The sequence below is a fragment of the Juglans regia genome, chromosome 4 (assembly GCF_001411555.2).
Source record: "Juglans regia cultivar Chandler chromosome 4, Walnut 2.0, whole genome shotgun sequence".
NCBI classification, from domain to species: Eukaryota; Viridiplantae; Streptophyta; class Magnoliopsida; order Fagales; family Juglandaceae; genus Juglans; species Juglans regia.
In genome coordinates, this window is record NC_049904.1 from 23,499,849 (window position 1) to 23,624,972 (window position 125,124).

General features: G+C 36.9%; 8 protein-coding genes and 2 pseudogenes across 12 annotated transcripts; 6 read left to right on the forward strand and 4 right to left on the reverse strand.

Moving 5' to 3' along the window:
* Window positions 1–6,753: 6,753 nt before the first annotated feature.
* Window positions 6,754–8,738, forward strand: LOC108990275. Its single transcript, XM_018964192.2, has one exon. The coding sequence runs from the start codon at window positions 7,437–7,439 to the stop codon at window positions 8,559–8,561; it is 1,125 nt and encodes a 374-aa protein (XP_018819737.1). The 5' UTR covers window positions 6,754–7,436; the 3' UTR covers window positions 8,562–8,738.
* A 16,899-nt stretch (window positions 8,739–25,637) lies between these two features.
* On the reverse strand, window positions 25,638–32,557 carry LOC108990267 (pterin-4-alpha-carbinolamine dehydratase 2, mitochondrial). 2 transcript variants are annotated; one of them, XM_018964176.2, is made up of 7 exons: window positions 32,417–32,557; window positions 32,270–32,316; window positions 29,244–29,341; window positions 26,899–26,984; window positions 26,696–26,819; window positions 26,517–26,585; window positions 25,638–26,061 (listed from the first exon to the last, which is right to left on the reverse strand). In XM_018964176.2, the coding sequence occupies exons 1-7, from the start codon at window positions 32,462–32,464 to the stop codon at window positions 25,973–25,975; spliced, it is 561 nt and encodes a 186-aa protein (XP_018819721.1). In that variant the 5' UTR covers window positions 32,465–32,557; the 3' UTR covers window positions 25,638–25,972. The 2 variants fall into 2 exon arrangements, with proteins under 2 accessions (XP_018819721.1, XP_018819719.1); XM_018964174.2 differs by having other exon boundaries at window positions 29,244–29,347.
* Window positions 32,558–38,001: 5,444 nt separating this feature from the next.
* Window positions 38,002–42,722, forward strand: LOC108990272 (coatomer subunit zeta-2-like). The gene is made up of 6 exons (XM_018964186.2): window positions 38,002–38,146; window positions 39,636–39,795; window positions 40,156–40,303; window positions 40,401–40,478; window positions 42,043–42,127; window positions 42,270–42,722. Exons 1-6 carry the CDS (start codon window positions 38,144–38,146, stop codon window positions 42,327–42,329), a joined length of 534 nt encoding a protein of 177 aa, XP_018819731.1. The 5' UTR covers window positions 38,002–38,143; the 3' UTR covers window positions 42,330–42,722.
* A 3,257-nt stretch (window positions 42,723–45,979) lies between these two features.
* Window positions 45,980–76,921, forward strand: LOC108990247 (carboxyl-terminal-processing peptidase 1, chloroplastic). 4 transcript variants are annotated; one of them, XM_018964145.2, is made up of 13 exons: window positions 45,980–46,472; window positions 46,591–46,792; window positions 47,427–47,564; window positions 65,864–65,968; window positions 66,055–66,223; window positions 66,764–66,840; window positions 68,185–68,229; window positions 69,410–69,493; window positions 70,624–70,662; window positions 70,743–70,805; window positions 71,331–71,460; window positions 71,539–71,601; window positions 76,533–76,921. In XM_018964145.2, exons 2-12 carry the CDS (start codon window positions 46,742–46,744, stop codon window positions 71,592–71,594), a joined length of 957 nt encoding a protein of 318 aa, XP_018819690.1. In that variant the 5' UTR covers window positions 45,980–46,472; window positions 46,591–46,741; the 3' UTR covers window positions 71,595–71,601; window positions 76,533–76,921. The 4 variants fall into 4 exon arrangements, with proteins under 4 accessions (XP_018819690.1, XP_018819688.1, XP_035544950.1 ...); XM_018964143.2 differs by having other exon boundaries at window positions 45,988–46,472; window positions 46,673–46,792; XM_018964144.2 differs by having other exon boundaries at window positions 46,389–46,472; window positions 46,656–46,792.
* Window positions 76,922–79,948: 3,027 nt separating this feature from the next.
* Window positions 79,949–81,037, forward strand: LOC108990271 (chlorophyll a-b binding protein of LHCII type 1-like). The gene has a single exon (XM_018964185.2). The coding sequence runs from the start codon at window positions 80,068–80,070 to the stop codon at window positions 80,860–80,862; it is 795 nt and encodes a 264-aa protein (XP_018819730.1). The 5' UTR covers window positions 79,949–80,067; the 3' UTR covers window positions 80,863–81,037.
* Window positions 81,038–86,444: 5,407 nt separating this feature from the next.
* On the forward strand, window positions 86,445–86,972 carry LOC108990213. Its single transcript, XM_018964100.1, has one exon. The coding sequence runs from the start codon at window positions 86,445–86,447 to the stop codon at window positions 86,970–86,972; it is 528 nt and encodes a 175-aa protein (XP_018819645.1).
* Window positions 86,973–87,557: 585 nt separating this feature from the next.
* On the reverse strand, window positions 87,558–91,421 carry LOC108990255 (annotated as a pseudogene).
* A 9,525-nt stretch (window positions 91,422–100,946) lies between these two features.
* On the reverse strand, window positions 100,947–105,137 carry LOC108990254 (LRR receptor-like serine/threonine-protein kinase FLS2). The gene is made up of 2 exons (XM_018964154.2): window positions 101,605–105,137; window positions 100,947–101,457 (listed from the first exon to the last, which is right to left on the reverse strand). Exons 1-2 carry the CDS (start codon window positions 104,738–104,740, stop codon window positions 101,114–101,116), a joined length of 3,480 nt encoding a protein of 1,159 aa, XP_018819699.1. The 5' UTR covers window positions 104,741–105,137; the 3' UTR covers window positions 100,947–101,113.
* Window positions 105,138–115,357: 10,220 nt separating this feature from the next.
* LOC108990240 lies at window positions 115,358–115,629 on the reverse strand (annotated as a pseudogene).
* Window positions 115,630–119,277: 3,648 nt separating this feature from the next.
* Window positions 119,278–123,074, forward strand: LOC108990253 (transcription factor bHLH144-like). Its single transcript, XM_018964152.2, has 4 exons — window positions 119,278–119,421; window positions 119,715–119,857; window positions 120,280–120,451; window positions 121,819–123,074. The coding sequence occupies exon 4, from the start codon at window positions 122,131–122,133 to the stop codon at window positions 122,827–122,829; it is 699 nt and encodes a 232-aa protein (XP_018819697.1). The 5' UTR covers window positions 119,278–119,421; window positions 119,715–119,857; window positions 120,280–120,451; window positions 121,819–122,130; the 3' UTR covers window positions 122,830–123,074.
* The last annotated feature ends 2,050 nt before the right edge of the window (window positions 123,075–125,124 follow it).

Sequence of the window (125,124 nt, forward strand, 5' to 3'; positions counted from 1 at the left end):
AACGTTTCTACATCATCTTTATGCTAGTTTCGCCTCAACAGGTTTTGCACATCAAGTCCACCTTCACAAATGCAAAGCATGTTAAAAAAGAAAAGAAAGAAAGAAATATCCAGTTCAGAAGCTCGTGCAAAAACAATGATAAGAATAATATCGTCTGGATCTAGAGAAAATAATCAATTCCAATGCCTCGTAGAGTGATATCTGGCAGCCTCTTTTAATGACAAGGATACAATGAAGTTAGCAACTTCTAAGTCTTGTTAGAATTATACCGGTGCTACCCGCACCCCCGGTGTCCAGTCCGTCGACGATTCCCCGTGGGGTGACAATTTGGGCCCCCGAACCTTAGAGCACTACCTCCCGTGGGTAGGTGCCCCCGTCTAGATGGCGGGGGTGGATTGGCCACTCAATACGTTCGTTGCCCATCCAACATTGCGTTACACGGTTACGAAATACACTATACAAATCTTACAAAAATTCCAACAACATCGTACAAAGTATTACAAAATACAATTCTTATAAATCCAAACAAAAATAAAAATAAAAACTTAAAAATAAGAAATCTAACAAACCGAACAACAGACCCACTGGCCACAACCATGGTCATGGGTTATACAAATTTATGGGCAGATCTGTATGGCCCATGGTCGCCACAGTCATGGTCGTGGGTCATTAAACTTAAAGACCCGTCACGGCATCACGGGCTCACGGTCGTAGCCACTAGAGTTGGGCAGCAAAGCACCACCACCTGCCACCTTGTCCGGCATCCACCTAGCCGAGGCAAGGGCCCTTGTTCGCAGATGGGGGTGTGCAGGCAGAGTTGGGAGCCGGGGGCTAGGCCCAAGCCAGCCTGGGGCTTACCCTGGCCCATGCACTATATATATGTTTAAAAAACACTCTTAAAAACGACATCGTTTACAGTTAGGTTTAAGTTTAAACCTAACCCTCCACCTCCCCCTGTCTTTTTCTCCTCCCACCTTCTCTCTCTCTCTCTCTCTCTCTCTCTCTCTCTCTCTTCTTCTCCTCCCCTCTCTTTTCTTCCTCCTCATCCTTCTCCTAGGCTCATTTTCTCCCTTTCTCATTCTCTTTGACTCTTCCTCCCCCGCGAAATTGAATGGTCGTGGGTTTGTGAAGGGAACCGTGGCCACAAGTGGCCGTGATTTTGTGAAGAGACCCACAACAATGGTTGTGGTTCTTTGTAGAGTTTGCTTAGATATGTTGTTTTAAATCTTTTTGTTGTTTTCTGAGTTGTGGATTTTCCATTATTTTGGATTTTTTTAGCTCTTTCGATTGTTTTTAACTTATTCATCGTGGGTGGGCGGGGTAGGGGCAAGCGGATTGCCCCCACTCCACCCTCGGTATCTAAACAGGAGGCACCCCGATACCAAGGTACGGGGGCTCAAACTGTCCCCCCCTTGGCCCATGCGTGGGCGGGTAGCACTCCTAGCAGCTGCTAGTCATTACTCATGAGAACAAAGTTACAAATAGAAGTTCTCTCATCTCTGACGACTTAGAGGAAGAGAAGGAGAAGTAGGGAAGAGGGAGACGAAGACAAAGGAGAGAGAAGTAGAGGATGGTGGCATGGGTCATGGCCACTGGCATTGAGGCATGAAAGTCTAACAAACGGGAAGAAAAATCAGAAGAGAATAGTGGAGAAGATGAGGGAGGGGGAGGGGGAGGGGGAGGGGGAGGGGAGGTGGCTGGGAGTCTAGAATGAGAGAATGAGAAAAGAGAGAGAAAATGTGATATTTATACATAGGGTTTTGTAACCTTGTAATGAAACAACGTCATTTTGGGATTTCATTATGAACCTATTATGTGTGCGTGTGTGTGCAGGCCGAACGGGGATATCCTACGCAGGCCTAGGCCTAACTTGGGCTCCATCTCCACATGGCTTCACCATGCAAGAAGATGCCCCGCAGGCTACAATTGACAGGTGGGAACCAAAAGGGGGCATGGATGGACAGGCGGTGGCGTCCGTCGTCCACCCCTAGTTAGAAAGAATCTTATTATAGGATACATTAGTGGTTATCTCTTACCAATTGCATGTGTCCATATTTCAGTTTCTGCATTGTTCCATCTAACAAGATGAAAATCTTGATGGTGGCCTGCATACAAAATAGATTAAGGATCATCAACAATATAAATGCAGTTTCCATGTGATCCAAGGGATAGCATTATATATTCACAAACATGCTAACTAAATTAAAGATACCTTTGGCTTATATTAGTATGGTGAAACAAAGCTTTCATAACTTCCATTGGCTCGGGTAGATTTTAAAAAGAAAAATCTTCTCTTATAAATATCCTAAATAATATATATAATATATATACACACACACTTCATGGCTACAAAAGAGGATGATGGGGTATAAGGTTTTACATCATAAATGATGCTTTTCTTGTTAAAATTTTGAGATCTTTTTAATATTGAAGAAAAACATAGAGAGGTAAGAAAGTTGAGAAATTGTTTATCTCATAGCTAGGCATTGATCACGATATCTAAATCTATTGTCATTTTATAGCACTACCAATGGATTTTTCATCTTATCATTTAAAATACATCATCAAAATCTATTTTTATTTTATTTTACATACTGATTTTTACAATAGATCATAAATCAGCTTATCTATTTTTTCTTCATATCATTTAAATATTATACTTTTTAATATTTTTTTATTCATTTCAAATATTTTCTCTAGCTATTAATGATATCCTCAAATCTTTTGATATTTGCAATATATCTCCATATACAATGTCATATAATTATATTATATTTTAAATTAATTCAAATTTATAAACTAAACCAAAATATAAATTAATTCAAAAAATAAAAAGAAGATATTATATAATGAAAAAAAGAGATTATATAATGAAAAAAAAAAAAGAGATTAATTCAACTTCAAATTTTGTCTTTGGCGGCTAGCAAAGAAGTGTGAGAATGAGAGAGATGATCTGAAATGAAAATAAATGATTTTTGAAGAAATGGAGAAAATCAACAGTAGGAGAGAGAAACTTGGGGTGGGCAGTGGGGCCCCGTCCCTTCCCCCCGCTCCGCACCCCTCCCATTTTTAATATAAAAAAATTATAGTTTTTAATATTTATATAAATAATTTATATAAATATATTGTATATAGATATATACAATTTATTAAAAACTTGAATTCAACTTCAAGTTAATGGATTGTCTTGACCTCCTACACCAACCTTTATATAGGAGGACAATGCAATACAATAGTCATATTTAAGCAATGTGAGACTTACTGTTAAGTCCCACATTGCTTAAGTATGACTATTGTATTGTCTTGACCTCCTATATAATGGTTGGCATAGGAGGTCAAGACAATCCAAAATATAACTCTAATAAATTTATATTTTTTTAAAATGTATAAATTATATTATAATTTGGGTCTAAAAAAAATTTTAGATATTGAGTTGAGCGGGGGGCGGGATGGGGTGCGGTTTCAACCCTACCCCCCGGTAGTGGGGCGGGGACTTCAAGTTAATGGATTGTCTTGACCTCCTATGCCAACATTTATATAGGAGGACAATGCATTACAATAGTCATATTTAAGTAATGTGAGACTTACTGTTAAGTCCCACATTGCTTAAGTATGACTATTGTATTGTTTTGACCTCCTATATAATGGTTGGCCTAGGAGGTCAAGACAATCCAAAACATAACTCTAATAAGTTTATATTTTTTTAAAATGTATAAATTTCAATTTATAATTGAAATTATATTATAATTTGGGTCTAAAAAAAATTTTAGATATTGGGTTGAGCGGGGGGCAGGGCGGGATGCGGTTTCAACCCCAGCCCCCGGTAGTGGGGCGGGGGGTGGGCCAAGCGGGTAGCACCCCTAAGAGAAACTAATTTAAAATGTTTATATTTATGAATAGTTCCCTCTATATCTAGCATGCTACTATAGCATAATGTAAAATTAAGGATGAAATACAAGATCTATTGGAGGGTACTTTTAAGAGAATTGTTTTATATTTAAAAAAAAAAAAAAATTGTATTATAGAGCATCCTATGATTTGCAGCAGCTGCATGATGATTCAAGAAAAAATTTCTCTCCAAGGATTTATAGAGAATAATAATATTTGCATGAAATTCCAAGTAGATTGGAATTCTAGGAATGGAGATATATATAGAATATTGACCTAAAAATGGAGTTCTTGGATTATGACAAAGAACTGGGACATTGTACTGCATATAAATTTCGAAAGATCTATGGTGGTATAAAAATTCATTGGCATCGTTAATGGAATCACATTTGATATTACAAAGATAGTTGAATGTCTCCACACACAATTCCTCTTGCAAAAAGTTCTAGATCTGCAAAGTTTGACCAAAAAACTCCCACATGGTCTCTAGTATCTCCGGCCTCGTTACTGATCAGATGTCCAAAACCATATTGGAGTAATTTTTTTTTTTTTTAGCATTTTTGGAATAAAGTCTCGACTAATCTTGGTAGTGTACAAGTTCTTCACAAAATTTTCTCATAACTACACTTGGATAATGCAAAGAAAAATTCTCCTTATCCTATGGCCTAAAAATTGTTTGCATTCAAGAATTTTAAAACCGGATTAGAAAAAAATCGAGAAAGTTTTTCTTCATTTGTTTTTACAACTCCTCTCAACTCATATCATTTAATCTAATTTAATCATTACAATTTTTTCAAAATTTCACACAAAATAAAATAAACAATTCAAATTTTTTCAAATCCCAAAATAAAAATAATAGTAAAGATATATATTCTAATAATATTTTATTCAACTTTTTACTTTAATTTCAACTCATCTCATCTTATTTACGAAAACAAACGGTGATCTTTTTCTGCAATAAAATCCTATTAGATGATCCATTTACATCTCGAGAGAAAGAATCAAAACCTTCTTTGACATGCATTATTGGAATTATTTTGGAGATTTACATATTAACATGCCTGTCCTAAGGGCTTTTTCTGGATATTTGAGTCTCGATCCAACTTTTCAACAAGATGACAAGTTCCAAAATTCATGTCTTTTAGTACACAATATTTTTCACATTTTAAATGAGAAATATTTTTATAAAATATCTTTAAAAAATAACATCATTTTATAAAAATACCATCATTATAACATGGTTGTATATATCATTACTTTTGATTCACAGCAAGGCAGTAAGATTTCATCAAAATGGTAAGCCAAGCATAAAATGTTACCGAACTCTCCAGAAGCTTGCAAGCATTGAGCTCAAACCCATCAACCCCCTTTTTCGTATTATCGATTTTAATCATATATTTTAAGAGTGATAATGTTTTTCATCCTAAGTTTTATTAGTTTTACTTATAAATCATTTCATATGTCGATTAATAAATTGATAGCAATTTATAATATTTTTCATATTTAAATTAGTTTAATTAAATACATCTTGCCTAATCCGAATGGTCGCAACTCACATATTAATAAGAAGTGCAATATGTGTTTTCAAGATTAATAAGTGTGAAAATGAAGCCCAGCCAAAACAGCGAATGAAAAAAAAAAATGAACCAAAGCATATTTGCGGCGAATTAAAACTCGTTGGAATAAAAAATATACATTAATGTAATAAACTATTAGCGGCGACCATACATTGCCGAAAATTATCACCTTCAGCGATTTATATGCGCTGCAAATATACGTTTAGGTACTATCGTGTCGACTTGTGAAATCGACGCAACTATATTTTGCGGCAATAACTTTTTTTGCGGCGACTTCTCGTCCGTAGGAATAGCTAATTTCACGACGAAAACTGAGATTTATGTGATTTTAGTCTCGTCATTTGCGGCGACTATTATCGCCATAAATTACCTCTTAGCGACGATATCACAATATCGCTGGGATTGGTAGAAAGTTTTTTGCGGCAATTTTCTTAATTATTTACGACGCTATAGGTCGTCGCTTTTGATTTTTCCCAACGATTTTGCACCAAACAGGAACGCTCTTTTGCGACGTGTCATGGCATTATTTGGGGCGAATAAAATTCGCCGAAAAAAGTGGTTTTCCTAGCAAGTTTTGCCTTTCGCTACGATGTATCAGAAAATGCATCTTTATTTCGTCGAACGACCAGTGATCAATATCTCGCCGCAATTGATCAAGTGCAGCGATTTGTGCATGTATTAGCGGCGATTTTGAGCACTGCAAAAACCATATTTTTTTGTAGTGTTAAAATGTGTGGTATCATTGTATATATGAATGAGAATGACAATTACTATAATGAATGAATAATATTTTTCATATTTAAATTAGTTTAATTAAATACATCTTGCCTAATCCGAATGGTCGCAACTCACATATTAATCCTTAGCTCCCCTATAGTCTTTTATTTCATGGATATCAGATCATTATTGACAGTAACTTGTCGTTTGAGTTCTTTTTCTTTTTATGACGGGATCATAAGTTTGTTTTAGTTATATAGTTTATGAAAAAATCTATTCATCATTTTTTTTTTTATCGTTCTCTTATTATTTTATGATATGATATTAGATGATAGGTTCATTAGTGAAATGTAATAAATAGTCTCAAATAATCTAATGTCTCTTCATGATTTATTAGGTTTTGTGAAAGTGAATACGAAAATTTGATTTTTTTTTTTTATAGATAATTTGCTTTGTAAAAATAGATAGATATATTTAAATAATTAAATATAATAGTTTTTAACCATAATTTGAATTTTCTTTTGAAAATTCTTCTTTTAAAAATGAGAGAACCAAACATTATCACACGTCTTTTTGTCAATGCTTCAGTTCAGAAACCCTTATCTGGGTAACAGCAAACAGCAAGACAAAGCAGACAGGTCACAAGGATGCCACTTTCTCAACCATCATTCTGCATGAACGAATCCCTTTATCAAGCAACAAGTTGGGGTCTTTTGGTCCCTGATTCACGTGCCTCCTCTTATTTCTCTCCCTTTCTTTAACATTTTCTTTCTGCATTCATTAATTTTCCACTCTCTGTTACAGAACCAAACCCGAAGTCGAAAGAAAGAGGAAATGCAGAAATAAAATAGTGGTGACTGGTGAGACTCTCAGAGTCCTTATGGCCGACCCATGCAACCTTACTTTCCTCCTTTAGATCCCAACCAAATCTACTTGATTTTTATCAAACTTTGTGAGGTTCCAGATTCCATGGCCCCCCTTCGTCATTACAGTCCCTCGTGATGCCCAGGGAAGAAGAAGAAGCAGAGAGAAGGAATACACATTATCTGAATCTTGTACCCGAAGCTCTCCCACGGGATCTTACAAGCTTTTGACTTTACTTTCACTGATTAGTCAAACAAACAGTGAAGCTTAAAAGCAAGCAAAATCTGTGTACAGCGATACAGATACAGCTAAAGCCAGCAAGCTAGAGAGCAGAGATCCAGGCTAAAATCTAAAGTTGTAGAGACTGAAACTAGCTAGGGAGGCAAATAAATGGGGTTCACAATGAATCTGAATCTGCTGCTTCTCGTAGCCATGGTGGCCACCAACATCCTCTCCCTCTACCATCTCTCCTCCACAATTCAAACCTCTGGGAAGCCCCCTACTCCACCTCCTGTCCCTGACCGACTTCTCCACCAGCTCAACACCATACGCGCCACCATCAACCGCCTCACGCGCCTCCAACCCACCGCCAATCCTGCCACCAAACCCACCGCTGCCTCTGCCACCCTCCCGCCAGATCTCCTCCTCTACTCCCTCCTCTCTCCCATCGCCACCTCCTGCTACTACCACCCAGACCTTCTCCACCGATTTATGAATTATACCCCATTCTCTCTCTGCCCCCAGGACTCCGACGGGGTGGCCGAGTCCCTCATCCTGCGTGGCTGCCATCCACTCCCTCGCCGCCGGTGCTTCTCCAAAACCCCACCAAAACCCACCTCGTCTCTTTCCCACGACCCGTTCTCTCCTTCGCTACCGGATCAAAACGTTGTGTGGGATAAATACACTTGCAAAAGCTTCAACTGCCTCGTGCGCTCTTACCCAAACCTGGGTTTCGACCTCTCTGCGGAAGCCACCCGATTGATGAGCTACAGGGACGACCTCGACCTCCCGATCCCACAACTGTTACAGATTGCCAAGGCGGCTAATTCTGTGCTCCGTCTCGGCCTCGACATTGGTGGCGGGACCGGGACTTTCGCGGCGCGGATGAAGCTCTACAATGTGACTGTTGTGACAACGACGATGAACCTCGGCGCTCCATACAACGAGGCGGTGGCTCTGAGAGGCCTAGTTCCGCTGCACGTGCCGCTGCAGCAGCGGTTTCCGGTGTTTGACGGTGTGGTGGATCTCGTGCGGTGCGGCCACGCCGTGAATAGGTGGATACCATTGACGGCGATGGAGTTCATGCTTTACGACGTGGATAGAGTGTTGAGGGGTGGAGGGTACCTGTGGCTGGATCATTTCTTTAGCAAAAGGGTGGATCTTGACAAGCTTTATGCGCCGTTGATTGGGAAATTGGGGTACAAGAAGGTGAAGTGGGCGACGGGGATCAAGGCCAATTCGAAGAACGGGGACGTTTACTTGACTGCGCTTTTGCAGAAGCCTGTGTCCAAATGAAGGGGGAATTTGAGGTAAGGTAGAGAAAATTTTGTGTTGCATGCAAGATGTCAGAATTTTGTAGTGCTTTAGAACTTGGGTGGAGTTTGCTGTGCATTTAGAACTAAATTCAACTATTGGAGTATGTTAATGCCTAATTTGGTCATGCACCTCATATCAAGAGATGAGATATTTTATTAAAAATTAGATAAAATATTATTATAATATAAATTTTTAATATTATTTATATTTAAAATTTTAAAAAAATTAAATTATTTATTATATTTTATAGATAAATTTGATAAAATTATAATAATTATAAAAAGTGAGATGAGATAATTTGATTTTATGCAACCAAACCCAACCCATATAAGTTGATTGGATCAAGCATTTGTTGGGGATAGTTTCAATGTAAGAAATAAGGAAAATTTTATATATTATACTATCATCTCATTAAATATAATGTGACATATTTATTATTATTAAATAATTATTTATTACATATTTTTTTATCATTTAATGATAATGAATATATCACATATTATTTAATGTAATCAAAATAAAATGAGAGTATTATAACGTTACTAGAGAAATAATTGAGTTTTTTAGATTTTTTTGGTGAGTTGACAATTGAATATTGAGGCCGCTGCTTAGGCGTTAGTTGGAACTTGGACCAAAGTTGAATCTGGTTGGTGAAGGCAGGGGATTTCTGGTGTGGTGAGTTACTGTGCTCTTTCTGACGACATAGGAGAGAATTTGGTTGCAATATTAAATCCATATTGATGACTCTGATGCTCTGCCAATACCAATTGAATTGAAGACATTCTGTCCACAGCACTGATCTGTCATGTTTGTCCAAACATGGCTCCATTATCATCGAATTGTTCAGTGTTTGTGGAGTAAGATATCGCCTTAAAATTAACAACCCATTTTTCAATTTGGGCCTCTATTTTTATGTGTCCGAGTTCTAAGAGTCAGAATCGCCTTGCTCGTTTGCCCTAGATCAGTAACTTTCATCCGAGTGCTGCTATCAGTGTGTTATGGTTACTAGTTCTCATGATATATAATCTCTTGATAGTTCTCTTGTTATTCCTGTCAATTTTGTAGAAATGGATCTTCAGAGCAGTTGAACTTGTTGTATTGACCAACATGTGGGTGGCCTTAGTCCAGAAGTAAAAGTATTTTTTTTTTTTTAAATAAAAGTTTGAGCCACATGTTCAAGAGTGACTCAATCCCAAATTTATTGAGAAAAACTCCCACTTACGACGAAAGAATACCTTAGTTACATAACAAGCATAAAAAGATTAAACGACATGCAACATGCTGAAAAAGAACATCCTCACCAAAACAAATCCAAAAACCTGAAACCAAAAGAAAAACATCAACTCAATGACCTCTTAGATGAGGCAAGGACAGTTTATCCGTGCGAATTAATCCTTTAAGGTGGTTTGGAACATGCAAAAGAGATCTCTAAACATAGGTCGAACTTTAAGCTCCCATTTTAGCTAAATAATCAGTGGGCGTATTTCCATCTCAATAAATATAATTAATAACAAAATCCCCACTTTCAAACAATCTCATAGCCTCATTCCAGAAATCTTCTAAATACTACACTCCACAATGCTTTTTCTGAACTCAAGATACACAAACCAAGGAATCAAACTCAATGTCCACTTGATGAAGACCCAAAGCATGACAATATTTCAACCCTATTAACAAGGCTTCAGCTCAACAAGATTATTAGAACCCACCCCAAGATAGCATGAAAAAGAAAGCACCATATCACCACGCAAGTCCTGAATTTCTCCCCCTGCGCCTAAACTCCTCGGATTACCTTGGCTACAACCATCAATATTTAATTTAAATCTTCCATGCCTAGGCTTCACCCAACAAACCAATTTAACCTGCACAGATTTAATTGGAATAATCTGAATGTTCAAATCTATCAAGTTCTCCTCATCGGCAAAGGCAATCTTTGTAAATTTAGGCAAGTTACTTTGCACTTTCCTTAGCCACACACAAATAGATCTCCAAAGCTCTTACGTTGAGATGCATTTACCTTCCACCCTTGCCTTATACCTGCATTGCCACAACTACCAAATAATAATATAAGGAAGAAGACCCAAAATACAACCCACCTGAGACTTGCTAGACGCACGTCTAAACCAAAGTAACACCAACTCAAACCAGCGTTTATTTAGGTCATAAGGTATGCCCAAGATAGCAGAAAACCTCTTCCAAATCCCGGAAGCCAAGTATGCCTAAGGTATGTCCAAGGTATGCCCAAGGTATGTCTAGAAGTAAAAGTATGGATTCCATTACATGTTAAAAAGCTGGGAAAGGAAGCAAATCATAGGGATGGGGTAACAACAGTATTGCAATGTGTTCGACGTGTCAAAGATGAAAAATTCTAAATGCGAGTATGAACGTGCAGGCACCACACACGACCTGATCTCAGCTGAAACATGGAGTTTTCTGGGGGGGGGGGGAAGGCTTAAATGAAATCACAAATACCTTGGTTTTTTAGCATCATTTTGTCTAGGTACAGGCGAATCTGCGTATCAAGCTGATGTGGCCTGCTGTTGTCAGTGTAATTTTTATTTAAAAAAAACATAAAAGAAAAAGAAAACATGAAGAGAAAGAAGAAGACCATCGGCTTCTCAGATCCTCTTCATCTCCCCTCAGCTTCTCAAATCCTTTTCGTCCGTCTCCCCTCCCCCGAATCCCATCTTCACTCCCCAAGATTCGCTGTTTGTGGGTGGTGCTCTCTCATTCCTCCCTCTACTATAGATTGGCTAGTCTCCTCCGAGCGCAACCCACCTCCTATGCGTCAAATCCTTCAGGTTGGCTGCACTCCTCCGCAATTCCGCCACTCAAGTGAACTCCTCGGCGTTGTCTCTGGTAGGTGCTATCATTTCCCCTGCTGAGTTTGTTCTTAACCATTAATCCTACCAAATCTAGCTTTAATTGGATGTCCCCAACCTTTTTAACCGAAATTGGGCAACTGGGAAAAGAGGTGGTGGTTTTCTGTTTAGTGTGATTTGTATTTTTGTTTGTATTAATGGAGAAAAATCAACCCCAATTTGGGTTCATGTTGGGAGCAAATCCTAGTATGTATGACCTCTGTTTTTTGTGCAATTGATTAATTTAAAGCCAATTCCATGACCATCTTTCTTCATGGTGGTACCTCTTTGACTTTTCTCTTCAATTTCATCAAAAGTGGGATCAAATACCTTATATGAAAATGAGTTTTTTTTTAGCACTCTTGCAATATACAGTGTTAAAGTGTTGTAATTTACCATGCAATTAGCAGATGTAGTGATGGAAATGTTAGGATATAATTTTTTAAAAAAAAATTGGAGGAAGTTTTCCTCAACCTATTTAAAATTTGTCAAATGTTCATTGAATGAAACTCTATTCATAATGTTAATTATATTTGTCTACTAGAGGTACATTACCATCAAAATGGGGCTAAAAACGAGTCCAAGTCTTTATAGACATATCTTCAAACGTCATTTTTGAAATTTCTGGTGATATTTGTTAGTCATATCATATAGAAACTAGTGATACATTCTCAGATCACTTCCTTGAGGTTCAAGCCTTTTAATTTGTGCTGGTGCTTCTTGTTGAAGCTGTGCTGGAGGCATGTCAATTATACACTTTGGATAATGATAGAACTAACAACTATATTCCAAAATCATTTTCCTTTGCAGTTTTCATATAAATCATAAGTTGAAAAATAGATCAAATTATATAACTTAATTTGTTAAGTCAGAAAAAGTGTCAAGGTACCAATCCAAGATAGTGTTAGCATCTAAGAAAAGTAACCTTAAATCTTTAGGGACCTAACACTAAAAAAATATAAGCATATTTTAATGATATTAGTTTGGGCATCTGTTCTCTTTGCTTCTTAAGTGACTTCAACTTCTGTAGATGTTTTTTATTATTCTAAAATACTGCTAAATATTCTCTAGATGGGGAAAGGAAAATAACACGCATATCTTATAACGCCTCCTACCATAGATCCATCAACAAATCCATCAACTCAGGTATTCAAAATATTATTTAAAATTCAATTTTTTGCTCATTATCATGACATGATTGATATTTTAGGTAATACCAAGACGATTTTATACATATATGTCAACACCTCCTAGCACAAATCCATCAACCAATTCAACAACCCAAGTAGTTTGAATATTAATTCAACACCATAGTTATATTAATGTCTATATTTATTACTACATCTTTCGTTCATTATCATTACTGATCTATGTGTTAGGTGATACCAATACCCTTTTATCCATATTTCTCAACCTATATGCATAAGGGCCATGCACCAATGCCACATGCTTGGTTACCACCCTTCTTACCTCGTCCCGATGCCAACCCATCTCCATGGACTTGTTAGGTGATGAGTTCGTTCTTTAAGTAGCGTGTGTATTTTTCAAAATGCTTCTATTGATTTAAATATGAATTTTTATTGTTGTATTATGCATGAAAATCTTCTATCGGAATTTCACTCATTAGTTAGCTCTCTGTTGACTTTAAATTTTGCAAACTCAAGCATGTGGAAGAAATTCAAGAGCCCACACCTAACTCCAAGGAGACTGAAAACCCATCTACGCCCTCTGAATCTAGAGATGATTATGAGTATGTGACACAAAATATAGTGCATACTGAGGGGGCCGATACCATTGAGGAGCCAAAGTTGGAGATAGTGTTTAAATACAAAGAAGGGTTAGTTTCTTATTATAAAAGACATGAGAAACAATGCGATTTTGGGATAATGACACAAAAGAGTAACATGTTTGAGGATGAGAGGCTCAAATATGTCACGTTGGGTTGTGCTCGTGTTGGGAAGGCAAGGAACCGGACGTCAAATATCGCGAGGCCACGTCCGACATTAAAGACAGACTACAAGGCAAAGATAAATGCTATATTCATTGAAGAGGTGCTGAAAGTGTTGACTTTTCACAATTCCCACAATCACGGTCTAAGTCCACAAAAGTCAAGGTTATTTCATTGCAATAGAGAAGTGAGCAAGTCAATTAAGAGAATGTTAGATACAACTGATCAGGCTGACATCAGAATGAACAAGAGTTTCGCCACTTATGCAAGAAACAAGTGGATTTGAGAACTTGTCATTCAATGAAAAAGACTGTCGTAATTACATTAACAAGGCACACCACCTTTGACTTGGGAAAGGTGGTGTTGGAGCTCTCCGTGACTATTTTGCTTGGATGAAATATAAGAATGATTGGTTCTTTTCACTAATGGATATGGATGATGACGGAAAGTTGATGAATTTTTTTGGGCGGATGCACAACGTAGGGAAGCCTACAAATATTTTGGTGATGTCGTCATATTCGACACCATATATTTGATAAATAGATATGGGATGTCATTTGCACCGTTTGTTAGTATAAACCACTATGGTTAGTCAATCCTTTTATGGGCATGATTGATTTCTAGTGAGGACATAGAAATGTTTACATGGTTGTTTCAAACTTGGTTGAATTGTATGGATGGTGAAGCTCTAAAGGGTATTTTCACAAATCAAGATAGAGCCATGAAAAATGTGATTGCACTCGTCTTTCCAAATAGCTAACACAGATTTTACTTATGGCACATATTGAAGAAAGTACTTAAGAACCTCAGTTCACATGGTGCATACAAATTGAGTTGAAAAGTCAGTTGCTAAATTGGGTGTACGACTCTCAAACAATAGAGGAGTTTGAGAAATGTTGGAAAGTGTTAATTATGGCGTACAACTTACAAAATAATGCATGGTTGTAGAGTTTATACACTGAGTGTACGTATTGGGCACCATTATTCCTGAATGAAATTTTCTGGGTTAGAATGAGTACAACCCAATGAAGCGAGGGCATGAACGCTTTCTTTCAAGGGTATGTTCATGCTAGGACAAACTTAAAAAAGTTTGTCGATCGGTTCGATAATGCGTTGAGGAAGAAGATTGAGAATGAAAATGGGGCAAACTTCCACTTATTCGTCGTCACAATTCCCGCCATCTCTGTCTCTCCACTTGAAAAGATATTTCAAGACATATACACTAACTCTAAATTTATAGAAGTTCAAAAAGAAGTGATGGGGATGCTTGGTTGTCTTCCAACTCTACACCGGAAGGTCTGTGTTGATGATTTCATCAAGGAGGTGACCCAGTCGGTGTACTTTAATGAAGTTGAATGTAAGGTGAAGTATTCATGCGTCTTGTTCAAGATGAGAGGGATGTTGTGTAGACTTGTATTAGCCATTATGAGAGTTAAAAAAGTTCATTTGGTGTTAGAAAAGTACATATTAGATCGATGGAGGAGAGACATAAAAATGATATACACTCTTATATAAAATAGTTATGACATAGTTGATGTGAGGCTAATAGTGAGCAGACATTCACGTATCATCAAGATATGCTACGACATTGCCACAAATGTAGTTTCATGTGATGAGCATGTTGAGGATATGATAGCTAAGTTATATGCAATGAACGACGTCTACCACACTAACAAGCCACCCCATCAAACTTGTTTCGCTAGGAGTTCAAAGAAAGTACTGAGACACTTGTAGTGAGAGGCAAAGGCAGACCGCCATCTCTCAGGAAAAAAAATCAATGATTGAGAGAGTCAAATCCACGACGAAGAAGACTGCTCAGAAAGAAAAACATAAACAAGTAAACTCAATGCTTCGTTCTAAATATTTGAGTTTCATATTGTGTAATTGTTTGTTTGATGTAATCTGATTTTTTATTGATTTGTAGCCACATGGAAGAGATAACGAAGTTGTTAACACGTGCAATAATTTATTTGGGCAAATAGTTGTTGAGATTCAAGAGAGTGTTCCTATTCAGGTTACATACCTCTTACTGCCTTTAAAATTATATTGTGTTATTAATGCTAGGACAAATTATATGATTTTGACTTTTTGATCTACGGGTTACTTTGATCTAATATTTTTTATGTATTGTTAGTTGTCCCAAAATACTACCGAACTGTTGGACTTTAGTGGAACCCAATTTGACTTTGTGGTGATTGAGATTCAATAAAGTGTAACTAATCTTGTTTAATTTCATCACTCTCTGAAGTGATTGATTTTGTTACATGTGGGTTTGTTTTTAACTGTTATATTTTGTTCACATATGCAACTTGGGATGGATGGAATCCAGCTAGATAGCTTGCCTTGGACACAACCATGGCTATAAGTCAATGTACTTAGAGAAAATCCGGTTGATGAGTAGAAGTAGAGAACCAGCGACTACCATCTTTTAATTCCATGTTTAATGTCGACCTTACACTTTGTTGATCTCATTACATTTAATATGTTTAGCATGAAAACTATGGCTCATTTTGACTCAAACTACAAACATCAGTAGTACTATTTTGAATGGAAGATGAAGTTTCCAAATTTCTTTCTAGAGCTTTCTCTATTCTGAGCAAGTACCAGTACTACTTCTGCTGGAAAGAATAATAAGCTATATTTTGAGCCTTTAGTACCAGATTTTTAAGCATTTAGTACCAGTACTACTTCTACATGTTCCATTCATTTTTATATATTTTTTATTTTTTGCCTTTTATTCCTTAATGCTAGATTTTCATGATCAATTGAGGTGGGTCAAAACAAGTAACAACGTACAATAATCACGCACGTATTATATATATATATATAGAGAGAGAGAGAGAGAGAGAGAGAGAGGAAAAAGGACACAACCGAATGATAATCTTTATCTATCCCCATCGGCATGGTGATGATCTGAAGTAGTACGCTTCTTAACAAAAACTGAATTAAGTACCACAAAAATGGAAGGAGATGAGCTAGCCATGCATGCATGCTATGAGTTATGGTTGAAAGGTTGATCGTTATAATATATATATATATATACATATATGTATTTTAAATATATGATAGGGGTGAAAACCGAATCATTCGATGCAGTTTTTTGACATAATCGAAACTCAACCAAAATCGTGAAAATGTGTAAGTCTCAACTGAAACCGACCGGTGAAGAAAGAGAAAACAGTCGACATCGGTCTTGACGTCACTCTGGTCGGTTCGTCTGCTTCTTTGGTGGTGACAGAGGTGGCCCTACATGTGAAGACGCCGCGGTGGGAGACAGAGAATGTCGCGCTACGTGCGATGATGCCACAATTGAGAGAGAGAGAGAGAGAGAGAGAGAGAGAGAGAGAGAGAGAGAGAGAGAGAGAGCGAGATGCGATGTGCGATTTGAGAGAGATAGAGAGATGGCGACGAAGGTGGCCCTACCTTGCGTGCGCCGTGAGAAAGAAATGAGGAAGAAAAAGGAGAAATGAGGAAGAAGAAGGGTGTGCAAGGGGTGTTTAAATCCTAGAGTGAAACGGTGCCGTTTCGTTTATATTTTTTTCAAACACTAAGTTCCAAAACAATGTCATTTCACTTACTTCAGTGAAACGGCATCGTTTCATATATGTATAATTTAAAAAATATATTTAAACTATCGATCGGTTCAGCGGTCCGATCTAGTCCAGGCTCAGACTGGGACCGAACTGCTGAACATTGATTTTGGCCAAATTCAACTATCGGCCGACTGGTTCTATACCTATTTTGGCCGGTTCTGAGCTCCGATGATCGGTATGAGTTGGTCCCAGCTGATTTTACCATTTTTTGTACAGCCCTAATATATGATATAAAAAGGAAGCACAGTACCGATCATGATCTGACATGAGTAGATGGATTAATGGAGAAATGGCCAAATGCTCATGTAAAAATAATTCATGAACACGTAAAAGATCAAACAATTAAAAGTCTTCTGGAGGCAAATCATTAACTCCATGGGAACAATAAAAACATTCAGCAAATCAAAATATTAGGGGTGAAAACCAACCATATCGTACCGAAACTGAATCGATATGGTTTTCAAGGGACGATACTAATCGAAATCAGTTGATGAAGGGTGGTAAAATCAGTTGGCGTAGTTTTGGCCAGTTGTTTGTGGTTCATCGGCGTTCCATCAGTTCTCCTATCAATACAAATTTCTCAACCAACAATCGAATTCAAACAATTTCAGGCAACCAAAACATCCCCCAACGCCAGAAACATAGAAACGCTAGAAATAATACATCCCATGAGAGAGAGAGAGAGAGATGATGATGAGACTTGAGAGGGAGTTAAGAGACCTAAGACCAGAGTCGACTAAGAGGGAGATGAGCGATCTATAAGGGAGACGAGAAGTCTGAGAGGGAGACGAGAGGGAGAGAGAGAGCTGGGGGAGATGAGAAGTTGAGAAGTACCAGAGCCTCTCTGCTGCAGCACAAGGAACTGAAGAAGAGAATCGTGAAGATGAAGAGAGGAAGGGGGTTATGGTTGAAGCCCTAACCCAAAACGGCACTATTTGGTGTATTAAACTAAACAGCGTCATTTTCATTTTTTTTTTTGTTTTGCAAAATGGGAACTTAAAACGACGTCGTTTCACTTAAATAAGTGAAACGACGTCATTTTTATGCATATAAATATAAAAATATATATATAACCAGCCGGTTCGTCAATTTGAACCAGGTTCAAACTGGAACCGAACCGGCCGATCACGATTTTAGCTAAAATCTACTGCCGGCCAACCAGTTCCTTGCCGATTTTGGCCAGCTCCGTGCTCCGGCGGCCGGTCTGAGTCGATGCCAGCCGGTTTTCTCAGTTCCTGTACAACCCTACAAAATACACATGACTACGTCCATTAGAACAAAGTGAGTAATATATTGGTTGGGATTACATAGTTTCCATTCTGTGGGTATTCTCTGTGATCGTATCAAGTACAATGAAATTAATATAAAAATCACCCAATAGATACAAAGAAGTATGCATTCACACCGGATGTCTGCTTGTTGCCTTTGAATATTGACTTGGTCGTTGTGGACTCTCAACTCCCTCTATACAATCTTTTCCTTCTTTCTTAACAACTCAATTTCTATCTTGACAAGTTCTTTTTCTCTTTCCTCACTGTTGTATGTCCATTTGAAATAGTTGTAGTGTGATAACCCCTGATTATAAACAAACAAACGATAGGTAAGTAAAATATTAAAATTTTGTACAAACCCAAATGCACGTCAAAGTAATGAAAATTGTTTGTACTTTTGTATTGTACTTTGGACACCCAAAGAATGATCGCCCCAGATTTCTTGGCTTATTCGATGTTCTTATTGAAGTGGTCCTTCCGTAAGTGCATATTGGGTTATTCCTCGAAGTATGGTTAACAAGAGAAGATGAAGAAATTGACGATGATATCCTATCACAAGGAATTACATCCTATCACAGGTGCACATTGCATGTCTTCACTATTTACACCAAAAGATAATTTTTAGCACAATTATTTCAAACTCAAACAATGTCAACATATGCTACACATTTTCTTCAACAAACATGTTCCCAATCTACAGTCCATAAACAATATCAACAAATCAAAGAATACCAAAAATCTCTACCAACCAAAGGCACACATTAGGCAACTGAGCATATAATTTTTTAACAAGAGGTATATGTTTGTTCACATCAGCATATTACCTTAAAAAAGTTTTATCATTTAAATCTTTAGAAAACAAAAAATTGTAGCCTAAAATTTTGCAGCAGTCCATTATTTTCTAATTAATTTTACTTATCCAAAAAAACTCCTTCCATTCTATGTCCAATCAAAAATAAATCATCCAGTTCTATATACAATCCACGAAAACAATATGTTATTCTCTCAATGCATGGCTTTTTAGTTTCTTAATCAATGGATTCATAAAATTTATTTAGGAAGCTTATAAATTATTACATTGGATTGCCAAAGTTATTTTGGCACACCATATCAAAAGCTCTTGGTACATTTCTCTACTCAAACAAAATATGTAAGCTTTCCCATCACTAACATAGAAATAAAAAACAGAGTAAGGGAAAAGGAGATCAAGATGCTCAACTAAATGTTGAAAATCAAGAAGTCACTTAGACACAAATAATAATTTTTGTTTAATAAATTTAACAGGCACATTCTAATCTGACCCAAGAAAAACATGCACATTCTAATTAATGCAATCAACATTGCAGCATCATCTACTAAACCAATGGACACGTTTTAGGATTAAGATAAGTTCAAACCAAAGATAAGAGCTCAATTTTTGCACCTTTGGAGCTTTACTAGTTCATATTCTAAACTGATTTAAGGTTATGCTTGATGCAGTTAACATTCTAACTATGGTTAGACAAATGAAATTGATAAACAATCTTTAATTTTTTTCCAGTAAATAAGAAACATAAACCTCATACCAAGACAGTAGAGCTTCTTAATATGGAATTCATCTCAAGACTAGGAATTAAAAACCTAAGTTTTACATACCAGATCAAAAACCTAAATTCGAAACCTAATTTTTGAAAACAACAAAATCAAAATATATCCACAACACAAACTTAATCAACCTAAATTTATTGAAAATCACAAAGAGAGAGAGAGAGAGAGAGAGAGATCGTTGATTGAGAACAAATAAACGTTGGCCTCCACGAAAACTCATGGAGAAGAGGGATTTGCAGGAGGTTAGGGTTAAGGTTCGGAATAAAAAAAATGGGGGTTAAACGAAAGAAGAATATGATGACAACTTAAGGTTAGGGTTCAAACGAAAAATAGGGAGCGGGATGGATTTAGGTGGAGGAGAGAATGAGAATTGACGAGGAGAAGAGAAGAGAATGGAGAGAGAGAGAGAGAGAGAGAGAGAGAGAGAGAGAGAACACGGAGAAAAGAAGAGAAGGAAGACTCAGTCGACTGAAACGCATTGTGTTTCAACTCATCACCCCCAAAACGAACCGTTTCATTGAAATCCCTTTGTTCTCTCAGATCCCACTCCCATTTCATTTAAATCTCCTTCCCACCCAAAACTCAGTCAACTAAAGTAAAATAAAATGAAATGTTTCATTTAACATCCAGGTGGATGGTTGGTGCACGGTTCATCCCCCAAATCGACTGCACTTAGATTTTTCCTTTTGGCATTACCAACCATGTGGCTGTAACATAACTCTTTGCCATGAATGTCACAGCTACCCAGTAATAACAGGAAAATCATCCTCAGTGTCCAAGAGCAAGGTTCTTCATAAATCTTCACAGATGCTACCGTTTAGAAATTAAAAAATAAAAATAAAAAACCATCCAAACCATTCAATCCCAATTGCTGCTAGTGAGAAACATGTTAATCTTCATAGATCTTCAACTTTCTCCAAAATCTAAATTTAACGAAACGATATCATTCAAACAAAATGGAACCAAAAGAAAATTCTTAAATCTTAAATCAGGCCATTCTACATGAAATGAAAAGAAAGAAAAAATGGAATTTCACAAAAAGTAAACATGAAGCAAGCCGTTCATGCCATGAACACACTTACAATCTCGGTTTTACTTGAATTGAGCGATAGAGAGGAGGAACAAAAAAATAGAGTGAGCTTACATTTTAGGCTTTGAGGCAATCTAGAGTAACAAAACACACTCTTGTTTTGCTTCAACGCAAACTGTCGTTTTGCTTGAACTGGAATAGCATAGATGAGATCCTTGTTCACTTTCTTTGTGTTTTCCCATTCTAGTTCTTTGTGCCTTTGGAAGGGTGCCTATAATTATCAGAATTGGTTAAAGAAATATGCTTATAAATAGATATTTTCTTCTTCGCTATCTTTACTACTTGGAGAGGCCAATGCAGCAAGTTCACTTGCACAGTCCATGCAAGTTAAGGATCATTGATAAATTCTCACTATTTGTACTTAGGCATGTGCATATGACCCAACAATTCGAGTGGCACGAGTCCAACCCAACCCGAACTGGCATATGTTGGGTTATTAAATGATCGGTTCACCAACCCGATAAGTCACCAGTTTGGATTTCAAGTGTTAAACTGATCGAAGTATAAATTTGTTCTTACCTTCAAACTTCAGTTCTTAAACCCTAGCCTTGAAGACTCCAAGTATCACGGATGAGAACCCTAGCCTTCCAAGTCCAACTCGTCGCTCACCATCGCTGCTCACCTGCTTTCCTTCCTACATGTTGCCAAGGTCACCAACTGCTTCTCAATCTGCCTCTCAATCTACATCTTGTTTACGTCACAAGAAAAGTAATATGGATGTAACAGGTCCGATTCGATCTGGCTTTGTATATTTTTTAGAATCGAATAGGTATACACTTATTTTGAAAATTTAAGAATCGATACTGAACCGATTCACTATCGAAACCGGAACTTTCGATTTTTCTAGTTTCAGTTTGGTCCCTTTTTTTCGATTTTACGAATTATTTATGTTGGTAATAATATGATATTTACATATACTTAACTATTATTCTATTTATATTATAGTATAAATACATTATTTTATAATAATTAATACATATTAGTACAATATTGAATTTAAAGATAGTCTAATTAAGTTCTAGACTTTTTATATGAATATATATGATCAAATGTGTAAAGATATATTTATAGAAAGAATATATATATTATAATTTATTATGCAAAAAATATATTTATCCTTGATGTAAGTTTATATTCATAACTTAATATTAATGTTTATGTTTAAGATTAAAATTTTATGTTATATTAATTTTTTATTATAAGATTAAAATTTATATATTATATCGAATGTTATATTAAAAATTATAAAATTAATTTTTTGTTATATCACATGTTATATTAATTATATGTTATAAGATTAATAGACTTAAATAATAAGATTAAAATTTTATATTATATTAATTAACAATTTAGTATATAATATGTAATATAATATAAAAAATTATATATAATATAAAACTTATAAATATATATATTCCAAACCGGTTCGGTTTAAATTAGTTTTCAAAATATAAAAATTGGTATTGCATCGATTTAGGACCGATTTCGGTTCTTAAAAACTAGTATTGCACCGGACTACATATAAACCGCACCGAACCCACCACCAGTTCAGTCCGGTCCAATTCAACCAGTTTTTCAATTATTTTTTAACACCCGTAAAAAGTAGGGTCATTCGGAGAAGGCTTACCAAGCAGCAAGCATCAAGTCTAGACATAAAAATGTTGGGTGTTTCGATTGACGGTGTGGTAGGCCATTTCCTCCGAATTTGTCGCAGTCCTGCATGGATTCTTCCTATTTGTTTCAGTCTTGACTCTCCCTTGTTGAGTAGTGGTTTTATGTTTTGCGTCCCACGGTGCTGTGATTTAATAGAAAAAAAAAAGAAAAAAGAAAAAAAAGAAATGGACTTGCTATTCATCACATTTTTATTGTTTTTCCCGTATTACATCTGCAACAAACGGCTCATATTTTTCTTAGGTTCTGTATTTTTTTGTAATCCATATGACCCAAGAATCTGTTTGGCCTATTGCAGCTGAATGTGACCCAAGAATCTGCATGCGCAAATTATCTGAAAATGGAATGAATGTAATACATAATGCAAACATTTATTCTTTCAAAAGTGGTAGCAGACTATAAGCAGTCGATCAAAAACAAGGAATAAGCAACTCAACTTGTATCATGCTGTCTGGCATCCATATAGGCATTGCTATAATATCGTTGAAGAGTTCTTAAAGAATTCTTGAGACTGCGTTGCTGCTTTCCACTGACCCCTTCTATCGGAGAATATCTATGGCGTCAAAGACGTTGAAGAAGTTAACAAATGAAGCAGGGTAGTCAAGATCTAGATGGTTAGTTAGGCAACGTAGTGGGAGAAGGGAAGAGGCTTCATCTTCTATTCAGCAATGCAAGTCATATGCTCTGCCTAACGCCCATAGGAGTTGTCAATGCAGGGTCGATCAAAAGCCAGGCACCTAATTAGCAACCATATCAAATAACACTAACTTACAAGGAGCATAGCTATCAGTGTTATGTGTATGCACTACCGTCCTCACTTCCCAACAGCTCATGCTTTTGGGACTTAAGAGCTCGTTTGGATAGTGACATAAGATAAGATGAGATGAGATGAGATGATATGATTTTAGATGAGTTGAATAAAATATTATTAGAATATTATTTTTTAATATTATTATTATTTTAAAATTTAAAAAAATTGAATTGTTTATTATATTTTTGTGTGAAAATTTAAAAAAATTATAATTATAAGAAGAAATGAGATGAGGTGAGATAGTTTCTGTATCCAAACGAGCCTACTTGCCATCATGGTATCATAGTCTAGTCATTCTTTGGTTTTGAAGTCTCAAGCCTTCCTTCCCGTAACTTCTTCTATTTTACACATGCAGCACCACATTCAGTTTAAATCTTGATAGTCTAGTTATCATAGCCTACTGCCTCATGTTTTGATGCGTTGTTATTCATTGAGGATTTGCTTCCTTTAATTTTGTTCCTCACACTTATTTTTGTAAGGGTGCTTTTTGTAATCCAGATTGGGCTGAGGAAGGGCTCTTGATCATTTGCTGAAGCTTGTGCTGTAGGATTCACCAAGGAGACCGGAAGTCTAGGTGATATTTGGGAAACCGTTGCAGGCAGTGATCTTGTGCTGACTGATCATCTGATGCAGCACAGGAGAGAGAGCACAGCATAGCATTTTCATTTGGCATCATAATAGCATAGCATTTATGGGTCCCAGTGTTTGAAAAGTGCAGAATTCATTTTGGTATTTGATTCATAGCTAGGAATTTAACAAGTAGTGCTTGTTCAGTATCATGCAAGTTTTCCGATGTGTTTTCCTAATTAGGTGCATCGTGCATGGCTATTATATATAGTTCAAGACCACTTGTTTTTGAGCTTATTTATGTTTATTTTATTGGAATTGAGCTTATTTGTTTTATTAAAGCAAATAGCACTGATTGCTTAATAATGTTATAAATTGTCTCCATTTTCATTGGATGCTTAAGGAACCCAAAAAACAAATAAAAAACGGATCCCGACCCGAGCCAACCCTAACGGGTCGGGTTGTCACGCTCATAGTGGGTTGTTTTTATCTATACTGCATTTTAGTCATATTAGCACTCATCTTCTTAGGGTGATCAAGAACGTTTGGGTAGTGAGAAGTGTTGAGAAGTGTTGACAATATTTGTGAATAGTAGTGAAAAAGTAATGAAAAAGTAATAATAAAATATTGAATAGTAGTAAAAAGTAGGTGAAAAGTAATGAATAGTAGAAAAGTAGGTAAAAAGTAATAATAAAGTAAAGAATAGTAGTGAGAGTACTCACTTGCCAAACATACTTGACATTCCTATAATCTTTCTTTCTGTCAATAGATAGTCCAGAAGATACCCACTCGGCCAACTCCCCAACTTGGCTGAGTGGACATGTCTATTTCTTCTTTCGTTTTTGATATTACAAACTGATTTTAGGTAGACCCCTTTATCTTGATTTAGTTTTAATGCATTCATTGACAATTTGAGAGGGGGAAAAAAAAGATTAATGCAAAGTGAAAAATGAAACTCTTCGAATATAAGCACTTCACTTGTGTGCTTGATTTTTTCCAAAATCGAAAGGGTGACCATTGATCAAAAAGAAGAAAGAAAAAAAATTGAAGAGAAATGTTATATCTATAAATAAAATAAAATAAAAATCTTATGAACTGTAGTTTAATATAGTACATCAGATATTAAAATTCCTTGTTATTGTAAAATAGATATGAAATATCACATCATAACACAAATCTTAAAAAAATAATCTAAAAAATTGATATAGTTTAATATGATACTTCAGATTATAAAATTCATTATACTAGAAAATAGACTTAGAGATATCACATCAAATTATAAATTTATTTTTATAAAACTTATTTGTGATCTTGCATTTCTCATAATAGAGAGGGTGACCCAAAGTCCAGGTGAACAAACATGTCAAACTTGCTTCCCCGAACCAATAGAAATTGTGTGGGCACAAAACTGTGTGAGTTGATGAAGATTTTATTTCTAGTTATAAACAGCACTGAGTGGATTTTTTTTTTGGGTTCGTGAAACTCATTAAAGAGAACCTACCAACTCGTATTGTAAAAATTGACAAATCAACAGACAGAAGAAATCCTACGAGAATTTGCAACTTTGGGGAGTTTTCAGCGGGATTTATTCTATACTGGGTAGACTTGGTTGCATATGGCTTTGAGTTGAAATGACATTGACTACAATGACTGGAGTATGAACATGCTCCTCATATCTGGAAATGGAGCCTCCGAACACTCTTAAACGGAAATACGAATTAACTATGAAGCCTCCAAACACACTCAATATACACTCCATTAACAGGAAATGCAGTGTAGGGAAGGTCTACAGAATAGTGCAAAATATAGAACAAAACTGATCAAGTTTCTATCATCTGGACGCACAGCTGCTATGTCACATCCAGAAATTCTCAACAAACAAAAGCTACTCTAAGGTAGTCCATTTCAAAATATCTACCAGAAAGGAAGCAGTCATGGCACATCAACAGAGCTTACTTGCAACGTCTCCACATCATGTTTATGCTAGCAGTTTAATCGGAAGCTTTTCGCCTCAACAGGCTTTGTAAGTTAAGTTCACTTATCTTCGCAGCAAGTATGAAGTCATTTTCAGTAAGTCCACCTGCACAAATGCAAAACATGTCAAAAAAATAACAAGAAAAAAATAACCCCCGTGTACAGAAAAGTAAACATGTGCAAAAAAGAAAAAGAAAGAATATTAAACATCTGGAACTAGAGAGAGAATCACTTTCAAGTTTCAATGCCTCGTTCAAGTGATATCTAGCAGGCTCTATCACTGATGGTCAGGGGATATGGTGATTTCAGTATCGAGGGGGTCAAATTTATGTAGGTACAAAAATGCCCTGAACTGAAGTATAGTAATAATCCATATACAAACACAAGGAAGAAGAATCCATTTTCAAAAATTGATGTCCGACGCAGGTCATTGACACCAGGACCAAAACCTCAACTAAACATTTTTTACAGTGAAGATAAGTTGAAGTTAGCCACTTCTAAGTCTGGTTAGAAAGAATCTTATTATAGTTAAACACTGATGCATTAGTGGTTATCTCTTACCAACTGCATGTGTCCATATTTCGATTGTTACATTGTTCCATCCAACAAGATGAAGATCTGGATGGTGACCTGTATTCAACATATATTACGGATTATCAACAGCATAAATGCCAGCTTCCAGGTAATCCAATGGATAGCATTATACAAATTCAAAATCTTGTTAACCAAATGTAAGATACCTTCTGCTTCTGCAACCACAGCTACACGTGTAAATAATTCCAATCCTTTGGTAAAACTCTTCACTCTCCATGACCGATTCAGCTTCAGCATGCCACCTTCATTGACCAAATTCCATCCAGCTACCTAAACAATGCAGTGCAATAATAAGCGTGACTGACTTTATATCATTACGGTGAAAGGCAACATGTATTTAAATGAAAACCTGTCGAATTAGCTCATTTGCTGCTTCCTCCGTCATGGGTCGCAGGTCCTCCGAGGTGCATGGCACACACTTCTTAGTTGACAAATCTAACATGGCAGACAAAAGTTTCAGACTACAACCCATTTCCAGTTATGCATTTCTGATAAATCAAGTAGTACGGAATCCAGCTTGGAAAATGGATCGCATTGAGGGCCAATGATGGCAAGAAACTAGACACAATGCAATTTCCAAGTCCACAAATAGGAGAGCATATGGGAAATACTGAAGAATAATTCAATAAAAAGACAAAATTGATCAGTAAATAAGAATTTCATTGGTGATAGAAAATAGGCAAAACCCAAGTCCATGGGACATATACAAGAGCGGCACCTATGCATAGTCTAGGGACATATACAAGACAAATATTAACAAGAAAAAAAGAACAAAAATAAACAAGTAGTATGCCTCTATGTTTGGGCAAGATTGAAAAACAAAAAATAAAACTGATCGATTTAGAAGCTACAAAACTAAGTTGGCATGTATTGCCCTATAGCATCTAATAACCATGTATCCCGTTAGGCCAAGAGGACAGCACATGCAGTAGGCAATATCGGCAACTTCTATCTGAAGCAGATCTATGCTTTATTAACATAACAAGTTTTCATAACTTCCCTTCACTTCATTCAACTTTTAATAGGCTATTAAGAAAAGATAAATGGTTACTCTCACATCAATATTGATGCCAAAGGAGTCCTGAGGAGGTGTTCAATCCGAGTAGATGACAATTGCATGGGACAGAATCCAATGTCGATAATGAGGCCAATGAGATTGAATAATAAGAGCCATTGATGGGAAAAGTGAGGGGATTAAAATAACTCCAAACTATTATCCAAGCCACTGAGATGGCTTTAGGGTTAACCAGTCCTAGCATAGGTGCCAAAGTTCTCTTAACTCAAGTACATCGTCTCACATTTCGTGTTTTGCATATTATTTGCTGTACAATTAATGTAAATCCAAAACAAATACTTCACTTCTAAAACTTAGTATTTGAAAGTGAAAGCTGCAAGCCATACCACCTGTCAAGTCAGATTCAACGTTATCTATGAGATCCAATCACAATGTATGAAAGTGAAAACATGCAACCATAAAATGTGTCAAGTAATCTTCATGATTATCTAGCCTATTCAGAAGTAACTGGGGAGAGGACATTGACTCAAATTTGGCTTCAGCACGGCCAACCTGCCAAAACATATCTTCATCTTGACACTTACAATATTAGCTAACGCTTAAACCCCTAGGGGTTGGCTCAAGTGGTAAAGACCTTGGGCTTGGGGGGTATGCTCCTCCCAGGTCTAAGGTTAAAATCCCCTTGGGTGCAAACAATGTCTAGGGGCTATCGGACTGAGGGATTTTTTCCTTGAATTACCCAAGGTGCACTTACAGGAGACTCCTTGCCGAGGGCCTGTGCACCCCCGTAATTAGTCGGAACACTGTTTCCGAACACCCGGCAATCAAAAAATAAATAAAATATTAACTAACACCGAAACTTACATAGTCTTAACAAGCTGAAATCTAAAACAAAAAGTGGTAGAAAAAAAAACTCTATCTTCTCCAAGTAACATGTACTGCATATAAATAAATAAAAAATATATCCTAAATAAAAAATATTTCCTGGCTACAAAAGAAAAATGTTGGGCTATAAAGTTTTACATCATAAATGACGCTTTGCTAAAATTTTCTGATATTTCTAATGTTCAATAAAAACATAAGAGAGATAAGAAAGAGAAGAAACTATTTATCTCACAGGTATTGATCATGGAAGAAACGTATCTAAATCTGTTCTTATTGTCAGTCCTCTGATTCGCAGAAATGGTGATTCCAGAAAAGTTCTCTTCAAGCATTCAGAGAATATTTGCATGAAGCTTTTTTTTTTTTTAACAAGTGTTTGCATGAAGCTCCAAGCAGATAGGAATTCTATGAATAGACATATATAGAATATTGACCTCAAAATGGAGTTCCTTGGATTCAATGGAGGAGCTGAAAGTTTTTTTCTTTAAAACATTGATTTCTTGGGTGGGGGCCATTGTTTGTAACGGACGAAATGTCCATGGCTTTCTACTTTCAGTTGTAAACTCTAGTTAGGTACTTCCCATGTATGCTCCCTATATACTTGGGCTTTGCCTATTATTATGAATAAAATTTCTTGATTACCGATAAAAAAAAAATGGAGTTCCTTGGATTATGACAAGGAACTGGGACCTTGTACTGCATATAAATTTTGAGCGATGTTGGTATAAAAATTGGCATCATGAGTGGAATCACATTTGATAGTTGAAGTAGAAGATAGTTAAATTGTCTCCACACACCTTGGCCAGTGCAAAAAGTTCTAAATCCACAAAGTGAGTTCCTATTTGATGAAACTCCCACATGGTCCTTAAGTATCTCCGTTACTCGTATACTGGAACTGTAACTATGTACAAATTTCAAATTGACAAAATAAAATTAAAAAGCAGGAACAAAAGAAACATTTTGCAAAACTGAAAAAGTTGTGATCTTTATGGAGCATATGGTGAAGAGTACAAGACCATATTGGAGTAAAATATTAGAAATAATAAAAAAGACTTTGACATTTTCACAAAGATCATCTTAAAATTTCATGTAGATTCAATGCAATTTATTGTTAACTGAGCTCTACATTTATACCAACAGAAGCATGACCAGATGAGTTTTTACTCTTTAATCTCAAATCCAAAAAACGCATTTGTCAAAGGTAGACAAATTCTAGACTCGGTTCTAATTGCAAATGAAGTTTGGGATGGACACCTCAAATCTCGGGAACCTGGGTTAATCTGCAAATTAGACATGGAAAAAGCCTATGATCATGTTAGCTGGAAATTTCTGCTCTATTTACTTTCAAGATGCGGTTTTGGAGAGAAATGGATGAAATGGATAGAGTTTTATATCTCAACAGTACAATTCTCTATTTTGGTGAATGGTTTTCCAGCGGGCTTCTTTGACTCCTCCCGTGGGTTGAGACAGGGAGATCCGCTATCTCCATTACTATTTTTATTCGTTATGAAAGCCCTCAACAAGATGATTGTAAGGCTTGAGGAAGGTGGTTTTCTCCACGATTTCTCAGTGGAGAATGGTAATTTCGACTCTCTTGATATTTCTCATTTGTTGTTTGCTTATGATACTCTTATATTCTGTGGAGCAAATCTCGGAAATATCCAATCTTTGAGGGCCCTACTTCTTTGCTTCGAAGTGGTTTCGGGCTTGAAAGTTAATCTGTCAAAGTCTGAGATGGTGCCGGTGGGGAATGTTCCTGAAGTGGCAGCTCTAGCCTCTCTTTTGGGATGTAAGGTATCCTCTCTACCTCTTCAGTATCTTGGATTACCATTGGGTGCCTCCTTCAAATCAAAGCATATTTGGAATCATGTGGTTGAAAAGGTAGAGCGTAGGCTGGCATCTTGGAAGAGGTTGTATTTATCCAAAGGTGACAGGCTTACATTGATCAAAAGTACTCTCTCTAACCTTCCCACCTGCTTTTTGTCTCTGTTCCCACTCCCAGCAAAGATTGCCAACCGTATTGAGAAGTTACAACGTGATTTCTTGTGGAGTGGTTTGGGGGACGAGTTCAAGTTCCATCTGGTCAATTGGAACACGGTATGCACTCCAGTTTCTGGGGGTGGATTGGGTATTCATAACTTGACTAAATTCAATCAAACTTTATTAGGTAAATGGTTGTGGCGGTACCAACAAGAAAGGGGGGCTTTGTGGAAGTCGGTCATTGATGCATAGGTTGGGGAAGCTTGAGGCGGTTGGTGCTCGAAAGAGGTACGGGGTTCATATGGGGTAGGGTTGTGGAAAAACATTAGGAAGGCTTGGGAGACTTTCATCAGGAGACATACACATACTGGGGTGGGCGATGGCTCTAGTGTCAGATTTTGGTATGATAAATGGTATGGTGAACACTGTCTTAAAGACACTTTCCCCACCATTTTTGAGTTAGCACAAGTAAAGGATGCAGCGATAGCGGACATTTTGGCTTTTTCTAATGGCTCCCCTCAATGGAATGTGGACTTCATTAGGGCAGCACATGATTGGGAGATGGAGGTTATTTCAAACTTCTATGCGGCTTTGTATTCAGTACGTATGACAGAGGGTACAATGGATAGGATGTTTTGGAGCCCTTTCTAAAAAGGTAGATTCACGGTCCATTTATTTCACAGAGTTTTATCAAATCAGGGCAGGCTCTCATTCCCATGGAAGAGCATATGGCAGACCAAGACTCCTTCAAAAGCAACTTTTTTTGTTTGGACAGCAGCTTTGGACAAAATTCTCACCATGAATAATCTAAGGAAACGTCGATTAATGGCATTAGACTGGTGTTATATGTGCAAGAAAGATGGCGAATCTGTTGATCATTTGTTTCTACATTGCGAGGTGGCCAGGACCTTGTGGGCTGATTGTTTTACAAGACTTGGTTTATCATGGGTTATGCCCGGTAGATTGGTGGATTTTCTAGCATATTGGAGAGGTCTTCATGGAAACACACAAGTTGCAGTAATATGAAAAATGGTCCCTATATGTATGTGTTGGTGTATTTGGCGGGAGCGAAATGATAGAAGCTTTGAAAACCAAGAGAGAACAATGGAGGAGCTTAAACGTTTTTTCTTTAAAACCTTGTTTTTTTGGGTGGGGACAATTGTTTGTAATGGACTCAATGTTCATGACTTTCTTTTTTCTATTGTACATTATAGATAGGTATTTCACATGTAAACTTCATGTGTACTTGGGCTTTGCCTATTACTATGAATAAAACTTCTTGATTACTTATCAGATAAAAAAAAAAAAAAAAACTCTTTAACATGCGAGTCTGAGGGGCTATTTTTGGAAATTTGAAAGCCAAACTAACTTTTCGACAAGATGAAAAGTTCCAAAAATCCTGTTTTTCACTTGCACCAATCTGCCAAATTAGGACATGTTTTAGATGGCCGACTCATTCTTCATTTTTAACAGCATAAAACTTACTTTAAAAAAAACCATGAAAATTGTATTTATTTTGACCTTAACAGTGATTCACAACCATGAAATAAAATCCATCAAAATGTAAAGCCAGGGATAAGCACAAACACTTAACAATCCAGAAGCATTGAGCTCAAACTCATTAACCCCTTCTTTTACAATAATAATAATCATAATATAAAATACAAACAAACAAACACATACAAATTCCAGAGTTGCACAGTCTAAAAACTAAAATCTAATAAATACGTCTTAAAATAAAATTATCATTGCTCGCCAAACAAAAAAGGACGGGTTCATGAAATAAAGCACAATTAGAACCCCAGTGAATCGAATAAAAAACAAGGGTTGCGCAGAGATATACCGCTCATGATTAACAAGTAGATCTCCAAACAAGGACGCTGATGACACCTGCAAGCATCAAAAGCAAAAGCTTTATTTAGAGCATGCTCTTTAAAGAAGTGGGCCTCAAGATTCAAGCCTGCACGAAGAGGGACATGGAGTTCCATACCTTAGGCGTATAGAGAGAAAGAAAGGGGATCCTTAGCATCCGAATCATCACACGATTGACAACGTTAATTCTTTCGACTCCTTGCTTAAATGCTTTGCGTTGTCGTCTTTGTAGGTGAGAAATAGAAGCAAGAAAAAAAAAAAAGCAAAATAAAAAAACGTGTACGTATTCCAGATTTCCACCACAGCAATGTATTATCGGCTGAGCCCTGCACACGTACATTTAGGCTTCGTTTGGACTATGAGTTCATCTCAACTCATCTCAATTTATTATTACAATTTTTTTAAATTTTAATATAAAATATAATAAACAATTCAACTTTTTCAAATCTCAAAATAATAATAATAATAAACAATAATATTCTAACAATATTTTATTATCTCAACTCAACTTAACTTAATTCACTTCAAGATGATAAAATATTATTATTTATTATTATTATTATTTTGAGATTTGAAAAAGTTGAATTGTTTATTATATTTTATATTGAGATTTAAAAAAATTATAATAATTAGTTGAGATGAGCTCAACTTTCAAACGAAACCTTAAGACATTTGTAATTTGGATTGAATTTAAATCAATTTAATTTAATTTTAAAATTAATTTAATATTTAAATACTTAATTTTTAAATTATTAAATTAATCTCAATTTAAAATCTCGTTTCACGTGAAATTCATAATTTTTTTTAATTCAACACATCTTTATACGCGAAACTCACAATTTTTTTCAATTTAACACATATTTACACGTGAAATTCACAATCTTTTTAACTTCTAATAAATATATCTAAACTCATCTTAGATGAGCCCCATAAAACTTATTCAACTATCTCAACTCATTATTATTCATAAAGAATTCGATTCAACTCAACATCCTAAACGAAATATTATCCAAAATCGTGTAAATAAAAAATATTTTTTTATTCACAAAAATAAATTCATAAATTTATAAGATTGATGTGATATATTTTATTATAAAATAGATTTAATATATAATATAAAACTACGTTAATTTATAAATTTATTTTTATAAAAAGAATTTATAACTATAATACTTCTCAACAATAAATAATTGTGAATGTCACACAAATACTAAAACATATTTCCTGCCCATATCATCAGCCTAAAACAAATTTGAGGCTCTTCGTTTCATCCCTTTCCAATATTTCATTATGTCTCCTCCTTTTGTTTTTGTATGTTTAGTAAGCAAGATAACATTTTTTTCAAAAATCTTATGAGTTTTTAAAAAGCTCGTCAGTTCAAACTTTTATCAATCTCTCATCAGGTTGACAGAGTTTTTTTTTTTTTGGTACATTTTTTCTTATTTATTTATAAAGTTGTTACATGTTCTTTGAGTATGCGAGAATTATATCTTCTTCTTTTTTTATCAGTAAAAAGTAGTTATCATTAAATATGAATGAAGATAGGCATAGCCTATGTACACAGGAAATATACAATAGAAAACACCTAAATACATTCTTAATAAACTTAAGTTATGGCTAAGAACTCCTGTACACTAATTCCATTAAAAACAATAGCTGAAAACCATAAAAGTAAATTGTGCAGAAAAAAATTCTGTAGCTCCTCCTTTGTTCGCTCCTTATCTTTAAAATATCGTGCATTCATTTTCATCCAAATACACCACATTATGCATAACGGGATCATTTTCTAAGCTGCTGCTACCTGAGAACAACCTTCTAAACCCTTCCAGCAAGCAAGTAGGTAAACCACATTTGCCGGCATAACCCACGCAACATCGACTCTACTAAATATCCCATTCCACAACTCTCTCGTCACCTCACAATGCAATAAAAGATGATCTACTGATTCACCATAGTTTTTGCACAAATAACACCAATCCAACACAATGAGACCCCTCCTCCTTAAATTATCCGTGGTTAGAATTTTTCCTAATGCAGCAGTCCACACAAAGAACGCTACTTTGGAAGGAACTCACGACCTCCAAACACTTTTCCACGGGAACTGTACATTACCTTATGACGTCAGAATTTTATAATAAGTTTTGACTGAGAACTTCTTATTGTCCTTACACCTCCATTGTAACCTGTCATCCTATGCCGTTAAACTTTCTGAAGAGTATATCAAGCTGAAAAATTCAGAAACCATGGTCATCTCCCAATCATGATTGGCCAGAGTGAATAAGATATTCCACTGATACAAGTCTTGGGCAGACACAAATAAATCCGCTATTGAAGCCTCCCTATTTACCGCAATGTTATAGAGGGCTGGGAAGGCTCTCTTCAAAGTCTGCTCTCCACACCAGATATCTTGCCAAAACTTGATGTGTGTGCCCTGTCCGACCACACATCTAGTGTTATTTTTAAAGCATTGCCATCCCCCCTTATATATTTTCACAAATCCACACCATGCCCCCCACCTTCACTTCATTAGTGCACCAACCCCCCCAGGCACCTCTATGTCTTGAGTCTACAACTTCCTTCCACAAAGACTCTCATTCTTCTTGATACCTCCATAGCCACTTCCCCAAAAGAACTTTATTGAAGGTCCTTAAATTGCGCAATCCCAAACCATCACTCGAAATCTGGGAACAAACTTTATTCCAATGCACTAAGTGGAATTTAGTTTCTTCCCCTAGACCTCCCTACAAGAAAGCCTGGAATAACTTCTTGATACGATGCGCCACCCCTGCCAGCAACGAAAATAAAGATAGAAAATAAGTTGTGAGATTAGATAAAGTATTTGTGATCAATGTAAGTCGCCCTCCCTTTGATAGATACAATCGTTTCCACACAGCCAATCGTTTCTCCACTCTTTCAATAATATCTTTCCAAATACCTCTAGCTTTGAAATTAGCCCCCAAAGGAAGGCCCAAATATTTCATAGGCAAAGAACCCACTTCACACCCCAACGTTTCTGCTAGTATATTGATATGAGGCACCACTCCCACCGCCACCATCTCAGATTTGCCCAAATTAGCCTTGAGACCCATCACAGCCTCAAAACACAACAAAAGTGCTCTTATGGCTTGGATTTGACCCAACTCCGCTTTACAAAAGAACAGTGTATCATCTGCAAATAAAAGATGTGAGATCATAACAGAGCCATAAGTACCATTGCCTGCCGAAAAGCCCACCATAAAACCTCCATCTACAACTGCCTTCACCATCTGACCTAGTGCCTCCATAACAATTACGAATAAAAATGGAGACAACGGGTCCCCTTGTCTCAACCCGCGTGAGCTATTGAAGAAACCCACCGGGGTACCATTAACAAGCACTGAAAATCGTACAATAGTTATGCAAAATTGAATCCATGAAATCCACCTGTTCTCGAAACCACATCTTCCAAGTAAGTAAAGGAGAAAATCTCAATTTACATGATCATAGGCTTTCTCCATATCAAGCTTACGGAGTATACCTGATTTACCCTCCTTTAACCTCTGATCCAAACACTCATTAGCAACAAGAACTGAGTCAAGTATCTGCCTCCACCGAACGAATGCATTTTGAGGTTTCGAAATGATTTGCTCCATTACCACACTTAATCGATTAGCCAGAACCTTCGAGATGATTTTGTACACCCCACTCACTAGGCTAATAGGGCGAAAGTCATCAACTTCCACCACTCCCTGTTTTTTCGGAACAAGGGCTATGAACATCGCGTTTAAGCACTTTTCAAACTTTTGGAAAGTATGGAATTCAACAAAGACCCGCATAATATCACCTTTCACAATTTCCTAACAATGCTGGAAAAACCCCATCGAAAACCCATCCGGCCCCGGAGCTTTGTCTTTGGCCATATTTCTAATGACCTTATGCACCTCATCTTCTTCAAAGGGTCTTTCCAAACAACTCACACTCTGCGTATCAATGGACTCAAAAGGCAGACCATCGAGCTTTGGCCTCCAACCAAACGTCTCTGTTAGCAAATTCTTATAGTAGTTCACAATGTGATTCTCTAGATCAAGGGGAGAAGAAAGTACTTGATTACCTGCTGTAAGAGTCTCAATAGTGTTGTTGCGTCTATAAGAATTGGCCACCCTATGGAAAAACTTCGTACATTTATCCCCTTCTTTTAACCAAAGGACCCTGGATTTTTGACACCACGATGTTTCCTCCATCAACAAGACCCTCTCCAATTCAGTCACCACCACACTCTTCCTCAACAAAGCCTCTTCAGAGGCATTTCCCAACAACAATTGTTCCTCCAATTCCTGAAGTTCCTCCAAAAGGATTGTCTTCTGATTGTCAATATTGCCAAAAACTTTCATGTTCCACCTCCTTAAATCTTGCTTCAAGGCCTTTAGCTTACCTGCAAGAATGAAACTAGGGGTATCTGAGAACTGATAAGAAGACCACTAGTTATGAACTTTCTCAGCAAAACCGTCCACTGCTAACTACATATTTTCGAACTTGAAATACTGACGACCCCTATTTGAGGCCCGTGGCCCATACCCTGACCCGACAGTCTTCCTCTTCCCTTTCCTTGTCCACTCCCTTTCCCTTCCCCTTATCTATGGGTTCTCTGGCCCATTGGCCTTCAACTTCCCATCCCTGACCCAAGCCCAACTCCCTCAACCCATTTACTTCAACACAGCGTTTTAGTCATCCCACTTTATAAGTTAGTTCTCCCAATTGCTTCTCCATATCGCATAAAAAGCTTTCAGCACGTTTTCTTCTTTCAGTGCAACAGGAACTCTGCCATCTCCCTACCGCAACTGATAATTACCCAAAGAAGTGACAGGACCTTGCTTCAGCAGACCTACTTTCTCTGCCCAGTTCACGTCTCGAGTCCTCTCCACCTCTCTGCTACCTCGAAGAACATCACTATATGATCCTAAATTCATATTCTACAGAGTCGTGGCTGGTGGAAACAGTCGTGAACCACCACTATTTCCAACTTCCTTCAGCACCACCACGAGTTTTTTCCACCCCACTCTATCCGTGTCCCCTAGTATGAAGATGAAGTTCCGGCGTCCTCCTCCACTATACTCCACCAACGCCATATATTCTCTCCTAGAGTTGATGCAACGTTGAGCGATGTATCCCCTATCCCCATTCCTGTGGGCAGTGTATAAACCCTTTCCCTCCCCCTTCAAGCACTCCTCCAATGCCTTGTAAAACCAACGTACAGTCCCCAACCCCAACATCATCTTTTTTACCACTTTCCACCCCTTCTCTGTAAGACACACAAACCTCCCATCCCTTGACACTTCGAACAGTTTTGATTCTATACTAATTCCTTTTATGGAAGTCATTTTGTATCAGAGCAAAACTTCAACAATGGTGCAACAAACCGAGAATTATATTTGTTTGAGGAACACTTTGAAATTAAACTTTTAAAAAATATGTACTTGCATGCTCAACGAATAATACTTATTTTCTCTTGATTATAATGTTTTTTAAAAAAATAATAATCATAGACAACGTAGAAGAATCATTAAAAATTAATAAATATAAAATGGAAAAAAAAAACGAATTCCTAATAATTTATTAACGAGATGTTTGAATACAAAAAGTTTAACTCATATAATTTAATTATAATAAATAATTTAATTTTTAAAAATTTTAAAATAAAAATAATATTAAAAATCTCGCCTATTACTAATCCTCCATTTTTTTTCTTATTACAATTGGCACTTGTTCAACAGTTCAATATTCATCTCTTTCCTTCGTGTCTGAAGTCTGAACAACCGTACACGGGCTCAAAAGTCCAGACTTTCCCTGAGAAGTTTCGCCAAGCGACATGGTAAGTTTCTGTTCCTGCTTTCTCTAAGCTAGTAATATGTCTCAAATCCTCAATTGATCCAAATTATGCGTGTTTGGAGCATTTTAGGGTTTGATTCAGACCTAGATCTGTTACTTTGAACTGCATCTAGGAATTTCATTGTTCGGATTTAGTCTTATGTGTCTGTTAACGTAGATCCGATATGTGTGGATAGAAGACATCCGATCTCCCATATTTTCTAACAGTTGGTCTCATAAATATGTTTCTTAGAGTTAGATCCCCCTCCCCTCCCACCAAATAAATAAATAATAATATTATTAATAGCAGAAAGTACACACTAGATTGTAAATGTGTGGCAAATGGGACCGTGTGTTTATTGTGCTCCAGATCTACCGGAGATGATTTCTCTTTCCTTTTTTATCGAGTTTATCTTATTGATCGAAAATTTCACCAATTTTAAGAAAAAAAAATTTTTTAAAAAAATTACTCTCTTGAAGAAGCATGTGCCTAGAAACATATTGATCAAGACTTGAAAATGGGTAAATTATAAAAGAAACTAAGAATTCATGATCCCAAAGAAGTCTAACGTTCCTCAAATTATAATTACGGAATATTGTTTTTAGGAGTCTCACTTTGTATACTTCATGTGTACTTGGGTATTGCCTAGTTCATTCTATTCAATAAAGATCTTTATTTACTTATCAAAAAAAGAAAAAAAGAATTACAGAATATTTTTTTTATAGTTACAGTCTAGCATTCCTCAAATTATAATTACAGAACCTTTTTTTTATTGGTACCGGGTGTTTGGAACAAAGTCCCAACTAATCCCATGGGTTTGTTTTTGCAAACTTCTTTCTTATGTTTCTTTAATATGTTTCTTTACTGTTTAATCTGTTAATCATGACCATTGCTAGGAAATAGGTATTTTATAGCGTCTATGTTAGTATACTTTACATCAGGAGCCTCTGTTGGGAGCTCGTGAACTTCTAATTAAGTTACCACAACTCATCAAATACTAAAAAAATAACAAATTTGGGATTTGGAGGTATAAACTTCCACTAAAAGATATCAGTTTTGGTGATCTGAAAATGTGATTCTATTATCTTCGTTTATTTGTTCTATCCAAAAGCAATAGAAGGTATCCACCAAGCCTCTTGTGGCATTTAAAGCTCTGGGAGGGAAGAGGCTAAATTCGATCAAAGCCTAATATGATACTATCGCATTCTACTTTGGCTCGTGTTATACTGTGGCTGGTTAGACATCTTGTTCTCCATGTTTAGCAGTGCTGCTGATTCAAATGTTTTATCTTTACACGACTGCAGGGAGCTCAAGATTGTCTGCTGACTTTCATACTCTCTTGATAGGTTATTAGTCAAATAATCTATTTTAGTCCATCGTTTTAGAGATGTTGTGGTGGATACTCTTGGCAGGGTTAGAATACAGTCACGATGATACTGTTAAGAATCAAGTTAATGGTAATTTAATTACCATTTTTATTTTTATTTTGTAGGAGTCATGCCCCTCAATAAAAAACATCCTACTCTTGGATTCTGAAGGGAAGCGTGTTGCTGCCAAGTATTACTCAGATGACTGGTTGACAAATAATGCAAAGGAAGCATTTGAGAAAGCTGTATATACTAAGACTCTAAAGACAAATGCACGGACAGAAGGTACCTGTTTCCATTTTGTCTAGTTGTGAAGTGCTTCGTTTTTATCACTGGGCAACTTCGCAAACTTGGCTCTCCCATTATAGACATGCAAGCCTTGGCTCTATGTAAAACACTGCTGATTTTGACATTGGAAGATAAATTACTCAAATTTTGAAATAATCATCCTCTTATGAGAATTTTATGTAAGTTTACTGCGTTGAATTTGGTTTGTGAGTGACAACCTTTCTGTTTTGATCACCTGAATATGAATCTTAATCCTTTTTTGTATTTATTGGTGGATGAAAGCAATTATTTACATTTACAGTGCTTAGTTTTTATTCTCATTGTTTACATATTAACATCTTGCTACTTTATTTACAGCTGAAATAGGAATGTTTGAGAATAACATCGTTGTTTACAAGTTTGCTCAAGACCTTCACTTTTTTGTCACTGGGGGTGAAGACGAAAACGAGCTCATCTTAGCCACTGTTCTCCAGGGATTTTTTGATGCAGTTGGCATTCTTCTTAGGTTAAATGCTGTTATTGTTGGCCCTTATTTTGTAATTCAATTGAGGTTATCATTGTTTATATACTCTCTTATCTACTTTTGTTTGTTTTTGTTCTAGAGGTAACGTGGAAAAGAAGGAGGCACTAGAAAACTTGGATCTCATTCTATTATGTATGGATGAAATTATTGACGGCGGGTAAGCAATTTGCTTTTTTGTTTATATTTTTCCACTTTCTTTTGCTTTGCAAGCTTCTATTTGTTAAGTTTCTTGGCTTTATTTTTATTGATCTTATTATCTAAAACTGAAAGTCTTGATTCTAATTATTTTTTTTTTATCAGTAAACAAGAATTTTATTGAAAACTTAGAGCCTATAAATCCTTGCTTGTAAAAATTTATTTGGTGAAATTAGTTTTAGAAGATTTTTTTTTTGTGGAATTTAGTAGTTATATGTTATTGTTAGGCACAGCATGCACGCTAGTTCATGAAAACCATATTTGGGAATTGCTGTGCCCAAATCATTTGCTTCAGTATTCCATTTTGGCAGTGTCTGGTTAGTTGGGGAGCTATGACGATTGACCATGGCTAGTTGTAGGGGTGTGCCATCTGGTAGCTTGGTGTGATGCTGTCATATTGTTAAAGATACTTTTTGTAGTTTGCAATTAGTATCTTCAATTAATTTTTTTTGGACAATCCAAAATCTCTATAATGTTTTTAACTGCTAATCAAAACGGTAATAGTTCTTAGGTGAGTTCCAAATTTCGATATTCACACATTCATCGAAAGAAACTATGTGCGGTATTTTTCTGGTCATTTATTCAAAAGTGATGGTAAGTTTTGTGAATTTTGTTGAAGTTTGGCGTCGACTCCTCAACCCTCCTAAATCCTCCCAGTACCACAATGTTTTAGAATTATAAGTGGCCTTTTGACACCTCATCAGTAACCTAATTTTGTGGGAAGTGGGCTAGTTGTTTCTTAGTTGTTAGGTGTCCCCAACTCTTGTTGGCCATATGCTCAAGAAGTGAGGGTCTCAGTTCAACTCTTCTTGATTGAGGATTATCGACCTTGCAATGTTGAGCTGCATGACTGGTGCTTGATGGCTGGCTTTTATATAGACATTAATTCATAATGCTTCGACAAATTATTGGCCTTTAAACCCCTGGGGGTGTGTTCGAGTGGTGAAGGCCTTGGTCGTAGTGGTATGCTCCCTTCAAGTCTAAGATTCGAATCCTCTTGGGTGCAAGTAATTTTTAGGGGCCATCAGATTAGGAAATTTTCCGCTTAAATTACCCAAGGTGCATTTGCGGAAACGTCAAGGGCCTATGCACCCTAGATTAGTCGGGACGCTGTTCCCGAACACCCGGTGCCAATAAAAAAATACTTATTGGCCTTTAAATAGTTTAGTTAATTACTTTCTCAACTTTGACGGGCTTTCAGGAAGACTTGGGTGGTTTTTTTTGTATTGCTTTCCCTTTGTAGTCCAATATGAAATTCACACGTACTGATATATGCACAAGTTCTGGTGGAACACCACTAGTATCTGTATTTATTCTGTAAATTCCATTTTAAGAACTTATTTGACACAGATGGGAACGGATGGGAAACAGGGTTGAACATTTGTGGTCCCTTTTTCAAGTAGTGAATCCGTCCCCATTAAGTCAATACCCAATCATAGTAAAAAATGCCTATTTGTGTTCCCCACTCAGCCTGCAATGTAGTCATGTCTTCCCATCCAGATTTAACTTATTTGTATTGGCTGCAGTATTATTCTTGAGACAGATGCAAATATTATAGCGGGGAAGGTTGCAAGTAACAGTATGGATTCTGGTGCCTCTTTGTCTGAGCAGGTATCAAAATCCTGTTCTTCGTTCTTCTCAACCCCCTCCCCTTATTCCCTTTCATCTAAAAAAATAAACTCATTCTGGTTAAACCAGAGTAGCATATTCAAGTTGTAACCTTCCTTTACTTTTTATTTTTCTTCTATTGCAGACAATAAGTCAAGCATTAGCCACCGCCCGCGAACATCTAACAAGATCCCTCCTTACATGATGATTATGTTGGACAAGCACAGAGGAGCGGCGAGGGAACATATTTTTGTGTACTGCTTGGCTCCAATATTTTCGGTGTACTCAAATTTACTTTAATCCTGCAAGGCTGCATGCATGTTGGTAGCTTCCTTAATTTGAATCAATTTGTTTTCTGTTCTCTTTTGGTTAACTTGATTAATTTGTACTTTGGAGGCAGTAAGATGAACCCCTGCACACATACATAACAAGTATTTGGATTTTCATGGTAGAATCAAACTCCCCTACTGGCTACTGCCCAATGCTTTCAATTGGGGGGCCTCGTACGTTCGGGCATGTTTGAGTAATGAAATGAGATTAAAATTTTGTAAATAGCAGTGAAATAGTTTGTGAATGGTAATGAAATAGTTTGACTTAAGATTTTTTTTAAGTTTTGTAAAATGAGAGAAAGAACTGAATAAAAATATTATAAAGTGAAAAATTGTTTGAATATTCTTTTTGTTTTGAAATGTGAAAAAAATTGTATTATTTTTTGTGTTTTGATTGAAAGTTTGGAAAAATTGTAATGATTAGGTAATGATTAGATGAAAAAATTGAATATTTGAGATTGAAATATATTTTGTGTTTGAGTGATGTTTGTGAAGAAAATTATGAGAAATTTTGAGATGAGATTAGGTGTTTTCAACTCATCTCATTAGGTGCCAATTGAATAGTGAGTTGAAATAAGTCGAATTGAGATAAAAATTGAATAAAATATTATTATAATATTATTTTTTAATATTATTATTATTTTTAGATTTAAAAATGTTGAATTGTTTATTATATTTTGTGTAAAAATTTGAAAAAATTGTAACGGTTAGATTAGATGAATTGAGATTACTCTTCTATCCAAATCAGGTCTAAATGTGTTTTTATTAGGGGAGGAAACTGTTTTTTCCACAATTTGGCCACCCAAACTCCAAGTAGCATATATAAATTGTTATTCTATTTACAAGTTGGTACGAGAATACATTGTTTATAGACACCTATAAAAAAAATACATTATTTATATCATTCGTATGGCACGATTTGATTTGTTAGATTTAAATCTTTTTACAAATCAAATCCTATGACATTAACAATATGGAATATGTACTGCTAATGACACACATTCTATTATGTTGACGTGACAGGATTTGATTTGTATGAAAACTTTTAAGAGATTTAGGGTACGTTTGGGTAGTGAGAATACTTGAGAAGTGTTAAGAATGTTTGTGAATAATTATGAGTAGAGATTGGAGTGAGTTTGTAGGTTCCATTGAAAGTATTTTGAGTTGTTTGGATGTGTGAAGTATGTTGAGTTGTTGACTTTTAGGTAGATAGTTGAAAAATGTGTGGGTCTCATAAATATTACAGTGATTTTATTTTTAATAATAAATATTATAATGATTTTTTAATATTAATAAATATTGTAGTGATTTTATTTTATTTTTATATATAATAATGGTAAATATTATAATGATTTTATTTTTAATTTTTATATAATAGTGATAAATATTATAGAAATGTTATTTTTTATTTATAATTATAGTGATTTTATTTTTTATTTATATATTATAGCATTTTATTTTTTATTTATATATAATAGTGATTTTATTTTTTATTTATATATTTTAGTGATTTTATTTTTTATTTATATATTATAGTGATTTTATTTGTGAATAGTTATATATAATAGTGATAAATATTATAGTGATTTTATTTTTTTATTTATATATTATATTATATTTTTTTTATTTATATATAATAGTGATTTTATTTTTTATTTATATATTTTAGTGATTTTATTTTTTATTTATATATTATAATGATTTTATTTATATATATATAATAGTGATAAATATTATAAAAATGTTATTTTTTATTTATATATTATAGTGATTTTATTTTTTATTTATATATTATAGCGATTTTATTTTTTATTTATATATAATAGTGATAAATATTTTTTATTTATATATTATAGTGATTTTATTTTTTATTTATATATTATAGCGATTTTATTTTTTATTTATATAATAGTGATAAATATTTTTTATTTATATATTACAGTGATTTTATTTTTTATTTATATATTATAGTGATTTTATTTTTTATTTATATATGATAGTGATTTTATTTTTTATTTATATATGATAGTGATAAATATTTTTTATTTATATATTATAATGATTTTATTTTTTATTTATATATTATAGTGGTTTTATTTTTTATTTATATATGATATCGATTTTATTTTTTATTTATATATAATAGTGATAAATATTTTTTATTTATATATTATAGTGATTTTATTTTTTATTTATATTTAATAGTGATAAATATTATAGTGATTTTATTTTTTATTTATATATAATAGTGATAAGTATTATAGAATGTTTGTGAATAGTTATAAGTAGAGATTAAAGTGGGTTTGTGGGTCCCATTGAAAGTATTTTAAGTTGTTTGTTAATTTGTTTGGCATGTGAAGTATTTTTAAAAGTACGATAATATTTAGAAAGTGTTGGGAAGACTTTGGTAGCCAAACATGACCTTAAACTTGCAAATAAGTTGTATCATATCAATAATATAGATGATGTATTATGACACTAGTTTGTGAATAGCATGGGTGTAAAAAAGACTGGTGAACCAGTTTGTGAATGGTAGGGGTGTGTTTAGTTTGGTTCGTAACCGTTTCTTAAAATCCAAAATTGGTTCTAAACCAGTCTAGTATAATATGAAAATCGATTTGAGCCGAATCAGATCAGTATATATATACATATATATTTTTAAGTTTTTGTATATTATATATAAAACATTATTTATATAATTTTTATATTATATTATATTATATATTATATATTAAATTGTTAATTAATATAACATAAAATTTTAATCTTATTATCCATGTATAACATTTTATATAACATAAAACTAATCTTAAAAGTTTTAATATAACATTTGATTTATGATATAACATAAATTAATCTTATATTTTTAATAAAACATTTGAATTTTGATATTAATGTATAAATTTGAATTTTATAATTTTTTAGCCAAAACTTTTAATCTAATATTTCAATAACTTGCTAAAATTTTATTGGAATATAATTTTGTTTATCTGTAAAATCAGAAGATTGAAATTCGAAAACTGTAAGTTCCAATTTCTGTGATTAATCGGTCCAGTATCGATTTTTAAATTTTCAAGACCGGTAGATATCAGTTCGATTTTACAAAATATTCAAAATCAGATCTAACCTAACAGTTATGCCCTTAGTGAATAGCATAACCCTTTTTCTAAAAAGATAATGATAGATTTACTATTTCCTATTATCTATTTACTATTCTATTTATTTTTTTTACTTAATAGTTAAATAAGTGATTATTAGTAAAATAATATATATTTAATTTAATATTAAATTATTAATGATTAAATATGTTAAAAAATACTTAAAAGAAAAAATATATATAACTACAGTAAACAGATGGTAAGAAGTACTAAGTACAAAAAGCATTTAGTCCAGATGTTATTATTTTTAGTTGCACTGATTAACACGATATTATTGTAATAATTTTATAAATTAATCAATTAAAAAAAAAACTACTAAAAACAAAATATAATACATCAATTGAGGACTGAATATTATGAAATTCAAGAAAAGAAATAACACTCGCATCCTCACCACCACCGAACCAAAATCCAGCGCCAAAGATGAGGGTCTCTGCCCTCTCAAGCTCCTTGCCCACCCTCCCACCATCACCATCACCATCAGAAACTCGGAAGCCTCAAATCCTCTTCAATAATTTCACCACCACCCATGGCATTTCTGCTGATTGGGCTAAGAAATCCCTGATTGGAGCTCTATCCGGAGCTCTCTCCTTCGGGATCCTCTTCTCGTCTCCGTGCTCCATTGCATTTCAGTCTCCAACAGTTCAATCACCTCCTCCTCCTCCTCCTTCTACTTCTTCGTCTTTGTCTACTACACATGACGCATCGCCTGAGCTCTGCCGCGAAGACGAGCGACTAGTGAAGGCCGAGACTGGTCCGGAAGTGGTGACTAACGAGGGGATTGTGGAGGAAGCTTGGGAAATCGTCAACGACAGTTTTCTCGACACCGGTCGCCATCGCTGGTCTCCCCAAACATGGAAGGTACATACAAATTGAGATAACTATATCTGTGATACGTGTGTTCGTATGTAATTATGAATATGTGTGCGAGTTCTTAGAGACGAACCAGTAAATTTCTTGCTGTGGCAACTGACAACAGCTTTTTAATTCCTGGGACTGTTTGAGTGCCTAATGGCTAATACGGGGCCCCTTTGACGTATATAGCCTTTAAATGCTTCCAGCGAAAAAAAGAAGATATTCTGACCACTTCCATTCCGACGAGGTCAAAGGCCCACGATATTATCAAACGAATGTTGGCGAGCTTGGGTGATCCTTATACGCGTTTCCTTTCCCCTGAAGAGGTAATCATCACACAGTTATATATTTATGCATGTATCTCAGTGTGTGTGTGTGTGTGTGTGTGAAGACTGAATAGGACTTTGCATGCCTTTGCTTCTCTCCTTGTCAGGCACACTACAAGCAGGGAGTGGTCCTTGTATGTTAGTTAGAACGGTGGTCGACACCGTTGGTTGGCTAATCTTTGTGCTTGCAATCTTTCCAAAAAAAAAAAAAAAAAAATCTTTCCGCAGTGCAAATGATATGTGGATAAGCCCTAACCAGAGAATTTGATAGAATTTCTTTTGAATTCGTTATATTACTATTTTTTTCTCTCCTATTGAACTTTCAAGCAGTCGAGGTCGGGTTTCTCTTAATTGTGATTCTAATTTACCAATTGAAAGCAGAACATTAAGGTGATTGTGGTTGTAGGTTACTGCTATCAATTTGCTTGCCTTTGCTTCCCTCCTTCACTCTTGTTGCTACATTTTCCTTACAAAAAGAAATGATATCTTAGGACATTAGTGTACTTGATGCTTATGTTTGATATTTGTTTTCACATTTGTTGTGTCTCCCTTAGGCATACATAATGGTCTTTACTTACGAACTTTTCAGTTTTCTTGTTTCCGTGTTATATGCTGCTTTTGTCATTGTTGAAAGTTCACCAAGATGGCAAGGTATGACATGAGTGGTATTGGGCTAAACCTTAGGGAAGTTCTGGAAGATGATGGTGGTGTAAAACTGAAGGTACTAGGACTCCTGTTGGATGGCCCTGCACATTCTGCTGGTGTTAGACAGGTACCTACGGAGCTAAAATTGTGCATGCAACATGCAAATGTTTGTTTCAGTTTGTGCCTTTCTTTATACTGAACTCTTGATTCACTGTTTGAGTCTTGGAGTTCATATGTTATGAAAACTCTTTCTTTGTGCAACAATGAATATTATGTTTTTAATTGAGATTCTACTTATAAAAAAAATGTTTTTAATTGAGATTCTGTTGGGTTGGGTAATTATTTTAGTTCTGAACCACTGCATTTTATCTAAATTTTACTTTAATACTTGCCTTGTATCCACGGTTCTCTGTTCTCTGGTCTCTAAGCTGTGGTGCTTATTTAAAAAAATAAAACCGTATTTGTTGGATATGGTTCATGTCATTTTTCACCAATTTCTTGGTCTGTTTATTTGTATTTATGTTAAGTTTTTTCCCAAGTGCATAATGTTGAATTATCCACATGAAGATGGGGAAGTACAATGGGGAAAGACTAACATAAAGATTGTTCCTGCAACTGAATATCAATATAAAGAAGTGACAAACAAAGAAAAAAATTTATAGATTTTCTTTCCTAGGTGAAGTCCACTAGATTTCTTTGTGTGCCTGAGACAAATGGAAAGGGTAATGATAATGGTCAAGGCACGCATATGCCTAACTATCGAGATGGGTTTTGCCGCCATTATATTTTTCTATTTGTTCAGTAGTGCCAACTTTTACTACACTTTTTTTGATAGGTAATCAAAGATTTTGTATTCATAGAAATAGGCGAAGCCCAGGTACACAGGAAATATACATGAAAAAATGCCTAGCTAGAGGTTACAGTAGAAAGAAGAAGATCATGGACACTAAGTCCGGTACCAACTATAGCCCCCGCCCATATGAACAATGACTTAAAAAAGAAAACTTTAAGCTCATCCATTGTTCTCTCTTGATCATCAAAACATCTAGCATTTCTCTCATTCCAAATACACCAACACATGCATATTGGTACCAATTTCCAAATTGCCGCTACTTGAGAATCTCCGTATAGTCTTCTTTAGCTTGCGAGGAAATCCACCAATCTACAAGGCATAACCCAAGACAATCCGACTCTTGAGAAAAAATCATCCCATAAAACCTTGGCCACCTCGCAGTGTAAAAGCAAATGATCAACTAACTCCCTATGCTTCTTACACATACAACACCAATCTAGGACAATAATCCGTCATTTCCTCAAATTTTCTGTGATGAGAATCTTGTCCAAAAATGCTGTCCTGACAAAGAAAGCTGCTTTTGAAGGAGCTTTCGTCTTCCATATGCTCTTCCATGGGAACATAGACATTCCGGAGTTCGTGAGCTTTTGATAAAAAGAACTGATAGAGAAAATACCTTTCTTAGAATGATTCCAATGCATCTTGTCTCCGGAGCCCCCTCGAATACTTGCGGAATATAATGCCGCAAAGAACTCCATAATAGACTCCAACTCCCAATCATAGGCTGCCCTAATGAAGTCAATATTCTATTGAGGGGTACCATTTGAGAAGACCAAAAAGTCGGCAATCGATACCTTCTTTACTCTAGCAAGCGCAAAGATGGCAGGGAAGGTGATGTAGGATAGTAGTGAGACAAGAGGAAGAACAGAGTATTAAGAAAATAGAGGAGAGAAATGAACGAGAGAGGAGGGAGGGAGAAGAAGAAAGCACTCGGGACTGGAGAGGGGCGGCTAGCGCATCAGTTTTTGCATTCAAAATCAACTAACTACAAAATTCCTTCAAATGTCTTTAAGTAGTAGGGCAACACAAACCCTAAATGAAATAACTAACACATTAATAAAATGACAAAAATAGAAAATGTCTTTAAGTAGTAGGGCAATACAACCCTAAATAAAATAGACAAAACATTAATAAAATAACTAAAACATTAATAGAAGGAGATGTCCTCATCAACTCTCCCGGGGTGGAAAAAGCTTGATTCTGTCAAGTTGATGAGTCACACTAAGGCTGCAATCAATCACCCAACCATAAGCTAAGTGGTTGAGCACGCTTCTTCCGACGGCCATAAACACGTGTGAGTGAAGGTCTGAATCTGGTGTCCCTACCCACTTCTCTAGAACAGGTGTCTGGTGACCCAGGCAAAGGAAGATCCTGCTGGCTCCGATAAAGCTCTAATAAATCTGGATCAAGCTGCTGTAGTGTCTCTCTGGGAATCCATGTACAGTCAGAATCTGGTCGATCGACCCAACGAACAAGGAAACGCTGAACCTCTCCATCATTGGTCAACACAATCTGTTCATCTAGAATAGTATCAATTTTATCTTTGTGTGCTGTGATGGATGGTAGTGGATTATATTAGTGGATTATATTTATTTGAATTAATTCCTATGTTATCTATGTATTTTCTGGTATAGATATATTTGGACAGCTGTATAGGATTTATATGATTTGTAATTTGAATATTTAGATTATGTAGATAAGTATGGGAAACAAATCTTATCCAATATTTGAATCCCTATAGGATAGGAAGTCAGTTTTCGAATGGCTAATTGGATGTAATCTATTTTGACTATTTAATGAATGAGAGGGGAGAGGATGAATTATTCAGTCAAAGAGAAATCTGTTATGGTATCAAGAGCAGGTTCATAATTTTTTTTCTACGAATTTTTTTCCTTTCTCGGGGGATTTCTTTGTGGGTTATCCATTCTCGGCGCTGGCTGAGTTCGTGTTTGGTCTTCCGTGTGCTTCTCGGTGCCTTCCTTGTTTGTTCTTGACCTCCCGCGTGACTATCGGCATTGTCTGAGTTGAAGGTTGGGGTTTCTTGTGACTTTCAACAACCTCGTAGTGTTCCTTGTGCATTATCGGCGCTGTCTGCGTCGATCTTTGGCTTCTGTTTCGGGAAAAAAAAAAAAAAACAATTTTCTCTGTTTCGGTGATTATCGGCACTCTGTTTCAGAGTGTACTGTGGATTTCTGAGGTCATCGGCACCTTCTGTGACTGTTTTCTGGGCTGCGATACGTTGTACTGTGTGAGGGTGCTCACTTCTCAGACTATCGACGTTTTCTGCAGCAGTTTGGTCCTTGGTGAGGATTGTTACATCTAGGGTTTCTTGTCTATCATGTCTTCTGAAATTAGAGATTCCCTTCTGGTTCGATTCAATGGTAAGAATTATGCTGCATGGTCTTTTCAGTTTCAAATTTTGGTGAAAGGAAAGGAACTTTGGGGTCATATTGATGGGAGTAGTGTGGCACCAGAAGACAAAGTTCAGCGGGCTTCTTGGGAAAGCAAGGATGCCCGAGTCATGTCTTGGATTCTAGGATCTGTTGATCCTCACATTATCTTGAATTTACGCTCATTCAAGAATGCTCGTGATATGTGGAATCATCTCAAGCGGCTGTACACTCAGAATAATGCAGCAAGGAGATTTCACCTTGAACTAGAGATGTCGAATTTCTCTCAAGGAGCTCTCTCTGTGGAGGAGTTTTATTCTGGTTTTTGCAACTTGTGGGCTGAGTATACAGATATTGTATACACTTCAATTCCAGCAACAAGTTTGGCCGATATTCAAGCTGTTCATGAAGCAAGTATGCGGGCACAGTTTCTTATGAAACTAAGGCCGGAATTTGAATTTATTCGTGCTAATCTGATGAACCGAGATCCGGTGCCTCCACTTGATATGTGTTTGGGAGAGATATTTCGAGAGGAGCAAAGATTGATGACTCAAACAGCCATGGAACAAACTACTTCAGCTCCTGTGGCATATGCAGCTCAAGGAAAAATCAAAGGGAGGGATTTCAGCACTACTCAATGCTATAGTTGCAAAGGTTATGGGCATCTTGCTGCAAATTGTTCTAAGAAAACTTGCAACTATTGCAAGAAGCAAGGACATATTATCAAGGATTGCCCAATACGTCCGCCACGTCGCCAAGCAACTGCCTATTCAGCTGCTGCTGAGGCTACTAGTGCTGCCAGTTCTACCTTGGTCCCTTCCTCTCATGTTCCAGCTTCCACTTCTCAAAATTCCATTCCTATTACACCAGAAATGGTCCAACAAATGATAATCTCAGCTCTTTCAGCTTTTGGTATTTCAGGTAAAACCAAATCTGCCTCTAAACCTTGGTATTTTGATTCCGGTGCCACCAATCATATGACAAGTACCTCTAACTCTCTTGTTAATGTCTCACGGTATTCTGGTCCTCTTCAAATTCACACGGCAGATGGTAGTTCCCTACCTATCACTGCCGTAGGTGACATTTCTCCTTCCTTAAATAATGTTTTGGTGTCTCCTTCATTAAATACCAATCTGATTTCTATTGGACAATTAGTTGACAGAAATTGTAGAGTGTCATTCACTTCTTCTGGTTGTCTTGTACAGGATCAGGTGACAGGGAAGATGATCGCGAGGGGTCCTAAAGAGGGTCGGCTGTTTCCTTTATGTTTAGATTCCAAATCTGTTGAGTCAAAGTCTTTATCTTCGTTTTCTTGTAATGTTGGTATTTTGAGTGTGAAGGATTGGCATAGGCGGTTGGGCCATCCCAATTCTCACATACTTCATAAGTTGTCATCTTCTGGTTTAATAGGAAATAAAGATCTCTATTCTCTTGCTCAATTAAATTTTGATTGTGATACATGCAAGTTAGCTAAGAGTAAAGTTTTGCCTTTTCCTTCAAAAGGATCTCATGCCACTCGTGCCTTTGATGTTATTCATAGTGATGTGTGGGGTATTGCCCCGATAGAATCTCATGATCGTTATAAATATTTTGTGACGTTTATTGATGATTATACTCGTTTTACATGGATTTACTTTCTTCGCACTAAGAATGAAGTATTTTCGGTATTCAAGCGTTTCTTGGCTTATCTTGCTAATCAATTCTCTACCTCTATTAAGGTTCTTCGCTCTGATTCAGGAGGAGAATATATATCTACTGAGTTTCAAATATTTCTTCAAGATCAAGGAATTATTTCTCAACGTTCTTGTCCATATACTCCACAACAAAATGGAGTAGCTGAAAGAAAGAATCGTCATCTTCTTGATATGGTCCGGGCTCTCCTAATTGATTCGGGTGTGCCCTCTCGTTTTTGGTGTGAAACTTTGTCTACTGCTGTATATTTAATTAATAGATTACCTACTCTAGTATTAGACAATGTTTCTCCTTATTCTTTGCTATTTGGGCACTCTCCAGACTATTCTCAGTTGCACTCTTTTGGTTGTGTTTGTTTTGTGCATCTTCCATCTCACGAAAGACACAAACTTTCTGCTCAATCAGTCAAATGTGCTTTTTTAGGGTATAATTCTTTTCAGAAGGGTTTTGTTTGTTATGATCCTCAAGCTAAACGCATTAGAGTTTCTCGCAATGTGGTGTTCTTTGACAAACAACAATTTTTTCATACTCATATAGACCCTATTCCTCCTAGTTTCTGTGTGTTGCCAAATTTCTCAGATAAAGATACAACTTCTACACTAGCTTCCGCTCGGTTTAAACCTGGTTGTGTTTACACCAGGCGCAAACCATCTCATCCAGAAGATCTGACCGCTCTTTTTGCCCCTCCTGAGCATCCGCCCGTGCCTCCTGATCAATCACTTGACACATCTTATGATCCACCACCACGCCGGCATACTTCTAGAGTCTCCAAACCCCCGAATCGGTATGGTTTTTCATCTCATTCTTCTATGTCAGCTACACTTTCTTCTATTGCTATTCCCTCCTCTTATAAGCAGGCTATGGAACATGAGTGTTGGAGGGATGCCATGCAAGTAGAAATGGATGCACTAGCGGTCAATGACACTTGGGATATTGTGTCTTGCCCTTCTTCTGTGACACCTATTGGTAGTAAGTGGGTGTATTCTGTGAAGCTTAGATCAGATGGGTCCCTTGAGAGATATAAAGCTCGTTTGGTAGCTTTGGGAAATAGACAAGAATATGGGATTGATTATGACGAGACGTTTGCTCCTGTTGCTAAGATGACGACTGTTCGTCTCCTTCTTGCTATTTCCGCTTCTCAGTCTTGGAAATTGCATCAGATGGATGTGAAGAATGCTTTTCTTCATGGTGATTTAAAAGAAACAATTTACATGAAACTTCCTTCTGGTATGCCCCTTTCCTCAGCTAATGATGTTTGTAAGCTGAAAAGGTCATTGTATGGTCTAAAACAAGCTCCCAGAGCTTGGTTTGAGAAGTTTCGCAATACCTTACTTGAGTTTCAATTCACTCAGAGTGCGTATGATGCTTCTTTGTTCCTTCATAAGAGTGATTTTGGCTTTGTTTTTCTGTTGGTCTATGTGGATGATATCATTATTACTGGATCCGATATTGAATTTATTCAAAAGGTTCAGATGCATCTTCATAGGGTCTTTCATATGAAAGATTTGGGACTATTGACTTATTTCTTGGGGCTGGAAGTTCACAATCAGCCACATGGGTTATTTATTAATCAACATAAATACACCCAGGACCTTGTTCAGTTGGCTGGGTTGGGGGAGACTACTTCAGTTGATACTCCTATGGAAGTCAATGTGAAGTATCGGAAGGATGAGGGTGATTTACTTTCTGATTCTACATTATATAGAAAGCTTGTTGGAAGTCTAATCTATCTCACTATCACACGTCCGGATATCTCATATGCGGTCCATATTGTCAGTAAATTTATGGACACTCCTAGGCACTTGCATTTAGTGGCTGTTCGTCGTATTATTAGATACTTGATTGGGACCCCTAATCGTGGGTTATTTTTTCCTGCTGGCACTTCTCTACAACTTATGGCTTATAGTGATGCCGATTGGGCTGGTTGCCCAGATTCTAGGCGTTCTACAACTGGGTGGTGTATTTTTCTTGGAGATTCACTCATCTCCTGGAAATGCAAAAAGCAAGAGTGTGTTTCTAAATCCTCTACTGAAGCTGAATATAGAGCTATGTCAGCAGCATGCTCTGAGGTGATGTGGTTGCGGGGCATTCTTCAAGAGATTGGTTTTTCACAAGATCGGCCAACTCCTCTTCATGGTGACAACACTAGTGCCATTCAAATTGCTGCCAATCCAGTATTTCATGAGCGTACCAAACATATTGAAGTCGATTGTCACTATATTCGTCAAGCCTATGAGGCTATGTCGATTATTCTTCCTCATATCTCTACGGATCTTCAAGTAGCTGATATATTCACGAAAGCGATGACAAGACAGCGGCATCAATTCCTAGTTAGCAAATTGATGCTAGTAGATACACCAGCATCAATTTGAGGGGGGATATTAGTGGATTATATTTATTTGAATTAATTCCTATGTTATCTATGTATTTTCTGGTATAGATATATTTGGACAGCTGTATAGGATTTATATGATTTGTAATTTGAATATTTAGATTATGTAGATAAGTATGGGAAACAAATCTTATCCAATATTTGAATCCCTATAGGATAGGAAGTCAGTTTTCGAATGGCTAATTGGATGTAATCTATTTTGACTATTTAATGAATGAGAGGGGAGAGGATGAATTATTCAGTCAAAGAGAAATCTGTTAGATTAGGAGTTACAAAAGGTTCAGGATCAAGGTTCACAGATGGAGGCAGAAAAGGATCACTGGAGGGATTGAAATGGCCTTTATAAGCAACTAAGTCCTCAACATTGAAAGTAGGGTGGTAACCAAAATGTGATGGAAGATCAATAATATATGCATTTGGACCAACACGCTTTAAAATTTTAAAAGGACCAGCACTACGTGCTTGCAATTTGGAAGCGGATCCAGGTGGACGCCGTTCCGGTCTAATTCGAATCATAACATAATCCCCAACTTTAAATTCAACATGTCGTTTATGCAAATCAGCTTGCAGTTTATATGATGCATTACTGGCCTCAAGTTGTTTATTGATCTCAATATGCAAGTCATGAAGATGTTGAACAAAAGCCTCAGCTGACACAGATACATGAGTATGAGGAGACATGGGAATAAGGTCTAAAGGCTTCCTAGGTTTGTAGCCATGAACAACTTCAAAGGGACTCATACCTATAGACCGATTCACCGAACTGTTATATGCAATCTGAGCTATAGGGAGGATCAAATCCCAATTCCTAAGATTCTCCTGAACCAGACATCTTAATAAGTTGCCAAGACTGCGGTTGACAACTTCAGTTTGACCATCTGTCTGGGGGTGGTAAGCAGTGGAGAATTTCAATTTAGTGCCAACCATATACCATAGGGTTCTCCAAAAATGACTTGTGAAGCGAATATCCCTATCTGAAACAATGGTTTTAGGAAGACCATACAACTTGACAATCTCGTTAAAGTACAACCTAGCGATCTTAGACGCATCTGAAGTTTTGCTACAAGGGATAAAGTGAGCCATTTTTGAGAAACGGTCCACTACAACAAAAATAGAATCATACTTCTTCAGAGTGCGTGGAAGTCCCAACACAAAATCCATACTAACGTCTTGCCAAGGACAACAAGGGACAGGAAAGGGTGTGTAGAGACCAGTATTTTGTCGCTTTTGTTTGGCTAATTGTAGAGACCAGTATTTTGTCGCTTTTGTTTGGCTAATTGACAAGTGTTACAGGTGCTAACTATCTTAGCCACATCTCTCTTCAAGCTAGGCCAATAGAATTGACGTTCAATCTCTTCTATGGTCTTATCACGTCCAAAATGTCCAGCCAAGCCTCCGGCATGAACTTCCCAAACTATAAAGTCTCTAACTGAAGTCCGAGGGATACACAACTTATTGGTTTTAAAAAGATAACCATCCTCCAAACGGAAACCATCAGTGGTATCCGACTGCCCGCTTTGCAAAGCGAAAAAAGTATCCCTAAAATCAAGACAAGACTCATACTCTTCCTTAAGTCTTTCAAAACCTATGACCTTGACGTTCATGATAGACAGAAGGGAGATACGGCGGCTTAAGGCATCAGCTACTTGGTTCTCAACGCCCTTCCTATGCTTTAAAGCAAAAGAATAAGCTTGCAAATACTCAACCCAACGGCCATGCCTAGAATTCAATCTTTTCTGGGAATTGAGGTTGCACAACCGCGTACAGTTCCTTATCATAGGTAGAGTACCGTTGTTTGGCATCATTTAACTTCTCACTGAAATAAGCAACAGGGTGGCGTTCCTGGCTAAGAACTCCACCTATTCCTACCCCTGAAGCATCACACTCAACCTCAAAAACTTTGGAGAAATCAGGAAGTCGCATGACAGGAGCTTCCGTCATTCGCTTCTTGACTAACTTAAAAGCCTTAGCCGCTTCCGATGTCCACTGAAATTCTCCCCTCTTCATGCACTCCGTGATAGGAGCCATGATTGTGCTAAACCCCTTAATAAAACGACGATAAAATGTAGCCAGACCATGAAAACTCCTGACATCATGTATAGTCTTGGGCTCAGGCCAACCAACAATGGCCTGAATCTTTGTGGGGTCAGCAGATACTCCAGTAGAAGACACAATGAATCCTAGGAAGACAACCCGATCGGTGAAGAAAGAGCATTTCTTCACATTAGCATACAGATTTGTCTCACGAAGAGTGGAACAAACCTGTGTGAGATGATCTAGATGTTGTTCCTTAGTCCTACTGTAAACGAGAATGTCATCAAAGTAGACGACGAGGAACTTACCCATGAAAGGCCGAAGAGCTTGTGTCATCACTCTCATAAAAGTACTTAGGGCATTGGTTAGTCCAAAAGGCATGACCAACCACTCATAAAGGCCGTCCTTCGTCTTGAAGGCAGTCTTCCACTCATCACCCTGGCGAATCCTAATTTGGTGATATCCACTCTTTAAATCAATTTTTGAAAATATTGTGGCACCAACCATCTTATCCAACATATCATCAAGCCTAGGGATGGGAAATCGATATTTCACTGTGATCCTATTAATGGCACGACTATCAATGCACATCCTCCAAGAACCATCTTTCTTAGGAGTCAAAAGGGCAGGAACTGCACAAGGACTTAAACTCTCACGGATAAAGTCTTTGTGAAGAAGTTCACCCACTTGTCTTTGGAGCTCAGCATGCTCAGTGGGATTCATCCTATAATGAGGCAAGTTGGGAAGGGACGCTCCTGGGATGAGATCTATGGCATGTTGAATATCTCGTAGAGGATGTAAGTGGTCAGGGAGGTCTTCAGGGAAGACATCCCGAAACTCCTGAAAAAATGATTGGGCCTCATCAGGGACCACTATTGGAGATGCCAAAGGAACCTCCATAACAACTACAGCAAACACAACAGGAGCACTCACGAGTGCACGCTCAAACTCCGTAAAGTTAATGATATTTAACCCTTTTCGTTCCACAATTTTCTTTGTTTGTTGTGAACCAACAGGCTTTGGAGGTAGAGGGTTAAGATGAATCTTCTTTCCATTAAACACAAAGGAACATGAATTGGATCGACCATGGATAGTCACATCTAAGTCGAATAACCAAGGCCTGCCAAGGATGACATGACCGACATCCATAGGAATGACGTCACACCATATACGATCCTTATATTCTAAGAACTGGATAGGAACCAGACAACGCTCTTTCACAGCTATGGAAGAGGTATCAACCCAAGAAACACTATACGGCTGAGGGTGAGGCACTGGTTGTAATCCAAGACGGGACACAGTAGCCACAGAAACCGCATTAATGCAACTCCCACTATCCACAATGATTTTACAACCCTTATCATTGATTTTGATATAAGTATGAAAGATGGCATGACGGCGCCAATCATCAGCACCTTTTGGTTGGGTAAGGGTGCAACGTACAACACTTAATCTGGGTGTGTCGGGAGCATAAGGTACAGAACTTAAATCCACAGGAAAGGTTCGGATACAACCTAAGAAGGTGTCCTCATCATCACCTAAATCACCAAACTCCTCAAGATTAGGCTCATAGACTTGATCTTCTAACAGTTCATCAACTATACCCTCATGTTCCTCAATGACTAGGGTTCGACTAGGACAATTGGAAGAAATGTGACCAAAACCCTTACATTTGAAACACTGCAAGCGGGAGGAAGTCCTTGGAATTTCAGGACCTTTACCCTTATTTTCCCATGCGGGAGAAACATTAGATGGCGGAGGTCCTAAGAGAGACTTAGGGGAAAGGGTGGGCGCTGGGGTGATGGAAGGGCGGTTGTCACCGCGCTTTCCATACGGAATCCTCATGACCGACTCATAGTCTCGGACTAAAGAGTAAGCATGGTCAAGTGTAGCGACACCCCGAAGGACAAGCTCACGTCTAAGGTCATCTTTTAAGCCTTGTCTAAACCTACTCAAAGTCATGGCCTCATCCTCAACAATATGACATCTCATTCGGAATTCATCAAATTGAGTGACATACTCGGTCACTGGCCGATTGCCCTGTGTAAGGGCATTCCATTGGTCCAACAAATTACCCCTGTAAGATTGGGGCAGGTATTTCTCTTGAAGACGACGCTTCATTTCTTCCCAACTCCCAACGGGAGGCGCATGACGCCTCTCAAGGAGATCCTCTACACTTTCCCAAAAGAGTTGGGCAGTGCCAGTTAGTTTCAGGCTAGCAAATTGAACTCTTCGATCTTCAGGGACTCTATACCAGGTAAAGAAACGATCCATATCCCTAATCCATTGAGTAAAAACTCGAGGATCTAAGCAACCATCAAAAGTAGGGGCCTCTAGCTTAATGTTTCTGAATAGACGCTCCTCATGGCGAGTAGGGGACTGAGTACCTTGGCGGTAATGGTCTCGTTCTCGCTCACGATCATAATCCCTACCCCCACGATCATGTCTGACATGTTGTCGATCACCTCGTCGACGACGATGGCGTCTATTTTGGGACACTTCAGAGTTGTCAGACGAATGAGGGAGTTCCTCAAAATTGTTCAACCTAGCAGCTAGGTCCCTGTTCTCCTCACGAGTAGCAGCCATCTCAGTTTGGACAGCCGCTAATTGAGTTTGTACATGTTGCTGGTTATTGGCTAGTTGAGCTAATTGCCGAGTGAGGGCATCAAATTGGGAAGGGTCCATGGTAAAAGTACTGGAACTAGAGGTGACAAGACGACCACTATGCAACTGCATGCAATGCAACACCCGCTAAATGAAGTGCAATGGAGAGATCAATGAACAATAAATGCAAGCAATGAAAAATATCAACTGAGCCAAATAATGATGTCTTTTTTTTTTTTTTTTTTGGGATTAAGTAATTCAAAATACGGCAAACAAATAATACTGACGTTTAAAATAATAAAGCAATGGACAAATGCTTAATCAAACAAGTCCAATCACGTAGCAATGCTGATTTTTTTTTTTTTGAAAAGACAATCAATGCAAAAATGAGAGTAAAGCTTCAGGCTATGGAAATGAGAATGAAAACACAAGACATAGGAAGTAAAACGAAATCCAAGTGTCGAATAAATCTGGCCGTAGCAAATGCGGGTTTGGCTAACTTCTCTATGGTAATAGCAACACAGAGAAACAATTAATACATTTTCAAAAACAAACCGATAGTGTAAACCAAAGAAGGAGATATTAAACTTCCCTCTGCCCGATAACTGTGCACTATCGATGAGAGTCACGCGGAAGTATCGATGAGAGTCACGCGGAAGGACAAGCTGAAACCACGCGGAAGTCGAGCGAGAGGAGAACCCGAAGGAGAGTTCGACGTCTGGTAGAGGGAGAAGAATTGGAGCTGAGATGCTGTGTTTCCGGCGTCGTCTGCCTCAAGTCTAGTGGTTTCGGCGAGGTCTGTACTGTTTTCTCTATTTTTTTTTTTTTTTTGCACCTGTTGTCTCTGTGTATCTCGGTACTGGGTATTTCGGGAGAGGCCGAGGGGTGAGACGGAGGTAACTGGGAGGTCGAGAGGCTTACCGGCGGTGTGCTCACAGAGAACGAGATGGAGAATCGGAGAGGGCCGATTCACTGAAGAGAACCCAGTTCTCGGCAAGGTCTTCGACGGGTTTTGCTTTGGCTTGGATCGAAGGGAACTCAGATGGACGGGTTTGGATTAATCTATTGTTTGAGAAAACAATAGCACCGGCTCTTGATACCAATATGATGTAGGATAGTAGTGAGACAAGAGGAAGAACAGAGTATTAAGAAAATAGAGGAGAGAAATGAATGAGAGAGGAGGGAGGGAGAAGAAGAAAGCACTCGGGACTGGAGAGGGGCGGCTAGCGCATCAGTTTTTGCATTCAAAATCAACTAACTACAAAATTCCTTCAAATGTCTTTAAGTAGTAGGGCAACACAAACCCTAAATGAAATAACTAACACATTAATAAAATGACAAAAATAGAAAATGTCTTTAAGTAGTAGGGCAATACAACCCTAAATAAAATAGACAAAACATTAATAAAATAACTAAAACATTAATAGAAGGAGATGTCCTCATCAGAAGGTATCTCGTAGACAATGGTTAACACACCATATATCAAACCAAAAAGGGACACGCGAACCATCGCCTACAACAAAATGTTCATGACCTTGAAAGGTCCCCCTAAAGGCTCCTTATGTTTTTCCACAAACCCACGCCATACGTACCTCGTACCTCATTCGAGCACCATCCTCTCCAAGCTTTCCCAAACTAAGAATCTGTAACAGACTTCCATAAGGCCACCCTTTCATTTTAGTACCTCCACAACCACTTACCCAAAAGAGTTTGATTGAATTTCATCAAGTAGCGAATCCCCAACCCTCCCCCAGAAATTGGGGTACAAACTGTTGACCAATTAACCAGGTGAAATTTGAACTCTTCCTCCAATCCACTCCATAAGAAATCCCTTTGTAGCAGCCACTTTTGTGGGAAACGAGAACAAAGACAAAAAATAGGTGGGTAGGTTAGAAAGAGTGCTTTTAATCAAAGTCAACCTACCACTTTTCGACAAGTATAGCTTCTTCTAAGCAGCCAATCTGCGCTCCACCCAATCGACGACATCATTCCAAATCCTTTTAGATTTAAAAGAGGCACCCAATGGTATGCCAGGATACTTCATAGGAAGCGAAGAAATCTTACATCCCAAGGTAGTAGCTAAAATCTCCACATCGGGGGCAGCCCCCACCGGCACTATTTTCGACTTTGGAGGTTAATGCTCAAACCTGGCACAACAGCAAAAAAAGGAGTAGTGCCCTCAAGTCTTGGACTTGACCAAGATGTGCACCACAAAAGATAAGCGTGTCATCAGCAAATAACAAGTGAGAAATGTTGTGATGGCCATTCCTCACCGAAAAACCATGGAGTAACCCACCATCCACCAGGCCCTCAATCATCTTGCTGAGAGCTTTCATGAAAAATAAGAAAAGTAGAGGAGAAAACGGATCTCCCTGTCTCAGGCCACGAGAAGAGTTGAAGAAACCCATCTGTGAGCCATTTACCTAGATAGAGAAACGAGCTGAAGATATACAAAATTCTACCAATATTCCCCCAAAACCACATCTTCCAAGTAAGTAAAGAAGGAACTTTCAATTGACATGATCATATGCTTTCTCCATGTCTAATTTGCATAGTAGTCTGGGTTCTCTAGACTTCAATCGACCATCCAAGACTTCATTTGCTATAAGTACCGAGTCAAGGATTTGTCTACCTTTGACAAACGCATTTTGCGGCTTAGAGATTAGTTTTTCCACCACCGAGCTTAGTCTATTTGCTAACACTTTGGATAGAATCTTACATCCCATTCACAAGTCTAATGGGGCGATAGTCTCTCACATCCCTAGACCCTACCTTTGTAGGAATGAGGGCTAAAAATGTGGTATTGAGACTCTTTTCAAATCTAGCATTAGAATGAAATTCATGAAGACTTGCATAATATCTTCCTTGACCACCTCCCAACAAATTTAAAAAAAACCCAAAGAAAACTTATCCGAACCGGGAGCCTTATCACTTGCCATACCTCTGATAACATTACCTACTTCCTCTTCTATAGATGATCTTTCTAAACACCCTGCACTCTGCTGGTCTAATGTGGAAAAAGACAAACCATCCATTCTCGGTCTCCAATTATGCTCTTAGGATTAGAGTTGTTGATAGTATTGTTCAATGTGGTTTTTGATAACCATCTGATCCGAAGAAGCTGCCCCATCTACCATCAGTGTATCAATAGCATTGTTCCTCCTGTGAGAGTTAGCCATCCTATGGAAGAATTTCGTGGATTTGTTCCCCTCCTTAAGCCAGAGTACCCTTGATTTCTGTCTCCATGAAATCTCCTCCATCAACGTAACCCTTTCAAGATCAGCAACTACATGGCTCTTGCGAATTTTATCAAGTTTAGAAAGGGTTCTGGCCTCCTCTTCGCCTTCCAGACCCTATAGTTCCTCTATAAGAGAGTGCTTCTGCTGTAGTTCAGGTCCTGTTTTAGCGCTTTCAACTTTTTTGCCATAATGAAGCTTGGAGAGCCTTGAAAATTAGGAAGTCCACCATTATCTGACCATGTCTACAAAACCGTTAGTTTTAAGCCACATATGCTCAAATTTAAAATACCTTCTACCCCCTTGGATGCCTCCATAATCTAAAATGATGGGGAAGTGATTAGAGCATAAGTGGGGTAATCTTCTTTGAGCTACATCCGGGAAGTGTGAATTCTAATCGGGGGTTAGCAAAAATCTATCGATCCTTGACCAAGATGGACAATCACGGTTGTTGGACCAAGTAAACATGCCTCCTGATAGTGGAATGTCCATGAGCTCCTGTTTTGAAATGAAATCAGAAAAATCTCTCATGGCTGGAGTGATGTGAGGAGCTCCTGACCTTTTACTTGGAAAGCGAGATATATTAAAGTCCCCCCCAATGCAACTTGGTAGCTCCCGCCAACTAATGACTCCCGCCAGTTCTTCCCACATAAATTCTCTCTGAATCAAAATTAGGGCCGTAAACACCAGGGAAAGCCCATATGAAGCCGTCTGCTAGATTAACAAAAGAACATGCAATTGAGAAGTCACCCACACACTCCTCCACCATTTCCACCACCCTTGTGTCAAACATAATTAGAACTCCCCCCGAAGCTCCTTTTGATGGTAGGTAAGACCACCCAACATGTTGTCCTCTCCATAAGCTGCGAACAACTTGTTTTGTAATAACTTCCAACTTAGTCTCTTGTAAGCATATGATGTCCCCTTTCTATTGGTGAAGTAAGTTTCTGACTTGGAGCCGCTTATTAGGATCATGCTGCCCCCTCACATTCCATGATATTATCTTTGGCTTCATAGTACAACCATTTTACCCCTCCCCTTACTACGCTCCTGAGTAGAGCTCTTCTCACCTCCATCCTCTTTCATTGCCCAATTTAGCCTTTTGAGTTCTCTTTCCCTTCTTTTGGCCGAAGCCTAGGATTGATCGGACTTGGATTGGGCATTCACAGCCTCTACAGCTGTAAGTAGGGCCATAAATTCAGCTTCGAAATCCCCGTAATTAATTCCTACCATATGCTTAATGTCCATCGCTCTCTGGATAACCCCATCTGACACATTGGGATGAAAGGAGTAGAGTGGAGTAGGTTCATCCTCTCCATCCCTATTAGCAGTAAACAGAACCAAAGAGCCAGCATTTTCAAAGATGCAGGGCTCTTCTACCATCTCTAGGCCTGAAGAAACAACCTGATTCGAAGAAACAACCAACCCAGAAGGTGCCAGCGGCACTGTCTGTGCCACCACTAGACTCGAAAGCTCAGCTAAAACGACATTCGTCTCCAACAAAACACTTTGTGACAACGCAAGGGCTTCAAAAGGGTTTTGGCCAGCATGGGCTTCGACCATGGGGATCAAGGAAGCTTCCTCCCAAGCCGAGAACAGGTCATGGTTGCAACCTAAGGATGCGACTAGGCAGGTCGGCCCTCTTTGTGTCGACGTCGAGCCTCCGATGTCTTGAGAACAGCCCTGTTGATGCCATCGACGTCGAAACCTTTAGTCGCGCGCTGTCAGTGCAGGCAGGGTCGACGATGACAGTGTCAATAGGGTCGAAGAGGTCCGGCGACATTTTTTGTGGTGCCGGCAAGGTCGTCGGCGAGGGTGCCGGCGGGTTTAGGTTACTAGAGCTTAAGGAGGAGGCTCGGGCCCGAGTGGAAGTCTTTGGCCACCAGACAGAGTTGATGGGCCTCGTGGGCTTCCCTTTTACAGGCCCAACCCAGGGAGGAAAGTCTGGCTCTTTCCTGCGCAATCCCTTTCCAGCGGCCTCTTCAAACTTCTCATCCTTATCATAAAGTGCAGCCCCACTTCCTTGGCCCATTAACACACTTAAGCCCCAATTAACTTTCCTCATAAGAGTAGAAGTTTCTTCTGAAAGACCAGACAAATGGCCTCTGACCTCCCACAACACTCCTACGTCGCCCAACATAGGACCTGCGACAGAGGCTCCCGTATCACCCTTATCAGCAATAGGTCTGCTAAAAAGATTTCCTACGCTACCTAGCCTTTCGCCCATTGCCTGATTCCTTTCAGCCACAGTGTCAGAAACACTCCTTGTCGGCAAACTCAGTTAGAGGGTGGAAGACTCTCTTCCTCCAGGATGGAATCATGCAAACCAGCGATATGGGTGCTTCTTGAATGGTGGCCGGTGAGTTTGCCCAGATTCTAAGCGAAATCCTCCCAACCACTACCCTTCAAGCCTTCAAGAACTATCACCGATCCCCTCTTCTTCTCAAACCCGAGTTCTGCCAAGTGCAAGAAGCACCCCCTGGTGTTTACGTGCCTTTGAATGGCAAGGACTCCATTTCCCATCCTCTTTTGCCTAAAGAAAGAATCCCGTCGATGAGAGGCTAACCCTTCCTCCACCATCTGGACCACCCATGTAGCCAAAGCCCTGCTTACTACGATGGATGTAACCAATCTTCTGCTATGTTCAGTGATACGTATGCTACTACCCCCCTCCCACGAGAAAACAAAAGATTTTGCTTCCACCTTGAAGTGCCTAACAAACTCCATATGCGAAATAGACTAAACAAGTACCAAAAGGAAAAAACACCTAGGCAAAGGGTGAGTCAACTCCGGCGAGAAGCACCGGAGGTGAGGTTACGGATGTGCATGGATAAGTTGTACGGAGAGAAAAAAAAAAAAACCTTGAATATGAAAGCTTTTTTGAAAAAAAAAAGCTTTCGTGCATGAATTTAAAAATTTAAAATAATAAATTACAATTGTTTGGTATTGTTGGTATTGTTGGCATTAGCGTTCCAAAATGCAATATTTCCTGTTTCCCCCACGAAGGGTTTTTTTTCCTTTTCCTGTTTTGATTAATTAGAAACAGAATATGGCCCTAGCTAGGGATGAATGGTGGAAAAGGGTTTGTGTAGCCATATACAAATCCTTTTCTCCCCGGAAGTTCCAGTATCTATCTTGATTGACTCTTTGCCAGCATTTGTATATATCTGGTTGTGCATAATGGGTTCCCTTACATTTATTTTTTCCTTTACTCTACCTCATTAGGGGGATGAAGTGTTAGCTGTTAATGAAGTAGATGTGAGAGGGAAATCAGCGTTTGAAGTATCATCTTTGTTACAAGGCCCAAATGAAACATTTGTGACTATTAAGGTAGTGGTTTTAATTTCGTCTTGTATAGTAATACTACGGTAAGTTTATTTGACTTGTCTTCATAGTGATTATTCTATTAATTTTAGGTGAAGCATGGGAACTGCGGGCCTATTCAATCTATTGCAGTCCAGAGGCAACTTGTTGCTCGATCCCCTGTCTTTTATCGTTTGGAGCAAAGTGAAAATGGCAATGCTTCTGTTGGCTACATGCGATTAAAAGAGTTCAATGCATTGGCTAGAAAAGACTTGGCGACCGGTAGGCGTTAATTGAATCAAACCATATCTCTTCAGAACCTTTTGTATAATACTGCATATTTTTGCAATACACAATCCTTCCAAGTCTCAACAACAGGAAACTTCTATGGAATCAGTGTTGGTCCTTTATTCCCATGCTGCAACGTGCATACAAAAACCAAAAGAAAGGAGCACAAAAGTGGATTAAGAATCTAATTTGCATTTCCTCTAAGAATACATGCCTTTGTAGTGTACGACTGGATCCTTTCTATTTTTTAAAAGAGCAGTGCTACACATACGTACAAGTTTACACAAAATATTATATGTATAGTGACATGTATGGTTTTGTAAGTAAAATCTTAAGTATAGATAGCATTTTCCTGTTTAAAACTATTGAGGCTGCTATCATGGACCTATTTGGCTCTTTGGCTTGCTTGGATCCTTATTCTTTTGTGATGCTTATGGCACCAATTAACTCCAAGCGGCTTTGATTTGCTATATACTTAACAATATAGCTTTGTTGATTGTATGAGTCTAATAAATAAAATAATTATTGTTGCAGCCATGAAGCGACTTCAGGATATGGGAGCCTCATATTTTGTTCTGGATCTTAGAGATAACCTTGGTGGATTAGTGCAGGTTTGTTTTCTAGATTGATCTTTATGTTCAACTTAATAGGTAGTTTTGATGATTTAGTCAAGCCATCTGTCATTGGATTTTTCAAGTGCTAACTTTATTTGTTTTGTTCATCTTATACTTGTTATTGTGTCATCTTCTGATCTTTGGATCCCTTTTAAGATAATTTTTCAAATGAATCTAGAGAATTTTTTTTGGTTGAACATTCGAATGTCCGTAATTAAGCTTTTTCCTAGAGGAGCTTAAATTTACAGAGAATAATTTTTGGAGGGACTTGGGTGGCTACAATGAGTATTGGTAAGGCTTTCTCATGTATACACCCTGTGTACTTGGGCTTTGCCTATTATTATGAATGAAACTTCTTGATTACTTATAAAAAAAAAAGTATTGGTAAGGAAGTGAGTTAGGTTAAGGACTAAGAGAACAAAACAATGTTCTTGTTGTGGCTTACGTACGTGCGTAGGATTTGTGAGGAAGAATTCAGATTGGCAGGAAAAGATTTCCACAAAGAAGCAAAAGGGTCAAAAGTAGAAAGACCCTGTTTGTTTGTCGCCCGAAAAGTTACTGTAGTTCTTCCGCTTGCTTTTCAATGGACAACAAAATTATTAGCATGGGGTAGACAGGCAGAGAAAGTAGGAATCATTGCAACTCTCCTGGGACATAGCTTTAGCTAAAAAACCCATCAAAGAAAAACCTATCAGAGCATCTTGGTCCACTTCAATCACTGGTGTCCAGGAATCCACTCTAGTGTCAATATTATTCTTTGCTGTTGGTACAGTCTGTGTGTCATGGGACCTGATGAGGACATCAAAAGATTTGAGTTAGAGGGATTGTAGTGTCCCTCTAAGCTCCATATTGGATGGTGAGTATGATAAAAGTGCATTGAGCAGCAAGTCCCACATTGTTTCCTTACTTGATGGAACTGGTATAATATTCTAAAGAGCTCCAATTGTAACTTTGACCTGCCCTTTTAGAGTATAGGTGCACATATGACTAGCACTTTCTTTTAGTTGTTACAATGTCATCTTTCCAGAATAACCTAAATAGAAGAACTACTAAAGACACTGCTGATTATTGAATGCTACATTACCATGAATAATACTCATTCTAGAATGACAAGGACAGTGGATGGTATTCGCTACATTTTTTCCAGCTTACATGTCCTGTTCCTTGTTCTCTCTCGTATATTAGAATGTGTACTTCTCTGCATGTCTGATCAGTTTCTACAACTATTGTTTGATTTGATGAGAGATACGAGGAAAATTATATTTCCTGTTAATTTGCGTACATCATTGCGATTAGATATTGTAATATTGTGAGTTTGATCCTATTCTTTTCTTATTTCAGGCTGGAATTGAAATTGCCAAACTGTTTCTAAAAGAAGGGGAGACGGTAGAGCTATTTATTGAAAATGCGTTTGATAAATAATTTTTGTTTGCAACTGTGTTTTTATTTGCCTATGTTTTCCATGTCTCCTGTGCAGACTATAATTTTTATAGTTATTTGCATCTTTCCTTCTTCCCCCATCTAGGCTCTTAAAAGCAGTCAACTAATCTTTTTGATTTGTTGAAAAGCATATCAGTAGTTGTGGGTTGCACTTGAAAGTACCGTTTACCTGCCTACTTCATTCATATCAATAATATTGAGTACGGTTTACCTAGAGCATCCTGTCACTGAGCAGAAAATATGACGAAGTCATTGGTATTAATTCCACTTAATAGATTTTAACATCCATGTATATGCCGGCCTTCATCATGGTTCAATATCCTCATTATTTAATAAATCAATCTCTTCTTCAAAAGAATCTGATTGAGTAGAAACTTGGATTGATATGAGCTCTCATGCTTTGCCCACTACCCTAGTAATTTGCTTCTCAATGTCCTAGTGTACTTGGGCAGAGTATTTTCTTTCTATCATCCATCACACCCAGATACTCATAGAGCGATCATCTCCTAGTGTTCTCGGCTGGTACAATATACCAATTACAGGAATTTTTAGCATTTAATCACAAATTTCAACAAATAATATTAATGGGATCCAGCAAATGGTTATGCGGGCTATCTGTTTATTATTTAAGAGCTATGTCATCCAGAATCAGGACTGGCTGAGTCTGTGAAGGGATCTGGGAAGACAGGCTGAGTTGGTGGCTGTTGCTGGTGTTCTGTGGTGTCTTGGGGAAGACAGCGTTTAACTGTAACATGGAGAGCTTTGGCCTTATGGTCCTTTTGCATATGGCAGAATTGCCTCATCCGTCATCTATGTGGAGAATTTGTCCTTAATTCTTTTGAATATTTATTGAAATAAAAAACTTTATGTTAGGGGTAGATCTATTAATTTTAATAATAGTGATTTTCTGCGTTGCTTTGGACCTTTCCCTTGCAAAAATGGTAGCAGTGCATTTCGGGCATTACTTTATCATGTTGGCATTCTTTTTCCCATCAATAATGTTTCACATCAATAATGCCTTTATATATCTTTAATGCGCAATAAAGTTTCTATACTAGTACTTGTTAGTGCATATATCCGGTCCACAACCAGCATATCGATGTGGTGTTTTCTTCTGATGGCACAGGTGATTTATACCGTTGGAAAGGATCTTCAGTACCAAAATACTACTGTGGCGGATGCTGCACCATTAGTTACAGCTCCAGTTATTGTATGCACTTCTACGTCTGAGATCTTTATGACGAGTGCTCCATCTTTGTTCTCATTTATCACCTCTTCTCTTTTTAGTGGTCAATGATGAAATTAGATCTCTCATTTCAGACTTAGCCTATCATTCAGTAGCAGAATACTCAAATTTGAACAAACAGCTTGTCTGTGCAACCAGGGCCTGGACACAGGACAATTTTGACGGTGACCTGCCATATGCAGGAACTAAAATCTAATTAAGTTTATCACTCATTAGCATTATAGTCAATTTTGAATCAATGTCTGTCCAATATGGAACTGGACACTGATGACAAATGAGCTAGCATAGATGGTGACTAAAATAAATTTGAATTGCATCATAAGAAAGAACGCATGCATGATGTCTGTTCCAAATATGGAAAGTATAAGTTTTTTTTTTTTTTTTGTAGCTTTTCCCCTGTTGATTGTATTTTGTGATAATTGGGATGCAATGCAAATGGCCGCCATTTGGCCTTACCAAACAATTTATTTTGAGGGGCGTGAATAATTTGAGCTGGGAAAGAGCTGTTTAAACTTTGTGTTGGATACATGGATTGTCGTAAATCTATGCTTGTCAATTGGTAATAAGCTCAATCTTTCTTAGTTTGTTCGATTTTATAAGCAAGGTTCTAGGCTTCTAGGTCAAACTTTAGATTGCCCATCGATCTGTTTTAAACTAAAAACTGATTGATTGGGATAATGAAAATACATAATTGATTGGAGTTGCTCAATAATAACTTATAATGAGTGATGGTGTTAGGGTTTCATTTGCTCTAAAACCAGACATTGCATCATAAACAGAATTGCTCAACATACTTTTTCCTAATTCCTTGACGTAGTAATGCTTTGAATGGGCTTAGCTCTTTGGAAAAATGAGCTCTTGGTGGACTTTTCTGCACTCTACACTGCCAAAATTAGTTGCCAACCTCATCCAGACCTTTTTTTTACTTTCTTAAATGATTGTAAAATAGTGACCCATATCATTCCTGGAGTGATATCATCGAATCAATCTTATAAGCTTTTCTGTACTATCATGTTAGGAACTGTGACCACTGACCATGTAACGTCAACCATGGCGACCTTTATTACCAAGTTTTTGACTTTATTCTAATGCAGGTTTTGGTGAACAACAAAACTGCCAGTGCTAGTGAAATTGTGAGTGGCTCTCCTAGAGCATCTGAAATTGCTTTCTGTAGTTTACATTTGTGCTATTGTAAATGGTAATCTTATCGCAGGTTGCTTCTTCGCTGCATGATAATTGTAGGGCTGTTCTTGTGGGGGAAAGGACTTTTGGAAAGGTTCAGATATTCACTCATAACTGCTGATTTAATAATTTCTAGTGGTTCAGATTTGTCTTTATATGCCTTGTGAAGTGTAAACAAACACCTATTTAGTTGGGGAAAAAGATACTAGAAAATCTTGAAAGATAATCCCATTAAAGTCTATAGAAGCTTTTCAAAGGAAAAGAGTATTGCACTCAGCTTTAAACTTTCATATGGAGGATTTTTTTTTTTGCACTTTCGACAGTTGCAAAAGATGCTTTTATTTAATTATTTATTATTGGTAGGGATAAAAATAAAACTCTCTGTTAGTTTCTGCTCTCTCCAGCCATAGCAAGGGTTTTGGTTTTCAAGATTTGTATTTAATAATTGATATCCGACTAACCAAAAACTAGGTATTGATTTTTTTATACAAGTAAAAAAAAAAAAAAAAAAAACTAGGTATGCGATTAACCTAGATTGTTTTTATAACGTGATTCGAAGTAAGAATCAATGGCAACTCCCTCCTTTTAATTCTGATTCTAGGCTGTATATGTTGACCAGGGTTTGATTCAATCTGTATTTGAACTTCATGATGGATCTGGTGTGGTTGTTACCGTTGGGAAGTATGTCACACCAAATCACAGGGATATAAATGGCAATGGAATAGAGCCTGATTATCGAAATTTCCCAGGTAGAGTTCTTTGTATATTTCTGCGATAAAGTGATAGTAAGGCCCCATTTAATCTAAACAATAAAACTCCACATACAGCTTGGAGTGATGTCAGGCAGCATCTATCTCAGTGCAGTAAGCTTCAGCAAGGATGAAACAGAGGTTATGGCTTTTTTATTTCAGTTCTAGCTTTAATTTCTTATGTGTTTTTTTCTACATGTTGTTCGATAGCTAGTGTAGGACATGATCATGGGAACGTTTGTTTTTATTGAAAATCTCAGTGTGGAAGTAGCCAATCAAACAAGGAAGAGATATGATTTGATTGGCTTGCTTTTGTGCCCTGTGATCTTGGATATGGTGCACAATCAACTGGTAGGGGTGGCAATTCGTATTTGTGGGTTATGTTTGTGTTGTGTCAAGTCATGATTAGACTATGTGGGTCAATCCAAACCTGACCCATTTAATTAAACGGGTCAGACCCAAAACCCTAACATGACCCATATAAATAACATGTGACATGACATGACCCGCTTAACCCGTTTAGTAATTAACTTGGACACGGCCCATTTCAACCTATTTAACCTACTTCAGCTTGTTTAACATAAATGGGTTGAGCTGACTCATATATTTATTTTATAACCCAATTAATATAATTTCATATATAATACAAGAATAACTATATAAATCATTCATAGTTACAATTGGATCCATGATAAAACATTTTATTATCAATATCCAAACCAATAATATGGAAGAAAATTAATATTTTCATAAATTAAAATCACAAGGCATTGCTTAAAGCCATTGAGGAGGGGCGGATCCAATCCCCTAAATCTACTACTAGGAAAAAGAGGAAACTGAAACGACTTAGCTGCTCAATCAATTACGATGGAAGGGAGGGGAGCACTTGCAAGAGAAGATCCAAGGGAAAGGTTGTTGTTCCCTATGAAGCCTATAATTCTCTCTTGGAATATTAGGGGTCTTAATGATCCCAACAAGCGGTTGCGGGTGAAGAATCTCTTACGTCAATGGAAGCTGGATATGTTTGTTTGTAGGAAATGAAAATGTAATTCATAGATCGTAGCTCCATCACTAGCATTTGGGGCTGTCCGTTTGTGAGATGGGTGTTTCTTGCCTCGGTGGGAGCATCCAGGGGCATCCTTATTATGTGGGACTCGAGGGTGGTTGAGTCTATTAAGGAGTGTGTTGGAAATTACATGGTAGCATGTTCGTTTAGAAACAGGGAGGACGGCTTTTGTTGGGCTGTCGTTGGTGTATATGGGCCAAACATGGACACACATAGGAAGGTCTTATGGGAGGAGTTAGCAGGATTGGGCAACTCGTGGAACTTACCATGGTGCATTGGTGGTAATTTTAATGTCACTAGATTTCCTAGTGAAAGATCGGGAGAAGTCCGGCATAACCAGGCAATGAACGAGTTTTCTAAATTTATCTTTGATATGGATTTGGTGGACTTACCACTTGGTGGTGGTGTGCACACTTGGTCTAATAATCGGGCATGGTCTCGTTTAGACAAATTTTTGGAGTCTCCTTCATGGAAGGCACATTACTCTACAATGTTACAGAAGAGAATGGATAGAGTTTGCTCGGACTATTTCCCCATTGTTCGAGATTGTGGAGGCATTCACGAGAGTAAAAGCTACTTTAAGTTTGAAAATATGTGGCTGAAAGTTGAGGGCTTTGTGGATAAAGTGAGGTCATGGTGGACCTCATACTCTTTTGAGGGCTCACCCAGCTTTATATTAGCTAGGAAATTGAAAGCATTGAAGCGGGATTTGAAGAGGTGGAATGCTGAAGTCTTTGGGCATATTAATAATAAAAAAATGTCTCTTATGGAGGATTTAAAGGCTTCGGAGGAAAGGGAGGTGAGTGCTCCTCTTTCCAAAGAAGACTCTTGTAAGAAACTAGTTACCACTTCGAAGTTGGAGAAGGTGTTACAAATGGAGGAAATTTCGTGGAGACAAAGGTCAAGAGCCCTTTGGTTGAAGGAAGGGGACCGTTGTACAAAATTTTTCCGTCGGCTGGCTAATTCTCAATGTAGGAATAATGCTATCGAGGTGCTTCAGGTTGAGGGACAGGTATATTCTGATCATGATGCTATTAAGAACCATATTGTTACTTACTATGAAGATTTACTTGCTGAAAAATTCCTGTGGAGGCCCAAATTGGATGGTATGCCTTTTGAGAATCTTGATCAAGCTAGCTCTGTGTGGTTTGAGAGACCTTTTGAAGTAGAGGAGGTTCTTCGGGTGCTTTGTGGGATGGCCAAGGACAAAGCACTGGGGCCGATGGGTTTTCAATGGCCTTCTATCATGAGTGTTGGGATGTGGTGGGGGAGGATATTATGCAGGTTTTCCAGCAGCTATACACTTTTGGTAAATTTGAAAAAAGCTCTAATGCGTCCTTCATTGCTCTCATCCCTAAGAAAGTTGGGGCAGTGGAGGTGAAAGATTTTCGGCCTATTAGTCTCATTAATGGGGTGTTGATTGCCAATGAATGCCTGGATTGTAGACTCAAGGAGGGTACACCCGGTCTATTGTGTAAACAAGACATGGAGAAAGCATATGACCACGTAAATTGGGACTTTTTGTGCTATCTACTCGTGAGATGTGACTTTGGGGAGAGATGAATTTCATGGATTCAACATTGTATAACTACAGTTCGCTGCTCGGTTTTGGTGAATGGAGCATCGGAAGGATTTTTTTACAACTTCAGGGAATTAAGACAAGGGGATCCCCTCTCCCCTTTGTTGTTTGTCATTGTTATGGATGCATTGAGTCGCATGTTGAGTGCAGCTGTTAATAGAGCTTTTATTGCTGGATTTTCGGTGGGAGGGATTACCATATCTCACTTATTATTTGCTGATGACACGCTGCTGTTTTGTGAACTGGACAGTGTTCATATGCAGTACCTGAGAGCTGTATTGCTTTGTTTTGAAGTGGTCTCAGGTCTGAACGTAAATTTCTCAAAGTCTGAAATGGTTCCTGTGGGTGGTGTGAACAATATTCAAGGCTTGGCAACTATCTTGGGTTGTAAGATTGCTTCATTGCCTTTGCACTATCTCGGTCTTCCCTTTGGGGGCAGAGTTCAAGACAAAATCTATTTGGGATGGAATGTTAGAAAAAATTGAAAGAAGATTGGCCGGGTGGAAATAGTTATATTTGTCCACGGGTGGTAGATGGACTCTCATTAAGAGCACCTTATCTAATCTCCCTACTTATTTTCTATCCTTATTCCCGATACCCGCAAGTGTGGCTTCTCGTATTAAGAAAAATTTCAGTAATTTTCTTTAGGGAGGAATGGGGGATGAAACTCAATTTCATCTTGTGGGTTGGAATAAAGTTTGCTCTCCAATAAGATGTGGAGGGCTGGGGGTGCGTACTGTAAGGGTTTTCAACAAAACACTTTTGGGGAAATCGTTGCTGAGGTATCGTAGTGAAGGAGAGGGCTTATGGAGAAAAGTGATAGAGTCTAAGTATGGGAGCATTCGGGGGGGTTGGTGCTCTAACGAAGTTAGGGGGGGCACATGGAGTGGGATTGTGGAAAAACATAAGAGCTGGATGAGACAGATTTTCTAAATTTTTCAGATTTGCAATTGGAAGCAGCAACAATGTTTACTTTTGGCACGATGTGTGTGCAGAGACATGGCTCTTAAGCAGGTGTTTCTTATGCTTTACCAAATTGCTTGTGGCTGATTTATCGGTACACTTTAATAGTGTTGTCCATTGGAATGTGAGATTTTTGAGAGTGGCTCAAGATTGGGATCTGGACATGTTTACTGGTTTTTTTTATTAGTTATATGCTATGTCAATTGGCAATGAGATGAGGGATAGGCTGTTGTGGAATCCAATTGGAAATAAAAAATTCTTGGTGCGCTCTTTTTATTCGGCTCTCTTGGGATTTCTAACGATCATAGCTACCCTTGGAAGGCTATTTGGAACTGCAAGGTACCCCCAAAGTTGCTTTCTTCGTTTGGACGGCATCTATTGGGTGGATTCTCACCTCGGATAATATGAGAACGTAGTCTCATTATATGAGATTGGTACTATGTGTAAGAGTGATGGAAAATCAATTGATCATTTCTTATTACACTGTGAAGTGGCCTGGTGTTTATAGAATGAGGTCTTAAACAGGATAGGGGTGGCATGGGTCATGCCTGGAAGAATTAGGGATATTATGTGCTACTAGAAAGGTATCAGTGGAAATGCCCAAATCGCTACTGTGTGGAGAATGATCCCTCACTGCATTATGTGGTGCTTGTGGTTGGAGTGAAACAAGAGGTGCTTTGAAGATATGGAGCATTATGTGGATGAACTGAAACGATTTTTCTACAATACACTTATTTCTTGGGCTTCGGCCATTATTTGTAACATGGACAACCTTCATGATTTGCTTGTAACTCTTACTAGTACTTAGTTGTAATCAGGCATGTTCTTTGTATACCACTAGTGTACTCCGGCAATGCCTCTTATATCAATAAAATTTACTCTTACCTATATAAAAAAAATTAAAATCACATATTAATGAAAAAAGTCTAATAGGTATTATGTAGTCAAATATTAATATTAATATTACATTTTCTCAACAAAAAAGAAGACATAAGACTAAACATTTAAAACTTTGAAAAATAATTTTATTTGTATTATACGGGTTGGTTGCGAATTTTGTAGATTGATCCATTTATTAATCGTGTCTTATCAGGTCAACCTATTTTAACCTCAACCTGCCAAACCCGCATATTTTGTGTTAGTTTCACAGGTGTCATGTATTGCCACTCCTAACTAGTATACAACCTGGAAGTAGCCAAAACAGCTTTATTCCTAAACAGGGACAACTGGAAGTAGCTAAAACCTGCATTAACCAACTGATATACAACCTGGAAGTAGCAAAGCAAGCCGATAATATGAATTTACTTTTGCTTTTGAGCTTTATGAGCTTAGATATGGTGCTCTAAGGCATTTTACTTGTACGCCTTGGTATATAGGGCAGTTTTGAACTTTTTAGAGACAACTGGTTTTTGGGATTTGAAGTGTTGACGGACCACGGTATTAACTCAGGCTTTATTCTTACAGGTACATGATTCTGATTCGATCAGCTCAGAAGAAATTACTCCGGCGATCACCATGGAAGAAATTTGCATTGAAGCTGGGTATGAGGGGCTTTCAATCCAATTCACTGCCTCAAGAAGATTTCACGGCCATTATTGTTTATACTTGAATTTGCTGGAAGACTGTAAGTAGCCACTAGCACGCCAGGCTCATCAAATAAAACCCCTATTGTTGTAAGAAACTTATTCATATTCTCTTCATTATTATTGAAAAGAAAAATATTTAGTTCACTTACTCTATAGTTCGACAATGGTAATAGCTTGTACTGTACTGAGACAAAGTAGAACTGATCAGTATTATACTAATGCAGCATTGAAACAGAAAGTCAGAATATGCAGAGTTTTTATTTTAAATTCATTGTACTGATAGACAAAATTAGAGGCGGATTAATGTTGTTGTGCTTACTCTTGTCCCTGGAACTAATACTCCACGTATTGTTACTGATTATTCTCATATCCCAGAAAGCTGGTGATATTTTGTGAATGTATTGGGAATACATTTTGGGGTACCAATCAGGTTGCATCATCCCCTATCCTCCTCAGTTGCAAACTGTATGGAATTGTCGTGAACTCAAACCCTGACCCTTGGTGGTTGGGTATGCTTTTCGGTTCACATATCTGATTCTACAATCTCGACTTGGCAGACTTTGTTTCGAACACACACTCACCCTTGGCTGGATCCTCTTCATTTTTAGCCTCAACAGTAAAGAGGACCCAGGAAAAACAAAAGGTCACCGAAAGAAATTGTCAGCTCTCTTATTTTTTAAGCAGCAGCCCATATACATTTGTTAAAAGCCTAATAATATAATCCTAGGAGTTGGCTCAAGTGGTAAAGGTCTTGGACTCGCTTAAGTGTTAAAGGCCTAGATTTGGGAGTATGTTCCCCTAGGTCTAAGGATTTTTTCTTTGAATAATTATCCAATGTGCACTTGTGAAAAATTCCTTTCCGAGTACCTGTGCATTTCCGAAATTAGTTGGGATGATGTTCTTGAACACTAGGACCCAGTACCAATAAAAACTTACATAGGCTTGCACAAATAATTGCATTTGCACAATATCCATATCCGAAATTTTTATAGTCATCAAAAAATCGGTAGTGATAAGCTTACTACCCATCTACTACTTGTAGTGTTTTTATTTTTTTATCATTTTATTTTAAGTATTTTTTTAACAACCTTAATCATTGAGAAAAAATTAAAAAAATATATAAATTTACTAATTATTACTTCCTTAACGATTAAGTAAAATAAAAAATTATAAAAAAAATCAAATATAAAAAAAGTAGTAAATGAGTAGTAAGAAGGTAGTAACCCTATCATTTTCCATATTCATAACTACCATCTCTCTAATTTCATTTCTCAAGTCAAAGTTGCTAAAGGCAACATAAAATAATCTAGAATAATAATATATACAAATTCAAAATGAACACTCTGCATAGGGTTTTTATAAAATAGTGAACTCTATCGTTAAAAAAGAAAAAAAAAAGGTGTGAAATATACACTTTTTCTTAGTGCGACTTTTTTTTATATAAAAAACTGGTACAAAACTCCTGCATTTGAAGCTTGTCTTGGCATTTCTCAGTAATCTAATCCATTTTAGCAGCACAAGCTAGCTCGCCAGTTATCCCGACACCAACTACTGCAACACTCCCAAAGACCCCAACCACTACTACTCTTCTAATTCACTGATCATTCTCTTCACCACTACTACTGATCTTCTGGCCGTGCCACTTGCATCATATTATCCTTAACTCATGAAACATGCCAACTTAATTCATTCTTCAGTTCTTCTGATCTCCAAAGCGAGATCGTTGGCGATTCACTCGGTTCATTTGCCACCGAGTCAGTGACTCTGAACTCGATCCAAGGAGCTAGCTAGCTAGCTAGGCAAGTACTACTCGAAATTCAAGTTGATATCCAAGGGAATGTATTTATCTCATTAATTCCCTCATCATTCGCACCATTAAATTATTTTTCTAAGCTTACAAATGCATGTAAACCTAGATGTGGTAGGTTTACAAAGAGAATTTACGAAAATAAAATTTATATACGAATGTCGGTTTATTAGATATTCTTTATGATAAAACGAGTTTCACAATAAAATGTATTATGATAAATTGTAAAGAGATTTCATAAAAGTATATTCGTAAACTGACGTAGTTTAATGTGGTACATTAAATTATAAAAATACATTGATTATAAAGTAGATCTATCGTATTATATGAAACTATGTTAATTTGAATGTATATTAGATATTTTTGTTTTGTCTGTATATTCAAAATATTATGCATGTATTTTCAGAAACAGCTATATATGCCCTGTAAAGTTACACATAACTATATACAAATCACCCAGTGGAAAATTTCTGAAAAATAAATAGTGAAGACTGAAACTAGAGTCTAGATTGGTAAAAATCAACATATCATGTAAGCTTGTGGCAGTAAAATGGAAGAAAATGAACTAACACGCTGTAAGGTGGTGACCTATATACCATAGTTAGGAAAAGAAAAAATCATTTTCCAAGTACAAAGTTTGAGGAGTCCGAAGTTCAACCATTTGATGCCACGTAAGAAGATGATAAATAGAAGTTTTTATAAAGAAAAATGGAGCCACCAAATTTTTATGCACATATTTTGTACCCATTTTTTTTTATTATTTTTTTACGTAATAGTTAAAGAAATATTTTTTAATAAGTTTGTAAATATTTTTTAAATATTTAAAATGATTTAAAAATTATTTAAAGAAAAAAAATATACCGTTCAATATCTATTCGACACCGAATCTTCGGTAAAAGTAGTACCACTCTTTTATAAAACAAACACTAGTTAAATGTGAAGTAATCAATATTTGTTGGTAATCATATTTAAAAATTCAATATGAACTTAATTCAGTAAACACAGTTCGGGGGAATTCAGGCTAAAATCAGTCTTATCTTAGCTTTGAAAATCTTAGGGAATCCACGTAAGTGGTTCTTGTAACGTGTCAGATGGATTTTCTACTTGCGTGGATTATGGTATCTATCGTGTAATACAAGTGGCAATTGTTTATTGGACAAGAAGTAATCAACGGGGCTAAGTGATACGGAGGGTGCCAAGTGGACAAAGAGAACTAAAATCCCAAAGTGTGACAACCAATGGGAATACAGATATGAAAAATTCTATTCTTAAGCCTCATACACCACACATCAATCTTTTTATGATTTCTTTAATTTTATTCTTTTACTAAATGTGTGGTATATGGATTATGAGTAGAATAATTTAATTATTTTAAGAATAATAAAATCAAAAAAAATTTTAAAAAAATTTTAAAAAAATAAAAAAATTTTGATGTGTGGTGTATGGGCTTATGAATAGCGATGCATATTGATCTTTGAAGATAAGGACCCCTAGCTTCCTCCCCACCCAACTCGTATTTATAAAACCCATCAAGCTCCAACACAAATACCCATCACTACCTCTCTCCCATTATTGTTTCTTACACTATTCTTTACAATTTACATCAATGGCTGCTTCAGCAATGGCTCTCTCTTCTCCATCATTTGCCGGCAAGGCGGTCAAGCTTGCTCCATCCACCCCCGAGCTCGGTGTTGGACGGGTCACCATGAGGAAAGCTACCTCCAAATCCGTTTCCTCTGGAAGTCCATGGTATGGTCCTGACCGTGTCAAGTATTTGGGTCCCTTTTCTGGTGAGCCTCCATCTTACCTTACTGGAGAATTTCCCGGCGATTATGGTTGGGACACTGCTGGGTTATCAGCTGACCCAGAAACCTTTGCCAAGAACAGGGAACTTGAAGTCATCCATTCTAGGTGGGCCATGCTTGGAGCACTTGGATGCGTCTTCCCCGAGCTCTTGGCCCGTAATGGAGTCAAGTTCGGAGAGGCCGTGTGGTTTAAGGCTGGAGCCCAAATCTTCAGCGAGGGTGGCCTTGACTACTTGGGCAACCCAAGCTTGGTCCATGCACAAAGCATTTTGGCCATCTGGGCCACACAAGTCATCTTGATGGGTGCTGTTGAGGGTTACCGTATTGCTGGGGGACCCTTGGGTGAAGTGACTGATCCAATTTACCCAGGTGGAAGCTTTGATCCCTTGGGCCTTGCTGATGATCCAGAGGCTTTTGCTGAGCTTAAGGTGAAGGAGCTCAAGAATGGAAGATTGGCCATGTTCTCCATGTTCGGATTCTTTGTGCAAGCCATTGTTACCGGAAAGGGACCCTTGGAAAACCTCGCCGACCACCTTGCCGACCCAGTGAACAACAATGCCTGGGCCTATGCAACCAACTTCGTCCCCGGAAAGTGAGCAACAAATTAATGTTGTGACCCCATGAAATTATTTTCCTCCAATTTGAGTGTGAATTTGAGATCACTGATGTAAATTGGTATGAAAAAGAGCACTAAATGTGAAATATTACTTGTACTACTAATATGATGAACGCCATTATTATTCTATCTCCAAGCTCATCTGTTTCATTCAATATTTCCTTTAATTGAAATTTTCTTTGTCTAGCGGAGCCTATCATCATCATCATCATAGCATAAGCTACCTCGTTCATGATCCCGTCTTTATTATTATTATTATAGTGTACGAAAATGGTTAATTATATTTATATTTTATTTATAATCCGAGATCGGAAGTTATTTAAACGTGGCTTTATTTGATTTGTAATTGTATTCAAATGGTATTAATTAGAAAATGTCCATATTATTTATTTATTAATTTTCTAAAAGAACAAAAGTTTTTGAGTGGCAATTCAAAAGTTTTCTAGTTAATTCATATCACAAATGGTTATTAAAACAAAACAAGAATCACGTTGTATTGGACCAAATCCAAGGTGCCCATAACATACTGAGTGACCAAAAGTTTCTATCAAGATATAGAATAAAAAGGATGGGCTATAGATAGAGTACGTACTAACAAAGGCAATTAATTGTTGCAAATCTTTAAAATTTCATAATTTTTAATATAATAATTAATATGATCTTTCAAATTATTATAATTATTTTAATTAAGTAAAAAATAATGATAAAAAGGAAAAACAAATTTACATATATTACAGAAAATTGAAATCTGGTCGACATAAACTCCAATACTCCCATGTGTTGTTAATTTGATTCAGATTTGCCGCATTTTCCCTATGTAATTCATTTTAAGAATTACCTCTTGTTCGTATCCACCTGACTTAACGGAAAACTTGTGACAGTACGTAAACTACCACGCAAAAAATCATTTTTTCTAATAATTTAAAGATATCTATATGTGGAAGCTAAGAAAGATATCTTGGCCTTCCAATCATGGTGGGTAGATTAAGATATAATACATTCAAAAACTTAAAGGAGAGGGTCTAATCCAAAATCATTAGCTAGAATAACTCCTTTCTATCGCAAGCAGGGAAGGAGATTTTGCTAAAGACTGTTGCTCATGCAATACGTACATTTGCTATGAGTGTTTTCAAATTACTACGAAGGCTGTGCAAGGAGATATCATCCTGTTGGGGTGTATTTAGAGACTGGTTTTGGAGCTAAAAATCTAGTAATAGTGTTTGCTTGATGTGCGCTCGACATGCGCTTGAGCGAAATTCTCTCAACTTGTGCTTGGCAGTTGGCTCGAGAGAAACTCAACCCGTGAGTTCATTTGACGTGCGCTTGACAGTGGGCTCAAGCGAATCTCAACCTGAGAGTTCGCTCGAGTTCCGCACGACAGTGAGTTTGAGCGAGACACAAACCCTATTGTTCGCTCGATCTCCGCTCGACACCCCGCTCCAGCCAATATTGATTTCGTTGTTTGCTCGAGGCGCGCTCAACACGTCGCTAAAGCAAAGAACGTAGATTTTGCCAATTAGGATTTCTAGTACCGTTTGCAATATTTGTCATATTTGAATTTTGTTGGACGACTTTTTTAGCCTATTTTAAGAGAGAACAATTATCTAGTGAGTGCATATTGTGTAAAAGGGGAAAAAGCCCTAGAGAGTGTGAGTTGAGATTGAGTGATTGTAATCTCCTCTGGTGAATAAGATTTCTGCAGCTCTGTGGACGTATGCAATTTGCCAAACTGCGTATATTGTGCGTCGTGTGCTTGATTGTGATTGCTTTTACTTTATTTGTCATCATTGGTATGTATGTTTTGCACAATAATTCATAACAACTAGTATCGAAGTCAAGGTTGGATCTGAAGGAGAATAATGACTGGAAATAAAGTGAACGCACTTGGGATTGAGAAGTTTGACGACACGGATTTTGGGTACTGGAAGATGCAAATTGAGGACTATCTCTATGGGAAGAGGCTCCACCTTCCACTGTTGGGAAAAAAGCCGGAGAGCGTGGATGATGCTGAGCGGACCTTGTTAGATCAACAGGTTCTAGGGCTTGTTCAGTTGACTTTGTCCAGAACAATGGCACACAATGTCAGTAAGGAAAGAACCATGGTGGATCTATAGCGACTTTGTCAGGTATGTATAAAAAGCCGTTGGCAAACAATAAGGTGCACTTAATGAAGAAATTGTTCAATCTAAAGATGTCGAAATGTATGTTTGTAGCCTAACACTTGAATGAATTCAATACGATCACAAATCAACTGTCTTACGTAGAGATTGAGTTTGATGATGAGATCAAAGCGTTGATTCTGTTGGCATCGTTGCCAAGTAGTTGGGAGGCCATGACGATGGTTGTGAGTAGTTCAGCCGGAAAGAGGAAACTTAACTACGACGACATACGTGACATGATATTTACTGAAGAGGTATGTAGGAGAGACTCGGGTTAGTCTTCGGGTTCAGGATCTGCCCCGAATGTTGACAATAGGGGGCAGAGGACATGACATGTCAAGTTCCAAGAGCAGAGGGAAGAGCAAGATGAGATCAGGGTAGCAGACCGCGTGCTAGAGTTGTGGCAAGCCGGGCCACATTAAGAAAAAATGTAGGAATCATGAAAGTGTTAAGGATGATGCGGTGAATGTAGTGACAGATGAAATTTATGATGCATTACTTCTTGCAGTGCACGGTTCGATTGATGATTGGGTGTTAGATTCAGGGGTTTTGTTCCATAGCACCTCACATCGAGAAATCATGCATAATTATGTTGCTGGTGATTTTGAGAAGATGTATGCGGTTGATGGAGAGGCATTGGATGTAGTGGGAGTGAGACTTCCAAACAGGGGTGTGTGGACTTTACAACAAGTCAGACAAGTTCCAGATCAGAAGAAAAATCTAACCTCTATGAGACAGCTTGATGATATCGGTTTTGATGTAGCGTTCTTTGGAGGAGTTTAGAAGATCACTAAGGGTGTGGTGGTCTTAGAGCATGGTAAAAGATATAAATTTTTGTATTTAACATTAGGATCCAGTGATATGCAGGGAAATACAAAAGTGAAAAAAGGCAGGCTCAATCGAGGGAAACATGTGAGAAAGCCAAAGGGAGTCAGCTTTGTCGTTCCTCATGAATGCCTGAGAAAGTTGGCTAAGGTTACCAAGATTGATTCAAGATCGGATACTCCTAGTGCAATGAGAGTTGTGACTTCAGTGTGTCTTCTGGCTTGAAGACGGGAGCTGTGAGCTGCAGAGATGATAGGGCTTGGATGGAAATAGTGGTTGGCATGTAGAGACCCAGTCTCCAAGTGGTAGATTGTTGGGGCGTATGTGGAGACTGGTTTTGGAGCTGAAAATCAAGAAACAAAGGGTTTTCTTGATGTGTGCTCGACGTGCGCTCGAGCAAAATTCACTCAACTTGCGCTTGACAGTGGGCTCGAGCGAAGCTCAACCCGTGAGTTCACTTGACAATAGGTTCAAGCGAATCTCAACCCGAGAGTTCACTCGAGTCCCGCAAGATAGTGAGTTCGAGCGAGACACAAACCCTAGTGTTCGCTAGATCCCTGCTCAAGCCAATGTTGATTTGGCTGTTCGCTCAAGGCGTTCTCGACATGCCGCTTGAGCGAAGAATGCAGATTTTTTCAATTAGGGCTTTCAACATCGTTTGTTATATATTTGTTATATTTGACTTGTTTTGGACGACTTTTTCAACCTATTTTGAGAACTAAGGGTGCTACCCGCATGGTGCGGGGCGGGGGCACCCCCTCCCCACCCCCCGCCCCGCCCCCCGCTCAACCCATTGTCTAAATTTTTTTTTTTTGTCTAAAAATATTTTTAGACTCAAATTATAATATAATTTAAAGTATAAATTGAAATTTATACATTAAAAAAAATACAAACTCTTTAGAGTTATATTTTGGATTGTCTTGGCCTCCTAGGCCAACCATTATATAGGAGGCCAAGGTAATACAATAGTGATAGTTAAGCAATGTAAGATTATATTTATATAAATTACTTATATAAATATTAAAAATGTAGGACTATATTTATATAAATTACTTATATAAATATTAAAAATTAAAAATTTTTACATTAAAAATGGCAGGGGGCGAGGCCCCACTGGGGTCAATCTGTCCCCCGCCCCCGCATGGGCGGTGTGGGGTAACCAGCACACCCATGCGGGGGAAGAGAGATCGGGAGCGGGGTAGCGGCGGGCGGGCCCCCGCTGCCCACCCCTAGATAGAACAATTGTCTAATGAGTGTATATTGTGTGAGAGAAAAAAAAAAAGCCCTAGAGAGTGTGAATTGAGATTGAAGGATTGTAATCTCCTCTGATGAATAAGATTTTTGCAGCTCGGTTGACGTAGGCAATTTGTCGAACCAAAAATATTGTGTGTTGTGTGCTTGATTGTGATTGCTTTTACTTTATTTGACATTGTTAGTGTGTGTGTTTGTACAATAGTTCACAACACATTGCTCTTGGCAAGATTCTGGTAGGGACATAAGCATGATGATAAGAAAACTTAGCAGAGAAGCTAGTTTAAAATGTGAGAATAAAAAAGAATTGGAGGGCTGGGGATTCCGAGACCTTGAGTGTTTTAATAAGGCAATGCTGGAGGATTTTGAATCAGCCCGATTCACTGGTGGCAAAGAAAATGAGAGAGAATTATTTTAAAAATGTGGGACTGGTAGATGCCAAGTTGGGTTGTGGTCCTTCCCTCATATGAAGAAGTTTGTGGTCCTCTCTAGACTTAGTGAAAGAGGGGTTGTTATGGAGAGTGGGGGATGGAAGTAGAATTAAAATTTGGAAGGATAAGTGGTTGCAACCTCAAATTTCTCACTGTGTGCAATCTCCTATTAAAAACTTACCTAGTGAATCAAAGGTATAACAACTCATTGAATCTGAAACCGGGGTATGGAAAAAAGAACTGATTTTTGATACTTTTATTGAAACTGAAGCTGAAGTCATCTGTAGTATTCCTTTGAGTAGGTGGGGTGTAGTGGACAAAATGGTGTGGGAAAGATAAAATGATGGTAAGTTCTTATAGTGAAGAGTGCTTACCATCTAGAACATGAAAGAATGAAGAGGATGAAAGGGGAACCTTCAACAAGGAGTAATTAAGAAACTGGGTGGAGCCTGATATGGGGGCTAAATGTACAAAGTGTGGTGAAGCACTTTTTGTGGAAGGCAGGTCATGATTTACTCCCAACCAAGCAAAACCTGTTCAAGAAGTAGATCTATGATACTAATAAGTGCCTAATCTATGAGAAGGAGACTGAAACAACCATGCATGCACTTTGGAGCTGCCCTGCAGTCTCCTGTGTCTGGGCAGAGATTGATAGCCCTGTGCATAAGTGGAGTAGCTCAGAATCTGATGTTGTGGCCCTATGGAAAAAAAACTAAATTCACATTTGAAAGTGGAGGAAGTGGCGTTGTAACTTGTATTATGAGGAAGATCTGGCTAAGAAGGAACTCACTACTGTTTGAAAAAAAAATTTTGATAACCTGAGAAGTATCATAAAAGCTGCAAGTTATGGACTAAGTTAGTTCATCACTGCTTAGCATCATCAACATATGACACAGATGAATGGGAACACTGATAAAAGATTGGTCAAGTGGGAAAAACCAACTAAGTTGGCAGTGAAAGCAAATTGGGATGCTACTGTAGATGCTCATCACATGAAAAGGGTGGGTGTTGGAGTAGTTATTAGAGACTCAAAAGGTGAGATGTTAGCATGCCTTTGTTCAAAATTTGATCATAACAAGAACCCGATTGTTGCTGAAGCTCTGGCGTTAAGGAGAGATGCAATTTTATGTGCAGAACTGGGTCTCTCAGATGTGATGCTAGAGGGGGATTCCCAGTTGACATTTAATGCTACAAGTAGTGGGGAGGAGATATGGGCTGAGTATGAGAACATTATTGAAGATATAAAGAAAGTGATGCCTGAAAGGTCAAATTGGTGCATAAAATTTGTGTATAGAGAAGCAACCAATATAGCACACAAGCTAGCTAAGCTAGCACTTACTTTTTATGATGAAAAGGAGTGGATAGAGGAAGGTCCAGTAGAGATTACTAATGATATGCTAAAGGAAAAATATTGTAATGACTGAGTTGTATTGATTTCAATAAAGGAATTACCTTCTGACTTGAAAAAAAAAATAATATTATACACCACACTCTCATGCCACTTTCATCTCACTATGTATGATGTGACACATTTATCACCATTGGATTCATAAATGATCATCCAATAATAATAAATGTGCCACATCTTATATAGTGAAAAGAAAGTGAGATGGTAGTCTGGTATATAGAATTTTCCATTTAAAAATTCAAAGCCACCCTATGTTTTTTCGTATTGCTTTTTTGAACCCTGTAATGCACATTTTCTTAAGCATTTGTATTATAAAAAACTATGATCATTTTGAATATGAACGTCAGCTTGTTTAATCTAGTTTTGCTTCATATATTATTTCTATTATTATCTTTCCACTATATTTCTGATTCCTACTTGAAATAAATATGTGCCTTTCGCCATAAAATGTTTTCAATTTACGTACTGCATGTGTCCAAGAATCTGCCCTTAAAATGTGATAACCTGAAAAAAATTATTTCGAAAACTTGCTCAAACTTGATTTTTTGGGATTGTAAAATAAAATACATAAACAAAAAGTTAAAGGATTTAATTGGAAGGACCAATCATACTATAAGTGTTTTACACTTACCCATCTTTATTCCATTACTAAATCAAACAGTAATGTGAAGATCAAGCTATAATGCTAATATAAGTATACATGCAGGGCTGATGATATTGCACTCATTCTGCATGCAGACCCTTTGTGTTATCTAAGGGGCAACAACATCAGAGCTTTATTGCAAATCATTGTTATAATCTTCATGAGCAAGAGAGTAGTAGCACTTGTTTTGGTGCTATATGCGCTTGCTAAGCTTCAAAAGGAAAGACAAAACCTCATTTATGTCCGGTCGATCCTCAGGATTTGGGTGAGTGCAAAACAATGCTAGTTTTAGTAGCTCCTCCAGCACTTCCTCATGCTCCTTAGCGATATTCTGCATGAGCGTGGGGTCTAGAATGTGATGAAGACCCTCCTTCATTCCATTTTCAAGAGCTTTCTCCACGAGTTGCCTCAAACTGATCGGCCATCCATCCTCTTCTGTGAGTCAAGTTGGCCTTCGCTTTGTTAAAAATTCCATGACAATTGTACCAAAGCTGAATATGTCTACTTTGGTACTGACTTTTGTCATATACGCAAACTCTAGTGAGAAAACAAACATGTTGTCAGTTTAGTAGGAACTGAGAAATGCTGTTTTCTTAGAGTTTATAATAAGGAGATGATTTTGCAATTGATAGGAAGAAAAATGGGGATAAACTTCGCAAGTGAGAAAGGGCTAGGAGTTACCTGGTGCCAAGTAGCCAATAGTGCCCTCAAATGTTGATGACGAGGAAAGGTTGCTTCCATCTTCAAGGTGAACACCTAAGATTCGAGCAGTTCCAAAGTCGCTCACATGGGCCTCCCAATCTTCATCCAGAAGAATGTTAGAAGGCTTCATGTCGCAATGAACTATGGGGAAATCATAACCAGAATGCAAGTAGTCCAACCCAGTTGCAATGGAAATGAAAACTCTGATTCTCTCTGACAAAGTCCACCTCGACTGATCCACATTAGGGTCATGTATAATGGTATCCAAGTTCCCATTCTCCATGTATTCCAGAACTAAGGCCTTTAGCTTTCCACTCTCCCAAGCATAGCCAAGAACCTTCACCAAATTCCTATGCCGCAGTTGTTTTAGGGTGTTGATCTCTCTATTGAAGCACTTATCAGACGCTTCAGAAAATTGATGCAAATTCAGCTTTTTCACAGCTATGATCCTCCCATCTTCTAGTCGACCCTTGTACACAGTGCTCAAACTGCTAGCTCCGATAATGTTGTTTTCATTAAAGAAACTGGTAGCATTTTCTAATTCCCTTGTTTCAAACCTCTCGAGGATCAATGCTGGGGTGTAATCTGATTCAGGATTTTCAACCCCTTTTGATTTGCATAACTTGGTATGCCATTTGAGGATTATAATTCCAAACACTAGAAGCAAAAGTAGAAATATAGATCCAAGTACCACAAGAACTAACACAGTCGTCTTGGATAGCTGATGTGAACTCGTCTGTCTGCAGGACCTGAGGAATTCAGTTCCGCATAGATCTGGGTTTCCCATCAAATTGGAAATGTTAATGCGTCGAAAGATTCCAGTATCTGGAACATGGCCTTCAAGTTTATTGAAAGAAAGGTTCAGATGTTTCAAGGAGGAAAGATTAGAAAAGCTCTCTGGGATAATGCCCTTCAACTGATTCTGAGAAATGTCCAGGGACTTGAGGTGCTTTAGACTTGCTAGTTCTTCAGGGATTCCACCATCTAAATTATTCCTCGAAATGTTCAAGCTAACAAGCATATACATTCGAGTAAAAGCTTCAGCTGGAATTGGACCAGAAAGTTTGTTCCCTGATAGATCAAGAGAGAACAAATTTCTACAGCCACTTAGTGTTTTAGGAATGATCCCCGAAAGGTTATTGTTTGAGATTTCAATAGCATGTGCCATTTCCAACAAACCAAGTTCATCTGGAAGAGTTCCAGTCAAGAAATTGTATGAGAAGTTCATATATATATCCATGCCTTTCATACTTGCGATCACAGATGCAGGTATTGATCCTGCGAGATGGTTGTGGGAGAGATCCAAAGTCATCAGCCGATTAAGATGCCCTAGGCTTCTTGGAATGGAACCATTAAGCATGTTGCCTTGGAGGTTTAAATATGTGAGCTGCTCAAGTTTTGAAATTGAATCAGGAATGGGACCCTCGAACCTATTGATCATCAGCCCAAGCTCACTAAGTTGTCTCAGATCAGATATTTTATCAGGTATTGCACCCTCTAGCGCATTGTCATTCAGGTACAACCCTTGAAGGATAGAAAGATTACATAATTCCGATGGAACTAGGCCTGAAAAACTATTTCCACCAAGTGATAGGATGATTAGTTGAGTTAAATTGCCAATCTCACGTGGGATTGGCCCTGTGAGTGAATTTGTATAGGCTTGCAATTTCTGGAGATTAGAAAGCTTGCCAATACCAGGCTTTAGCGGGCCGCTAAAATTGTTCCGTGACAAATCTAAAGTTCTGATATTCGAGCAATTGAAGAGGTCATCTGGGATTTCCCCTGACATTTTATTGATAGAAAGCACTAGGAAAGTAAGATTTTGCAACTGCCCAAAACCCTGAGGAATTTTACCTGTTATTTTGTTAGAAAATAAATTTATGGCTAGAAGATGGGTGCAGTTGATGATACTAGATGGAATGGATCCCTCAAGAAGGTTGGAGCTCAAGGTCAGGTTCTTCAAATTGTAAAGCAATCCGATATCCGATGGAAGCTTCCCTGTGAGGAAATTGAAGCTCATAGACAAGTAAGTTAGATTTCTCAAGTCTGTCAACGAGGAAGGAATCTCCCCAGTTAACTTATTTGAATGTAAGGTCAACACTTGCAATGATCTCAATGATCCTAGCTCAGAGGGCACTGTTCCAGTTAATTCATTCTCTGATAGTCCTAAATGGGTTAAAGATTTCAATTGGAGTATCGAGGTGGGAATGGTAGAATTTAACCTATTCTTGTACAACCGCAAACTTTCAAGGTGAACTAAGTTTCCAAGCTCAATGGGAATGTTTCCAGTGAGCTGATTGGTGTATAGTTCTAGACTAACAAGCTTTTTGCAGCGACCTAGTTCGGAGGGTATTTTTCCAACAAGGGAATTTTCAAACAACTGAAGATACTTTAAATTTGACAAGTTCCCTATCTGATGAGGTATTACTCCAGACAATCAGTTATGACTTAGGTCTAAAGCTTGCAAAGATTCCAACTTACCAATGGACACAGGGATAGAACCAGCCAAATTATTCTCATACAGACCCAAAAGTAGAAGGTTAGCTAGATTACCTATGTTTGATGGGATTGTGCCGGTGAGATTGTTAAAATTGACACTAATTCCTAACAATGATGTGCAGTTGCAAATACTTTCAGGGATATTTCCATTCAGAAAGTTTCCCCCTAAATCTAGTAACTGCAGATTTTTGAGGTTTCTGAGTTCTGGTGGAATTAGACCTGAAAGAGAATTTGCATAAAGAACAAGCTGAGAGAGCTGGGAGCAAAGTCCTAACTGAGCTGGAATGTGGCCAGTGAAGGAATTAGAAGTTAAATCAAGAACTTGGAGGCTTGACAAGTTTCCAAGGAATGGTGTGATTTCACCTTTGAGCTGCTTCTCAAGCAGAGAAATGGAAATGACATGATTTGATAAAGGGTCACAAGCAATACCAGACCAGTTGCAGTGGTGAGTGCTATCAGTCCAGTCCTCAAGTGCTCCAAATGGATCATTTCTTATGGAACTCTTAAAAGCCTTCAAAGCCTCAATCTGAACTTCCAAGGTTGATTCTTCCGATAGAACAGTCACTAGAACAACACAAGTTATGACTATTGCCAAACTTATATTTTTAGATGCCATTGCTATAGATCAAATGCTAGATACTGATATATGGAAGAATGAAAATGAATTGAAAGAAGCATTTATAATAAAAAACCAGCTAATAGTTGCGCCACAAACCTTGACTCTTTCCAAACAAATTTTGTCACTGCATGGAAGAAAAACTTGGTTCTCTGAATCATATCAAGAAACCTATTTTTGACTCTGAGCTCATCTAAACATGACAAATACATATCCAAAAGCTAATGGAGGTACAAACGAAAACATGGCCCATTTTTCCTTCCATGATGTGGAAATAACTCCCTTATATCTTGGCTTTATATCAAGTTTCCTTCACTCATTTAGCTGGATGGAACCAATGAGTAAAGTAGCAAGAAAGGATGGTGGGAAAAGTTCATTAATCTAAGCTAAAGTCCAAGATTTCTAAACAAGGGTCGGTAGAGAAACTAATGCAAAAGCAGCACACTGATCTTTGAAATCTAGCATTGTAGTTTGGCGGAGTGTGGTATCCGCGCGCGGTTTTGACTAAGCAGTGTACTAGGACAAGTTGCAAGTTAACGGCCAAAATGATGGGAAAGCAGCTACCGAATTGTCTGACCAAATCTGACCAATATATTATTATGGGGTTTTTGGTTGCATGAATCACGCATGTCCTTCAGAAGGAAAAACTTCAGGTGCCCTTAGACTATTCGACCAAATGTTTAACCAAATTAATGAGAAGGGAGAGACCAAATGTTAATGATCTAGATGTGTCATTCCTTTCTTTAAGACACGCTTCAAGAAAAAACTTATTTACAATAAAAATGATGATTTTCTATTAAAATGAGCCATTTTTATTGTACATAATTATTTTCGTTACAAATAACTCGTTATAAATAATCATTTTTCATGAAATATACTTAAGTCTCGAGATATAGCGCTCGACTCTTATTCCACCGAGATCAGAAAAATTCCACGACCAGAAAAAGTGGTTAGATGAGATCTTGCAAAGTACATAAAACTCTATCTATCTTCGAAGATTTGGATATTGAGTTGAAATGTAAATTAAAAGTTGAATAAATTTTGTTAAAATATTATTTTTCTATATTATTATTATTTTAGAATTTAAAAAAGTTGAATTGTTTATTATATTTTGTGTGAGAATTTGGAAAAGTTGTAATGATTAAATGAGATGAGTTGAGATCAACTCTGAATCCAAACGGGGCTAAAAAAATTGAGAAAATTTTCAAATGTCAATTTCAAATCCTATTCTTTATTTTGGGATTTTGATATTTTTTATGGTTAAATACAAAATTGGTTGAGATTGTTTGTCTTATAATCAATTGTTTATATTAATAAGTTTGGATAGTGAGATGAGATAAGATCATCTGTAAATAATAGTAAAATTATTTATGAATAATAGTGAAATGATTTGAGTTAATATGTTTCATAAGGTTTTGAAAAATGAGAGAAAAAAATTAAGTTGAACAAAAATATTATAAAATTAAAATATTATTAGAATATAATTTTTGTTTTTGAGTTTGAAAAAATTGAATTATTTTTTTATATTTTGTTTGGAAGTTTGGGAAAGTTATATAATGATTATATGAAGAAGTTAAAAATTTGAAATTAAAAAGTGTTTGTGTTTGTGGTGTTCGAATATTGAGATGAAATAAGATGAGATGAGTTGGAACGATTTGCTATCCAAACCAGGCCTAAATGATAGTCCACATCTGTCATTTCATATGCCATCCTGGAAAGACACGTGTATTAAAAATTAAAAAAATAGTATAAAAGAATATAAATTTGAAAAGATTTAGAAGAACATAAAAACAAAAAAACAAAAAACTTCAAACCAAAAAATGAAACTTAAAAAATGATAAAAATCCTTAAATTGAAAAAACAAAACTAAAACTTAAGGGAAAATAATAACAAAAGAATTAATTTAAAATAAAGAAAAAGCATAATTAAAAAAAAAAAACTAAGATTAATACATCCCCATTTTTCGAGTTTTATTCCAATCTCACCGTTGTTTGAACTTTTTGTAATTTTGATTAAGATTTTTATGAATAAAACTTTTATATTTACTGGTTTATTTTTTTTACCAAGAATTACCATTTAAGGTTGATTTTATTCTAGGCAAGATTTTCTCCATCTTTTATGCTAACCTATCTTTTCTTTTAGGCAAGATCATAATATTTTTCATTTTTGAGAAGTGCTATATATATAAAGAGAGTATACAAAAATAAACTCATAAATTGATATGACTTCATGTGATTCGTTAGATCTATATTATAATAAAAGTATTTTTTGAATCTGACGTACTGCATCAATCTACATCAATTTATAGATTTAGTTTTGTATAATTTCTTTGTGACTAAAGTATTTCTCTTTTACTAAAGCAGTTATACTATTTGACTTTAAGGCAAATCATAGATATTAATTATGTATTTAGACCTTGGAAGGAAGAAAGGTAAGAAAGGGAGAGAAGAATGAGAGTTAGAGAGATGCACCTCCATTCTCTACTATAGTCAAGGTATGGACGTTTTTGGGGAAATATTACTTTCAGACAAGAGCTTTCTTGTATTTAAGCATGGTTAGTTCTCCATTATTAAAAGTTTAATAATAATAATAATAATAATAATAATAATAATAGAGAAATACTATAAAAAAGTTTGATATCACACATATACCCAACCAACATGTTGATTAGGTGGAAGTGTGTGGCGTAAACCTTATTTGTAGAATTTCTTATAATAATATGCTCTATTTTCATAGCATGTATGTGTAAATGAATGGTGGAAGAAAAACTATGTCATTGCTTAATGCATGAACTTGCAACCTCCTTGATTTCTTTCTATTAATGTCAAAATATATAACCAAGGAAGAGCGGGTGCTTTGTAGGGAGACCATTACACTCTGCCCTCATTCACAAAAATGAGATAATGGAGTTCAATGAGTCAACTTCCTAGCCCATCATGGGCCCACAACTAAATAGTCCACCCAAAGAGAATAAAAATAACATTCCATACCCAATAGATTTGGATTCATTATTTGGGCTTGCTTGATTACTGAATATACTCATGAATTTTCAGGCTTATATTGAGAAATATACAAAAGGTTTCTTCCTTTCTAATTATTGTCCTAATTAATGATATATTGTTGTCCTTGATTCCTGAATTTCTTTTATTTATCCGGTTCTTTTTATTTTATTTTATTTGTGGCCCTCTTTAAATTTAGTATATTTTATAAAATTCAAGGAATTAATAATTTTTGTAAAATCAGTGTAATTTCAATTCTTGAGTTTGAAGTACAAGATTTGGAGTCTAGCCATTAAAGTGAACATCCATGATTCACTTTAAGGTTAAGACACCAAAACATTCGTCTTACTCTTCCTATTGATCACATTCCGACCCATTATTCCGACCGATGAAGTCACGCATCCAATTCCTAGACAATACACCCGTCATTACCTTCATGCATCCTAGCTCACACTAAATCATCATTCCCATCTATACACACCACACGGCTTTAAGCCAACTATGAGGCTTAAATACCGTATAACCATGCTTAAGACAGATTACACATGTGCCCTATCTCCTCATCACTTAAGATCAACATACAACACGTTGATTACCTGCTTGTGTTAACAAGCTTATACTCTGATACCAACATTTTTCTTAACCCGGCTAGCATGACTCTTCATGCTACCCGTCCCTCTTGATTGTTCATCCCAACACTTGACATGACAATATTCCATACATAACTACACCTTACGTCACGTCATAACTCGGGACTACTCTCAATCTACACCGTGACCTTGTCATATCACCTGATATCCCGCTACGTCATTTTTACGCTAACTCCTAACTCATTATGAGTATAGCCTCTCACGTACTCCTGTCACATCATGACATCTCGTCACATTCCCGCTGCGCCATTCTTACACTAACTCCTCACCCATCACAAGCACGACTTCTTGTTTAACTATGTCACTTTGTGACATTTCCCCGTCATACTTCCGATGCGCTACTCTTACATTATTCTATCATTTCACACATACTCTCAACCATAAGTTAACTACATAGTGACACTTGTCACCTTAGACTATAGGCCACATCACAGCCATTTAGGATACTATTCCACAGTTCCCGACACTACTCATTATACTTTACACCCATCAACTACGCAACCATCCTTATCTTCGCAACACGCCACACAGTGTATCGCTGCACCTAATGGAGAATACTCCACATGTACTCCCTTCACACACGTTACACCACATCACCGTTACGGCATACACGTCATATGGTGTGAGTACACTCCATGTGTACTTCATTCACACTATGCTACGCCACACATATTACACTCCCCGTGTGCTCTTCCCATTCCATGCTACGCCACGTCATCATTACAACACATACTTCACAACCACACTTCCTAGCACAGTCCACAACACTATACAACACACAACTACGCCCAACACTTCACATACACAACACATTACATCACATCACCACACTACATAGTGAACTCCACAAATGCTAATAGCACAGTCAACAACCTAACTAACCAACTAATATAATAATGAGGATAAATGGAAATAGAGTTATACCATCGATGAGATAACTCGTAAGTTGCTTGCTGTCTGGTATGACCAGTGGCGTCGGAAGCCACTCGCTTGGGCGGTAGTAGTCACTACCATGACCTTACAACGGGGGGACCGGATCTAGGATTCTTGTGGGTAGATCTAGGCTATGCGAGGGTGGCCGACATGGTGGGGAGTCCGTGGGTGGTGGCTAAGGCCGTTTACAGTGGTGGTTAGCCACGTACAGTGGCTGTCCACCGTGTATGGTGGCTGTTTGGGCGTGGGAATAGCTAGGTGTGGTCTTGGAAGGGCTCAAGGTGGCCTCGTGGTGGCGGTGAGGGGTGGAACACGATAGATCTAGCCGTGTATAGTGCACCCGAGAGAGTGAGGGTGCGTGTGAGGCTAGGGTCGGCTGGGGACTATGGCTGGCCATGGAAGAGCTGAGTGAGGTGTGGTGGAGCTTGTGGAGGCATTGGGGTGGCGCCACGGTGGCTGGAGGGGGCGGATCTGGGCCGTGAGGTGGAGGAACACCCGTGGGAGAGCTAGGTGGCTCAGCTGGGCATGAGGATGGCTAGAGGAGGTGGCCGGTGAGGGAGGTGGCTTCTGGTGCTGGTGTTGTGGCCATGGGAGGCGGAGCTCGGTCGTGGGTATGGTGAACCCGTGCATGGAGGCTGCGTGCGTGAAGTCTAGGGAGGAGCTAAGGCGGCTGGGTTCGATAGAGGGTGGCCAGGGAAGACTCTTGGTGATCCGGCGTGGAGGTGGGGCTAGCTCACGATGGCGCTCTGGCCGTGCGAGGTGAGGAACCCAAAAGAAGAGTGGGCCTAGTGTGGGGGAAGGGGAAGCTGTTGTATGGGACATCGATGGTGGGGGATGCTCGTCGGCGTAAGGGGAGGCTGATGAGGTGGTCGGTGGCGCCGCATGGTGGCACACTGTGGCGCTGGAGGCTGAAGAAGGAGATCGGGTGAAGGGGAGGGGGAAACTGCGAGGGTTGAGGGAGAACGGGAGGAGAGAGAGAGGGAAAGGGAAAAGTGAGGGGAAAAGAGAGAGGGACCTCGGTTTTAATCCGAACCCTTTAACTTGGGGGTCTTCAAAACGACCTAACGGTGAGCTTTAAATACTGATTTGAAAATGCATAAATATTATTAACTTAACTAAAAGCACTGAAATGAATTAAGATAGAATATTATTTAAACTAAACTTTAGTTTATAAAATAATATTCCTTTATCATTAATAAAATGATGAAGTTTTGCTAATTACTTTAAGAGAATAAAACCATCTAATTAATTATAGTTTTCAACATAATTTAAATCCCATAATATTTTAAATAATTGAAATCATTTAGATAAAATGATTTTCTACAATAATAATATTTTTGGAACTCTTCAAAAATATTATAATTGTCTTACTTAAAATCAAGTTTGGTTCAATAACACTGGAAATACCCCATATAAATATTTCTATGACATTTAAAATATTTGAGGGCTTTAAAACACTGGGCGTACTTTAAGAATCAACTGCTGACATTAAAACACGGCTTCAGTATTTAAAATGCATAGACGAGACTCACAGTCGCTAGAGAGAAGGGGCGGATTGTTACTTCCTCTCCTCTTTGTAATATATTCCGTCCTCGAAATTTACTTATGTCAGAAAGAATGAGCAGGGTGTTACAACAATAGTCTTTTTTTTTTTTAACCTAAGCAAGCAGTTTCATAGATAAACTAAGTGTTACAAGATTCAATGGGATGTGAGTCCCCAACAAACATCCCAAAGCAAACAAACACAACACCAATTGAAAAAAAAAAAAAAAAAAAGGACCTAGAGCCAAAATTTGGCTCCCATCCATTTCCCACTAAGGGGAAGCCGCTTTGAAGCAGTTTTTGAATAATATGATAAACAGACTATTAAACTGTGACTAAAAGTCACAGTGAGACGGTGTGTGCTGTAGCTTGTTTGTCTGGAATGGCGGGAAGAGACTTTCACGCTCACTTTCACTTGATCCTCGGTTAGGGAAGATGGGAACATATGATAACAGCCAAAAACTGTGTCGAGTCACCGGCGAAGGGCCAACACAGGCGGTGGCGGTGTGTGCAGGACATGCACCACCATTGGAGTGGAAAGGAGAGTCAAATCCGAAGCCTTTGATGTCGGGGGGGCCACGCGTGGCTTCAAAAACCTCACCAGAACGCAGCGGCGTATTGAAGTCTCGCACGGTATAAGTCGCGCGTGCGACGAATGCACCGAACAAATGAGCGGATTCCTTCTATAAACTAGAAGATCGACGACTAAAAAGGCAGAATTGCGTGTTGGTTGGAGGTAGCCGGAAAGCAGAAGATTGACATATTTCGGCGCTACGGAGAAAAACCTAAGACAAAAAACAAAAAGAAAAAATAATAGAAAAAACAAGAAAATATAATACTAAAAAGCTACTACAGCTGGCTAGAGGAGGAGGTGGGAGGAGCCGAAGCTCCAAACCCCTTCCGCCTAGTGGACGGGAAGAAATCCTAGCTAAGGCAAATGGGTTTTTGCCAGGGGTAAAGAGAAAAGGTTAAGGCAAAAGGTAAGAGAGATGAGTCTTAGGCAATACAATAGTCATATTTAAGTAATGTGGGACTTACTATTAAGTCTTACATTGATTAAGTATGACTATTGTATTACCTTGGTCTCCTATATAAAGGTTGGCCTAGGATGCTAAAGTAATACAAAATACAACTCTAATGAGTTTAAATTCTTTTTGTATTTATAAATTTTAATATAATTTAAATTATATTATAATTTGGGTCCAATAAGTTTTTTTTAGACCAAAAAATAATTTTTAGACCTAATGGATTGTGGCTTGGGCGGGGGGCGGTTTCGATCCCACCCTGGGCATCAGGACAGGGTTGAAAACCCCTACCCCGCACGGTGCAGGGCGGGGTGTGGGGAAGGGTCTATCCCGCCCCGAACTATGCGGGTATCACCCCCTAGTTGTATGTGGGGAGAGTGAGGTTACACATGTTTGATCCTTTGTTTGCAAATGTGCAAAAAAGCTTGTTGGGTGGAAGAATAAGCTTTTATCTTTTAAGGGCAAAATTATTCTTATAAAGTATGTATTGAATAGTATGCCGATTCACATGTTTTTTATGATGAATCTGCCAAAAGGAGTTCTTAAAGGTTTGAAGTTGATTTTTTCAAATTTGCTCTGGGGTTCGAATATGGACAAGAAAAAGGGGAAATGGGTATCTTGGCCTAAGATTTGTTTGCCATTGGAGGAGGGTGGACTGTGTGTTCGGGACCTCTCGGACATTCAATCATCCTTACTTATGAAGTTCGCATGGAAGATGCTCACTAATGGGTCTTTGTGGTCTAAGTTCTTCAAGGCAAAGTATGTTGGAAATTCACATCTTGCTATGTTGGTGTCATCCACAAGAGGTTCTCAGTTTTCGAAAGGCATCTTGCGGGTATTACCACTGGTGTTGATTAATTCGAGATGTTTGGTGCGTAGGGGAGAATCGAGTTTCTGGTTTGATAATTGGTCAGGTGATGGGGTTATTACGGAAGTGAAAGAGGTGGTTGGAGATCCTAGTATAAAGGTCTGAGACTTGATGAATGAGGATGGTTGGGATTTATTTAAATTACGGGATCTGGTAGATGACGAGATGGTGGAGAGGATTACTCGGTTTCCTATTCGATTGCGAGAGGCTAAGGATGTTTATGTATGGAAGCTTACAGCGGATGGTTCGTTTAGCTCAAAGTCTGCTTGGCAATTACTTAGGCACAAAGGTCCTATTTGCCAGTAGAAAAAATGGTTGTGACAACATCATGTTCCTAAGAAAATTTCTTTTGTGTGTTGGCGTGCTCGGCAACATGCTATTCCGGTAAGACCATTAGCATTGGTCTATGCATATGCAAAATTACCTTTTTTGCATATTCACTTTGTCATTCAAGCAAAATTTTCACATTGGCTTATGCATATTTGAGACAAAATAATAAAAAAATATTATTATTTTATTATTATTAATTTTTTGTAAAAATTAATTTTTTTTTATATATTTTGCAATTAACATCCACTACATATATTTGACATTAATAATACAAATACAATAATAAAAAATATAATTTTTTTATATATTATATTAGAAATATAATAAAATGAAAAAAATATATATATAATATATTATAATAATAAAATGAATGTGCAAGTGAATGTTTGTTGTGTTGTTGAAGGAGAGAGAAAATGAAAGGATTGTGAGAGAGAAAGAGTGGGATGAGAGAGAAATAATGATTAAAATATTATTTGTAGGGTGAATAGTAATTATCCAAATTTGTATAAGCACTGTTCATAAATAGCTAAATATTTGGATATGCTAGTGGTGTCTAAGCCTCCGAAGAAAATTGCTTGGTCTTGGCCTGGTCAGGATTTTGTTAAATTAAATGTGGATGGAGGTTCTTGTGGTAATACAGGTCCTTCAGGTGGGCGAGGTGTTATTCGGGATGCTCAGGGAAAGGTTCTTGCGGGTTTGCTCATTTTTATGGTCATGCCACTAATACTGTTGCAGAATGCCAAGCTTTTCTTGATGGTTTGCAGCTATGCCGTCAGCTTGGTTTGAGGAATTTTTTGGTTGAATATGATTCGAGCGTTGTGGTGGGCTTTTCGAGGATGTGTAAGTTTTAATATTTATGAGATTTTTGGGAAGAAGCACAGGAACTCATCTGGTCACTCAATGTTCAAGTTCATCATGTCTATATATATATATAGAGAGAGAAGCAAATTATATGGTTGCAGACTATCTGGCTAAAGAGGGGGCAAAGGGACGTTCTAGTGATTTTTAGGGGGATGGTTATGCGTAGGGACGGTTTCATGGTCTTGTATGTATTGATAGATGGGGTATTCCTTATATTAGCCGAAAGTAGATCACTTTGTCGTTGTATTCCTGGCTTTCCTCCGCCTTAGTGAGCATCTTTTTAATAAAAAATATATTTCGGAAAAAGAAAAAAATAGTAATGTGAAGATCAAGCTATAATGCTAATATAAATATACATGCAGGGCTGATGATATTGCACTCATTCTACATGCATACCCTTTTTGTCATCGTAGAGGCAACAACATCAGAGTTTTATTGCAAATCATTGTTATAATCTTCAGCAAGAGAGTACTAACACTTGTTTTGGTGCTATATGCGCTTGCTAAGCTTCAAAAGGATAGATAAAACCACATTTATGTCTGGACGATCCTCAGGATTTGGGTGAGTGCAAAACAATGCTAGTTTTAGTAGCTCCTCCTGCACTTCCTCATGCTCCTTAGCGATATTCTGCACGAGCGTGGGGTCTAGAATGTGATGAAGACCCTCATTCATTCCATTTTCAAGAGCTTTCTCCACGAGTTGCCTCAAACTAATCGGCAATCCATCCTCTTCTGTGAGTCTCGTTGGCCTTCGCTTTGTTAGAAACTCCATGACAATTGTACCAAAGCTGAATATGTCTACTTTGGTACTGACTTTTGTCATATACGCAAACTCTGGTGAGAAAACAAACATGTTGTCAGTTTAGTAGGAACTAAGAAATGTTGTTTTCTTAGAGTTTATAATAAGGAGATGATTTTGCAATTGATAGGAAGAAGAATGGGGATAAACTTCGCAAGTGAGAAAGGGCTAGAAGGAGTTACCTGGTGCCAAGTAGCCAATAGTGCCCTCAAATGTTGATGACGAGGAAAGGCTGCTTCCATCTTCAAGGTGAACACCTAAGATTCGAGCAGTTCCAAAGTCGCTCACATGGACCTCCCAATCTTCATCCAGAAGAATGTTAGAAGGCTTCATGTCGCAGTGAACTATGGGGAAATCATAACCAGAATGCAAGTAGTCCAACCCAGCTGCAACGGAAATGAAAACTCTGATTCTCTCTGACAAAGTCCACCTCGAATGATCCACGTTAGGGTCATGTATAATGGTATCCAAGTTCCCATTCTCCATGTATTCCAGAACTAAGGCCTTTAGCTTTCCACTCTCCCAAGCATAGCCAAGAACCTTCACCAAATTCCTATGTCGCAGTTGTTTCAGGGTGTTGATCTCTCTATTGAAGCACTTATCAGACGCTTTAGAGAACTGATGCAAATTCAGCTTTTTCACAGCTATGATCCTCCCATCTTCTAGTCGACCCTTGTACACAGTGCTCAAACTGCTGGCTCCGATAATGTTGTTTTCATTAAAGAAACTGGTAGCATTTTCTAATTCCCTTGTTTCAAACCTCTTGAGGATCAATGTTGGGGTGTAATCTGATTCAGGATTTTCAACCCCTTTTGATTTGCATAACTTGGTATGCCATTTGAGGATTATAATTCCAAACACTAGAAGCAAAAGTAGAAATATAGATCCAAGTACCACAAGAACTAACACAGTCGTCTTGGATAGCTGATGTGAACTAGTCTGTCTGCAGGACTTGAGGAATTCAGTTCCGCATAGATCTGGGTTTCCCATCAAATTGGAAGTGTTAATGCGTCGAAAGATTCCAGTATCTGGAACATGGCCTTCAAGTTTATTGAAAGAAAGGTTCAGATGTTTCAAGGAGGAAAGATTAGAAAAGCTCACAGGGATAATGCCCTTCAACTGATTCTGAGAAAGGTCTAGGGACTTGAGGTGCTTTAGACTTGCTAGTTCTTCAGGGATTCCACCGTCTAAATTATTCCTCGAAAGTTTCAAGCTAGCAAGCATATACATTCGACTAAAAGCTTCAGCTGGAATTGGACCAGAAAGTTTGTTCCCTGACAGATCAAGAGAGAACAAATTTCTGCAGCCACTTAGTGTTTTTGGAATGATCCCCGAAAGATTATTGTTTGAGATTTCAATAGCCTGTGCCATTTCCAACATACCAAGCTCATCTGGAAGAGTTCCAGCCAAGAAATTGTGTGAGAGGTTTAGATAAATTTGAATGCCTTTCATACTTGCGATCACAGATGCAGGTATTGATCCTGTGAGATGGTTGTGGGAGAGATCCAAAGTCATCAGCCGATTAAGATGCCCTAGGCTTCTTGGAATGGAACCATTAAGCATGTTGCCTTGGAGGTTTAAATATGTGAGCTGCTCAAGTTTTGAAACTGAATCCGGAATGGGACCCTCGAACCTATTGAACATCAGCCCAAGCTCACTGAGCTGTCTCAGATAAGATATTTTATCAGGTATTGCACCCTCTAGTGCATTGTCATTCAGGTACAACCCTTGAAGGATAGAAAGATTACATAATTCTGATGGAACTAGGCCTGAAAAACTATTTCCACCAAGTGATAGGATGATAAGTTGACTTAAATTGCCAATCTCACGTGGGATTGGCCCTGTGAATGAATTTGTATGGGCTTTTAATACCTGGAGATTAAAAAGCTTGCCAATACCAGGCTTTAGCGGACCACTAAAATTGTTCCGTGACAAATCTAAAGTTTGGATATGCGAGCAATTGAAGAGGTCATCAGGGATTTCCCCTGACATTTTATTGATAGAAAGCATTAGGCGAGTAAGATTTCGCAACTGCCCGAAACCCTGAGGAATTTTACCTGTTATTTTGTTAGAAGCTAAATTTATGACTAGAACATGGGTGCAGTTGATGATACTAGACGGAATGGATCCCTCAAGAAGGTTGGAGCCCAAGGTCAGGTTCTTCAAATTGTAAAGCAATCCAATATTCGATGGAATCTTCCCTGTGAGGAAATTGAAGCTCATAGACAAGTAAGTTAGATTTCTCAAGTCTGTCAATGAGGAAGGAATCTCCCCAGTTAACTTATTTGAATGTAAGGTCAAAACTTGCAATGATCTCAATGATCCTAGCTCAGAGGGTACTGTTCCAGTTAACTCATTCTCTGATAGTCCTAAATGGGTTAAAGATTTCAATTGGAGTAAGGAGGTGGGAATGGTAGAATTAAACCTATTCTTGTACAACCGCAAACTTTCAAGGTGAACCAAGTTTCCAAGCTCAATGGGAATGTTTCCAGTGAGCTGATTGTTGTACAGTTCAAGACCAACAAGCTTTTTGCAGCGACCTAGTTCGAAGGGAATTTTTCCAACAAGGGAATTTTCAAACAGCAGAAGAGAATCTAAATTTGACAAGTTCCCTATCTGATGAGGTATTACTCCAGACAATTGGTTTTGACTTAGGTCTAAAGCTTGCAAAGATTCTAACTTACCAATGGACACAGGGATAGAACCAACCAAACTGTTCCCATACAGAACCAAGATTTGAAGGTTAGCTAGATTACCTATGTTTGATGGGATTGGGCCGGTGAGATTGTTAAAAATGACACCAATTCCTATCAATGATGTGCAGTTGCAAATACTTTCAGGGATATTTCCATTCAGAAAGTTTCCCCCTAAATCTAGTAACTGCAGATTTTCAAGGTTTCCGAGTTCTGGTGGAATTGGACCTGAAAGAGAATTTACATAAAGAACAAGCTGAGAGAGCTGGGAGCAAAGTCCCAACTGAGCTGGAATGTGGCCAGTGAAGGAATTCAAAGTTAAATCAAGAACCTGGAGGCTTGACAAGTTTCCAAGGAATGGTGTGATTTCACCTTTGAGCTGCTTCTCAAGCAGAGAAATGGAAATGACATGATTTGATAAAGGGTCACAAGCAATACCAGACCAGTTGCAGTGGTGAGTGGTGTCAGTCCAGTCCGCAAGTGCTCCAAATGGATCATTTCTTATGGAACTCTTAAAAGCCTTCAAAGCCTGAATCTGAACTTCTAAGCTTGATTCTTCCGATAGAACAGTCACTAGAACAGCACAAGTTATGACTATTGCCAAACTTATACTTTTAGATGCCATTGCTATAGATCAAATACTAGATACTGATATATGGAAGAATGAAGATGAATTGAAAGAAGCATTTATAAACAAAAACCAGGTAATAGTCGACTCTTTCCAAACAAATTTTGTCACCGCGTGGAAGAAAAACTCGGTTCTCTGAATCATAACAAGAAACCTATTTTTTATAATACAGCACAACTTGAAACATATCCAAAAGCTAATGGAGGTACAAACGAAAACATGGCCCACTTTTCCTTCCATAATGTGGAAACAAATCCCATATATATTGGTTGCATATCAAGTTGCCTTTACTCATTTAGCTGGATGGAACCAATGAGTAAAGTAGCAAGAAAGGATAGTGGGCGGGAAAAGTTCATTAATCTAAGCTAAAAACCAAGATTTCTAAACAAGGGTCAGTGGAGAAACTAATGCAGAAGCAGCAGACTGATCTTTGAAATCTAGCATTGTAGTTTGGCGTAGCGTGGTATACGCGGTTTTGACTAAGCAGTACTTGACAAACACGAGACAAGTTGCAAGTTAACGGCCAAAATGATGGGTTGGCCGCGGCTCTGCGCCTCGTGCTAAGCAAGTGGAGGAGAAGGACAGGAGATATTGAAAACAAATGGAGATTGAGATGGCTACCGACTTGTCTGTGGGGCCATTTCTGACCAATATTAATATTACTTATCTTTTTCTTGAGGGTTTGATTGGATGTAGGGAGTTTGAAGGTGCAGCGATGGATTGATATATTAATTATTATGGAGTTTTTGGTTGCTTGAATCATGCATGTCCTTCAGAAGGAAAAACTTCAGGTGCCTTACCACTCGACCAAATGTTTAACCAAATTAAAGAGACCAAATGTTAATGATCTAGATGTGCTCCAAATGGATCTCATTTCTTATGGAACTCTTAAAAGCCTTCAAAGCCTCAATCTGAACTTCTAGGCTTGATTCTTCCGATAGAACAGTCACTAGAACAGCACAAGTTATGACTATTGCCAAACTTATACTTTAGATGCCATTGATATAGATCAAATGCTAGATACTGATATATGGAAGAATGAAGATGAATTGAAAGACGCATTTCTAATAAAAAAAACCAGCTAATAGTTGCGCCACAAACCTTGACTCTTTCCAAACAAATTTTGTCACTGCATGGAAGAAAAACTTGGTTCTCTGAATCATATCAAGAAACCTATTTTTGACTCTGAGCTCATCTAAACATGACAAATACATATCCAAAAGCTAATGGAGGTACAAACGAAAACATGGCCCACTTTTCCTTCCATAATGTGGAAATAAATCCCATATATCTTGGATTCATATCAAGTTTCCTTGACACATTTAGCTGGATGGGACCAATGAGTAAAGTAGCAAGAAAGGATGGTGGGAAAAGTTCATTAATCTAAGCTAAAGTCCAAGATTTCTAAACAAGGGTCAGTAGAGAAACTAATGCAAAAGCAGCACACTGATCTTTGAAATCTAGCATTGTAGTTTGGCGGAGTGTGGTATCCGCGCGCGGTTTTGACTAAGCAGTGTACTAGGACAAGTTGCAAGTTAACGGCCAAAATGATGGGAAAGGACAGGAGATATTGGAAACAAATGGAGATTGAGATGGCTACCGAATTGTCTGACCAAATCTGACCAATATATTATTATGGGGTTTTTGGTTGCATGAATCACGCATGTCCTTCAGAAGGAAAAACTTCAGGTTCCCTTATCGACCAAATGTTTAACCAAATTAATGAGAAGGGAGAGACCAAATGTTAATGATCTAGATGTGTCATTCCTTTCTTTAAGACACGCTTCAAGAAAAAACTTATTTAAAATAAAAATAATTATTTTCTATTAAAATGAATCATTTTCATTATACATAATCATTTTCATCACAAATAACTCGTTATAAATAGTCATTTTTCATGAAATGATCACTTATTCCACCGAGACCAGAAAAATTCCATGACCAGAAAATGTGGTTAGATGAGACCATGCAAAGTGCATAAAACTCTATTTATCTCCGAAAGTTTAGATAGTGAGTTAAAATGAAATGAGTTGAGATGCAAATTGAAAGTTGATTAAAATATTATTTTTTAATATTATTATTATTTTAAAATTTAAAAAAGTTGAATTGTTTATTATATTTTATGTGAGAATTTAAAAAAGTTATTAATGATTAGATGAGATGAGATTAGTTGATATCAACTCTGAAACTAAACGGGACTAAAAAAATTGATAAAATTTTCGAATGTCAATTTCAAATCCTATTCTTTATTACGGAAGTTTGATATTTTTTATGGTTAATACAAAATTGGTTGAGGTAGTTTGTCTTATAATCAATTGTTTCTTATCCTTTTTAATCGAAATTTTTATGATATATGATTTTAGGATCGATCAAATATGTCTCTCAATAAGAATTCCACCTATACTAAGTATAAGGTTTTATTTAGATAGTGAGATGAGATTAGATTATTTATAAATAATAATAAAATTATTTATAAATAATATAGTGAAATGGTTTGAATTAATATGTTTCATAAGGTTTTGAAAAATGAGAGAAAAAAATTAAATTGAATAAAAATATTATAAAATTAAAATATCTGTCATTTGATATGCCATCCTTAAAACACACGTGTATTAAAAATTAAAAATAGTATAAAGGAATACAAATTTGAGAAGATTTAGAAGAACATAAAAACAAAAAAATAAAAAACTTGAAACCAAAAAATGAAACTTAAGAAATGATAAAAATCCTTAAATTGAAAAAAAAAAACCAAAACTTGACGGAAAATAATAACAAAAGAATTAATTTAAAATAAAGAAAAAAGAAATAGTTAAAAAATATAAGAAAATTAAGATTAATACATCGTCATTTTTCCAGTTCTATTCCAATTTCAGCGTTATTTGAGCATTTTGTACATTTTAATTAAGATTTTTTTGAGTAAAACTTTTATATTTACTGGTTTGTTTATTTTTGTATTTTTACCAAGCATTACCATTTAATTTTTATTCCAATTAATTTAGATTTTCTCCATCTTTTATGCTAACCTATCTTTTCTTTTAGGCAAGATCATAATATTTTCATTTTTATTAGGTGGGGGGTTTAAACTTTTTTTATTTTATAATATTTTGATTTTATTATTATTTTTATACAAGTGAGACCACATGTTGACTTGTCATTCTTGCTTATACGTACGATGTTATTAACGTTTTACTAAAGCAGTTATATGTGATAGGAAGAACTGTTTGACTTTAAGGCAAATCATAGATATTAATTATGTATTTAGACCTTGGAAGGAAGAAAGGTAAGAAAGGGAGAGAGAGAACCTCCATTCTCTACTATAGTCAAGGGGTATGGACGTTTTTGGGGTAATGTTACTTTCAGACGAAGAGCTTTCTTGCATTTATGCATGGTTTGTTCTCCATTATTAAAAGTTTAATCATAATAATAATAGAGAAATTCTATAAAAAAAGTCTTTTACCACACACTTCCACCTAATCAATATGTGATTTGTCATTTTTATCCTTCTATCTTGTAAAATCACCACTTATCTTAAAAGTTTAAATTGATGGGAATAAGTAGATTTTATTATCTGTATTATATTCTTAACACCCCCACGTCGGGTCAGTTTCTTTCTCATTAAGTAGGTCCAACGCATGAAATATTTAATTAAAAATGTGAGTGTAGAATTAGGGTTCAAACTCAAGACATCTACTCTGATATCATGTGAATTTACCACTTGTCTCAAAAGGTTAAGCTGATGGAAAATATAGATTTTATTATTTGTATTATATTCTTAACATATTTTAATGTTTAAATATGTGTGTTTAACTATAAGAGTAAAAATAACAAATCACATGTTGATTAAGTGAAAGTGTGTGGGGGTATACCTTACATGTAAAATTTCTTATAATAATATGCTCTATTTTCATAGCATGAATGTGTAAATGAATGGTGGAAGAAAAACACTTAAGTTTTACGTCATTGCTTAATGCATGAACTTGCAACCTCCTTGATTTCTTTCTATTAATGTCAAAATATATAACCATTAAAGAGCATGTGCTGTGTAGGGAGACCATTACCCTCATTCACAAAATGAGATTATGGAGTTCAATGGGCCAACTTCCTAGCCCATTATGGGCCCACAACTAAATAGTCCACCCACAGAGAATAAAAATAACACTCGATTCATTATTTGGGCTTGCTTGATTACTGAATACACTCAAGAATTTTCAGGCTTATATTGAGAAATATACAAAAGGTTTCTTCATTTCCAATTATTTTCCTAATTAATGAGTTATTATTGTCCTTGATTCCTAAATTTCTTTTATTTCTCTAGTTCTTTTTATTTTATTTCATTTTATTTGAGGCCCTCTTTAAATTTAGTATATTTTATAAAATTCAAGGAATTAATGATTTTGTAAAATCAATGTAATTCCAATTCTTGAGTGTTAAGTACAGGATTTGGAGTCTAAGCAGTGGAGGGTGAAAAATATGCACGAACCCCTAGACCACTTGAGAGTTTATAAGAGCACATTCATCCGTTTCATAAACTCCCTTATTTTCTAAATCTTGGAGAAAAAATTTGGGAGAAAATGAGATTTCCCCTCACATCCAGATCCCTAAATTATGGATCCTATTTTGGGTTGGTACAGTGTTTCTCCATATTTGGAGAACCACTGCTTATCCCCAACTTATTTTTTTATTCTTTCCTACTTTTGGTCCCGTGTGAAACTCTCTCTAGATGTTGTCGTTCATATTGGCCCTCTCTCACACCGTTTTCCACCATCGACAGTAGCCTTTCCGATCGACTTCTATATGTAAGTCTCTGCTCTTCTCTCTCGCTCAAATGGAACACACACCCTCAAGCTCTCTCAATTTATGTGATGGCTTTCATATGAGATAAATCCCAGTTTCGAATCTCTACTTTGCATTATGCATTCATTGGATCTTTCTGAGATGAAAATCAAAAACCCTAGTCTTAGACTAACAGTTGGATTTGGTATCTTGTCTATGAGCTTTTCTACGGTTTCACCAACTAAGATTGTGTTACGGATTTGGAAAAAAATATAGGGCAAATCCATTCGGAGAGCTTCTTTGATTTATTCTTTGTGAATCATCTGTGATTATGAGATTTGGCTCTGAGATTTTCTAGAAGTTGTTGTTGTGCTTTGGTTTCTACTGTAATTTTCGTACTCTTGTTGTTCTTTGTGATTCTGTGATTTTAGCCACTGTCATTCTATGTTGCTTGGATTGGATTTGAGCCACTATGATTTAAACATATGTTGTGAATTGAGCCCCCATTTGTGTTGATTCCAAGGGATGGAAGTTTATTATTATGCCTCTGTTATTGAATGTAATTTTATTCAATTTTGGCGATTCTGTTGTTCTAAGTTATCTGTAATTTTACCCATTGTCATTCTATGTTGGTTGGATTGGATTTGAGCCACTGTCATTCAAACCCATGCTGTGAATTGAGCCCCCAGTTGTGTTGATTTTGTGAGGGATGGAAGTCTATTGTTGTGCCTCTGTAATTGATTGTAGTTTTATTAAATTTTGGTGATTCTGTTGTTCTAAATTATCTGTGATTTTACACACTGTCATTCTATGTTGTTTGAGTCGGATTTGAGCCAGTGATATTGAAAACCTATGATGTGATTTGAGCCATTTATGCGTTGACTCTTTGATGGAAAGGTAGCTATTTTTGTGCCTTTGTGATTTGAGGAATCGATTGCTGTGATATTTGAATATTGAAAAATCTGTTCATGTGATTTGTAGACAATATTTTGAGTTGGGATATTTTGTTATTTACATATGTCAGTTGTGATCTCTTCTATACTTGTTTTGTGTTATTTATTTACCTACTTCCTATTGTTTATTGATTCTCTCATTGACGTTTAGTTCTACTTTTTTCTTTTGCCACTTTTGGTGTTGATTTAGGGCTCTCGTTAGGGTTGCATGTTTAGTGTAAGGCTGTGATGATGGTTCTAATTACTATTTGATGTGTAAAATCATAAGTGCTGTCAATAGGGCTCGATCGATATGGCAGGGTAATCCTAACCCTGGTTTGCCACCTTTTACTTGTTATAGTTTTCACAAAAGCAACCATGGTTAAAGGTTTTGCAGCCATTCGAGCTTGGGCTCCTATTTTATGTATGCTGTAAATAAAAAACAATTCTAAGCCCCATGGAAAAAAAAATATTTTATGGTTGATATTTGAAGTTAAATGCTGTAAATTTAAATTATGTTATTCTTTAGGAAAGCGGATGATGTTGCTCTTATTCATTTAGCATGCATACTGTTTGTTTATTTAAAATCATGTTGTATTAAACATGTCTGCAATTATGTTTTGACATGGTCTATTATTCATTTAGCATGTAGGCGTGTTTTTTTCGGTTTGAAGCGTGAATTTGTTTCTTATTTCACCTGCTTTGATGTGATATATCTATGCTAAACATCTTTTCATGGACATATACCTAAAAGCTTGTTATTTTTGCTATTCTTGTTTGATTTTGACATTCTGGTCAGTATTGTTTGCATTGAAATTCTGGTATTTTTTTAGTGTTCTATTTTGATTTACTCATGTTGTTCAGTTTTATTTGTTAGATTAGTTTCTTCTTTAGATTCAGTTTTGTTATTAAGTTCTTATGGTATGATTAATTTGTCATTTTGCTATTCTATTATTCAAAGATCAACCTAGAGTCTTGATTATTTTTATAAGCCCCCTAGTTGTGATTTTTTTTTTGGCTTTCATTGGATTATTTACTTCTTTCAAATATCAGAGTTGTTCTATATCCATGTTGTTATATTCCATCTTACTTACAATTTAGAGTTGTTGTTCAAAAACTATGGATGTGAGATTTTTATAGGCATGCTTACCAACTTCAACAAAATTATACATGCTGTCAATATATCTACATGCATGCTGTTCAGTTTTGTGATTGGGATGTGATATTCAGTTTTATTCGTTGGATAATTTCTTATTTCACTAGTTTTGATGTGAGATATATATGCTAAACATCATTTCATCTTCTTTAAATCTACATCATTTCTTGTAGTTGGTTGTGTTTGATTTTGGCATGCTTCTATAATGGGTTCCCAAGAGCATGGGCATATGTACTTGTCATTGTCTGTCCCCCTCAACTGTGATGATACAAAGTTGAGTGGGGATAAATGAAAGTTGGGACATACTCTAGGGTAGGGTAACTTGGATGGCCAATCACCACTCTCAAAATCTCTAATCTATTGTTCTTGAGTTTCTAACATATTTATCAATTGTTGTGTGTCTAGAATTTGTTAGAGATGGACTTTCAAGACAATGGATATATGTATTTCACGACCCTCCTTAACCAGGACCCACTCCTTGACCACACTTACATTAGTCAAACTCAACAATCTCCTTTGACATTGGACGACTCTCCACCCCCACTCCAAATAGAGCATCTCGTCATAAAAAAAATAACCAGGGGTACAAATTTTACCCAATGATAAGACAAGTTACTTGTCTCGACATAGTTGAATACCAGTGTAGATGTCATCTAAGGAACGGACAAAAAACACGCCCAACTTTGAGATAAATTTTTATTTACTTCAATCAGTTTAAAGAAACTACAACTGAGTAAAGTGTTGGGTCCTTAATACATCGGTGGTCAACCATTCAAGAGGCGACCAAAAAATTTTGTGCAAAACTTGTCCAAGTTGAAGGGTTGAATCAAAGTGACATGACTGAATAAGACAAAGTATAACCATCCACTACTAATAACTTTTTATAGCTGCTATTTTTTTTAAAGTTTCTGTGGCCGTTCTGCTTGGTAATTGTTTTATATTTCTCTCTATTATGGCAAGTTTTCCAAAGAGAAGATCATGTACCAATCACTAGAGAATACTTCCTTTCAGTTCGATTATTGTTGTTGGCACCTGTTGAAAGACCAATCCAAATGGATTCAACGTTGCATAAAAGAAGGTCCAAAGTGAAGGTTAACGATGTCCCCAACCTCGACTCATACCTCAGCTGCATTTATAGATTCAGTAAATGATATCGAAGCAAAGAATGTATTGGACAATGTTATCGTTGAATTGGAGTGGCTAATGGGAAAGAAGGCTGAGAAAGCAAAACGTAAGGCCGAAGGCAGGCGAACAAAGGACATTGTTCAGCTGAGCAAGATGAAGTATACTCTTCTCAAGGAGTCACGCGCTCACGAGAGATTGAGATTGGAGGTCGAGAGACTTGAATTTGCCCGGTTACAAGCGGAGAGTGAGGGCTTGGAGAGAGAGGAGCGAATCATGATGATCAATGTGCCCACCTTGCTTGAACTACAAGGGACATATTTCCAGCAACTTCAAAGGGAGATTGTGGCGAGATGCAATGCTAAGAATTAGTGACTTTGTTTTTTTTTTTATAAAATTTATGTTATTGATGCGTTCTCTAATTTGTATAATTTTTTAAACATTAATCAGTGAGTTTGTAGCCATTGGTTAGTTGTTATTGTTAACAAATTTTATAACTTTGGTAGTATTTATCCTTAAAACAAGTTTTTGACAATGATCTTGTGCATGAATAAAAGATGGTAAACAACATATTAACAACTGCTTAAACTATTACAGATAATGAACATAATACAGCTTGGCATGTTCTATTTCAAGAGAATATTTTTTAGAGAATGGAAGTTGAACAAATAGGACTATCTAGTTACTACTAATAAGATCAGAAATTATAGTGGATTGAAAATACTCTACTTTTGGGAATATAATTCTCATTGATACTCAATTAGGTCTGAATGGAGTTGATGATGTGCCGAAGTATCTCTAATTTCATGATGACATTGAATGAACTCCATAAGCTCGACTGTAGGATTGCGTGAGAGTTGAGAAAGATCATCTCAACTTGATCGTACTCGAACTCGGGATCCTGATTATCATCATGCTCGTCTTTGATGATCATGTTATATAGAATAACACATGCTTTCATTATATTTGTTAGATCTCTAATCTCCACAAATGATTGCAAAGCATTGTTGAAGGATCTCAAATGCAACATCTACATCCTTTATTGCTAATTCTTGTGCTGCTGAAAAATATTTCTTCTTATTCTCTTATGGAGATGGAACAGTCTTCATAAATGTTGACTACTTTGGAAAAATACCATCAGCAATGTAGTATCCCATAATGAAGTCATTGCCATTGATTGAGTAATTTACTAGAAAAGCACGCCCTTGGGCAAGTTTAGTGAAAATGAAAGATCTTTCTAGCACATTAATATTATTATGTGACCCTGGTAGTCCAAAAAATGCAAGTCATATCCAAAGACATATGAAGCAACCGCTTCTTGTATAATAGTTGGTTCACGACAATAGCTAGAGTACATACCTTTACAGGCTGCTTGATAATTTTTCTACTTCTAATGCATGTAATCAATGCTTCCTCTAATATCCATGGAAATCCACGTTGTTCACCAACAGCGAGCAATCGTATAATATCAGTTGCATTTTGGGACCATAAATATTCATTAGAAAAAATATTTACAATTGCGGTTACAAAATTTTTTAGGCACTCTATTGCGGTGGTTTCTCAAATCCGTATGTATTCATTGATAAAATCATCAGTTACTCCATGTGCAACCATTCTAAGTGCAACGGTTATCTTTTGCAAGGAAGATAAATCGAGTCTTCTAACATTATCTCTTCTTTGACTGTAGTGAGCTCGTAAGCCTCTACCTCATGTTGAATACAAAGAAACAGAGGATGACTCATATGAAATCTCATTCGAAATAGATTTGAGGGATATACTGGTACTTTTGCAAAATAGTCATGAAATAACTGTTTGTGCCCTTTAATATGATCATGCCAAATATACTTATGACGTTGATGATTACTACGATAAGTCGATGTTTATCCGTCATCGTTATTAAGAACAACCTCCAACTCATCTTCATAGGATAGTTTAAGTAGCAATTTGCGAAAAAATGTGCAAGCCATTTTAAGAAGCAGTGGAAAATGAGGCCGAAATTATATTTCTCTTCAAAGATTTAGGTTGCTGAAGATGCGAATGGAACCAAAAGTCCTCTTATTTATACACAAAAAGGGATCCGTTTAAAAAAATATGGCAGTTAAGAAAAAGTTTAAAAATATTACCATTACATACAAGACAAAAAATATTACCGTTAGAACAAAAGACAAAAATATTATTGTTTAAGCGGAAAATATGTGTTACCCTTGGACAAAAGATAAAAGAATATTATTGTTGCAACTCGGAGAAAATGTGTTGTCGTTGGAAAAATGACAAAAAATTTTACCGTTGCATCGCAACTCGGAGAAAATGTGTTGTCGTTGGAAAAATGACAAAAAATTTTACCGTTGCATCAATGAGAAGATGTGTTACCATTAAATAAAAGACATTTAAAAAAAAAAAAAAAAGTAGCTTCACCATTTGGCAAATGGCAATTATTTCAGTTGCAACATGAGATGAAACACGTTGCAGGTCTCAAATGTTTGGCTAAATGAAAAAAAATAAAAGATGCAGCAACTATAGTTTAATTGATGAGAAAAATACAATCAAAATTTTCATTTTTCGTAATCTATTCCTCAAGTTAACAGATTATCTGAGCTTCATAACACTCGCAAACCAATTAAATTGGAGAAATATAGGCAATCAAATATCTAAATCCATGCTCCAAGCTTTCACTTGCTCTCTATATCATACTGATTCATTACCAAATATATGCCATGAGCAAATGCCCCTACCAGCACAAGCGTAAACAAACGGTCCCTTAAAACCAAGTTCTTCCTCGAAGAGAGTCGGGTGAGAGGAAGGATAAGGGCATAGACAAGTGGAAACAAGAACTTAAATGGGGATCATTTTCGTTGCCTTTTTATTGCGGCTTCCTGGCTTGAAGGATCGGACAACAAGGCCATGATGGTGATGAAGTTGAAGAAGAGTCGGCTTTCTATTAAGAGAAAAAATATTACCGTTATATGTGAATTAAAATGGTATCATCATACAACAAAAAATATTACCGTTACATCTTGGACAAAACCATAATCTTTATTTTTATTTATCCGTTACAAATATCATCGCGTTGGAAAATGCACATATTTAAAAAATAAATTTATTATTTTTAATACTATAATAATACTCTGGAAAAACATGGGATTTGTGTTTACAAAATTATGTGAAAGGTGATAGTTAAAAACTGAAGGAAAAAAGACAAAAGAGTTTAGTAGTTAAGTATGTAAATAGAAGTTAGAAAAAAATAATAAAGAAAAAATAGAGATATATTATTTTAATAGAATAGATAAATGAGAGAGAATGAGATGTATGAGCTTTTTTAAAGATGAGTAAAATTTAAGAGAAAATTTTATGAAAACTTATTGGGAAGCGGATGTGAATGCTCTGAGAACTGTCACTCCACTATCTATTTTTTCATTGTGACCAAACATTTTCAGAAGAGAGAGAAAAAAAAAAAAAAGAACATGATGATTGAACAATACCAACCATATTCATGATGCACAGTTCAAATTTATGAATATTATTGTGACCTTTAGTAGCCAAAAAAATAGATTTAAACGTTAAACTAAAAATGGGGTCAAACTTAAAACATGCAGAAAAACCCATTCATTTTTCATAATGCTTAACTTTATTCATAACAATGAAAATCGACATATTTGTAAACATATTATCATGTCAAATGAGCGTTGTTTTGTGTTTTTTGGTAAGCTTTTAACTTTTAAAATCGTAACATTCCATCACGTTTTTTAATTTGACGTCCACTCTATCCATATTTATTTGATGGTAGCACTTTTTCTTTTATGCTCATACATAGGATAGATGCATTTTAATTCAACTTATAGGTCCCCCTTTCCCGCCTTCAATGAACTCATGACATGATTCTTAATCTTATATGAATTATCAAATATCCAACTATTGATCCTAAAATTTTAAAATTATTAAATACTAATTTAGTTGAACTTTTATCCTCTTATCATAATCTTCAATAGTACAACAAAATAAATTATTTTGAAATATTATGAATTGTTATCAGTCGTTAGAACAACGAACCCTTTCTTGTTTAATACCTAATCAACCAAAAAAATATAAGATTGGACAATTAATTTGGTTACATTTTTAGCTTTTTCACTTTGATTTTTAATTAAATTGATGAGACATTGTATTATGGGTGGGCTTCGATGCCGACGGAGTTGGAATACCCCACCTTTGACTTTTGACTCCGACTAGGGTCAGAGTTCAAAATCTACTCCGACGTCGACTCGAAGTTCGGAGCTCGGAGTCGGAGCTCCGATCGGAGTTGAAGTGGGCTTGCCCAATTGCCCTACTCAAATTGGGACTGGCTCACAACCCAATCTCCAATGCCCAATCTAAAATTCATATTGGCCCACTCCTGTTTAAAAATAATAATGTAAAAAAATAATTTGAAAAATCTAAAATAATGTAAAAAATATGTTAGAAAGTTAAAATTTAAATAGAATGACTAAATCATGTACAATACAAAAATAGGTTATTTAATGTGTGCAAACGATAAATTTAAATTTATAAGTACAAATTGCAATAAATTTAAATTTAGCACCAAAATATTAATAATGTCATAGATTTCATTCAAATATGAAATAGCCACAATCCCCCACATAAGTCTTGACAGTCCATGCATTTGAGTCATCTTCTTGTGGAGAATTGCGGGAAGATGGTGTAGAATCCATAATTTGTTATACAAATAATTTGAAATAATTAACAAATAACTGTCATTTAACATGTTATGAAAATTATCTACAAATTGAAAACACATTGAAAATAAAAAACATATGTGTCTAGTCGTGTTTGTGATTTTAAAAACAAATAAAACATAAAAAATTGAACGTTCGCTCGAGCCACACTCGAGCGAAAGCTTGATCGAATAATCTGTGTGACATTCACTCGAGCAACACTTGAGCAAAGGCTGATCGAACAATCTGTGTGACATTCGCTTGAGCGACACTCGAGCAAACGTTGTCTAGAATAGAAAGACTTGATTTTTCCAAAATCTAAATCCTTCAATTATTAAATTTAATAGCTTAAAAACGAAAGTCATTAAAATGAAAACAACAAATCATTGAAATGAACAATAAATCATTCACATTTAACAAATTTCAAATCACAATGTGATAATTAAATGATTTTAGAACCCTAAAATTCTACAATAAAAACTGAGTGAGTGAGTGAGTGCCGAGTGGCTTACAATTTGTGATAAACTCCGGAAGGTGGCTTTCGGCGGCCTCAGGTGACAGCAGATGGAGGGGGAGGTGAAGTACAATGTGGATACAAAGGGAGTTGCAGGTGGGTGTTGTGCGTAAGTGAGGGGGAACGACGTCATTTAGTTACTTTAGTAGGGGGTCCTATGTTTTGGACCTCGAACCCCCTTCTGAGCGAAACAATGTCGTTCTTCTTGATTTGGAACGACGTCGTTTTGATTATGTGATTTAAAAAAAAAATATGTCAGAGTCGGAGTTACTTTGACTCCGAATTTTGAAAACTCCGTCGAAGTCAGAGCCTTGTTGGAATTTGGCCGGAGTCTAAATTTCAGAGTTTTTGCCCACCCCTACATTGTATTTGATCATTATTACGATTTGCCTATGAAAAAAAAATATATTTTTGCATCTATCTTAATAATAATTTTATAATTCAAAAATATTTTAGCCATAAATAAATTATATAAATTTAGTCTTATAAATTAACGTGGTTTTATGTAGTTTACGAGATCATAAAATCGTAAAATTATTTTTATTGTAAAGAAGAAGTACTATAGTCACAAAGAGATTCTACAAAAGTAAACCCACAAACTAGCATGATTTAATATGATATATTAGATTTACTTTATAATAAAAATAATTTTACAATCTAACGTATCGAATTAAATCATATTAGTTTGTGAGTTGAATTTTATAGAATCTCTGCTATTTTCTAATTCTAGGTTATGTTTGGATGTCAATATCATCTCAATTCATCACAAACTAATTATTGAAGGACCCATTACTTTTCAACTTCTCATAAAAAGTTAAATCTATCTTAATCTATTTTATACATTCAAACACACATTTCAACTTATTTACATTCAAACTTATTTTAATAAGATTTATAAAATATTATTATTTACAAATTAACTTAAATAATCTAGATCACTTCAACTAATTGAATCGAAATCATCTAAATCGAATTTTGAGTAGTCAATTTTTAAGATGAGATTTATTATGTATAAGTTACTATTCATTCTCATACTCTATACTTGTAACTTTTTTATAGGGTATGAAAATATTTTTTATAAAATATGAAATATTTTTCATAAAATGTAAGATGTGAGACGATGAATAGTAACTGATTTGAAGACTTTTTCTTCCAAAATATCCCTATTCCTCAAACCTCGTGAGCCCCACTGCCCACTTTCACGCATGCTCGATCCGACGGCCACTATGTTATCCGCATTAACTCTAATCCAACGGTTCCTGTTGTCCTGTTGGATTCCTCCCCGTCCGAACCCTATAGCTCACAGCCCAATAAAACCCCAGACCGGAAATAATTAAACACATCCAAACACTACCCACACCTCTCTCTTTCTCTCTGTCTAGAACCCATACTCTCTGTCTTTTGCAGCTCTGCACCGACTTTAATCGATAGATCTTCAGCATATATCGGGGGGAAGAGCTTCGGAGAAACCCTAGGTTTGGCGCTCTCTCCGCTTTTGTCTACGTGAAAAATCCCTGCTCAGAACTTCTTGTAGTTTTTTGGTTCGGGAGCTGTTAATATATTTTATCAATGGATTTGCGTTTTCGTATCTACAAAGTCTACGGCTTTCGAATGTTATTTTGATCTAGGATTTCGTTTTTCGTGTCTACAAAGATCTACTATTTTTTATTTGATTTTCTCAGAAATTAAACAGAGATATCTTTGCTTTTTTATTTCGCTTCGATTAGTCTTTTAGTTGTTCTATTGTTTTCTCTACGATCCCTTGCAGTCGAAGTTGGAGTTCGTTTTTCTTATAGAGCTGGAAGGAGAAAAATAAAGATGCCTTGGACTTCCTCTTCAGCGAATTACGAAATGAACTGTGTTCGCTTGGTGGTGTTCTTTCGTGTAATACTGTAGCTTTATTTCGTCCGGGTGAGACTCTCTCTCTCTCTCTCAGCTGTGGTGATCATAATTCATTTCTTTGAATCAGTTTTCTTTTATTTGAATCAGATTATGAATAAAAAAGTTTAATTTTAGACGATTCTATTCAGGGCTAAATAAAGTGTGGAAAGAATTTGAATCTTAAGTTTGATCATTGTGGTGAATGTCGTTTTGTTTTTCACATAAAAATGAGGGCCTGCCTCTAGAAAAATTATAAGTTTAGCACGCGCTGATTGGATATACCTAAAATTTCCCGTCTGGTAAGATTTATCATAGGAATTTTTTTATTATTGTTTAAAATTTACTCACAAGTTAGCATTGGTTATGTGGTTGTTTCTCATCACTTTTTTCTTCTCTGTTGATGATCTGAGGCGGGTTTTCCTTGATATCTGTTATCTGTCGGTTGATTGCAGGTGGTTTGTGAAGGGATTTCTTAGCTAGTATTCTTTTTTTAATTTGAAACTGGTGGGAGTGAGAATGTACATTGGAGTTACCATAAAAAGATATCGAGCAGTGAAAGAAGTTGGGCAGATTAAAATGAGTGTCAGGGTCATCACATACTACCAATTGATACAAGCTTGCCAGGTAAATTATCTTCCTATTTTCTTGTTGCAAATTACTTCTTGAGATCTTTGACTCTTTTTCTATTTCTTGTTTCCTTCCACATTGCTTGATCATTATGTGATGCTTCCGAACCCCTTATGATATATGGATGGAAGCTTTTATGGCTACGGTGGTTTCAATCTTTGTTTAGTTCTACATGATGAGGTTGAAGGCAGGGGAGCTATGCCCCACCTTAAATACTCCCCCTTCACACCCAATCTTGGGCCTTTATGTTCATTCATTACAAGCCTAATTTTTCCAAGAATGCTTCTGCATTTGAAGGGAGAGAGGGGGGGAGAGAGAGGGGGGGGGGGGGCACCTGGGTTTTACAAGAGGTATAGTCTGCCTCCGTTGGATCATGCATGTTAATGATTTTCATTTCATTTCTGATTTGTCATTTGTTACAACACATCGCTAATTTTGTGGAGAGAGAGAGATCTGGGTTGTACAAGAGTATAGTCTACCTCATTCATTGGATCCTGCATGTTAACGATTTTTCATTTCTGATGTGTTGTGTTATAACCACATGGCTAGTTTTGTGCAATGAAAGCATCAATGTCTCTATTAAATTGTAGACATATCATTGTGTGATGGTGAGTGGATGTTGATGTTGATGTAAATAATTGATGAAGGGGTCCAATAGGAAATAATTAATACAGGGGTCCAAGAGATACATTATTAGGTGACTTTACATGAATTTTCCAGCATGCATGTGAATTTGTTTGTCTGTAATTCATTAACAGTAATGCGAATACCATTAACAGTAATGCGAATACTCTAGCTCAAATGAAATTGTCAGCCCAAAAACGAAAGATCATGTGAAAGTTTCAAAATGCCATCTGCTTTCAAATGAAATAGATTGTGAATATTTTTTTTTTCATCTTAAAATCTTTGCACCTTTAACTCCATGGAGACTTCAAGCAGTCCAGAATAACTTTGGGTCATGGGACTGTCCATTTATCTGAGGTTGCATCATTTTATTATGGAATTGCTTCTGAAGGATCTCACAAAAGTAAAACTCACAAACTGATATTGCTTGATGTGGTACGTCAGATTGTTAGTTTTTTTTTTTATTGTAAAGTAGATTTGACATATTACATTAAGTTACATCAGTTTGTAAATTTATTTTGTGAGATTGCTTTGTGGATCTAGCACTTTACTTTTATTATACCATTGCTCAGTTTTAACTAATGAAATCCGGCTAAGTGTTTGATATCTATAGTTCTCTTTTCATGGACATTTTGGGGACACCTCCCTTCTGATTGTATGTCTTAAACACAATTATTACTTTACCAATAGTGCTGTTATTATAATAAATGTTATTATTATCATCATTATGTTTATTACAGGCTGAGTATTTCCGTCAGTTGCTTAAACCTGTTACGTAGTCTTCTATTTTCAAGTTCTGGGACACTGGGATTTGGATTGACTGCCTTTGATTGGATTCATACTAAAGAAGGCAGTGACAGAGACGAAACATTTGATGATGGCAACTGTTTGTTTGGAAAAACTGCCGGGAACGTCGACACTTTAATCAACTAGTTAGTATTGTCATCACCTTAGGAACCTTCATCCAATTGAGGTTTGTATAATTGCTAGTGTAGAAGTGGGAACTCCAACATTTCTTCAGACTTTTAATTACGTAGGAAATAGGAATATCGATGCAGGGTGACCAGCAATTTTTCCGTGAAAAGGCTCTACCAAATCAAGTGGGGAACAGTTATGTGCACACTCCAGTTGCACCTGCTTTTGGTGCACTGTTGAATTCGAGTGCTAGGTACTCGACACCTTTTCATGGTGTCGAATTTCAACCTTCTGAGGTTTGCCCCAAGAATTTTATTATCTTTGATCAAACAGATCACCGGAGCCAGATTATGTTCCATCCTTGGATTTCCAACAAATGTAGTGCTCCTGGCACCGGTGCAACCTGCATTGAAGTGAAAGAAGTTGATCGCATGGAAAGAGAAATATCATTGCCACTGAAAGAGGATTCAGATGATATTGATGCATTGTTGAGTTTAGAAGAGGATGGACAAGAATATGATGACGAAGAGGTTAGCACAGCCCGAACTAGTGGAGATCATAGAAGCTCGTCCCCAGATTCTTTCTCCAGCTATTGTTCAAAACCAAAGAAGAATAGATTTTCTTCTTCTATTCAGAAGTCCTCGAGCAGTAGTGACAGCTGCAACAATGACAGGAAACGGCAGAAAATGAAGAAGATGGTGAGGGCATTGAGAGGGATAGTACCTGGTGGCAATCAAATGAATACTGCTGCTGTGCTAGATGAAGCCGTTAGGTACCTCAAGTCTCTCAAGGTTGAAGTACAGAAGCTTGGAGTTGGGGATTCAAATGATGTCTAAAGTTTAAAGCCGTGGTAAGGATGACGGAACCCTCTCTTTCTTGTTCTCTCTCAATTGCAACAAGTTGGCATTAGGGGAATAATAATTGCCATTGTTAGAGACTCACTGTTGTGTAAGAAAACCAATTTATACTTGTATTAATGGAGTCTGCTCCACAAACAGTGACTTGCGTGTTTGAACTATTAGTTTCTATTCTGACCTCTGCTTTATAGTAATTGGATGGACAGCCACCACTTCGATCTATATGTTGCCATTGCTTTGGAGCTACGGTATAAATAAGTCAATCTTTATTAAATGCTTAAAACTTGAGAGATTTTGCTGAAACACTTACTTAAAATCAATAAATTGTGGGCGCTTATTTAAATAACTTATTAAACTAGAAATAATAAAACTGAGCATGACAGGAACAACATAAGCTTTTGCCTCGTTTCTTTGGGTTAAGTCATGTCCTGCAGTCTCATATTCAGAATGATCATCACCTACGATGGTAAAAACATATAAAAATTAGTCGAATACTTAATAAGCAACATATCATACAATAAATATAATAAACATAAGGTTTCTTGAAAAATATGCATATTCATAAATATATATGTAAATAACATGAACTTATCTTTCACTTATCATAAGCTGATATCCATTATTGACCCCCGTGAGTTAGGGTTAGCGAATTTAAGTAGATTTCTATTCTGCTCGTAGCCACAAGTTGTGGAATCCATACATAAGGAAGACACATTGGGTACACTACCAGTATGTATAACCTGGCAATGCAATATGCCTATAATATATGGTATCGTCTTCATATCATAAAATAGGTCATTACGTATCTTATCATTCATATTTCATCATAATCATACTTGCATATTTTTCATATTATTGATTTCAAATAAAATCACATTCTTTCATAAAATGTCACGATACATGTTTCCTCACATAAAATTATGATTTTTCATAAATCTTTAGATGCATAACTCTTTTCATAACATCATGAATTTTCATAAATATTTTAATGTATAATCTTCACATAAATCATGGATTTTCACAAAATATTTTGATACATAATTCTTTACGATTTTATCGTGACTTGGATGCAATAAAAGGGACTTTCAATGGAGGGCAAACATGGATAATACATTTTATAAAATGCATGTCGTTTACCGTACATACGTGTAAGAATATGATCATGTTATTACCTCACAACATTAATCTAATATTTTCGGCATGAAATCGATCACGTGAACTAGAATGAGAGAGAACGTGAGGGATGCTATCATGCTAGTGCACTAAAGGTACTCTGTGTGATTTTGGGTAAGCAGAAACTACACTGGGGCTTGAAGAGGAATAAGATACACGTAAAGTGTATGAGACTGAGCGTATATATAAGGAGTCAGTTTAAGAGTTTTAATGTGAAGATGATTTGTAGAATTGTAAGAGAGTTCTATTAGGGTATGAATCCTAGTAGAAGGTGGAGTGCATGGTTTAGAGTTTGAGAAGGCAGTCGGTTAAAGAGTTTTAACGTAAAGACGACTTGTAGAGTTGTATTCTTGTTGGAATAGGATGTCGACAAGTTTGACCAAGGTCATGATTATTCAAGAAGAGAGTTTGAATTTAAAACATGATCTAGTAGTTCATTCAATGTAGGATTAATAGTGACTGGGACTGCGTAGGAGATTTCAATCAGTAATGATTTTAAATTGAATTAAATTTCTAATGGCTGATCTTTATATTTTAAAATTAGTCTAACTCGTTCAATAAATAATAAATGAGATTTAACATAGTTATTGAGCCTAATTAAAACTCATAATTAATCTCAATAATTTATCGATCGTGGGCTTATTCAACATGACTCATTAAATATAATTTAGGTACAATACAAATTATCAATATTTCAATTTTAGAATTATTGATCCGGGTTGTTACAAGCTATCTATGTAGTCATTATTTATGTTAAGAATGAGTTCCTCATGAATACCTTTCTCTCAGTTGTATAGGATTTTATTTTTTAGTATGTACTGCATTTGGCCCCTGCAGACCCAGTAGGTAATGGTGTTAGTGGCACACTCTTGTAGGGGCTGTACAAAAATCAATGAGACTGGCTGTCGTCGACACGGACTAGTCGCCAGAGTTTGAAACTGGCAGAGAATCGGTCTGCCAGTGGTATAAAAATAAGGAAACCAATGCCGGCTAGTTCGGTTTCGATCTGAACGAAAACCATTGAATCGGCCGATTATATATTTATATATATATTTTTTATATTATACGTATATAAAACATAAGTGAAACGACGTTGTTTTA

Coding starts and splice junctions, on each gene's coding strand:
- LOC108990275 (XM_018964192.2), top strand. CDS start 7,437: ATGGGGTTCACAATGAATCTGAATCTGCTGCTTCTCGTAGCCATGGTG.
- LOC108990267 (XM_018964174.2), bottom strand. CDS start 32,464: ATGATTCGGATGCTAAGGATCCCCTTTCTTTCTCTCTATACGCCTAAG. Junction 26,820..26,898: donor CAAATGAGCTAATTCGACAG/GTTTTCATTTAA, acceptor TGCATTGTTTAG/GTAGCTGGATGGAATTTGGT. Junction 26,586..26,695: donor TGTGGTTGCAGAAGCAGAAG/GTATCTTACATT, acceptor TGTTGAATACAG/GTCACCATCCAGATCTTCAT.
- LOC108990272 (XM_018964186.2), top strand. Junction 40,304..40,400: donor GCAGTTGGCATTCTTCTTAG/GTTAAATGCTGT, acceptor TTTTTGTTCTAG/AGGTAACGTGGAAAAGAAGG. Junction 42,128..42,269: donor GTGCCTCTTTGTCTGAGCAG/GTATCAAAATCC, acceptor CTTCTATTGCAG/ACAATAAGTCAAGCATTAGC.
- LOC108990247 (XM_018964143.2), top strand. CDS start 46,035: ATGAGGGTCTCTGCCCTCTCAAGCTCCTTGCCCACCCTCCCACCATCA. Junction 46,473..46,672: donor GGTCTCCCCAAACATGGAAG/GTACATACAAAT, acceptor AAATGCTTCCAG/CGAAAAAAAGAAGATATTCT. Junction 70,806..71,330: donor GGGAAAGGACTTTTGGAAAG/GTTCAGATATTC, acceptor TATGTTGACCAG/GGTTTGATTCAATCTGTATT.
- LOC108990271 (XM_018964185.2), top strand. CDS start 80,068: ATGGCTGCTTCAGCAATGGCTCTCTCTTCTCCATCATTTGCCGGCAAG.
- LOC108990213 (XM_018964100.1), top strand. CDS start 86,445: ATGAATGGGAACACTGATAAAAGATTGGTCAAGTGGGAAAAACCAACT.
- LOC108990254 (XM_018964154.2), bottom strand. CDS start 104,740: ATGGCATCTAAAAGTATAAGTTTGGCAATAGTCATAACTTGTGCTGTT. Junction 101,458..101,604: donor TATTGGCTACTTGGCACCAG/GTAACTCCTTCT, acceptor TTTTCTCACCAG/AGTTTGCGTATATGACAAAA.
- LOC108990253 (XM_018964152.2), top strand. CDS start 122,131: ATGCAGGGTGACCAGCAATTTTTCCGTGAAAAGGCTCTACCAAATCAA.